The sequence below is a fragment of the Platichthys flesus genome, chromosome 14 (genome assembly GCF_949316205.1).
Source record: "Platichthys flesus chromosome 14, fPlaFle2.1, whole genome shotgun sequence".
NCBI classification, from domain to species: domain Eukaryota; kingdom Metazoa; phylum Chordata; class Actinopteri; order Pleuronectiformes; family Pleuronectidae; genus Platichthys; species Platichthys flesus.
The window spans coordinates 18,370,269-18,514,447 of record NC_084958.1 but is presented as its reverse complement, the minus strand read 5'-3'; the positions used below and the strand labels follow the sequence as shown (position 1 = coordinate 18,514,447).

At 42.3% G+C, this 144,179-nt stretch overlaps 6 protein-coding genes and 2 non-coding genes across 11 annotated transcripts; 2 read left to right on the top strand and 6 right to left on the bottom strand.

Annotated features, from left to right (window-relative positions):
* Positions 1 to 23,555: 23,555 nt before the first annotated feature.
* Positions 23,556 to 42,420, bottom strand: LOC133969000 (voltage-dependent L-type calcium channel subunit beta-3-like). The gene is made up of 14 exons (XM_062405301.1): positions 42,028 to 42,420; positions 33,684 to 33,749; positions 32,329 to 32,451; positions 32,085 to 32,224; positions 31,516 to 31,577; positions 31,391 to 31,416; positions 30,906 to 30,986; positions 30,686 to 30,744; positions 30,474 to 30,583; positions 29,181 to 29,189; positions 28,126 to 28,277; positions 27,844 to 27,939; positions 27,144 to 27,317; positions 23,556 to 26,033 (listed from the first exon to the last, which is right to left on the bottom strand). Exons 1-14 carry the CDS (start codon positions 42,043 to 42,045, stop codon positions 25,260 to 25,262), a joined length of 1,890 nt encoding a protein of 629 aa, XP_062261285.1. The 5' UTR covers positions 42,046 to 42,420; the 3' UTR covers positions 23,556 to 25,259.
* Positions 42,421 to 53,537: 11,117 nt separating this feature from the next.
* On the bottom strand, positions 53,538 to 57,375 carry tmem236 (transmembrane protein 236). The gene is made up of 4 exons (XM_062404956.1): positions 56,647 to 57,375; positions 55,758 to 55,830; positions 54,846 to 54,969; positions 53,538 to 54,542 (listed from the first exon to the last, which is right to left on the bottom strand). Exons 1-4 carry the CDS (start codon positions 56,889 to 56,891, stop codon positions 53,902 to 53,904), a joined length of 1,083 nt encoding a protein of 360 aa, XP_062260940.1. The 5' UTR covers positions 56,892 to 57,375; the 3' UTR covers positions 53,538 to 53,901.
* Positions 57,376 to 59,229: 1,854 nt separating this feature from the next.
* On the bottom strand, positions 59,230 to 96,105 carry LOC133968243 (collectin-12-like). Its single transcript, XM_062404176.1, has 24 exons — positions 95,699 to 96,105; positions 92,445 to 92,495; positions 78,247 to 78,369; positions 75,510 to 75,596; positions 74,307 to 75,350; positions 73,303 to 73,884; positions 73,070 to 73,212; positions 72,814 to 72,923; positions 72,585 to 72,700; positions 71,162 to 71,165; positions 69,384 to 69,457; positions 67,756 to 67,840; positions 67,493 to 67,568; positions 66,619 to 66,714; positions 66,374 to 66,520; positions 66,170 to 66,260; positions 65,816 to 66,005; positions 64,967 to 65,061; positions 63,990 to 64,078; positions 63,633 to 63,720; positions 63,440 to 63,494; positions 63,172 to 63,325; positions 62,765 to 62,886; positions 59,230 to 62,515 (listed from the first exon to the last, which is right to left on the bottom strand). The coding sequence occupies exons 1-24, from the start codon at positions 95,703 to 95,705 to the stop codon at positions 62,287 to 62,289; spliced, it is 3,858 nt and encodes a 1,285-aa protein (XP_062260160.1). The 5' UTR covers positions 95,706 to 96,105; the 3' UTR covers positions 59,230 to 62,286.
* On the bottom strand, positions 64,480 to 64,592 carry LOC133969064 (small nucleolar RNA SNORD89). The gene has a single exon (XR_009924170.1). It is a non-coding gene; the product is annotated as a small nucleolar RNA SNORD89 (small nucleolar RNA).
* LOC133969063 (small nucleolar RNA SNORD89) lies at positions 65,388 to 65,500 on the bottom strand. The gene has a single exon (XR_009924169.1). It is a non-coding gene; the product is annotated as a small nucleolar RNA SNORD89 (small nucleolar RNA).
* Positions 96,106 to 99,018: 2,913 nt separating the features above from the next.
* clul1 (clusterin-like 1 (retinal)) lies at positions 99,019 to 103,459 on the top strand. The gene is made up of 9 exons (XM_062404129.1): positions 99,019 to 99,164; positions 100,213 to 100,356; positions 100,518 to 100,666; positions 100,751 to 100,921; positions 101,455 to 101,890; positions 102,072 to 102,194; positions 102,283 to 102,497; positions 102,966 to 103,144; positions 103,260 to 103,459. Exons 2-9 carry the CDS (start codon positions 100,251 to 100,253, stop codon positions 103,273 to 103,275), a joined length of 1,395 nt encoding a protein of 464 aa, XP_062260113.1. The 5' UTR covers positions 99,019 to 99,164; positions 100,213 to 100,250; the 3' UTR covers positions 103,276 to 103,459.
* Positions 103,460 to 103,595: 136 nt separating this feature from the next.
* yes1 (YES proto-oncogene 1, Src family tyrosine kinase) lies at positions 103,596 to 128,678 on the bottom strand. 3 transcript variants are annotated; one of them, XM_062404127.1, is made up of 12 exons: positions 128,361 to 128,678; positions 118,059 to 118,349; positions 116,774 to 116,873; positions 115,094 to 115,192; positions 114,055 to 114,158; positions 113,410 to 113,559; positions 111,420 to 111,575; positions 109,492 to 109,671; positions 109,099 to 109,175; positions 108,145 to 108,298; positions 107,408 to 107,539; positions 103,596 to 105,520 (listed from the first exon to the last, which is right to left on the bottom strand). In XM_062404127.1, exons 2-12 carry the CDS (start codon positions 118,339 to 118,341, stop codon positions 105,312 to 105,314), a joined length of 1,644 nt encoding a protein of 547 aa, XP_062260111.1. In that variant the 5' UTR covers positions 118,342 to 118,349; positions 128,361 to 128,678; the 3' UTR covers positions 103,596 to 105,311. The 3 variants fall into 3 exon arrangements, with proteins under 3 accessions (XP_062260111.1, XP_062260110.1, XP_062260112.1); XM_062404126.1 differs by having other exon boundaries at positions 128,178 to 128,676; XM_062404128.1 differs by lacking the exon at positions 128,361 to 128,678 and adding an exon at positions 127,873 to 128,159.
* A 4,463-nt stretch (positions 128,679 to 133,141) lies between these two features.
* On the top strand, positions 133,142 to 139,458 carry adcyap1b (adenylate cyclase activating polypeptide 1b). Of its 2 annotated transcripts, XM_062405333.1 has the most exons (5): positions 133,142 to 133,433; positions 133,842 to 133,946; positions 134,900 to 135,034; positions 135,430 to 135,534; positions 136,296 to 139,458. In XM_062405333.1, the coding sequence occupies exons 2-5, from the start codon at positions 133,843 to 133,845 to the stop codon at positions 136,477 to 136,479; spliced, it is 528 nt and encodes a 175-aa protein (XP_062261317.1). In that variant the 5' UTR covers positions 133,142 to 133,433; position 133,842; the 3' UTR covers positions 136,480 to 139,458. The 2 variants fall into 2 exon arrangements, with proteins under 2 accessions (XP_062261317.1, XP_062261318.1); XM_062405334.1 differs by lacking the exon at positions 135,430 to 135,534 and having other exon boundaries at positions 133,145 to 133,433.
* Positions 139,459 to 144,179: the final 4,721 nt, after the last annotated feature.

The following is a 144,179-nucleotide window of genomic DNA, read 5'->3' as shown; positions in this document are numbered from 1 at the left end:
TCAGATGGGTGGGACCAAATGGGATGAGCGACCATACATCTGTAACACTCCTAAAGGTATGATCATCATACCCACACAGTTTAAATTTTATTTTTTTTATAATTACGTTACATAAGCCAATGCAGTAAGACAAAACAATAGAAAACAGTAGAAAAAAGCTAATAAAAAACATATTTTAGATTTTAGGAGATATTTGCTTTTTAGCCGATATCGGAAGATATTGCTTTCTGAGCACAGGGGATGTGTCAAGGTTACCCCTGAATTTATAGGTGCAGAGTCTCACTACTTTGCCCATCATCATGGAAAAAATCGACCTGGATGTAGGGTTGGAATAGATTAAAATTACAAATAATCCGTGAGAGATTCTCTCTCCTCTTCCCCGTCAGTGATGCCCACTGATCCAGGCTCAAAACCTGGTAAGTTACACATGATTCCCCTTAATTTGTGTAGTGAGATCAATTCAAATCAAAATTTTGTCTTGGAATGTTCGGACTGATCACTTTGGACTGAATCTGTGCAGAACCACACGAAGGTCCGGATCCTCACAGCCATGTCCACACGAGCTTGATTGTGGTGCTGATCATTGCCATCGCGTCTTCACTGATAGCCGTTGGATTTTTCATCTACAAGAAGTCCCCCCGTTCGTCACCCATCTTTGACAATCCACTGTACTTCAACCGGGAGCAATCTCAGCCCGATTTGGTGGACACCAATAAACTGATAGAGAAAGCAGAGGAGGAAACCCCTGAGCCTACTATAGCTCTGTGATTTATCAAGTAGCATAATAAAGTGGGACATACACTGTACTGTATATCCCGACTGATATATTACACATTGATGCTTCTTTTATGTTTCGCTATAACTTTTTTTTTACTATATACGGTCTATATTCAGTTATTATAGTTTGTCACTAAATTTGAGTTTCAGCTGAGTTGGCGATGACTAACCTCATGGAACAGAATTTAGGCTCTAGGATGTCTCAATGGGAATAATTAGTATTTAACTTTTTCTTTTTTTGATGTATGACTGAATGTATAGGAATGTCACGTTATGCTTATGCCCACTAGATGCTGGTCATTGCTTTTAATTTGAAATCTCTAAGCCTGTCACTGTTAAAATGAACATTAAACTTGATAAAAAACAATAAATCTTCACTTGTTGCGTTATTTACTCATTTATTATCAGGTAACCAATGAATTCACTTTGGCTAATGGTTACTGACTGGTAGTTACTAGCATTTCAATAAAACCTCCGCTAGCTCAGGTGTACAGATACAACTCAAAGACATTAACCATTAACCAAATCTGACTCACGTTATTTAAAGTCAAAGTCTATCCTCTCCTTCCTCCATGTCATAAAAGCTGCTGGTGTAAGTCAAGCTGTGTTGTTGACAAATCTCCTGTCAGACTCCATCATTAGCATCACAGCGAGCTAAGCTAATGTTAACTCATCAGGTAATTTAGCGAAATGTGAGTTGTTAACTTTCTAAACTTTGTTGTCAGGCCATCGAAGAGTTTAGAGTTTAGGTTTAGATCTAGGTCTAGGTTTAGCTCACCCCTGTTTCCTTCGGCCATCGACAGTCGTTAGTAAAGGTGCAGTACAGTTTTTGTCCACACAGGCTGGCTGCGGGCGGTTATTACCCCGGGGGCGCTGTTTGACCCGTTTACATGAAACGGCAGTCATATTGTTTTCCGTCCTTGGTTTGTTTTATGATTATTATTCTACTACAAAATTTGTGGTTTGAATTGTAAAAATCAAGGCAGGTGCTGTTATCATCAAATAAATGTCATTATGGTCTGAATAATAAATGACGTAGGTGCAATTATCCTAAAATAAATGTCATTAAACACAAAGTCTTTTAATACTTATTTATTTTTCTGAATACTATTGACTGTGGCAGGTGCTTTTATCTTAAAATAAAATAAAACTTAACACATTCTTCGTTTAACATATTTAATAATTTGCACAAACAGAATGCATATTTGTCAAAATCAAGGTCTGAATGCCGTACAAAACACACAAACAAACAAACAGAACAAAAATATTGTACTGAAATGAACTCAAGTTTAGACCAGACAGGGCAGCCAGCTCTCTGCTTCTCCCTATACTTACCTAACAAGGCTAATAATGAAGTATGTACAAATGCATACAGATTGAATTCAAGCACTTTATTTTATCACAATGAGATGCATAGAGGATCCAGCATATAACACAGGTCAGTGTCCCCAAAAGTTTAGTCATGTTTCCAGACACAGAAAATGCAAATCAATAAATATGATCCAACACCAGATTTAAAAAGTAGGAAGCAAAGAACGACTTCCCTTTGGAATCAAGTGGAAAAATAGTTGGACTTTCAGTACCAATGTTAAACACAAACAATTCACTTCTGAAGATATGCATCTGGTAATAAATAGACACATAAATCGATCTCACATATGTGACTTTCTAGATATAAAAATCATAAAATCAATTTATGGAAGCAAAGAACAGACTGAATGATTTAACTTTGTCATGTGATTTAATTATTTGATGACCTTTTCTGCGCTGAAACTAATGTTAATAACATAAATGTTAGAAAATGTCCAACAATTCGGAAACGGTACACATTGCATGACGTGTGGGTAATTTATCAGCCTCTTCAGCCAGTTGTTGACTATGGAGGACCATACATGACTTAAAATAAATAAATGTATAAATAAATACAGAAATAAATAAATAGAAAAGGAAATAAATAAATGAATATGAAATTAAATAAATAAATATGTTAATACCAAAAGAAATGTCAAAATAAATGTCGTAAATATTTTTGCACATTCATTTATTGCCTGGAACATTTCCTTTACATTTGCAGTGTCCTTATGCTATTGAGAAAGGCGGGCCTAACCGCAGTCTCATGCAGGATTGGTCACAAGAGTATAATGATCCAGCCCTACTACTTCTGCCTCTCAATGCTGACTGGTGTCCAGTAGCTGTTTGCAGCGTTGAGCCAGTTCGCACTTAAAATGAACTAATTCAAGATCAGCGGGTTAGTTAAGGTTATTTTTTATTGGGATGATTTAGGTGTCAGTAATCCTGACTGTGAGCGTCACGTCTCGTGTTGTACTGAGCACAAGGAGCGAGCCGAGAGGAGGAGGAGGAAACAGAAACTCCAGCTCGGTACAAACCACCTGCAGCTTCTGCTCAGATCATGAAGCAGCTGATCTCTGAGCAGATGTGACCAGAGAAACTCTGTGTTTCCACTGTTTCCACTGTTCTACAAAGTCACTAACTGGCTGTTTCACGGTGAAGAGCTCAAGTCTCAGTCACTGCCCGTGTCTCTGAGCGAGTGTGTGGTGCAGCGCAGGGGCTGTGTGTGTAGCTCAGTTGACCAATCCTGCTCGAGACTGAGGTTAGCCCCGCCTTTCTCATTAGCATAAGGACACTGAAATCGAAAAATAAAAGTTGGAATAAATGTGGAAATAAATAAATAAATGTGGAAATAAATGCAGAATTAAATGAATCAATGTCTTAAACTTATTTCCACATTTATTTATTTATTTCCACATTTATTCCAACTTTTATTTATTCCGTGATATATTTCATTTTCATTTTCAGTGTCCTTATGCTAATGAGAAAGGCGGGCCTAACCTCAGTCTCAGGATTGGTCAACTGAGCTACACACACAGCCCCTGCGCTGCGCCACACACTCCCTCAGAGACACGGGCAGTGACGGAGACTTGAGCTCTTCACCGTGGAACAGCCGCTCAGTGACTTTGTAGAACAGTGGAAACAGTGAAAACACAGAGTTTCTCTGGTCACATCTGCTCAGAGATCAGCTGCTTCATGATCTGAGCAGAAGCTGCAGGTGGTTTGTACAGAGCTGGAGTTTCTGTTTCCTCCTCCTCCCTCTGGTTGCTCCTTGTGCTCAGTACAACACGAGACGTGACGCTCACAGTCAGGATACTGACACCTAAATCATCCCAATAAAAAATAACCTTAACTAACCCTGTGACCTTGAACTAGTTCATTTTAAGTGTGAACTGGCTCAACGCTGCAAACAGATACTGGACACCAGTCAGCATTGAGAGGCAGACGTAGGGCTGGATCATTATACTCTTGTGACCAATCCTGCATGAGACTGCGGTTAGGCCCGCCTTTCTCATTAGCATAAGGACACTGTAAAATGAAAAGGAAATGTATTAGGGAATAAATAAATGTGCAAATATATTTAAGACATTTCTTTTGACATGTCTTTTGGTATTAACATATTTATTTATTTATTTCTGTATTAATTAATTTATTTCCTTTTTTATTTATTTATACGTTTTTTTTTTTTTACTTAAGTCATGTATGGTCCTCCATAGTTGACAGTGATTGCTGTGTTGGCCAACGCAGCTCTGACTTGGGAAGGCAGCTGACGCAGGAAAAGTTGGATGAAAAGAAAACCGATCTGTGCTCATCTAGGAGATCCAGCATATGGTGGCTTGTTGTGGCGCTTCCTGCCCTTTCTGCCTCTTTTGCCAGAACTGCTACGACTGGTGGGGGACGAATAAACAAAGAGTCAGGAAGGACGTCAGTGTAAATGAGAAACTTTGAATATCAAGCTTTTCACCTAATTTGGAACCTACTGCAAATTATTTTCACTGACCTAAACGGGAATGAAACAAAACCCTAATAACAAAACTAATTTATTTTTAAGTCATTGGAAACAAGTTAATCAGAGTAATAAGTATCCTGCTGACAGGAGAGATAAATGTCACAGAGACACTCTCCTCATGTTTCAGAGAAACCTAACACCAAGAGGATCCTTAAAATCAGAGAGCATTGTCATCTCATACCTTTTCAGAGTTATCGTAGCTTCAGAGTTTGGGCACTGTGGAGGAGTGGGATCCTGTGGCCTCACGTCATGAGAAGGTTCATGGCCTGCTGTCTCCAGCTCAGTCCTGGTCTCTGCCAGGCTGTTTAAAGCCTCAGGGGCTGCTACAGACAAGGCAGTGCTTGGTTCGTCTAAGAGAGGCTCGTCTTTGGTGGGAGGGTTAGGTGGTGCCAAAGAGGTTTTCTGCTCCTCGGCTGGGGACAAGTCAGGAGAGAACCGGGGGCTGAGCGAGGCGGGGAGGGGAAGCTCTGGGTCACTAGCGGGAGGAGTGGGTGGAGCTTCTGGTGTCTCCATGGGGGCTGCAGGTGTCACAAGCCCAGGTGAGCTAGACCTCCGACCAACTCGATGCAGTTTTGGCCCATCAACTGGAAGATGTAAAAGAACAGATGAAAACATGTCTTTAGAATTAAATAAGCAAAAGTTGATATTTGTATCACAAACTACACTTCTTCACATATAAGTTATGTAATAGAAAAATATAAATCTGTTTACAAGCTGTGACATTTTGTGACTGTGATGGCTTCAAGGACAACAAGCCTCCTAATTAATGGAGATATGGGCTTTCCAGGTTTATTATTTAGGGGTACTCTGACTTTGACTGGTCATATCAGATTCTAAGCCTTAAAGAGGATTTAGACTGCAGGCCTGACCTGGCTCCTTCTGCTCTTCATGTGCTTCCTTATTGTGGACCTCCTGACCGGGTTTTGGACCCTGCACAGCATTTCGAGACACCAGGTTTGGCTGAAGGAAAAATAATGTACAGAACCACAATGACTTCAAACCTGAATCAGACAGATTCTGTAGTGTAAAAAAGATTTCTTTGCTCTTTATCTTTGACAGATCAGAGAAATTAGGAGCATGTGTGGGTTTTATCACACAGTGCTAGATACATTTAGGCATAAACAGAGGAATCAGTCCATCACAGAGGAATATTCTATGGGGACGCAGTGATGAATTCATTAAAGATCAATTGTTATCATGTCTTCCTTTTGTCCCTTCTCAACGTTTCTATGGAATTTTCTTACATTTCTTTGCCATGATCTATGTATCTATCTATATCAGTCCTTCTAAAAAGCGTTAGAACTCCTTAACAACAGCAGTGTAGATATTCATTAAACAGAATATGACCAGAATATCCAGTATCATGTTCCTGGTCATCAGACAGATCGGTGAAATAAATCTTTGTGGTAAAATCCATCTTACTTTGAAGAATTTGAATGTTGGACTCTTTACAATTGTGCAAATGAAAGAAAAATCACGAAGACCCACTCACCAATGTCAGGTCTATAGTTTTTATTGTTTCCTCCAACATAGAATGTATCCGAGAGGACGTCTTCCCCTCTCTGACGATATCTTCCATGTGGTTCAAATAGTTAACCATCTGAGAGTGGTGAGACACAGAGGGAGAGAGACAGTTAATTTGAGACATGAAGGTCATGCTTGACTCCATTCAATCTACCAGACAGCAGGTTGCAGATGAAACCACAACATTTCCTCAACAGCAGCATGAAAACCGTGATAGCCAGAAACAAAGGGATGCAATTCCTTGTAACCGTCCAGCATTAAAGCTCCCGTACTGAGGAAACGACCACATCAAACAGGATGAAACTCCTCTGAAGGACAAGTTGCATGATTCATTACCACATTCTGAAATATATTTCAGTGGGAAGCAAATTAGGGATGTTTGGATTTATTTAAGTTTCCGTGGTCAGAAGGTTTTGTTTGCAGGGTGAATGGTATAAGATGAGGATTAAATCACACATCACAGTGCAGCAGAGAGAGAGAGAGCAGAAAGGCCACCGGATCATTCATGCCTCTCCAAGTATCGGAGGACTCCGGCTGAGTCCAGCTGTGAGTCACCGGGTGAGGCAAAACTGATTGGGAACACTGAGGGGATATTCCCGTTTCCTCATAACCTACTTGTCAGCAGCTGCTGTGGGATTGAATCAAACCGGAACTTTTCTTTATTATCTCTTGGAAACTGTGTCCTTGTAAATCAGTATCACCTCTTAAATCACTTATTTGACTCGTGCAGAAGAAAACATCTTGGTGGGATGAAATCATGAACTGATCTTCGGCTGCACCAATGTCAAAAACACTACTAAAAAAAAGTTCACATCACATCTTCATCCCTGCAAACAACGCATTTCTCTTAATATTTAATTTCGGATATGGAAACCAGCCGCATATTATCCTAAAGATTATCCTGAAGAAATGTAAGATTTATGTAAAATGTACAACCACCAGCTCACCTTGGTCTCATCACAATTATGGCCCTTGCTGATGGTGTTGAGCAGGATGCATAGACATTCTAAAGCCACTTCGTCTTTGTTCCAGAGCAGCTTCTCCAAGCAGTCATGCACAATGAAGTCATTTAGCATATTCAGCTTGAACATTTCACAGAGTAACATGATGTTACCAATGAAACGCTTCTGGGTAATGTCCTTGGCTTCCTCGGGCTCTACCTGGAGTCGGTCACGCTCCGTCTAATGGGACCAAGGAAACAAACCTCTTGAACAGAGTTGGAACAGAAACTAAAAGACGTTTTGGTAAAGATCCGCGACACACTTACCGATGCAGCAGAGTCAAGCACCTTTGGCTTCGTCTCAAACGCCACATCATCCACCTTTTCTTTCTGAAACTCCTTCTGACAGCTTCTCAGCAGCAGCTTGTGAAAGTTCACTTTCGCTACGGGATTCTCAGCTGTGGGCACTATGAGCTGCTCATGAACAGTAAGTGGAATAAATTCAATAGAGAACATAAGCATTCAAATAAAATAAATAATTTGTTTTAATATATCAACAAATTAGCATCTTCGTATCTGGATTATTTTGATTTGAATGACTAATATATGTAAGGTTATGTTATCAAATGATGGCAGACAGAAAATGTAATAGTTTCTCTAGAGCTCTTGTTAATGAGTCTAAAATTAAGGATATGCACGTTTAATAAATTGTGTTTTAAAGGATTATTTGTGACTGATTTTCAAACTCTTTAATAAATAGTGTGTGTTGTCTGGTGTAGACTCTAGAGGCATCAAAACAATAAACACACTGTACTGAATTGTGTTGCTTTTCACAGCATTATTCTGCATGAAGGCAGAGCTGAATATGAACCAATTGCTCCATTCGCTGCAAAACATTTAGCAAGTTGTTCACTGCATATTGACACACTGTGTGCACACCCCTCCAATAGATGGTTAAAATAATACATTTAATTCCTCCATTGTTTTTTTGCATCTGATGAATTTTTAAAGTTTACAAAAAAGTTATATTTACGTACCTCTCCAAATCCAATTCAAACAATTACATTACGAACACAAGACTCTCTCGTTCATAAGTCGACACACTTCTCTGCTCAACTAAATGACCTGCTTACCGTTGCGAGGCAGCCGCACATCTTTGCGTAGGTCACCAAGAAGCTTTGCTCGTTGATGGCTCTCTCATAAAGCAGGTCCACGACTCCTTTGAGTCGTTCCTCTGTGTTGATGGTCAAGTCCAACAACTGATTCCTCAGCTGGATGAACTTCTGAGGGGTCAGCTTGTTCAGAATGCTGCGGACCTTCCTGAACAGGTCCTGAGGTTTATAAATCACAACATGTACTTAAACTCTGAGGTCATCAAGCAGTTAATTATGTTAATTATGAGAAAAGTCTGTTATAGGAAATTACTATACATGTCCACTGCTTTGTGGATTTTATTTTGTGTATATTTGGTCGTACCTGTGTTATATGTGATTCTTTTTCCACTGGGATGCTTTGCCTCCTCATAGCTGGGTTCCAGGCATTCCCTGATTTCTTCACAAGCCCAGGTGAGGGAGACCTCTGTGCAGCTTGCTTCAGTTTTGGCACATCAACTAGAAGAAGGAAAAGTACAGATGAATACATGTCTTCAGTATTCAACCAGCAATAGGTAATATTTGTACCATAAATTGGCATTGGAGGCAATGACACAGCAGTAAAACTTATTCTAGAGGGATCTAATGTTAAATTTTTACAATTGAGTCTGTGATATGCCAAATTTGACATATCATAGATCATAATTAATGGAGAAATGGTCTTTCCACGTTTATTATTTAGGGGTTCTCTGACTTTGACTGGTCATATCTCCATTAACATGAGAAATGTTTCTCAAATGTTAAAAGCCCTGGAGTTAAAACTGCTCGATTAGATTGTTAAGAGTGGCACTCCTTCCTCTTAGGATCTGTGGAAATAGCTTAAAAGAATGGTGAGAGTGTTGGGTCAGACCTGGCCCTGGTTTGGTGTCGGAGGCCCCTTTTTTGTTCATTACGATTGCTTGAGAGGTGGGGTCTACGGCTTTAGGAGTCTGTTTGCCAGGCCGTTTGGAGTGCTTGAGACAAAAGAGACAAAAGAGCCACAGTGCAGGTTTAAAGGGGAGAAGTGAATGAGAATGGCGGACCCAAGTGGATTCTGTAGAAGCATACACAGTAAATAGGACGTCTACTGTAAGAGACAGCAAGTGATAAGAAACAGTGACAGGAAGGAAGAAAGTATCAAATGAAACACAGTACATTGAATTTACTGTACAGCTATAAGGAAAAAGAAAGTGAGAAGTGCTTTTTCACAAGTCATGGCCTCTACCTACAACTTGTTATCAGTAAGTCCTTAATGAGATAATGTCTTGAGTGTCAGCCAACAGACATGTAACAGTTTGGAGTCATGGTGATCTTCTTATGAGAAAGTGAGACGTGTAAATGACACAGGCGCTGTGCCCTGTCTGCCACACACATGGTGGAGAGCAGAAAGGATTAGAGCGGAGCGCTCAGACTGCTACCAGGCAACAATCTCTCCAATCCTCAGCTAAAGATCCAGGCTGATGAGCTTCCGCTTACTCTACACTACCTCTCACTACTTTTGGTGAGAGATTGGGCAAAGGTGAGTGTGTGAGAGAGAGAGAGAGAGAGAGAGCCTCACCTGTGGTTGGGTAGGGGGAGAGGAGCAGGGAGGTCCAGGAGGCGTTGAATGCCTGCTCTCTCGACCCTCTGCCATGACCTCCTCTGTGTGGTCCCTGCCACGCCGATCGGGGTACCGGTCATGGACCTGGGAGGAAAATGACACAATGTGTGTGAGCCGTCAGCTGTGTTACACAATGTGAAGAACTCATACATGATGTATCAAATCCATTACCATGGACATGAACTATAAATTGAAAGAAAACATAAATACAAGAAAATATAAAAATACGAGATTTTTTTCTAATAACAGTCCAATTAAATTGTGTGCATTTAATTTTAGAACATTACCCACAAATTCAACTATTAACAAGTATATATATGTTAGCTGCTTGAGCATGTGAGTGTGTGAGAGAGAGCGAGAGAGAGTGAGAGAGAGAGAGAGAGACTCACCTGTTGTGGGGTGGGGGGAGAGGAGGAGTGACGTCCAGGAGGCGTTGTATACCTGCTCTCTCGACCGTCTGCCATGGTCTCCTCTGTGACGTCCCTGCCACGTTGATTGTGGTCCCGGTCACGGATCTGGGAGGAAAATGACACAATGTGTGTGAGCCGTCAGCTGTGTTACACACTGTGAAGAACTTATACATGATGTATCAAATCCATTACCATGGACATGAACTTTAAATTGAAATAAAACATAAATACAAGAAAATATGGAGAAATTATATTATCTTGTTTACATTTTTTCATTCTGTAAAATAAAACCAATACTGATATGTCTATGAAAGTCTCTTATCAGCTGACATCATAAGCAAAACAATAAATTATTTTATAGCTTTGTGTAAGAAAATGTCGTTTTTGCATTGTTTTCATACAATTTTGTAGTAATTAAATCATGAAGTTAAACCAAATCTATTCAACTTAACATCTGAACTCATCTGAAATGAAACATTGAGCTCAGCTGAACCATTTGACTCAACTGACCTCAATTAGAATCTATTCAACTGGACTCAAGTCAACGATTGAACTGAACTGAACTCAGGGATGTAGTTCCTGGAGCAGCCAACAGGAACTCCTAAGATACTCACCATTCTCTTTGCATCGGAGTACACTGGCCGTTCTGGGTAGTGAGGGTGCCTCACCTCTGGCCCAGGACGAGGTTCGTAGCTGCGATGTTCATGATACTGCTGAGTAGGCCTCACATAGGGTTGCCTGTGGCGATACTGCAAGTTAAGAGTAGAAGGAGAAACTTATTATCAACAAAAACAAAGTGAGGGAAATACAAACATTATACAGAAATGGCGCACTTTTACAATCAGTGGTTTGATTTTATCTTATAACATGCAAATTAAATTGTATGCATTTAATTTAGCACATTTCCAACACATTCAACTATTAACGAGAATATATATACATTAACATGATGATAAACGAATTGCAGAGTTCCTAAACATTTTCAGTTTCCAATTTACATCCACACCCATTTAACCAGACAGCTGATTAGTTCCTCCACAAAGGAGGTTATGTTTTATTGTTACAGTTTCACGTTCAAAAGATTAGAGTGGTAATTTCCATAAACAGGTGAAATCTACGTTGGATCCAGATTTTGTGAATCAAGGATTAGAGCGGAGCGCTCATACTGCTACCAGGCAACAATCTCTCCATCAATAAGGTAAAGATCCAGGCTGATGAGCTGCCGCTAACTCTACACTAACTCTTACTACTGTTGGTGAGAGATTGGGCAAAGGTGAGCGTGTGAGAGAGAGAGAGAGGGAGAGAGAGAGCTTCACCTGTGGTTGGGTGGGGGGAGAGGAGCGGTGACCTCCAGGAGGCGATGCATGCCTGCTTCCTCGACCCTCTGCCATGGTCTCCTCTGGGTCGTCCCTGTCACGCTGATCGGGGTACCGGTCACGGACCTGGGAGGACAATGACACAATGTGTGTGAGCCGTCAGCTGTGTTACACACTGTGAAGAACTTATACATGATGTATCAACGCCGATAACCATGGACATGAACTATAAATTGAAAGAAAACATAAATACAAGAAAATATATAAATACAAGATTTTATTTTATACCATGCCAATTAAATTGTATGCATTTAATTTTAGAACATTAACCACACATTCAACTATTAACAAGTATTTATATGTTAGCTGCATGAGCGTGTGATCGTGTTAGAGAGAGAGAGAGAGAAAGAGAGAGCCTCACCTGTGGTTGGGTGGGGGGAGATGAGCGGTGACCTCCAGGAGGCGTTGAATACCTGCTCTCTCGACCCTCTGCCATGGTCTCCTCTGGGTCATCCCTGACACGCTGATCGGGGTACCGGTCACGGACCTGGGAGGACAATGACACAATGTGTGTGTGAGCCGTCAGCTGTGTTATACACTGTGAAGAACTTATACATGATGTATCAAATCCAATATCATGAGCATGAACTATAAATTGAAAGATGAAATAAATACAAGAAAATATAAAGAAATTACATTATCTTGTTCACATTTTTCATTCTGTAAAATAAAACCAATACTGATTTGTCTATGAAAGGCTCTTATCAGCTGACACCATAAGCAAAACAATAAATTATTCTATAGCTTTGTGTAAGAAAATGTAGATTTTTCGTTGTATTCATAACATTTTATAGCAGTTAAATCTTAAAGTTAAACCAAATCTATTCAACTTAACATCTGAACTGATTTGAAATGAACCATTGAGCTCAGCTGAACCATTTGACTCAACTGACCTCAATTTGCATCTATTCAACTGGACTCGAGTCAACGATTGAACTGAACTGAACTCAGGAATGTAGTTCCTGGAGCATCCAACAGGAACTGCTAAGATACTCACCATTCTCTTTGCACCGGAGTACACTGGCCGTTCTGGGTAGTGAGGGTGCCTCCCCTCTGGCCCAGGACGAGGTTCGTAGCTGCGATGTTCATGATACTGCTGAGTAGGCCTCACATAGGGTTGCCTGTGGTGATACTGCAAGTTAAGAGTAGAAGGAGAAACTTATTATCAACAAAAACAAAGGGAGGGAAATACAAACATTGTACAGAAATGGTGCACTTTTACAAGCAGTCTGGTATGATTTTATCTTATAACATGCAAAGTAAATTATATGCATTTAATTTAGCACATTTCCCACACATTCAACTATTAACGAGACTATATCTACATTAACATGATGATAAATGAATTTCAGAGTTACCAAAAAATTTCCGTTTCGAATTTGCATCCCATTTTACCAGACAGCTGATTAGTTCCTCCACAAGGGAGGTTATGTTTTATTGTTTAAGTTTCACTTTCAAAAGATACGAGTGGTAATTTCCATAAACAGGTGAAATCTAGTGGGGATCCACATTTTGTGAATCAAGGATTAGAGCGGAGCGCTCACACTGCTACCAGGCAACAATCTCTCCATCCCTCAGAGAGAGAGAGACTCACCTGTTGTGGGGTGGAGGGAGAGGAGGGGTGACGTCCAGGAGGCGTAAAATACCTGCTCTCTCGACCCTCTGCCATGGTCTCCTCTGGGTCATTCCTGACACGCTGATCGGGGTACCGGTCATGGACCTGGGAGGACAATGACACAATGTGTGTGAGCCGTCAGCTGTGTTACACACTGTGAAGAACTTATACATGATGTATCAAATCCACTTACCATGGACATGAAGTATGAATTGCAAGAAAACATAAATACAAGAAAATATATAAATACAAGATTTTATCTTATAACATTCTAATTCAATTGTATGCATTTAATTTTAGAACATTAACCACACATTCAACTATTAACAAGTATTTGAATGTTAGCTGCATGAGCGCGTGAGCTTGTGAGAGAGAGAGAGAGAGAGAGAGCGAGAGAGAGAGAGAGAGACTCACCTGTTGTGGGTTAGGGGGAGAGGAGGGGTGACGTCCAGGAGGCGTTGAATACCTGCTTCCTCGACCCTCTGCCATGACCTCCTCTGGGTCGTCCCTGTCACGCTGATCGGGGTACCGGTCATGGACCTGGGAGGACAATGACACAATGTGTGTGAGCCGTCAGCTGTGTTACACACTGTGAAGAACTTATACTTGATGTATCAAATCCATTACCATGAACATGAACTATAAATTGAACGAAAAAACATAAATACAAGAAAATATAGGGAAATTATATTATCTTGTTTACATTTTTTCATTCTGTTAAATAAAAGCAATACTGATATGTATATGAAAGGCTCTTATCAGCTGACATCATAAGCAAAACAATAAATTATTCTATAGCTTTGTGATAGAAAATGTAGTTTTTTTGTTATATTCATAACATTTTGTAGCAGTTAAATCTTAAAGTTAAACCAAATCTATTCAACTTAACATCTGAACTCATCTGAAATGAACCATTGAGCTCAGCTGAACCATTTGACTCAACTGACCTTAATTAGAATCTATTCAACTGGACTCAAGTCAACGATTGAACTGAACTGAACTCAGGGATGTAGTTCCTGGAGCAGCCAACAGGAACTCCTAAGTTACTCACCATTCTCTTTGCATCGGAGTACACTGGCCGTTCTGGGTAGTGAGGGTGCCTCCCCTCTGGCCCAGGACGAGGTTCGTAGTTGCGATGTTCATGATACTGCTGAGTCGGCCTCACATAGGGTTGCCTGTGGTGATACTGCAAGTTAAGTGTAGAAGGAGAAACGTATTATCAACAAAATCAAAGTGAGTGAAAAACAAACATTATACAGAAATGGTTCACTTTTACAATCAGTGTGGTATGATTTCATCTTATAACATGCAAATTAAATTGTATGCATTTAATTTAGCACATTTCCCACACATTCAACTATTAACGAGAATATATATACATTGACATGATGATAAATGAATTTCAGAGTTACCAAAAAATTTCCGTTTCGAATTTGCATCCCATTTTACCAGACAGCTGATTAGTTCCTCCACAAAGGAGGTTATGTTTTATTGTTTAAGTTTCACTTTCAAAAGATACGAGTGGTAATTTCCCTAAACAGGTGAAATCTAGTGGGGATCCACATTTTGTGTATCAAGGATTAGAGCGGAGCGCTCACACTGCTTCCAGGCAACAATCTCTCCATCCCTCAGAGAGAGAGAGACTCACCTGTTGTGGGGTGGAGGGAGAGGAGGGGTGACGTCCAGGAGGCGTTGAATACCTGCTTCCTCGACCGTCTGCCATGGTCTCCTCTGGGTCGTCCCTGCCACGCTGATCGGGGTACCGGTCACGGACCTGGGAGGAAAATGACACAATGTGTTTGAGCCGTCAGCTGTGTTACACACTGTGAAGAACTTATACATGATGTATCAAATCCACTAACCATGGACATGAAGTATGAATTGCAAGAAAACATAAATACAAGAAAATATATAAATACAAGATTTTATATTATAACGTTCTAATTCAATTGTATGCATTTAATTTTAGAACATTAACCACACATTCAACTATTAACAAGTATTTATATGTTAGCTGCATGAGCGTGTGAGCGTGTGAGAGAGATAGAGAGAGCGAGAGAGAGAGAGAGAGACTCACCTGTTGTGGGTTAGGGGGAGAGGAGGGGTGACGTCCAGGAGGCGTTGAATACCTGCTCTCTCGACCCTCTGCCATGGTCTCCTCTGGGTCGTCCCTGCAACGCTGATCGGGGTACCGGTCATGGACCTGGGAGGACAATGACACAATGTGTGTGAGCCGTCAGCTGTGTTACAAACTGTGAAGAACTTATACATGATGTATCAAATCCACTAACCATGGACATGAACAATAAATTGAACGAAAAAACATAAATACAAGAAAATATAGAGAAATTATATTATCTTGTTTACATTTTTTCATTCTGTTAAATAAAAGCAATAATGATATGTCTATGAAAGGCTCTTATCAGCTGGCATCATAAGCAAAACAATAAATTATTCTATAGCTTTGTGATAGAAAATGTAGTTTTTTCGTTATATTCATAACATTTTGTAGCAGTTAAATCTTAAAGTTAAACCAAATCTATTGAACTTAACATCTGAACTCATCTGAAATGAACCATTGAGCTCAGCTGAACCATTTGACTCAACTGACCTCAATTAGAATCTATTCAACTGGACTCAAGTCAACGATTGAACTGATCTGAACTATGTAGTTCCTGGAGCGGCCAACAGGAACTCCTAAGATACTCACCATTCTCTTCGCACCGGAGTACACTGGCCGTTCTGGGTAGTGAGGGTGCCTCCCCTCTGGCCCAGGACGAGGTTCGTAGCTGCGATGGTCATGATACTGCTGAGTAGGCCTCACATAGGGTTGCCTGTGGTGATACTGCAAGTTAAGAGTAGAAGGAGAAACTTATTATCAACAAAAACAAAGGGAGGGAAATATAAACATTGTACAGAAATGGTGCACTTTTACAATCAGTGGTATGATTTGATCTTTTAACTTGCAAATTAAATTGTATGCATTTAATTTAGCACATTTCCCACACATTCAACTATTAATGAGAATATATATACATTAACATGATGATAAATGAATTGCAGAGTTCCCAAACATTTTCCGTTTTGAATTTGCATCCACACCCATTTAACCAGACAGCTGATTAGTTCCTCCACAAAGGAGGTTATGTTTAATTGTTACAGTTTCACTTCCAAAAGATTATAGTGGTAATTTCCATAAACAGCTGAAATCTAGGTTGGATCCAGATTTTGTGAATTAAGGATTAGAGCGGAGCGCTCATACTGCTACCAGGCAACAATCTCTCCATCCCTCAGTTTAAGATCCAGGCTGATGAACTGCCGCTAACTCTACACTACCTCTAACTACTGTGGGTGAGAGATTGGGCAAGCTTGAGCTTGTGAACGTGTGAGAGAGAGAGAGAGAGACACTCACCTGTGGTTGGGTGGGGGAAGATGAGCGGTGACGTCCAGGAGGCGTTGAATACCTGCTCTCTCGACCCTCTGCCATGGTCTCCTCTGGGTCGTCTCTGTCACACTGATCGTGGTACCGGTCACGGACCTGGGAGGACAATGACACAATATGTGTGAGCCGTCAGCTGTGTTATACACTGTGAAGAACTTATACATGATGTTTCACATCCACTAACCATGAACATGAACTTTAAATTGAAATTAAACATAAATACAAGAAAATATAGGGAAATTGTATTATCTTTCTTACATTTTTTCATTCTGTAAAATAAAACCAATACTGATATGTCTATGAAAGACTCTTATCAGCTGACATCATAAGCCAAACAATAAATTATTCTATAACTTTGTGATAGAAAATGTAGTTTTTGTGTTGTTGTATACATTTGTAGCAATTAAATCTTAAAGTTAAACTAAATCTATTCCATTTAACATCTGATCTCATCCGAAATGAACCATTGAGCTCAGCTGAACCATTTGACTCAACTGACCTCAATTAAAATCTATTCAACTGGACTCGAGTCAACGATTGAACTGAACTGAACTCAGGGATGTAGTTCCTGGAGCAGCCAACAGGAACTGCTAAGATACTCACCATTCTCTTTGCACCGGAGTACACTGGCCGTTCTGGGTAGTGAGGGTGCCTCCCCTCTGGCCCAGGACGAGGTTCGTAGCTGCGGTGTTCATAATACTGCTGAGTAGGCCTCACATAGGGTTGCCTGTGGTGATACTGCAAGTTAAGAGTAGAAGGAGAAACTTATTATCAACAAAAACAAAGGGAGGGAAATACAAAAATTGTACAGAAATGGTGCTCTTTTACAATCAGTGGTATGATTTGATCTTACAACATGCAAATTAAATTGGACCTACACGAGGCGTTGAATCCCTACTCTCTCGACCCTCTGCCATGGTCTCCTCTGGGTTGTCCCTGCGTCCCTGATCGGGGTACCGGTTACGGACCTGTGAGGAAAATGACACAATGTGTGTGAGCCGTCAGCTGTGTTACACACTGCTAGGAACTTATACAAGATGTTCCATATTGTTGTTTTATGTTGTTTTATATAGTTGTTTTTATATTGTTGTTTTATGTTCAGTGCACCAACGAACGACACCAAGGCAATTTCCTGTATGTGCAATCATATTTGGCAAATAATAAATTAAACATGGACACCAACTATAAATTGAAATAAAATTAAAGATACAATATATATAAATTGTATTATCTTTTTTACATGTTTTAGTCTGTAAAATAAAACCAATTCTGATATGTCTTTGAAAGGCTCTTCTCAGCTGACATCATCATTAACAAGTATATATACATTGACATGAGGGTAAATTAATTGCAGAGTTACTTAACATTTTTCAGTTTCCAAATTTCATCCACACCCATTTTACCAGACAGCTGATTAGTTCCTCCACAAAGGAGATTATGTTTTATTGTTACAGTTTTAACTTCAAAGGATCTTGATGTTTAGAGTGGTAATTTCCATAAACAGGTGAAATCCAGTGTGGAATCCAGATTTTGTGAATCAAAATAAGTATTTTTAGGGAGATGTCATCATTCAGTTATATCAGAGAACGGGTATTTTGACTGTGTTTAATGTGAGTCGTCTGCAGAACATATTTGAGTACATGCTACTGATCTTAATATGCAATATAGTGATAACGTCGAAAAAAGGTTCCCCTACCCCTGAATGAGAGCAAACATTAACTGTAAACAGGTCAGTGTGTTTTCTTTTACCTCTGGGAAGTTGTTCTGTGCATCCTGCCGGGGAGGGCAAGGCTTGGGTGCCCTGTGCTTTCTGTATGGCATACTAGTGGCGTAGAAGGAAGTAGGATTCTGTGATACAGGCCGTATGAAGGGCGTGTCTGTCACGATGTAGGTCCTAGCAGTCTGTAGTTGAGTCCTCTGGAATAACTGTAGGTAAGATGGGAGAGAAACACAGAAGACATTAAGTAGGATCCCAGAGACAGCCGACTTATTTCTGCATGCTGCCATGCTTTAATCTAAAGCAGGGGTCTTCAACGTTTTTCAGGCCACGGACCCCTTAATTGCTGGAAAGCTGGAGCAGTGACCCCCTACTATATATAATTGCCTAGTGCCTAAATAAACATAGCAAGCCTGTTATTGTGCATTCAATACTAAGCTATTCAAATATTACACATGTTTTTAATTTAAACATGTGCACGGTACAGGGTGGCCATGCCACTGCCATTTTATAAACATACATCTTGCATACGAGACTGAGCTATTAAAGTAGTTCAGAGATGCATGTTTTTATTTTAAACATACATGTAGAAGAGACAGTGAATCCTCAAGCCATCTCTGGATGGCACACATACTCCCACATTAGTGAGATGTCGGACCCTGATGGGTAGCACACAACTTATCTGAGCTTGAACGGATGGAGGTTGTCAGGCAGAGGGTCATATCAGCCTCACAATATGTTGGATGCATGTTAATGTGTATTTACAGACATTTAAATTTGTGAAAAAAAAATTGTTAGAAAATAAATCAAAAATTAAAAAAATTTTAAAAAATTGTTTAATCTACCAAACATTTCGCGACCCCCCTGCAGTACCTCCGCGGACCCCCTAGGGGTCGCGGACCCCCTGTTGAAGACCTCTGATCTAAAGTACAAAGTTAAAATAACCACGGAATAATTTGTGATCTTTTTTTTTTTTACATGCAGGTACCAGCAAACTGATATGATGATGATGATGATGATGATGGTGAAAGAACAGAAGCTGGAAGGAATTTACAGTTGGGTAAATTACCTGAACATGGATCAGTAGAGGTCTCGTAGCAAACTGCGTGGATGTGAGGAGAGTTCCAGAGTGACACAGTGAGGTAGATGCTTGAAAATCTGCTCAGCAAAGGAAAAGGATGCTAATGACTCCGCTTAAAGGCAGACTTAAAATCTGCCTATGATGTCCATAGGCCGATGCTTGAAAATGCAGAGCAATATAGGAAAAGGACTTTAATGACATAGATCATCACTCAGGAGTAGGTTTGCAAACTTCCGGAAATTTTCTAAGTTGGAAACTGTTTATAAACAGGGGAATAAACAGGGGAATGAACGGGAATTAACGGGAATAGACTGGAAATTGTGTTGGTAATTGATACTAAATGTATTTACCTTTTCATATACAGACATAAATACAAAATTTTGAGCCCTGAGGGAACTTTGGGCACTTGACTTTATGCTTCTGGATTTTTGTTTCATTCCTAACATAGGTCTTTGCATCGTATTTGAAAATGTACACAGCCTTTCATTCTACATTGGCTGAGTTGAAATGTCTCCACACATGAGATAGTGCACTTGGCAATGTTCTGTAGAATAAGATGAGAAAAAAGCTTGTAAAAAAACACTAATGCAATGCCAGAGATATAAATATTTTGCAATTTGATGGATAAATAAATAGAAGTAGGCTAGATGAACATATGAACAATCCTCAATCAGCATGCTGATATATTTTCCCAAGTAATATCATCGAAACTTACCTAACTAGTCCTGCAGACTACAGCAGGCCTCAATAGCCCTGCTGTAGTCTGCAGGACTATCATACATCTTTAAAATAGAGTTTTGAATGATGTTTTTATTGCTCTCAGCGTTTAATTTGCGTATATTTTTCTACTTCAAAATTCCCAAAATCCCCAAGCTTAATATTCCCATGGAAAGTTTCAGGACATTTACCGAACATTTTCCACCCCTCTGCAATCCTACTCAGGAGCAAAAATCTGTCTATAAATAAAAAAAAAAGCTGATGAGACATTTTTCGTTATAATTCTTGCCAACAGATTTAAAAAAGCATTCCTGCATGAGTGAATACACTGACTCAGGTAGGGTTAGTCTTGCTCTCTTGATTGAAAGGAACCAATCAATATGAAGTGTAATTAAACAAAGAATGTTGGAAAATATCATATTTGGATACTTCTTCCTAGGCTTGTTGCTTTGGGAGAATTTTCAGAAAAGGTCTTAATGTGTTACTAGTACTAACCATCTTAACGTAGACTACACTGGTTGAACTATATGAGATTTACATTACAAATCAAATTTATAACTTATAACATATAAAATATCTACAGCCAGCACAGAAACCCTCCATTACGGACAAAGTCCCAACTCTCAACAACGGTTATAATAACAATTACAACAGCTTGCTGCTCTGAGGTGGGGGAGCTGTAAATGAAACACCGGAGGGACAATCACCGGGCGACTGTGGCTGTGCATTTATTGGCTGTGTCTGGGGAGAGTCCACTAGAGAGGGGGAGTCAGCATTTTCTCCCGGGTTGTAGGAAGACTGTGAAGAGAGGAGATGGACAGAGGGAGATGGCTTGTTAAACACAAACCAGGATGGTTTTCAATGGCTAGCCTCGATTTACCAGCTGGTCTTCTGTATTTAGTTATTTCCCCATCCAGCCTGCATCATATATGGAGGCCATTATGGTTACAAGCAGAGAAGACAGTTGCCTTTAGTGTAAACTAACCAAACCTCTACCATTTATGGATTTGAGATCTTGTTTAAATTCAACCGAGAGCTTCTGCTCTTATAGTCCAGGCAAAGTAGAACGGCGGGGGTTCAGAGGCCAGTCTAAAAGCAGCTGTGCCATTACCCATTGGGCAGTAGGATGATTGAATGGAGATTGGGCCGATGTATTTGTCATACATATGAATGGTGTTACTACCTATGCAATTTGGGACATATTCAGTAAGTGTGGAGCACATATGAATATTCAAATTTCTTTTCATGGGTACTTTCATTGTGTAAAGTTTTTGATAGGAGTAAAGGAAAAGATTAGCCCCAATGGGTTGTATTGTTAGCTAAACTAGGAAGTCACCAAATTGACTGAATTGTAGCTCAAATACAATATTTTCTAAAATGTAATTTACCTCTTTTATTTGTGTTGCCTTGTGTAGCTAGCAGATACAGCTGCTTAATGATTTGGATATGTTTTTGTTGCGCACAGGGTCATGGATGTGGCTGAAGGAAACCATCTTGGACTACACCAACTGGGCTGAAGCTGAGCCCACTTCTTTCTTTGGAAGTATGGGAACCTCAGATGCGTGGTACCAAATGGGATGAGCGACCATACATCTGTAACACTCCTAAAGGTATGATCATCACACCCACACAGTTTAAATTTTTTTTTTTTTATAATTACGTTAAATAAGCCAATGCAGTAAGACAAAACAATAGAAAACACTAGCAAAAAGCTAATAAAAAACATATTTTAGATTTTAGGAGATATTTGCTTTTTAGCCGATATCGGAAGATATTGCTTTCTGAGCACAGGGGATGTGTCAAGGTTACCCCTGAATTTATAGGTGCAGAGCCTCACTACTTTGCCCATCATCATGGAAAAAATCGACCTGGATGTAGGGTTGGAATAGATTAAAATTACAAATAATCCGTGAGAGATTCTCTCTCCTCTTCCCCGTCAATGATGCTCGCTGATCCAGGCTCAAAACCTGGTAAGTTACACATGATTCCCCTTAATTTGTGTAGTGAGATCAATTCAAATCAAAATTTTGTCTTGGAATGTTCGGACTGATCACTTTTGACTGAATCTGTGCAGAACCACACGAAGGTCCGGATCCTCACAGCCGTGTCCACACGAGCTTGATTGTGGTGCTGATCATTGCCATCGCGTCTTCACTGATAGCCGTTGGATTTTTCATCTACAAGAAGTCCCCCCGTTCGTTACCCACCTTTGACAATCCACTGTACTTCAACCGGGAACGATCTCAGCCCGAAGTGGTGGACACCAATAAACTGATAGAGAAAGCAGAGGAGGAAACCCCAGAGCCTATTATAGCTCTGTGATTTATCAAGTAGCATAATAAAGTGGGACATACACTGTACTGTATATCCCGACTGATATATTACACATTGATGCTTCTTTTATGTTTCGCTATAACTTTTTTTTTACTATATACGGTCTATGTTCAGTTATTATAGTTTGTCACTAAATGTGAGTTTCAGCTGAGTTGGCGATGACTAACCTCATGGAACAGAATTTAGGCTCTAGGATGTCTCAATGGGAATAATTAGTATTTTACTTTTTCTTTTTTGATGTATGACTGAATGTATAGGAATGTCATGTTATGCTTATGCCCACTAGATGCTGGTCATTGCTTTTAGTTTGAAATCTCTAATTAACATTAAACTTGGCAACAAAAAAAAAATCTTCACTTGTTGCGTTATTTCTTACTCATTTCTTATCAGGTAACCAATGAATTCACTTTGGCTAATGGTTACTGACTGGTAGTTACTAGCATTTCAATAAAACCTCCGCTAGCTCAGGTGTACAGATACAACTCAAAGACATTAACCACTAACCAAATCTGACTCCCGTTATTTAAAGTCAAAGTCTATCCTCTCCTTCCTCCATTTGGCCTCCATGTCATAGAAGCTCCTGGTGTTATTCAAGCTGTGTTCTTGACAAATCTCCTGTCAGACTCCATCATTAGCATCACAGCAAGCTAAGCTGATATTAACGCATCCGGTAATTTAGCCCAATGTGAGTTGTTAACTTTCTAAACTTTGTTGTGAGGCCATCGAAGAGTTTAGAGTTTAGCTTTAGATCTAGGTCTAGGTTTAGCTCACCAGTTCTTCCTTTGGCCATCAACAGTCGTTGGTAAAGGTACAGTACCGTTTTTGTCCACACAAGCTTGATGCGGCGGTTATTACCCCGGGGGGCGCTGTTTCACCCGTTTACATAAAAGGGCAGTTATATTGTTTTCCGTCCTTGGTTTGTTTTATGATTATTATTCTACTACAAAATGTGTGGTTTGAATAGTAAAATTCAAGGCAGGTGCAATTATACTCAAATAAATGTCATTAAAGACATTGTCTTTTAATACTCATTTATTTTTCTAGCTCTGTCAAGCAATCACAATCAACAATCCAACCTTTTATTATTATTATTGATCAAAATGTGTGGTCTGAATACTATTGACTGTGGCAGGTGCTTTTATCTTAAAATAAAATAAAACTTAACATATTCTTCATTTAACATATTTAATGATTTGCACCAACAGAATGCATATTTGTCAAAATCAAGGACTGAATGCCGTACAAAACACACAAACAAACAAACAGAACAAAAATATTGTACTCAAATTAACTCAAGTTGAGACCAGACAGTGCAGCCAGCTCTCTGCTTCTCCCTATACTTACCTAACAAGGCAATAATGAAGTATGTACAAATGCATAGAGATTGACTTCAAGCACTATATTTTATCACAATAAGATGCATAGAGGATCCAGCATATAACACAGGTCAGTGTCACCAAAAGATTATTCATGCTTCCAGACACAGAAAATGCAAGTCAATAAATATGATCGAACACCAGTTTTAAAAAGTAGGAAGCAAAGAACGACTTCCCTTTGTAATCAAGTAGAAAAATAGTGGGACTTTCAGTACCAATGTTTAACATAAACAATTCACTTCTGAAGATATGCATCTGGTAATAAATACACATGTAAGTTGATCCCACATATGTGACTTTCTAGAGAGAAAAATCCTTAAATCAATGTACGGAAGCCAAGAACAGACTGTATGATTTAACTTTGTCATGTTATCTCAAGATGATGATTTCATTATGTGATGACCTATTCTGGGCTGCAACTAATGATAATAACATAAATGATAGAAAATGTCAAAAATAATTGAAACAGTACACATTGCATGATTTTGTGACCAACAGTCCTAAAACAAAGATTCAACATTTTATAATGTTTAGCATTTGTGCTCGAAAAAAATCTATTTGAGGCAATTATTGTTATTATTATAGTATTATTATATTTTACTAAATCCAAATCTCCTATATAACAGCAACAAGACAGTCAACTTGTGATCCGCAATAGTCTGTAAAATGTTATTATAACAAGATTGACTGTTCTCAGAATCAAAGCAAAAATAAAACGCTTTTTAATTGAGCAGCGAACATTGTCGATCAACAGAATAAGAATCAACAATCTGATCAAATCATCATTTCAGTTACTTCACATATAAACCTTTTGTGGCTCTAGCTTTTCCCGTGTGAGAATATACCCTTCTGTTTTCGTTCATATATGATCATATACTGAATATCTTTGGGTTTCAGCCTCGCTTGTGAGACATTTGAAATTTCTAACCGACCAAAAAATAGCAATCACACAATTTGAAAGGATTCATTGATAGTGGAAATACTTTTTAAAGGCAGCCCTTTTTTAAACCAGAATACTTCATGAGCTTACAGATGCAGATTAATCTTTGATAATGTTTGTGCAAAAATAATGATTTTTGATGATAACAATTCAGACCAAACTGTGCCCTAAGTGCTAAAATCCATTTTAACAAAGAAATGAAAAGGGGACAAAGTGTGTGTGTCTGTGTGTGTGTGTGTGTGTGTGTGTGTGTGTGTGTGTGTGTGTGTTTGTGTATGTTTGTGTGTGTGTTTGTGTGTGTGTGGCAAACAACATCAGGAAAAACTTTTTCTACAAAGATGACACATTCTGCCCTGTCCATTAGTGCATTATAACTTGAGCAGCATAAAACCATGCACCGATTCACAGTGGAGACAAATAGTCAGGATTGTGTGTAAGAATCTTTGTGCCATTGTCTTCCGTCTCTACCTCGATCTCTATCTCTGTCTCTTTCCCTGTCCTTGTGCCTTTCTCTATCTCTCTCTTTGTCTCTATCTCTTTGTCTATCTCTGTCTCTGTCTCTGTCTCTGTCTCTGTCTCTGTCTTTGTCTCTGTCTCTCTCTCTGCCGTGGTGATGATGGTAGTTGTGTTGATTGTGTACGGGATAGTGCACCGCGTTCTGCGTCCGCGGTGGAATATGCTGGTGATGCCTGTGCTGCCGATTGCGTTCATTGTGCTCCTGCTCATAGTCCTCTTCGACATGTGGCTGACTGTTCCCACTGTGATGCTGATGGCGGTGGTGGTTACGCTGGTGGTTGCTGTTATGATGGTGGTGGTTGAGGCCCCGGTGGTTGTAGCGGGCCTCCTCCTTGTCCCCCTCCACCAGATCCTCCGTCTCCTCCACCCTCTCCTCGTGCAGGGGCCTGCGGGGAGGCCTCTGGCTGTAATCCCTGCTCAACTGTACTTCCATGCCCCCGGGTGTCTGGCTGTGCTGGGTGTTACTGTGGTTCTCCATCCGGCGGTGGTGGTGATGGTGATGGTGTCGGGTGTGCTGGGGTCTCTTTGTGTCATTCTTAAGGAGCTGCTCCTCCTCCTCTTTTTGGCCCACCTCCGCCCTCTGCTCCTGGGCCTGGGCTGAAGGGGGGTCGGGGTCTAGGTGGTTCTCACAGGAACCCTTCCTCTTGGGGGCTGCTGACTTTTTGTTCTTCTGCTCATCCTGGAAGAAAACATATCATCCACCTATAGTCACACCACATACGTGCTATACATGTTTTCACATTTAAGCTGTCACACATTTGTAGTCCATTCACAAAGTCACATATACACACACACAGCGGCTGTTATGGAGGCAGCTGGCCCACATGTGCTTACTGGCAGCCTCACCAGAGGCAATTAGGATATTCTTGGATGATAATACTCAGATTTATCATGGGACCTCGGAACGAACAGTGCAGCTGTTCTGCAACTGCGCTCACACAGACTCATTAGCTGCCTCAGGCTTCTCTGGAACAACTGTTTATTCTTTTTCTATTTCACTACATGATCAATATAGCTTTTTCTATATTGATAGATTTTTTTAGATTTTTTTGACGATAAATGTTCGCCAAAAGGTATTTAAGGTCATAGTAGAGGACAATAAGAAAATAAGACAAGCTAACGTAAAAGCAACACTACGCAACTTTTACAGAGCAACAGCGCCCTCTGCAGCCACAAATGGTGATTGATTCTTATGGGTTCCATTTTCAGAGTGATTAAGTGTTTTTCATATACAGAAAAAACAACAATGTGTTGAGTGGAGCTCTGACTGTGTCGTCCCGCTCTCTGAACTGAAACACAACTGAATGGAAGTTATTACCCATGATCCCCTGTTCCTGAACCAGAAGAGCTGCTGCTTTTACATATGCATTAAACTCTGCTCATTTTCAGAGATAAACCCTGTTATTTAATGACTTCTGAGTCTTTTTTCAACTCATCCATGTTACTGCAGTGAAGGGTGAAAGTGCAGCTACAGTAGGATTTGAAGGTATCTCACTCACCAGAGGTAGATCTATCTCATTTCAGCGACTTTCCAGTGGAGTAGGATGAGGAGAAATGAAATGAAAATGTTAGATGAAAAAAATGAAAACAAATACAGACGCAGCACACCGCGATGTTTCTGTTGTTAACATTACTTTTCCAGTTTATCCATATTCAGCGGACTCTGATACAGATGATGTGAATGGGATGAGATGAGATGACAGTATGTAGGATATAATATTCTATAACTTTATTGTGCATGTAGTTTTTTCCCCTGTATGTGTACAGCATGTTTCTGTGTTTGATCTACCGGCATTCCTGTAGGATTGGTGGGCAGTGTATTCTCGGCCAGCGGGGCCAACAGTGAGTTGGCACCCTCCATTTCTGGTGGATGAGTGGCTCTCCAGTAAGACTCCAGATAATCAGCAATGTGCTCACAGGCGTCTGTCAGCTGGTTTTCATCCAAGATGACGTCAAACATTTCCTTTAGAGAAACACAAACAAATAAAATAAAATAAGTAGAAGACCAACGTCGAACCAACCTGTAACTGGCACAGAATTTTAAAATCAAACGTTCTTGCAGTGGGACTCAGATAAAGAGATGTAAGGAAATGAGGTCATGAGAAACAGGGGAGACCCAGATGAACAGTGACAAGAACATTCAGTGAGGACTTTGAATTTGGCATCAAAGATAAATATGCTTTTTTTTTTCAAATAGACTGTGACTAAAAATACTGAAATCAGCTTAAACACAATATTCATCACATAAAGCTGCAATATCCTCTAAATTACCAGGAGAGAAATCGACTGTATCGTCAATAGTAGCCACCGTTCTTCGCAAAAGTTTCATCTTTAATTGAAGAAACAAATACAAATATATACTTCCAGACATAAAGTGAGACATCAAACATGATGTGACACACTATCGTTCCATCCATCTATTCTTTCATTCAGGGCTCATCCACTCCCACTGCACCAATTTGACGCAGGGGCCACTAGATGGCACTCACAGGCGGACATTGGGCGAGCTTGTCTGCTGCCACCATCTGAACGTTAAGATGTTTGGTCTGAGACTTCCCTCTCGTCTTGATCAGTCGGGTCAACACCTACACAGCAGGAGTGGAGACAATGAAATGAAAAAAGGACAGAGTAACTCCTCATCTTCTACTGGAACGCAGGATTCATAGTACTATGAGAACTGAGGAACCAAATGAATCAGACAAAGGTGGTTGCTCACATTTTGGTAAAACGTTTTCCCATCTAATTCTATGGGGCTCTCAAGGTAAGCTTACTTTCGGTGAGGAGATCTTGACGTAGACGAGGATTGGAGCCAGGGAGGTCTTAGCCACCTGGAGAGGATGATTGACTGTGTCTGCATCCAGAATCACCAGCTGCAGGCTGCGTGCCAGCTCGAAGATACGCTCCACCTCGCCCTGGATCTGGGCTGAACATGCACACAGTCAAACACAACGTGAACATCAGGAAATCCTTCAGTTGTGCATCTTTCATTTTCTTGTTTACATATAAAACTGGACGACACATCACATATGAGCATATATTGATAACACACACGTTGTGCAACTGCATGTCATTTTTAACTACTGCGCAAACACCTTTATACATGCATTATAGAGTTGATGGTGTTGTCAAGTTGGTTGAAAGTTTACCTGCCAAACAAGATATTGGGTTGGAGTTAAAAAAAAATGTAAAGTCATATGTTGAGAAATGTCAATCTCAATTTATTTGATTTTCTGAAACTTTCAAGCACATTTAACGATGTTCTTCAACTGAAGGTGGAACTTGTGATGAAACTGTGTTGTCAACAATGTCACACGTTTTTTCAAGTAAAGGACACTTGGGATTTCGTTCTGCACTATGTATGAATTGTAGATAAAGTTGGTGATATTCATGTTTCCTCTGAAAAATTACTAAAATAACAATCAAAACGTACAACAACCCATATGACACAGGATGAATAGCTCATACAAATAAGTAGTGCCTCATTAATAAGAGTAACAAATTAAACGGTGTGCAATTATGTGTTGCTGTGTAACTAATCCAAAAAAGACAGCAGGATGTAATTCAAGGATAGGCCACTAGAGGGACTTCATTGAGGAGGGGCACTGAGGAGTTTCTTTATTCTGGTGTTTAAGAAATATAACAGACAATTATGTCTGAAATATTTGTAAACGCACTACAACAAATAATCTGGATCAAAGACAACAAGTTAAAACAGTGGCATGACAGGGGATGTTGGTGCTGATATGAGGTGATGAGAGGAGGAACAGGGAGGAAGGTGAAGATACTCAAACACATGTGGACTACCAGAGCTTTCAGTCATACATACCGGCAGCATCTGGGATGAGCGAGCAATGAGAAAGACAAGAGTAGAGAAAACCATGTAAATCTTTTCCCCTTTCATTCTGTCTCCCTCTAACCAAGAGGACCAGTTATGACTATACTACTGAAAGACATTATTTAATTAAGTATTTAGTGAGACATGTGAGACAACAGCAGGATGATCTCTGTAGAATTCACCGGGAGCTAGTGGGCACGTCGATGATGTTTCTACCACGCAACAGAAATAAAACTGATAAAAACAAAAACAATACAAAGATCTCAGGAATAAAAACTTGTTATGTACACACAAAAATGTCAACTTCATTATCTGCAGCAGGATTAATACGTCATGCCCTGACTGACGTATATAATTTTCCTGAGTCCATGTCGGAAAACATCTTTGCAGAGTTCATGTAAAAAGAAAAATCTTGTCAACCTAAATAGTGTTTCAATAAGATAAAGAAAAAGTCTGACACATTCATTTATTTCAGTCTGATTAAGTTTCGTGTTTCGGCCTAATTAGAGTTTTAGAAGTGGGTGATGTCTGCCACAGGGAACAGCAGAACGAGTACAAGACAATTAAAGTTATCTTGCAGTAAAGTCCGACCATCTGGAATTTGTGTACTGGTAAAATATTATTTGCCACAGCTACAGGCTGCAGGTTAGGATGAATAAAGGCATCATACATCATAGTGCACTTTAGGATCTGGTTGCCTTTTGGTATTTACCTTTAATCAAGCTCAGAATGATCTCACCACATATTTAAATGATTTTGTTAACAATTCTTCTTCACATCTTGAATCTGTGATTTGATCATGTGTGATCCTCGAGTAACTTTTATTTCCTATTTGTTTGCTTTTCCTCTGCCTTGGTGGTTCTATTTGTTTGTCTATTAGTTATTATGATTACTATTATGATGATTATGGTTATTATTATTATTATCTCTTGCTTCCTGCTGCTGTGTTTTTCCCTCCACTAGACGACTGCTCTACCAGAGTTTGCTCAGCCGCTATCTTCCACTTTGTTCCCTGGTCATGAAATAACCTGCAGAAATCTCTTCGGCTTAATGATTGTGTCTCCCAAGGAGAAATCAAAGCTCTGATAAAAACTGCAGAATGCAAGAGCTTTCTCTCAGATGGACTTTGTCTCATTTATCGTTTATCTCTTATCTGTTTTTTAAAATGCTTAATTTTCCTTAATTGTTCCCTGTCTGATTTGATATCTTGTAATATTGTGTTATCTTGGGACTTCCTGGTTAAACAAAAACTTAAGATGAAATGAAAAGTTAAATCAAACGTACCTAAATTGGAGCGGGTGTTGGACCGGTCCATTAAGGCCTTTTTGCCGGGGTTGTTGAGGATGGAGCGTTTAGCCAGAGAGATGTCTGCTGTGACTCGTGTGATACTGATTCTGGAGAGGAGGCACAGTGACGAGCGTTATAACAGTCATGCTTTCCAACAAGTTCTATTTAATCATAACGGTGCGGCACTGAAGAGTGCAATGAGAACTTACCTGCCTTCAAATCGATGTTTTAAAAAGTCAAATAGAGCTTTTTGCATCATATCTGTAACCTGGAATTAGACAGGAAACATGGATTTAAAATGCAAAGTCCCTTTCACAGAGAAATTCCAATATTTCTTTGAAAACTGGAATCGGGTCTCTCAGATTTCACAGCATCTTCATAGATCAAAGAGGATTAGAAGTTCAGATAGAGAGTGTGAGGGAGACTCACCTCTAAGCCCTTTAGTGATGGTCCCATTAGAACCACAGGACGCATTGTAGGCACTACATCATACATAGCTGTCTGCTCCCCCTACAGCCACAGGAACACAGGATTCATTCAGTATACAAGATGCAGTATCCTCGTATATATATGTGAGCTCTGCAAAAAACACGTCACTAAAAGACCTCATACTTGGTGTTTCTGACCATTTTATTCTGTTAGGGTGAATTATACCAATTAGAAAATAAGAGAGAAATTAATTAAAGCCTCCAGATGTTTCTATCTCTCTTTACGAAATGGGATTTAAAACATGACACATGAAGATCCGCTGCAGCCATGATTGGGTTAATGGAAGATGATTAACTGTCTCATACTAGACTGTTATTTACACTTATGTGTCATATGTCATTATCAAATGACTAAAGGTATCCTCGGGTCTATTAAGAGATGACCAGCATAAAAGAGAATATCCACACACAACAAATGTCACTTACTGGTTTCTTTTTCACTTGCTGATTGGCTGTGGATAGAGAAAGGTAACAGAGGGGCCTGATGTTAACTCACCAATCATTACCACTGACAACAAGCTGCCTCATCAAACAGTTCAGCTCCCACTGACCTTGTGAGGGAGGAGTGTATTTCTTTGAGTTCATATCTTGAGCGGGTTGAGCAGCTGCTTTACTGAAGATTTGAGAGAAAAGTCCAGGATTAGCTCAGGTCTAATCTTTCCCACTCAAACAAGAAACACGAGTGTCTTTATAATTCCGACCCTTCGGTTGTGATTAATAAAGATCCCTTTCACTCTGAGCTTTCAGTATCTCTTTAGATCGCCTCATGAGACACAGCTGTATAAAGAGTCCAGAGTGAATCCCTTGAAGTGAGACGTTTTACATAATGCTGAAATTAATAGAAGCTGAAGGGAAATGTATTAAAACCACCGGGACCTGTAGAATCACTGGTGTGGTCCCATCATCTCTTACATCTTTAATTAAAACTGATGTTTCTCTCCTTGTCAGTAGAATTGGGGTAAATATGGTTGAGATAATGCAACAGTGACATGATAAAGTTATAGCAGGCCTGTATGGATTATGACTATCTTTTTGACTTGTTTAAATATTCTACGAACGTTTTCAAAAACCTCAGCTGAATACATAAATAACCTATAATCCTACACACAAAGCTCCATACTTGGCTAAGGCCTTGGCAGCCTTCCTCGCCTGCACTTCTCTTCTGATGAGGATGGTTTCCAGGTTGACTGGACTGGGGACAAAGCCCACCACACCATCCTCCTTCACCGGCCGGCCGATCCACCATTCATTGTTAAACTTCTGGAAGATAAAAACAAAAAGATCTGAATGTAAATTATGCCCTTCATACCCGTATTTCTTATCTTTTCACTTGTATCAAAGCTGTGTGCTTGCTTGTTTCAAACCTCTTTGACGTGCAGGAAGTCTCTGGACTCGAAGGTGACGGCCTGGCCCGGCACCGGGACGTTGTCGTCGTCTGCTGGAGTGTAAGAGAAGTTGCAACGAACGGCGAACGCAACAGGCTTGTACTGGAAACATGGGACATCAGAACAAGATGTCACTACGAATGAAGGTCCCCGTCGTCTTAATCCATAAACTTCACCAACACACACGTGCTCACTCAAATTCTAATTAATAAAAGACAATGTAATGATTTGTTTTTTCTCAGCGGTAATCTCAACTAATAACTAACATATAACAACTTATAATGGACTTTGTTGATCAGTTAGTTACAGGATGCTTGTATTCAACTTTGCTGACACACTCTCATGTCTTTGTCTTGAATCTAACAGAGACACTGTTACAGTTATCTCTAAACCCCTGTGCTTTTTATGACACGTCAAAAAGTCTGATGTGAAAAACCCAAACTGCACCGTCCTCTTTGTGGCTCTTCAGCTAATGCGGGCTTCCTCCCCGACTGGTGCTGTAATCCTATCACAGTCAAATGTCAGCGGCGTGTGGATGAGGCAGCTAATTACTCCACTTTGAAAAGATGAGGAGGAGGAGGAGGAGGCTGCAGGGTAGGGGGGAGGAGGTGGGGGGGTGCAGAGGGTGTTTGCTGCCTAATTACGAAGCACCAGTGGGAGCACATTAAATCTGCGGGGGAGGATTTAATTCAATATTTGATGGGACGTGTGTCAGCAGAGTTTGATATGAGCTGTGATGTTTGGATGTTTCTGTGTGTCATGTTTTTCGTGGTCATTATATCTCTTACAATTGATTACTGCATTTACCCAATGAGAACCTGCAGTCAACTTGAAGTGGCCTGAAATGAACCCTCAAGCACTGTTTCCTCATTATTGTACTTATCATCATTACTCTATTCTACTTTCTTATTTCATTTTCTCTATTTTATTTTATTCTCGCCCCGATATATTTTGTAAAAAAAAATGGATTTCTTTCTTTTGTTCTATTCTTTAATTTGAAATCTATATATTTTCCATAGACTGTATATAAAGATGTTTTCTAGTAGAAGCAATGCAAACTAAGTAAAAAATATCGAATTAAGTATTTAACACATCAGAGCAATTAACCATAACTTTCATTATTATCGTTCTCCAGTTGTTGAGCAAATAAAAGAGATGAAAAGGATGAAGACCCCAATAACTAATTTTAACGGCCGAATATTGCTCTGCTAATCCAATGTCCTGATGTCTATGGTTGCAGTCTGTGTTTGCATTCACGTCCTTGAGAGCAGCCTCTCTGAGAAATGAGTCTGCGATGGCAGCGGCGGGTCAGGTCGGCCACAGTGAAGAAGTACCTTGGCCTTCTCCAGCTGCACCTGGGCATTTCTCTCCTCGACAAAGTCCAAATCGTGACGCTCTCCCTGCAGAGGAGACACAGTGATGACAGTTAGATCCCTTCATTGGTGTGTGTTACAGACTGATTCAGGGACATAGTCTATTTGTTCTACTCTGATTTTTATCAATTGTTAAATAAATAATTTAATTCAAGTTGGATTTGCTGCTTTTCTTTAACATATAAATCCTCATAATAATCCTAATATACAATAGTCATTAGTTGAAGCACCAGGAGAGCTTTGAGAAGACTTCTTTCTTCTTAAGACTGGCATGATAAATAAGACTCTTTCACTGTTTTACCTATAAAAAAAAGACGCTTATTACAATTAGTTTGTCGCATCAATTCCGCAAAATGTCTTTCAACCGCAGCCCTAATTTATCACCATTGAGCTTATGGCCTGTTACTCTCGCCTCCTTGTTCCCTGTTTCTTTTCTCAGAGCCCTCCTGTCATTAACTGTCAAGACATGTTGCAGCAGATCCCTCCAGGGATGCTCAGGTTTATGTGCCATGTGTCCCACAGATTAGATTGTCCCCTCAAAGACATGGTAATTAATGCCCTCCGTGTCGTAGCCAGGAGGTGGCACAGCCCTCTGCGTCAATCTGCAACTCCTGATACACACTTGCATCCCAAAGTCACAAATCAGCCCTCTCGGTTGCAGACAGGCTGCTCAGTCTGATGCATATTAACAACACAGGCATCCTGCATCCTTCAACATTCTCAAACCAAATCAGTTGTTATAGCACACAAAGTAACTTATAATATTGTGTGCATATTAATGACATAGAACTTATTAGCTTTACTATTTCATAATATATCTTACTTATACTTCAATGTTTTTGTTCTACCTATTCACACCTTTGTGTTCACACTCCATTTGCCAGACACCTTTATCCAAAGCATCTGTCTGTCCCCACACACTCACATTGGACAATTCATAGAACTAAGTGAGCGCATGGAACGGAGAAGCAGGGGTTTGAATTTGTTATAAAACACTAGAGGACATTAAACGATCCCTTTAGTTCTGTGTTATTTAAGTTCAGAGTGCAGACCAGAGTCCCGCTGACTGACAGATAACCCCTGAATAAACATATTTTGGTTTGTTCTAACATCCTGTAATGTCGTGCTTTGGCAACCAGAGGATATCAAAGAGTAAAATGGATTTTATTTCATTCACATATCAAGAACTAACACACTCCCTGCCTCCTAAGAGTTTTGTTCAGATAAACCTGCTTTGCCTAAGAAAATATGTTTTGTAGGACATGTCCTGCTTTTTGTTCGAGCATCTCTATCTGCCAATCAACCAAACAAACTAATCAATCAACCAGACTTTATCAAACAAAGTGCTTTACACTATTAAAACCCTATTCAAAAAGTCAGAGTGGGTTTCGGTTCCGATATTAACTTTCAATTGTAGCACCTGATGGTTCTAGAGGTTCATAGGTTAAAGGTAAATCTGATAACTGGGTGAGACCAAACCCATTACAAGCTTTACAAACCAATTATAACAGGTCGCCAGTGCAGAGACTTTCAAATTGGTGTAATGTGTTTATTACTGTGACTCTGACTTGGACAATGATTGATTATGCAGTTTGTGATTATCCTAGGACAATAGCTGTGATAGAAGTATCTTCAACTCCAGGAAGACTTGGCTTTAAACGCTGGTACGAAAAAAGGAAATTGAGAGACAACTGAGGGAGAGAGGTGTAGGAAGGGAGGTCGAGAGTGGGTGTGAAGGAGGTGAGAGAGAAAAAGAGTTGACAAGAGAGGTCAGGACACTGGTTGAATGAAGGAACAAGAAAGAAGACTAACTGTGTTTCCAGACTGACCCTGAAGCACATGTTGGAGGTGGTAAGACAAAGGCAAGGGGAAAATAGGTCTTAAAGTGAATTTGTTCACTGTGATGTGAACTGACGCCAAATAAATGTCACTTTGAGGGTCTTCAAGCTGGATAATGAATTTCAGAATCAAACAGTATAAGTGGCTTGTCTCTATTCTTTCCCACCGTACGAGAGGAGGATCTGTAGTTCTGTTATTTGAAGTTACAGTATACCCATGGGTCTGAAGCATAGCCTGTTTATAAAGATGGACGACACGTCTCCACTTCCTCCTACTCTTCAGCCAAAATATCTGCACAGTAGATTCTGCACATTTGATCACGGGATGGAGCCATGTTATTTATATAGCATCAAGTAACACATCTAAACTTTACCTGAACACTCGAGTGTGATAAATAGCTAAAATTACAAAAGACATGAACATTTTTTATCTGATATGTACTCAACTAACATGGAGGAGGTGGGGTTCATGACCTATACTGCAGCCAGGCAGCAGGGGGTGATCGAGACACTCTGGCTTCACTTTCCACAGCATCACAAGAAAATAAAGCTTTCAAATAATAAATACTTTTGGGGGAAAATTCCAAATAGACATTGTAAATTACTCAGAAAGATAAACTGAAATAAACTGAACATGTCTGCAACATAGGAGAGAAATAATGAATGAATGAATTACTATGTTAACGTTGAATGTAATACATTCTCAAGGAGGAAGAGGACATGATGTATTTACCAGGTTTGGCCAGTGATGGTGACTGAAGAAGAAAAGCAGGAGGATGCAGTGGAGACAACGTGACGACAGAGAATTCAACATGACGGCAACGGAAAAAGAGGAGGAGGAGGAGGAGGAGGAGGATGTGAATCTCCCTGGGGCCGAATTATGCCCAGGTATGGCTTTTTGTTTGCCCACGAGTGGTGTAGACATCTGTTTGCACAGCAACCGCCTCTCCTGCAGGCCAATGTCACCGGGCCAACCGGACAAAACGCCCTCGCTGAATTATTAAACAGTAATGAGCTCAGTACTGCAGCTGACTTAAAGATGTCTACTGTCTGAGAGGAGGGGAATTATTGATGTGATTTCTTCTACCAAAGATAAAAATCCATGCTTTAGATTTGTGTATAGTGTGTAACTGTTAATATTATCTTTAACTTTATGTGCAGGTGTCAGGAGCGTCGATGATGAAAAACCTAGTGTGACGATGTCATGGAGCAGAATGGGATCATGGGAGTGGGAGATCGTCTGAGTTTGAAAATTGCTGGAATTTTTTTTTATCATTTAAGAACCCAAGACAATAAAATATAGAACATTTGTCCAGTTTTTATAATAAATTTAAATAAAGAGTTGTTATACTCCAAATACTCTTTAAGAGTCTCCTGGAGGTTGAATTTTTTTGTTTCAGTCTTTTCTTCAAACTCTTAACCTCCCTCATCCCATCTCCACATCTTCACCTCCCGCCCCTTCCCGTCGGAGATTCCATCCCAGCCCATTAGCGTGATAACGTGGCTTCGAGGGGTGGGCGGAGGAGGGTGGAGGACAATGGTGATGTGAACGAGCGAAGCCACGCTCTCTCCTGTGCAACCTGAAGGTGACTCCTCTAACTCGCAAAAAACGTCTACACAGCTCCATCAGCACATGCCAGAGGAGTACATTAGGAAAGCAGCGTCTGATTGGGGAGATTGACTCCATCTCCAAAGTAAAATAATCAGAGCCATCGAGTCGCCAGGAGCCAGCTGGCGGCCACGGACTGCTGCGCTGCCCCCAGAGAACAAACTGTTCTCTGCACGAGGACTCAAAGAATGCCTGAGATAAAACTAATTTAAAGCACTTCATCCATTTTATCCCATTTTATACTCGATTTAATTTATGTAGTTTGTGGCCTTATATTAAAAAAAATATATACTTTCTTATATATAACAAAGAAAATGAAATGTATAAGAAGCAACCTGTAGCAGAGGCCCAGATACTTTATGTAAAACACCTTAAGAACACTCACATTACAATGACACTAACACTCCCCCCGCTCAGTCTCAGTTAGACACAGTATCCACTGCTGCTTTGCTTTATTGGAACAGTTAAACCACCTGACGTACAATCATCAGACGCAGCAGTTAGTCCTCACCCTTTATCTCTATCTCTCTCGGTAAACCAAACGTAGTGTTAAAAATAATATTTATAATAAAGCATAAATCTCACACGAGGGGCTGGACCAAGGTTGTTTGTCAAGTGGGGAATTGGACGATGGAGGTTAGAAAGAAATCACTGTCACTTTCCAGCTCGGACAACAAACGCTCAGGAAAGATTTATTCTTGTATCTACAGTGTTTTAGTGTTAAAGGAAGCTACTGAACAAGCTGGTTGGTTTTACAAATTCACGACTGTAAAACAATTCCCCTGAGAGACAGTCAGAGGCTGTCTCCCACATAGTGGAGGAGAGAGTCCCGAACAAGACGGAATATAAGCAACACAAGTTTTAACACTATTACACAGAATGCAACAAAGTCAGTTTTTAGACAAAATCCCAACACACGATTGTGTGTAAGGAATAAAATGTCCCAAGTAATGAAAAGGAATGTACTTTTATGACATTATTTGGAGCTTTAAATGTTTTTTAAAGCAAAGTTGAAAGCTGTGACAGTGATGAATCAAATGTCTCAACGCTAGGGTAGAATTTGTCTCAATAAATCAATCAATCCATCAATCCATCAATTCATCATTCCACCCATCCATCACCTCCAGGTTTGGCAGCAGATACTATGTTTGGCACTCATCATCGTTCCTGATGCACAATCCCTCAATAAATAGGGAGTTGTTTCCATGGAAACCATTGAGCGAAATATGCAACCCCATCATAAATGACTCCCACTCATGAAATTACTTTAATCTATATGCTGTGATCCTCAGAGAAATACACAAATAAAGAAAAACTCCAACTCTGCATATTCATGGACTGATTAAAGCAGCTGTAGTCGAGCTGTACACGTAAATCTGTGGGAGATCCATCGCTGGGCTGTGGAATTGACAGATCTCCACAGAGAACGTCTGTATAATTGGGTCAGCGCGGCAGCATTCAACTGCACTGCTGGTGTACCTCTCACATGTGAATGAATTGTCTGTGTGTGTTTGCATGAGTGCTCTTGCGTTCTGCACCTTGCTGGCTGCTCCCCAGGTGCAGACGTCATCTATGTCTCATTTGCAGCCACGAAAAGACGACTTCAGCTGAAGAGTTTCCACGTCACTGCACAGCGGCTCCAGTGGGAACCGATCTGAGATGCCTCTCGCCCAGAGTGTCTTGTAACGTAGGGTGAATTGAAAAGTTTGTGGAAACGAGTGAGCTCTGAAGTTTGCAGTGTGGAATCATCATGAGCAGAGCCATCCAGGGGCAGGATTTTAATTTGGTGCATCTCAGCTAATGAGTGGGGAGGATTAGCTTCTGTGAACATGCTTCTAAATGTACATGCAGGGTCATGTGCATGTCACAAATCTTCCACTAAGTTTTGATGGAAATCATTTAAGTAGTATTTTGCAGATCCTCTGATAAAAAGCAACCAACAAATAAACAAATGAGAAGAGGTGCCAGCAAAACGTCCTCTGTGTAGGTAAACATCTTGCACATTTGATAGTGGACCATTTATACAGCCTGATAATTGGGTTAGAGATGTTCACCTGAGGATCACAGACTGTGGAGTATGATGTGCGGATACATTCCTGGACAGAAGACTAATAACCTTCATTAAAACCTTGCTGCTGAGCCTAAGTGGATAAATCCCTGCATTAGAAAGGACAAAAACCGTGTCTGCTTACCAAACACCCTTTACTACAGTTTGTTGTCTGCAGAGCAGGTCACTGATCTAATTGTGACTAATTTCCTGACGGCCCACCAATGAGCTGCTGGCACTGAGCCTAGCTGTTTGAAAACTCGCCGAAGATCAGCGAAATCGAGTCTGATAACTCTGATCCTCTTGCTGCTTGTTTACTTCTGTTGTGCTATTCTGTTCATGACTCTCTGTCTTAGTAATTACCAGCCCGTTCATTTGCATGGACTGGGTTCCAACCCGGTCCTCTGCCTGATCAGCTGCTCAGCATCATCTGTCAGAGGGAGACTGGCCCTGCGCCCTCGGCCCCATGCTACCACAGAGCAGATATGTCCATTCTGGCACTGCCACCTTTACTTTGGCATGAGCTTCCATCTTTGACATTAAAGGCATCAGGACACTATACTGTATCTCCAAATATTTTAGTTTTTACGATTCTTAAAAATCCACTCCTCTGCTATAGGGGAGTCAGGATTTATGAACTACGCTGCAGCTTGACACCAGGGGGCAGTTGAGATGATTTGGCTTCACTTTTGGGGATCTGTCAGGTCATCCAATCAGTCTTAATGATAGCCATGCAAGCTAATGTTTGTGAAATGCTGTACAACTCCTTCTCGCTGGGATGTGATTGGACAGATAACAGATTGTGGGAGGGGCTCAGCAAACAGTCAATACCTTGTTGGGTCATTTCTTGTAGTGTAGTGTGTTCAGGCCATAGCGTTTGAATACAGATGGACAACATCATCGCTCACCAAAGGTGAAGCCAAAGCATCTTGATGGCCTCCTGGTGGCTGGCTGCAATATAGGTCATAAGCCCTGCCTCCTCCATGTTAGTGGATGGGGCTTGTACCAAACAAACCAATTAGACCAAAGCGATTAACGGCCAGATCCGGGATACTATAGCGTAATTTCTGCAGAGTAGGAGGAAGACATGTCCTCCATCTTTATTTACAATGGTTCAGGCCTTTTACCTTGAACAAAAGGTGATGATGCCAGAGTGACACAACATAATCTACATCAATGTACATTGACTCCTCGCCCCTGCAGAGATAATCTGCACATCTAAAGAACCATGAAAAGAAAAATAAGATTTGTCTCAAGGAAAAGAAGCAGCTGAGACTAAAATAGAAAAATAGACAAATCTGGATTTACAGGGGGAAAGGAAATGTGTATGTTCTCTCTCTCTCTCTCTCTCTCTCTCTCTGGGTCATGATTGTCTCTGAGTAAGGAGATTAAGATAGCATGCGTCAATCTAGGATTTAGAGCACGAGAGACAAATGCAAACTCCTCACAGACGGCCAACACTGCTGTCTGGTCTGCTTGTGCTCAGCCGCCCTGACGCTCATCAGATAGAGACACAATAGCTGCATTAATATCATCGATACCACTTAATTCCTGCAAGTCCCCTTGCTCCTCTGCACTGCGCAGCATTGTGATGCAACATGATTAGGGTTGGTTGAGGACGTGTGTGTGTGTGCGTGTGTGAGGATTATAAAAAACATTGCAGCGAAGCTCCTATTGAACCACCACCAACACCGTCACCTCTGTCTCTCTTCTGCAATATGCAAAAGTGTCTGCAGCACATTTATTGCCATTAACAGTTAGATTTAAAACAGGTGGGAAAATAAAACTATAAAAGTGTAGATTTGTAAATAGCCCTAATCCCAAAACAATGATCTTTACTTAGGTATTCCTCTGGAACTTTCCACTGGGCTCCAGAGCTTCATTGCTCCACTTCCTGCCTGGAAGAGGAGCATGTATGTGGATGTAATGCCCCACTAACAGTCTCTAAGAGGCTTTTCCTATTCTGGGTAACAAGTGGTGGGCCGACACTAACCACCCCATGGAAATCCAAGACAGTAGGCCATCCACAGGTTTCCTCAAGCCCCACTCTGTGCCTGCTATTCCTCTAAAGTGTGACGTCTAACGCGCTGGTTATTTCCACTTCCTGCAGATTCAAAACATTCATTTCGAGTCTGGCCACCTGTGAATGTAGCCCCCGTGTTCACCCCCCCCCCCCCCCAGCAGCAGTAAATGCTGTTCAACAACCTAGTGGCTTTATTCAGAGACTGACAGGTCGATGTTCAGCTCTGTGACTTGAATGTTAATGGTAGTACATGAGAAGCATAAAGGAACTGACTCTCTCTTACTGCATGTGGCATCACTAAGTAAAATACTTTTTTTTAAATACATCATTTGACTCATATAATTGTAGGTGATCACATGGAAGTGAACCCTCACTGTATTTATTACGGCTATCGCTAAAAACCTCCTTTATACATGAAAGGAAAATAAATCCAAATGTCCCAAGTTTAATTTCCTGTACCTTGAACACAACATCACACAAAGTTAAAGAAAAGCGATTTAATCCATCTGATCTTTACAGGCCACCGGTTATGCAACCTATCCCTGTGAAGCCTGGAGCTCCTCACTTGGACACATGGTATAATACATGTGGATATGCATCGCTGTTTGCCCCTGCGCATTGTGAGTGCAATGATGTGGAAAGGCCTCACACTAGGATTAACGCCCTATGCAACAGATGGTGCATTCTCATATCCTTCCTGTTCACACCCGCACACACACACACACACACACACGCATAAACGTGCACGCAAGGAGACACACATAAACACAAGACCTCTCATATTTTACCTTTTTCTTGGGTGGCATGATGAGTAAAGCAGTCCGCGCGTGTTATTCCACCCACAAATTACCGTTCACCTGGCTCCATGAAGTGGGACATGGACAAGTGGGCCATGAGCCTGGATCTACCTCTGGAACAGGTGTATGTGGCCGAGGATAAAATGTCCCCAAGCCCCTCCGCTCTTTACGCGCAGTTTCGTGCGTAAAGGTGAGAGACGTCCCGAGCATCCGCGACGCGCAGGACACCGCCGGAGACGCGTTGCGTGAGAGGTTTCACTTTAAGTCCGTATTGTGTGTTGAGGGATGTTACCCTCTCCCGTGTCCCGGGGTATTAAAGGCTTATTTCTCTGCGCAGCATCTGTTGCGCCGCACACCGCTCACTCTGACCTCAAGCACCGAGGAAGGTGTCCGACCGCTCCGCGCTAAACACTGCAAAGTGAGGGATGTCCCAATAGAGTTGCTGACCAGAGTTAGGTTGGCTCCCTCCTCTGCTTGTGTGATGTCTGATTAGTGCGTGCATGAGTGCATGTGTGTATGTGCGTGTGCATTTGTGTGCGTGTCTGTGTGCGTGTGTGCGTGTGTGCATCCAAAGTTCCCGGGGTTTGGCTGCACAAACGTGAGTATCACCATTGCCAGGCATCAGAATATAGGACGATGGAATTGGCAAGCAATCCATTATTCCTCTGGGTGCCACACTGACATCGTACAGTAAATCACAACAGACAAACACAGTCTTCATCATCCACCGAGGAAGCATGACACAGTGGTCTCACCCCATCGGCTCACTGTCATTATGTCACTACTTAAACAGTATCAGTCACACTCACACAGAAGCTGCTTCCTCACATACTGTATTTCAGATGAGATTGATGTAGTTTTACAACTAACAGATATTTTAAAGATTTGAGTTGATGTGTCGTACATTCAGATAATAAAATCATTTATATTAACTATACGCAAATGCAGTATGATATTATTGGTGTAGGTAGAATTAATAACAATTGGGTCAACCACAAGATATTCGTTTTATCACTGAGATGTAATGAGTTTTATTTTATTTTCATATTTTCAAAAAATAAGGAGAAAATATTCCTTGTGAAAAGTGGAAACTACAACATCAGCAGACTGATATCTCAACATCCAAAGGGAAGAAAAAAACGTGTGTCTACAGTTTTCTAACTAATGCATAAGAAAGAAAACTTTTTTTTGTTTTGTTTCGCACACATGAATTAGTCTTCCCCCATCACAGTTTAAGGTTAAGCAACAGTACATGTCCATTAATCAGTGCGGCCCTTGACCCGGGCAGCCAGGCAGAGGACGTCAAGCCCCAGAGTCACCAGAGAGATCAGTGTTACATAAGGAGAATGAAAAAGAAATGCAAAGCTGTAATCTGCTGGTCCGGGCTGTGACACTGACTTCTGGGTGAGACACACATCTGGACCGCTACACACACATGCAGGCAACAGACACACACACACACACGTCGCTATCCTTATCAATATCTGTGCTGCTTCAGAAAGAAAATAAATAATTACTCTTGCCGGGTCCCAACATTTAGCCCATGACCTGGGATTGAACCAGACTCGGGGCTTTGCTCAATCTGCTCCCTGACACCTCAAATCTCCTCCAGCGGGAGCCGGCTCTCCTCATGTGCCAACACCACACTCCAGCAGAGTCCAGAGCAGGACTGTGGAGATGTTACATAAGGCCGTCTGATTGCTCCTGCGCTGCTGAAGGATCTACACATGAAATACATCAATAAACTGAAATGTTCTCAGTAATCCAAACTCACTGAACCGGTTCTATGGCCTGTTTCCATTCAAACACCATGACGCCCTGAAGTATGTGAGCGTGAGTCTCTTAACCTAACAGATGTTAAATGATGCATTTTCAGTCTCTGTGAGAGTTTTGAACAGAATCACTGCCGGCATCAACTGTTGAGAAAACAAATTCACCTCAAGGATCATTTAGTAAGTGTTTGGAGGCTTTCGATCACGGGAACAGAAATTCTAGATGTTTACATTTTCATTTCACTTCCACGTTGGAAATCCTTTCCAAGTCCTTTCCAAGTTCTTTGAAGAAAGACAGTGGAAAGAAATAGCTCAAAAGTGCTCGAAATTCGAAATGAAATTCCCTGATGTGGAGGTCACACCTGACATTCTATTGGTTGGGCAATGTTGCAAAAAATCCAATTGCAGAGGAAAAATCAGAGAGCAGATGTTTTTCGCCGATGTTTCAGAAGAGCTGAACCTGGAGCGCAGGAGATTGCAGAGTTTCAGCGCAAGCAGAGCAAATCCAAGCACAAGCTAAATTCGAGTGAAAGCATTACAAAATCCGAATGGGAAATTCATAAGTCTCGCTCTCAAACTGAAAAAACATAGATAAACAACCTGTGTGACAGCTCAGTTAAGTGATGAAAATCGTGTGATATGATTAAACATTCGATCATTGTTATCTGAACTGCTGAAGTTCATTTGTTGAACATTCTTCACGATAGAAAAGGTGGTTGACAGAACTATTTAACTCCAGCTCCGTTCATCTCACACACTCCTAATCAGCAGAATGTGTTTGCTCAGTCGTTGTTCGAGTGTAGACGTCAAAAGCCTCTCATCTCTGCGCCCCCCCCCCCCCCCCCCCCCCTCGTGCACATCACTCGTGTTCATGGGCACAAGCCTTCTAACACGTAGATAAACAAACATCTGTCCCTAAGCTTATGTGTGTTTATATATATATATGTAGATATGTATGTTTGTGTCAAGCTGGGGCAAGTGGTGCAGGGCAGAGATGGATGTCGTGCGAGATTTCAGGCAAAGCTTCAGAGCTCAGACTCCCACAGAAATCACACACATGCTCTGATCTCAAAAGACTGTTAATGTTGGTAGCAAATTGACAAAACTGAAATTTTAGATCATATTTATCAACAAATAGATCATAACATCGTAGCTGATACATATCGATTAGAGGATTAAGATTGCTACTCCGTGTGAATCTCTTTGGATGTTATTCTTTAATTATGGCTGCAGGTAGGAGAAGAGCATTTGACTGCACAGCTTTTGGACACATCAAGGCAGAAAAGTCAGGAAAAACAACGTTACTCAATTTTCTGTTTTCTACCTGAAATCCTGAATTACTCTGATGAAATATGCTTCATCTTCGGCCATGAAACAGATCTTTGCTTTGATAAAACCCAAACTGCTCTATGTGAAATTCCTGAACATGTTTATAGCACTCATGAGAGTAAAATACAGCCAAATATATGAAATTCCAAAGCAGATAAAGCTGAGAGAAGTGAAAAAAGCATTCAAACTGAACTAATATAATCCACGGACAGCCCTCCCCCTCCGCACCCCTTCCACTCCTCCCCCAATCGACCAGGCACAGAGGCAAAGTACTCACCCAGGAAACATTTTTGTTCTTGGGCACTTTTGACATGGCTTGCAGGCGGAGGAGGCCGAGGGCCCGACCCCCTCCCGATGCACTCAGCGGTCTCACACACACATCCACACAGATGGACGCCAGTCCAACTTCAGCAGCAGAGCAGCAGAAGCCTGCCCAGAGAACGAGACGTGCTTTTCATTTGACGTCCTCCATCGTTTCCCCCGTGCTAACACACCTCACCAGATTTACATCTGACTGGACCATCGGTCTCCAATCACACCACGGATAGACATGATCCAAAACTGACTCCAGAAGGAGTAGGAGGAGGAGGAGTGGGAGCGATAGAGGAACAAAGACAAGATAACTCCACCGAGTGTCCGTCAGAGGCAGAATTAGAACACGCAGAAAAGTTTCCTCAGTATGCCCTCTGAATCCTCCTCTTTCTCCTCCTTGTCAGTGGCCGACTGCTCCCTTCAAATTCATAAACCCTGTATGAATATGCCACCAGACATCTGGCTGATGCCCCTCCTCCCGTGGCCGGAGGCTGGGGCCAGCAAACGGCCAATCCTGGCCTCCTAACATCTGGGAGAGGCGAGATTGAGAAGACATGGATGGATGGAAAGACGTCGGGAATGAAAGAACGGGCCAACAAAATTATGAATTTGAGAAGAAAGAGGGATGGGAACGCAAGAGCAAAGAGACAGAGAGATAGAGATGGAAGGATAGTGAGTGAGGAAGCAGCAGCAGGTGATGGAGTGGAGGAGGGTTGACAGACGACTGGAGAGGGCTGGTCAGTTCAGGGCAGGACAGATTGGACGGCAGGTTACTGATCCCAAAACATGAGATTAAAGAAAATGTTTTAAAAAAAAGCATGTAAGAGTGTATTGCTTGTTTTGGAAACTAGTGCTGACATTTCTGGCTCATTGATTCCCAACAGAGGCAGTAGAGAGCGAGCGATGTGGACGTTTGTAATTTTAAACATTTTGTGCGATTGTGTTCCTTGCATGTTTGTCTGCTTGTCATCACGCTGCTGAGCTCAGTGAGTGGTGGGTGAGAGCAAGAGAAGGATTGACAGAATCAGAGCTTGATGGTATTACAGATAAACTCCGGTTTAACACGCTCCCCTCTAGAGACACAACGACAAACAAATACAGCCCTGTCAGCAAGGCTGCCACTCAGGGTTCAAAGGAATAGATTTTGTTTTAGGATTTCTTTAGAGAGTAAACATGGACTTGATACAATTGTCATGTTTACAGAGCTGAAATCAGAAGGTAATAAACATAGTTTACACTCTGTGCAGGTTCTGTTTCACCCAGAAATATTTGCTGCATGAAATGTAAGATTTAGGTGAAAGGGATCTATTTGCAGAAATTGAATATAAAATAACTCTAGAGATGTTTTCACTAATCTAAATTGAAGGAATTGTTCTTTTCTTTATCTTTTTCTTTATTTCTTCCTATCCTAGTTGGTGATACTGGCAGTAAAAACCCATGATGATATTACAGTGGTACCAAAATGAACCAGCATTCATTTTCTCCACTCAAACAGAAAGACTAATACCAACCGAAATTAGAACATCAACATCACATGCACACCGGTCTAAAAAACAGTTTATAGCAAATTGGTGTTATGTATGCCCCCCTTTCCTCCTCTTACCTGGACTTATGAATAAATAAATGAGCAGCTGAGGCTGAGCAGCCTTTCGGTGCTACACAGATTCGCGTCTGCATGTGATGTACAATCCATCGCCTAGGGTGAAGTAGGAAATAGCTCTGTGAGTGTGGAAACAAGTCAATACCGAGCACAGTTACAGGCGTGTTTTGATTCAACCTCTATAATCAATGTTCTCTCCTGCACCGTGAGAAGGCTTCAGAAAGAGAGGAATAACGACCACCTCTGCGATACAAAAAAGATGCTGCCCATGAACAATACCTGGAGGCAGGAATATTCAGACAAAATGAAACAAAAACTAAAAAATGTAGAAAAACTAAAGCTATGAGCTGAATTATTGGGAGTGTTTTCAATAAATGAATGGGAAGTGGTGTAAAAGTTGTTGACATCTTTTGGTTAAATCATCCATTGGCTGACTTGTCTTTACTTAATCATCTTAGTCATGCAAAGCAAATACGCAAAGCAAATATGCATTAATGATAGAAAGATAATATGTTTGTCGATATTAACCCGAATAAGTCAGTAGTCTGAACAGGACACTGCCAAGTAAACATCTTTTTCTTGTCATGCTCAGATTAAACAATCATTTCATTAAGAGTATTCTACTGAGCCCCTTCAGTCCAACATGGTGAAATCTATTTATCTTTTGTGCACAAGAATAAAAAAATGTCCATGTATGAGCTCTACTCAGTGTCATTACGTTTCACATTTTCTGTTCAATTACTGTGAACTCATCATTGTTGCAATTACTCTTGTAGTTTCACTTTTTCCCTTATTTACTTTTTTCCTAACTGAGCGTACAGCAGTAGTAAGAAAGCGTAATTCCCTCGGCAGGGATCATTAAAGGTTGTTTTCTGATTCTACGAGCAAGGAGCGATGTTCCCTCCTCACACAGTTTTTATTGGAGTTGTTTTTAGAAGCATGATTAGAGAAAACTACCCAGTGTTCAATAATAATAGAAATCTAGAAATAAAACATGAATCAACCATTAAAATGTATATTTTCCTATTTTCCAGTCTAATTAGTCGCCTCATGACCTTGACATTTATTCTCACTGGGGGCTCACAGCCTCCATGATGGGCCACTGTCCTAAAACAAGTGGTGATCTACCGTGATGGATTAATCCGTTCTAATCTCATTTATGACAACACTACACAAAGTATTTCTGCAAATGAAAATAGCCAATGACTGATGTTCCTTAAATGCATTTGCACAGCTTGAGGGTATTTAAACTGGTGATAGGACAGAAAATCAATGAGACTACATTGGATGTGGGCACCGGGTCCCACTTGAAGTCTCCCAGCTCTCAGGCATCTGTGGCTTTTTGATTCTGTAAGCTTCTTTTTCCCGGCTTGTTGCTGAGGTGGGCACACATCGCATGCAGGAGTACAGTACGTGGTAATCTGCAAGGCTCTGCGCTGACAGCCTATTGAGTGGAGAGGGCTGACACTAAGCCTATTTCATGTAGGAATGTGGTTATACGATACGGGTCCTCTGCAGTCAGCGCCATCACACAATGCACAGCTCTGTGGCTGTGAAGAATCGGCTGCACCAGAGGTTTGGCAGACACACACACATACACACACACACAGAAGAGAAAAGAGCAAGAGACACAGTGATGAAGCAGCAAACGCAAGTGGGCGAAAGTGACAGAGAAGGGAGTGAAGAAAGGAGGAGAGAGGTAGAGGGGAGAAAACAAAGAGGAACAGGTGGAGGAGAGGAGTGAGAGAGTCCTCCCTGCTCCTGTCTGTCATTGAGAAGACAGTAAAACCTGGCCTGCAATGAGATAACTGCACCTGTGTGAAGTGGTGTAGGAGCGAGGGAGGACAGATGACGTGAGGGAGAACAGCTCCTTTAAGCAGCTGTTGTGTATTTTCCCCAAAAAAACAATATCTGCAGGGTGCAAAATATTATAAATACATCCATAAATAGTTCAAACTGTTGCCTCATGAGGGGTAAAAAGGCAAACCTGAGAGGAAAGCGTCAACGAGGTGTAAAAAGTCATGGGTTTTTGAAGTCATGTATACTGGGATCAACGCAGAGAGCTGTTTGACTACGCCACTGTCCGTCCTGATCACCTGCAGCGCGGCTGAAAACTCACACAGTCCGTCACCGAGGAGCGAACACACGGGTTGTAGGAGTCCCACTCACAGCTGGTGCTACTGTGCATGCCTCCTTACTGCAGACACCTGGATATATGAATGAATCACCAACAGTATTTGTGGAGGTGTTACTGCCTGCACGTTCAAATAATCTGCGCTGACTCATTCATTTTATTGTTCATTTTAGACAGATTACCCCCCCCCCCCCGCAACACAACAAACTCACAGTTGCAATCAAAGAAGAGATGGGGATGGATGCTGCAAGTGATGCTGCGATGGTCACTTACATCGGTGGACTGCACTCTCCGCCAGTGTCCCAGCCCACAGCAATACATCAAGACATCCAGTTGGGGGGTGAGGAGGGGACAGGCCGGTCGAGCCTCCGGGGATGGGATGGGGTTGGGGGGTCGTTTCAGGGCAGGCTCACACACAGGGTCCTCATGGCACAGGTGACCCACCTGGTCTCCAGCTCTTCAGGGAGTTCAAAGGCAAAGAATCCAATTTCCTGCTGCGTCCACAGGTTGTCGCAGGGCAGGATCACCTGGGGGGGGTGGGGGGGGGTTATTGAGTCCAGACTTCCAGTGGCTGTCCCATGCAGAGACTCAGCCTGACGTGGTGAGGTTTGTGAGGTCTGTCTTGTGGGAAGTTGTAAGTGGGCTCACCTCATCCCAGACGGACAGGTGGCCACCATGTGTCCATTTACCCGACTGCAGCTCACCCCCTGTCTCTCTGTCCCGGCTCACCCTGTTCGAAAAACCTCCCCTTCAGCCTCCCCAGCTTGAGCCCCCACGAAGAGTCTTGCAACAAAAACTAAATGTAATTTTCCCTGTGTGTGTGGGTGTGTGTGTGTGTGTGTGTGTGTCTGTCTCAGTGCTCGGCGGTCTGTCAGATTTATCCAATCAGAGCCCCTGCATCACTCCGAGGCTGTCTTCCCTGTATCCCCGTCTCCTCCTCCCTCCTGAGCCCATCCTGGGAGTCCAGATTTGGAATCTTTTTGGGGGGGTTCTCTGCGATTCCTCCTCTTCCTCTTGATCAAAAATCCCAGCTCTGTGGCTCCTCCTCCAGTATCTCTGACTCTCTCTTCACCACGCTGCTTCCCTCTCTCAGGGGTCCTGTCTCATCAGGGGCGTTCCTGGTTACCTGAGTCACTCTTTGCACCCCTGTTGTGACTGTGCGTGTGTGTGTGTGTGTGTGTGAGTGTCTATAAGTGTGTGTGCAGGCTGCAGCTGAAGCTCACCACTCTCCCCCTCTCTCTCTCTCTCTCTCTCTCTGTTGCCATGCTAAAGCAGGTAACATTCGGCTATAGCGCAGGAGACACACAGCCTGAATTCAAATGCGCCTCCAGCTTCTCAGTTTTACAAAGCCTCCACCCCTCCTTAACAGCAACACCCCCCCCCCCACCACCACCACCACCACCACCCTCACCCCTGTCATCTCTCTATCTGTATCCTCTGTTTCTCTCATTCTATCTCATTCTCCTCATCTCTCTCCACTGTGTCTGCTCCTTCCCTCCGCTGTTGCTTCCTTTTGTGTCCTTTCTCCTCTGAGCTGTCGCGCTCTCCCTCGCTTTGGGCTGAGGGGGAAGCCGGCTTTTGTTTAAACTGCAACAAAAAGATCTTTAAAAGGACACTTGACAAAGTCCTAGAAAATCTGCCAGGGCAGTGAGAGTATGTGAACCTGTATCCCACATTTATCAACTAGTTTGTAAAAGTTACCACAGAGGAGTGATTTTCATCTTTTCAGGTAAAGATTAAGATGTAGAGTCATGCTACAGCAGCTACATGAGGGTCAATGCTTTGAAGCTTTAGTCTTTTATCTTAATGTGCGTTGGATAAAAGAACGAAACACAAAGTACAGCTGGGCATCAAGTGGACATCTTTAACATCAACATTTTGATCTTCTGGTCGCACTTCAGTTGGTAAAAAAGTTATGGGATCACCAAGGATTCACCATCTGGGAACCATGAATCGTGAGTTCCGTTGAAAACATTAAAGAAATTCAGGCGATCGTCCTCTGAGGACCATGAATGACCGTACAAAATGTTACGAGATACTTCACTGGATAACTGAAAACTTTAACTTGACCAGTATGAGTCATCCTCTGGGGACGGTGAGTGTCAGCACAAAACTTTACCATCTTTATTCTTATTATTTGTTATCCCTCGATCAACTCATCGTTAGTACCTTTTATCTGTAGATGACAGATAAATGACGAAAAATTATGAAATAAAAAAAAAAACGAAATATATCCATCCATCCATTATCTATAGTGTTATACTTATTAAGGTCATTGATGATCGTCACACCTACTGTTTCTCTAGAGTCTCTAATTAACCTCCCTCCAGTCTGCATGTCTTTGGACAGTGGGAGGAAGATGGAGAGTAAAGCCACACAGACATGGGGGGAGAACTGAAGGTCAAACTAAACCTTAAAACACCCTAATGAGCACGACACAAGAATGAAGAGAGAGAGAGAGATGCAGAAATTCAAATTGCCGATGGAATGATTAACAATATTGATTTTTGTGTTGAAGAATAATTACAAAGTTGACGGTGTTGTGTTTTTTTTTACATTTTCTTGATTTCCCTCAGAATGCATGTATCTTGAAAATAACCTGATCTGATTAGAGGACTTAAGTTTACAATTTGGTTCAGATGCAATTTAAAGATTCCGTGAATTACCACAAAAATTTGGTTTAAATAAACAAATCTTAATATCTTAATCTTCATGGGGGGGGGGGGGGGGGGGGCTTTTGAGGTTTGGTGGAGGTATGTGAGTTTTCATATGTTTTATCAGACCTTGGGGATTATATTTTCGCCATCAAACATGATGACATGAATATCACATTTCCACAGTGTATAAGCTGTACAAGAGGATAAAAGTGGATAAATTAATGCAAAGCTTGTGTGAGTGTGGGGTGGTTAATTTGACTACATAAAAAACAGGCCTGTGCCACTTTTTATAGCTGAACATGGACAGAGTCAGATAAGGAGGATTGAATAGAGGCTGTTGCTTCTTCACTTGATCATTCAGGTCGTTCACTCTGTGTCAGGAGAATAAAAAAAAGAGCTCGCCAGACAGTGAACATGACGTGCTTTAAAATGGACACAATAACTCGGGCTGCGCGAATGCTTTGCTGCAGATTATAGTGTGAATCATTAAGGGGAGACTGATCAGGGCTGTGGGGAAATTAAGGAAAACAGCTCCGGCTCCTCACTGTGAATTACAGCTATTGTCTGGTGCCCTGTCGCATAATGTGTTTATCCCTTAAAGGTCTTAAACAAATCCTCCTCTCTCCCCGTCCTGAATGCATCACCACATTAAGAAGGATATCATTTTCTTTCAGACGATCACTGAATTCATCAGCTCGGATGCAGCAGGACGTTTTGCTGCTATTTTTCTAATTCAACCCTTTTTTTCGTGGAGAGTCGGGAGTCGTCGGTTTGGCAATTCCCTTAAACGGTTTGTCCTGCAGCCGCGGCTCATCCATCAGACAGACAAAGACCAAGTGCTCCATAGGGTTTAATTCTGTCAGACTTGTCCTGCATGGTGGAGGTCTGCCAATTGCACTACACACCAGTATCTGTCTGTGGTGTCCCTGTTGAGACACTCACACACACACATATATGCCAAGGTTACAACCCAGTAAGTTACACGGCTACGAAAAAAACTCATAAACCAACACGTTGCCTGCGCCACAGGCTGAAGAAGAGGAGGATATGCACATTTTTCGACCGCCAAGGACGAAGCAAGGAAGGAAAAGATGCACGACAGAGAGAATCTGTTTTTCTCCTGGATCTGTGATGGAAGGCAAACACAGGCCGAAGGAACTGTATCTGAAATCACGAGAGGAGAAAACAGACACTTTGTTCTGTAACGCAGACGAGAAGAGGAGCCGGTGTGATTCATCAGGTTGGCGTCATTACCATAAAACTGTCAGAGGTCTGGTGTGAGCCCTCCTCTCTCTCCGGTTGGGGAATACGAATGTGAACTTAATGGAAAAAACAGCATTAATGACCACTCAACCTCTCAGAGGGAAGGTCACAGCAGATGTCCTATGAAGGGATATTTCTGCACAGATAAGAAGACGCAGCTCATCACGTGTCACTGAATGAAAGAAAGGATGAAAATGATAATAATCCTAAAGGGCTGTTTTTGCAGTCGCCAGATATACCCCTCAACCCAATCAAACACCTTTCAGAGAAACACGGTGTTTCTACCCTCACATCAAATCACTTTATTCCAGTTGATTCCCAGAGACTTGGAGAAGCAGTTTATAATATTTGTTGAATTAAGATCTGTTGTTAAAGTAAAAATATTGATTTGCGGAACTTTAATCAATTTAATTTCAAAAAAGTTTACACCAGAATTCAAATAAAAGCCTTTTTTTTGAGTATTGTTTTGTTTACAAGGTTTTTTTTGTGGTTTGTTAACAAATAAGATACAAATAAAAAAAACATAGCTGGAAAACATACAATTTAGTTTAAATATATACATTTGGATTCCAATTGTACACTGTAGCCTACACACTACAGAATCATCTTTACATTTGGGATATTTGGATGCGTGGCCTCTCAGTTCATTAACAGACATTACCATTCAACACAGGGGGCTCCACATCATCCACCACCATGATTCCCTCAGTGCTGCCTCCAACACATAAATATACCAACTTTTCAAGCACCCGCAATCAAAGCAAATCTGTCATCGACAACAGAATGCGGCACTCCTCCTCAAAACATGCTCTGCCTCCTGAATATCCTCAGCCTGGTCAAGAATGTAAAGTAGATAAACGTCAAGCTCACCAGCGCATTCTTCAGCGGGTACAACACAGGCGTCACATAACCAAACACAACAATCAGGGCGACCCGGACGATGAAGAAAGGAAAGTCCTGCAGAGCCACTCCGGCACAGGACAATAACGGGTTGTTAGGAGTGATGACCATGCGAAGAGTGGACAGGAAGCTAATAATATAGATAGGGAAGACCCAGGCTGAGTAGAAGATCGAGGGCTCTCCTGCTACTCGCATCATCTCCACAGTGTCCAACCAGAACAGGAAACTATCCACAAACACCTCCGACCTCCCGTCCCTCCTCCACAGGAAGCCGAGGTTACCCGAGTAGGACCTGTGGCGTGAGGATGAGGAGTACAGGTAGGCAGTGCCGGGCGCTCGCGAGCTGGGAGTTGAGTGGGTGGGTGAGCCGGCAAAGTGCCGCCATCTGCCCGACGTGCTGCCGTTTTTGGCCCCTGGAGAGCCTGGGGTCAAACCGTTCTGGCCTTCATCAGGGCGCAGCTGGCTCGAGACGGTGGGCACCGGCTCCAGGTGGGTGAGGACGGGGCCGTGGATGTCAAAGTCAGGATCCAGGCTGTCGGCTGCAAATGGCAAGAGCGCACACAACTCCAGATGTTATACTGCACACTGTCTATGATAAGATGACGTTAACAAGAAAAAAGTCTGAAAACATAACAGTCCCTGGCAAAGCTCACAACATTAGCTCTGGGTTGAAAATGGTTTAAAATGGTTATATAATCAACATGATATCATCTGTAGTAGATTGATAATCATTAGAGTTGCACATTAGGAGGCGTGCCAAAAGGCCTTCTGTGAAAATGTCCTCTCGCACAAAAACGTGCAACATGAAACTTCTTAATAATGCCAACAACATCCAGTCTTACATTGACCGAGGAGCCTGCAGGGCCGAAGCCTCTCTGTGATATCCACACAGATGAGGGAGAAAAGCACCAAGGAAACGGGCAACTCTGCGAAATGGTCCAGTCTGTGTCCGCTGTCCACCTGCACCTACAGTGTGACGATAACAGAGAAAAAATAAATATGAATTCAAGAGTCTATACATTAACCGACCTGCCACTTAGAAATCATGAGGGATGAAGCAGGAAGAAAAGAAAATTAAATTTTTTATTGCAACTTTTGGCTCGAGCTCCTGCATTCGGGATTTTATGAACCTGTCCAATTTTACTATCCCATAATTACAGATATTAAGACGCTTCTGAACACCCCCGATACAGGATGAAGAAAGATTAGATGTGTAAAGGTCTTTGAGGTCAGAGGCCCTTATTTGTGTCTTTGCTTGTCTGAGCATAACAAGAACACATTTTAACTTGTGTGTCTTTTTACGATTTAGGGGGAATTTAAGTTAATGTAAAACCTGGCTTGTTTACTATAGGTTACTGAATACCCCAGACTGAGTTCAGTCTTGTGACAGGCCACACATTCCCATTGGCTTTTTTTCGTTTAATGATGATGATGATGCCAAAGTCCTCTTCAGTACATACAGAGCAAATCCTCTGAGGCTCAGCCAATAACCAAATCTCAAGGGACGAGGGAGTTAGACAGGCGCTGCCTCTCCTCTCATCCGTGGTGCACTGGGCCAAGTCGACCATCACTCACTGAGTCACTTTCCTGCTCTAAACACATTCTCTTACACGCAGGGAGCATAAGAAAGAGTTGCGCCACAAATGGACTATTTACGACAAATATGCCGCTTCAATGGATCCGTCCGAGCACGGCGGAGCAGAACGTCAACAGGTGCTCCTCAGTGACAGGAGGATCGGTCACGATGATGTTACCTTGGAGCTGGCGATTAAAACAGCAAAGCACGGTAATGTGCACAGGATGAGATACGCCAGTGCCGTCGGCCTCCTGAAAAGTCAACAGAGGTCATTTTAGGCCACATGTGAATAACGATCATCTGACTATGATGAATAATTTTTGTTTAAAGGTGGACAGACCGTAAATCACAGTTATTCAGGTATAATTTGACAAATCTGAGTATATGTTTTATGCTTCTTGATACATTCCATTTGTACTCATGTCATTTATCTGTCATCTGTATAGTTACAAGTTATCTACATAGTGTTTTCTCACATTAGTCACAATAAACCCCTGATCAGACAGACCTGTAGCAGTAAAACCACTGAGCTAATCTGAGCAGGGCTGCATTTTATTATTTATCAATTCAAGATAAAAAGATAAAAAGTTATTTCCTCTCTTAAAAACGATATTATCAATATAACTAATATTACACTGCACCTACAAGACATCCCATTATTTAACAAAATATAATATTTTATTAAAAAGGTGTTACTTATGAGGGCAATTATACATCGTGAGCACGTCTACTTATATTTTAATTTTTTTCTGGTGATATTTTTGAATTCAGAGGGATTTTTTGACATGTAGGCAATTGTTCTTACATTATTCCTACTTTCCTACAGTCAGTGGTGGGATGCAATACATTACATTTATTACAATACTTAAGTACATAGAGTACTATTCACTTTTTCCCCACTAGATATCAAGAATATCTTTGACTTCTTCAGCCCAAATCACCCATCCAATATTTCCCTGAAATTGTTTATCTCTCTTGACCGGTCTATGTTGTCTCAAATTAGATGTACTAGATACATTATTTTACCTACATGTAAATACCTTATCCCTCACATCTCATGTACTCACCACTGTTGAATGGAACCTTGCCGCTTCAGAATCACAAATTTGAGAGGAACCCACACCAGCAGGGTCGCAGAGGTCACATAGGCCAGAGAGACGGCCACCACGAGCCAGTAGGCCGTCAGATCTCGACCTTTCACGTCACGTACGAGGCCGGCGAACCTCTCCATTATCACAAAGATCGGTACGACGAGGGCGGCAAACTGCAGCACCTCGTAGAGGACCAGCTTGACCGTCTTCCCCGAGGTCATGGTCCCTGAACACCAGCTGCTGGTCTGGACTGGGAGCTGAAGACTTTGACAATCATCTCCCACAAGAGGAGCCAGTGGAGCCGTTGGACTCTGCACACTGACATTGCTTACACTGCACCGGTGGGCTGTATTCTTTTATTGCTGAGGTAATGAGGTGGTCATGCTCACCTTTTTATGGGCTCACAAAGAAGAGCACTCCCATCCCATAATAACGAGGGAGACATTTACATGAAGTCTGATGCTGGTCTGGACACATGGTCCATTTTAACAGCGTGATTTTTCAATCAGTAAAATTATATCAAAATAAAAATGATTATGTTTATATTAAATGTCCAGAGCTGGTGTTACGCTTGCATCAAAGTTCACAATCTTAATAATTTTGTAAAATATTCAGGAACTGCAAATCAAAACTGCTTTTGCTCTTTAAAAATGTCTTCTATGGGACTTGTTCACTCATGTACACTGAGCTCCATCTAGTGGCAAAGCAAAGGACACTTTTTAAACCTCCTGAACATTTGGTTTAAAGACCAACACTGTGTCTCAGTCCATGATATGAACTGGTTCTAAACATCAGGGTTGATTTAGGGGGACAGTTTGATTATTGATTATTAAATGGGCTGTACAGGACAGTTTTGATTATTTACCCAATCATAAATTACGCACTAGGTTCGAAATACGTGTTGTGCTCATTCTTTTTTTTTATTTGCCTTTATTTAACCAGGTCGGTCCCGTTGACATACTAGTTATGTGACAAAAAGAATAATGAGGTGTTGATGTGGGCAACAGGACAATATCAATAATTATCGCACTATAAATTTTCTCAACAGCAATATAAGAGGTTTGAAAAAATGGTGTATGATATTTTCAATTAATAGGACTAATCCTGCCACCTTTAAGAGTCCAATATTTTCCAAATAAGGACTTGGTGGTATTCGAACCCGGGTCCGTATTGAAGACTGAACACCTTACCAACTAGGCCAACCTAAGCACATTAAGAAGATGGACAAATTATTGTGTGCGTGTCCGTGTCATTTTATAACGCTTTTGATAAACACTTTAGAGAAAATATTTTCTACTTAACTACATATATTTGACAGCTTTACTTAAAAGTTACTTTTGTATTTGTGGCTTTTAGATACTGGATGATTTAACATACTTTAAAAACCTATTGTTAGAGAATAACCCAATACTTTCTAACCTTACAAGAATCACAGTCTGCTGTGATGTCCTGAGGCTGCCCCCTGCTGGTTGCTGGGTTCCACTGCTGCTCTAGCTTGGTTTGTGCAGTTTTTTTTCCTGTTGCGTTTCTAATAATTATTAATGTTGATGACATTTCTTTGACAAATGGGTGGAGGTTTTATTACCTCTGCTAAGGAGGTTATGTTATCATGATTTGTCAATCAACAGGTTTATGTAATAAACTACTGGACCAATAACCGCACAACTTGGATCAGAGATAAACCTATACAGCTCTGTTGAGCTCTACAGATTGCCAGTCTAGTGAATGAATCTGGAATCTTCTATCAAGAAACATTCCCCCCCTCATATGGTTTGTAGTGTGAAGCTAATGAGGTGAATCCACTTTATTTCAGCATGAACAGAAAAAAAAGAAGAAATTCATTTCACTTCACAACAGTTCCTCATAGCAGCATGATGCATAAAAAGAGATGTATAAAAACCTACTCATTTTGGCAGCATAGTAGGGACATTTGTTGATGTCACCACCCGTGGCTCTGTTGACAGGCAAGCCAGCATCTAAAAACATCCTCCTGGACGGCTCCCTGTGTGAACAGTCAGGCGGTGGCTTGCACAGAGTTTAAGCTTCTGCCTCAGGTGTGTCCCTGACGTACACGCTGCGGTGATAGACTGCGGTTAGAGTCAAAAATGAATCAAAAAAAGATTCAATTATCAGGTGCACAATTCAGAAAGCACCGCAAAGTAGAGGAGAAGAAAGAACAATATAGAAGTAACAATCACCCCGATTGTGGACAACATTGTTTATTTGTGTCGACATGACATGCTATTTTTTATTATACATTTTTATTGTTTTTTATAGCTTACAAATTTGTTTGCCTGTGTGTGCATCTGTTTACAGTCCAAAAGTTCTTGGGGATGCATGACAGTTTGCGTATGTTGGAATATTGGATTTCATGAAATATTGGATTTCATGTGAAATAATGGATGTAAATTTCACATTGGACCCCACAGCTTATGATTATTTAAAGAATACACCTTTTCATAATGTCCTGAGAATGCAATGTTGAGAATCACCCAATAAACAAAATGTATTTCACTTTCTGTAAAAGTATCTCTAGAATCAAGAAACCAAGGCAATAGATTTCCTGTACATTTGGCCTGGTTTTATTGTGAATACCAATTTAATAAGTATGGTTAAAAGAATAGATACAAACAGCAGGAAACAAGTTTAGACAGAACCTTTACAATAATGTCGGTTTCAAACTTAAGAACAGGCAGCATCTCATTACTGTACATTAATCGGGGTGGGGGGGGGTGCAGACACTGCGGTGCAACATGTTACATTGGGATAATGTGTGGCTTCTGCTACCGCGGTCCCAGAACAGCAGCTACTTCGATATTGTCGAACCCTCTTAGATCCAAAAGATTTAACACTAGTTCACCCGAGCGTTGAAGGCAGCACCGGAAGGGATTCTTTCTTTGAATCAAATAAGTTAATGCTATAAAAAAAAAAAAAAAAAACAAGGTCGGCATAATAAAATGTCCTCGTTTGCAAGTCCCAGGTACCAAGCACTCGAGCTGCGGGTTGTTTCAGATTCTTAAGGCGGCACAGGGACGACGAAAAGCAGCACATTTGAAACATAGGAACTCAAGTCACCTCAACACATGACTTCATCTGGTTAAACAGATTTAAAAACGGCTTCATTTAGCATCATTCGATATTACACAACATAAATATTTCCCAGTCTCAGCCGTTTGCATTCCACTCGTTCTGTAAAAATTAACTTTTCCAATGACTTGACACTTAAAATCCACATAAATGAGTCTTACATAAATTTATGAGAAGGAGACTTTGTACTTTTGATCTTTCCCTCAGCAATGTCACCAATAGCTTATGGAGGTTTTGGTTAAGAGAACTTTGAACAATTTGTACAAATCTTGAACGTACTTGTCCAGGATCTTAGACCTCATCACCTCCCCCAAGGACGTTATATTCTTGTACCTGCCAATTGGTTTAAACATGGATCTGAACAAGGGCCCATTGCAAGATTTGTCTTTTTTGACACAAGTTAAATAAATGCATGGATCTTGAGGAAAAAAAAAATAAAGAATCAAGCATATTTAAAAAGGAAGTGATATCGATGAGTGCGTCGCTGCAGCTTGATTGAATTTACAGGGACAGTTGGGCCTTAGGAGGTTTGCGCTCTCCTCTAGTTCCTGTTCAGCTTTAGATAGGGTCTGTTTTAGTGTTGAACAGTTCTAAGATATGACAGGTCTGAGATGAACGTGGAGGGGAGTGTTTTGATCAGTTTTCACATTACCATTCGACCCTACAGTACGACAAGCATGTATCAAACACAGAAGTGTCCATATTCTCGTGTGAGACATTTAAATATACAACTAAGTTTGGCAGAATATCACTTACTCCACCTTTCTCTGAAAACATACATCCTGTACTGGTTCTCCATTTAAAATAGCTTAACAATAATCAAAACATAATTAAAATGCACTACAAAAAAGAAAACTCGTAGTATTCATTTTTCAACACTGACTAAAGAGATGCTTCAAATACACTGGAGAGGTTCAGAGAGTTCCCCCCCTTAGTAGCCAAGTCTGTGGTAAGAGTCCGTTAGTAAGGCTCCTGAACGGAGACACAGTGACTCCTACATCCAGCAACAAGGATGCAGGTCTGATAGTTTTAGAAATAAAGAAACTCTGCAGCATAAAGTGAGGAGTCACTGAAAGAAAACAAGAAAATTATCTTGTCTTTATCTAGCATGTGGGTTTTGTTTTCCACGGGTTGTCCCTCTTTGGCTTTTACACCTTTTATTCATCTGTGACATATGACTGCAGAGTTTCCCTTCAAAACCAACCAGAGCTGTGCTAACAGACATCCCACCCATGAGGTCATCATGTGGCTTCACTACTGGTTCAGTTCAGTATATACAAGAGTCATGTGCATGCTTGAATTACTCTCATTTCGTTTCCCTCGAAAAAACAAAGTGGCTTCAGTTTTCAGTACTTCTTAAAATTGACAACATATACAGAATGTAGTAGCCAGACATTTTCTTTTAGCATTGCCAAATGTCACTTTTGATATTTAAATAAAAAGCAAGTTAATGGAATTCAACTCCTTTTTTAGTGATAAGATCAGCACCACAGTAGATTTAAGTCGGTGAGAAGTCTGTGGTGTGTGACGGTAAATCATCAAGTACGACTGATGATGTGTGAGCCAAGTGTTGTAAGTGTATCGCTGTGAGTGTAACTGCTCTACACCTTCCTGTAGTGTGTGCATCGGGTTGTGCAGGTCCAGTGTGCATGAAGGAATGCCTTTGTGCATTCATTTATATTTGTACGTGCATATGGATTGTGTTGTTGGATTGAAGTAGTTACACTTGTTATCGCAAAATATTTTGGTTAGGCTTCATTCAGGTCTGGAATTTCTTAATTTCCTCGAAAGTTGTGGAATTTGGTATCAAAGATAAAACACACTACAGAAACTGGATCCCTTGTTAAATTATTCAAATAATTGCTATTGTGACCCAAATATTTGTAATCACATTAACAAGCTGAACATGTGAGGCCTAGTCTATACAATCCCAAAACCTGTGTACGGTTTGAGGAATAAACTGGTTTACGTTTTATTTTCCACTAGAATTGATCAATAACTGACAATAGATTCAACTTAACTTTGTCCTAATTAATCTTTGCTAGTTAAGTGGTTCTTACCAGGAAACTTCAAAAGAAATTATCAAAAAATACGGACCAATAACAATTTTTAATAGGCCTGTCACTAACAGGAAATTGTTAATGCCAGGTCTTGTACGTTTAAAATGGATATTTTGCTATTAGATCTAGATTTGAGAACAAGAGGTTTGAGTGAAATCCAGAAATTAAATAAGTGCAACTGAAGCGCCTGCGTGTCTCCTCCATGTTCACATAAATCAAGTGAAGACACGAAGGAGACGCCCAAGTGTGACTTGGGGCGAATTCTTCAAATCAAAGCGGACTTTTTATCTGCCAGATAAAATAACACAGAATGGCAAATGTCAAGGTTAGCGCACTCTTGTTTGTATTTTCCATCCTTCTGGTGTTTCACGATTAAAAACCAATCATAAAATATAGTAAAAGAAATAATCTCTGACCACCATTTGATCAGGCCTGGTGCCTGTAAGGAGAACAGTGATCAAAGGGGGCCCTATAGCAAGGCTTTCTCCGAGTAGGGGGCCTGTGCGGCGTCTGTGGAAGGTGCTATGCTCGGGCCGGAGGGGTGGCTGTAGTTTTGCGTGTGCGTCATGCCTGTGGGAACCGTGCCTGGAGGGGGACCGTGGCCGGCAGCTGGGTTGTGGTAGTGAATGTCTGCTGGGGCCATGCTGCCTGGAGCAGCAGTGTAGACTGGCGGCTGGCCCATGTACATATGAACATCGCTACGGGAAAGAGCGAAGAAACATGAATTTTAACACTGCAGCAAAGTGGAATCGTTAAATATTTCATGAAAAGTTGAATCATTAATACTGAAAACTCTCCAAAGAAGACAGTGTTCAATAATGTCCAAGTCTCCAATAACAGCTGAGACCAGAGCGATTACAAAAATTTGGGGGGGAAAAAAAAAGAGGACATTTCAACAACTTGTAGTTTATATTGTACCAGGACCTCAAGATGTATGAGGGACTCACCTGGGAGCTGGCTGTCCAGGTATGGAGCTTCCAGGAGGAAGCTGCTCCATGGGAACACTGTAACCCTGCACTGCAGTACCGCTCATGGCATATGAACCTGATGCAGGCTGACCAGGGTACACCTGTGGTAAAATAAACATGCAGAGCGCATACTGAGTTGCTAATGTGAGAATTTGACGAAGAGTTAGGTAGATGAACAGTGAAGTATCAAGATTACGAAATCGGTCTCTTTAGGGGATTACAAATTCATCAAGACAATTTGTGAAAATCAACTTCTACAGAGTGACTCAAAGACCATGTGTCTGCATTGTGAGGTATGAAGGATGCCACTTCAGATACACAGGCAATTTGCATTCACAGTGTATGAAAAGGTTTCGTGCGAAGTAAGTGTCTCAGGGTCAATGTACCTGTTGTGCTGCATTAGCGGGCTGCTGCATGTAGTACTGTTGGCTCTGCAGCTTGGCATACATGGCGTAAACCGGATCCTCATTCATCAACTTGGCATACAGCGACAGAGATTCCATCACTTTAACATTCAGGTCTGACAGCTCTGAGTGCTTCCTGAATAATACAAACACACAGAGACAATAAGACTTCCTGAACTACATATTTAATCAGGGTCTGATTATATTGTTTATTATACGTTTTAACATCTGATGGTCTTAAGTTACTCACCTGTCTATATCCTCCAACTTCTGGTCAATGAGGGGTCCCATTTGATTGCAGGCACCTGAATAATAAAATTACGATTTTTATGGTTACTGATTTCATCTCTACTCAAAAATAAATTCCCAGCGTCGTTTTGTAAACTGATCATTTTTCTCACACCTTTATTCTTTTACTCAGATTATTTCAGTCTTCAGTTTACCTTCAAGCTGTAATAACTCGGCGCTGTCTGACTGATTGTCTGTGGGATCTGCGCTCTGGATCATCTGCAGTAACTGGTCCATTTTGTCCTGGAAGTTGTAAATAAAGTTTATATGATGACTGTTAAATAATTTCATGCAGTTTGGAAATAAATTCCTCCAGGGGTAATTCTTTCATGAATTTAAGGTCCTATAATAGAAAATGTATATATATATATATATATATAACTGTTAAGTTTTGATTCTGACTGTAATGCAACTCATTTTAGGAGCAGGTGATGTTTTAAAATAAAATCTTGACAAATCCCTTTAGTGACATTTCAGTGGAGCTGATTGACTCAGTGAGCCTGTGCACTTACCTCATCTATGTATGCAGGCTCTTGTTCCGGCTCTATAGTCTCCACCTGGATGTCCTCACTGAACTGTACCGTCTTCTTCTCCGTCTTCACTGTAGATTTCCAAGTAAGCAAATGCGGCAATAAAAAAAAAAAAACATAATACACACATAAGACAAGCGACATAATCAGCAAAGCAAAGGCCATACACACTGAAAGCCATTTGCGCTGGATGATGAGCAATACATTTGACAATTTATTGAACAACCTCAACCACGTTAAACACGCAAGAATCAAGTGAGTGGATAAATAAAGAACGTGTGTCACTTCATGAGACATGGAAGCAGTTACTGAGACATGGACCTGTCATGTCTACATGACAGGTCTGTTAGATCAGAATAAGATAAAAGTTGTAGAAAGCTCTTGATAATAATAAATGTCCAAATCAAATGAGGACGATTCTCATATGACCACTAAGTACAAGGAGTGGTTGTGGACGGACCCCGTCACCTGTTCTGGGATCAGATAAGTGCTTCGGTTAGTCTTTGTCAAGGCACCCCCACTCTGAGAACACACTGCATGGCAGGGGCACTACAATTCGGCCTTTTGTTTACATCATCTCCCAGGCGACGGGGCCCTGCACACTCCAAGACGTCATCATTTTAATTTGATAAATAGTGGGGTTTTGTTGTAATTCCTGAAGAGTAATTTCAGAGGTTTGCCTCAAATGGGAACAGAATCCAAAAAATGTTCAGATTCCTCGAAATCTGATCACTACAGGGGTAGTTTCTTTGGAGATGGAAGATCCAGGACAGGTTTATGTTACCGATAACGTGACTGTTTTCCAATTGGACTGTATTGTTCTTTGTGTTTTTTCACCAGCCGAGTGTACGTGATAAAGTATTTTCCTCAGAGGGATCAATAGAGCAATACTGCTAATGGACTAAATGGAGATCAAGAACTAGATATGACATAAGTGGTATGTGTTTGTGCATACTCACTCATCTCAGGCTCCGCAGTGAGGTCAGCAGTGACAAAGTTGGACGGGAACAGTCCCACTCCCTGATAAGTTTCCCCTTTCCACCAGTTGGGGTCACTAAAAATTCACATAGGAAAATACACTAAAATATTCAGTTTGATATGTTATCTTTTCCTTGCTACAGAAACGATATTTCCGAGTTAACGAAGTAGATAAGTAGTTCATTTTAAGTTGATAACATCAAATGAAACCAGAGCGATGTCACTGCCTCCAGGACCAGAGACACCTGCTGGAGAAACCAGACATTACAGTTTCTATTGCGCTTCATTACCCAAAAGCTGTGAAACTAACAATAAATAAAACAAGTTTCTTTACTGGAGCTTTCAACCCTTTGATCTCTTCAGTGAATGAAAGGAGCCCCGCTAACGGACCACGTCACCTGTTCTGGGATCAGATAAGTGCTTCGGTAAGTCTTTGTCAAGGCACCCCCACTCTGAGAACACACTGCCTGGCAGGGGCACTACAATTCGGCCTTTTGTTTACATCATCTCCCAGGCGACAGGGCCCTGCACACTCTACATCGTGATTTTATTTATTTAGTTAAATATTGGGCTTTTGTTGCAATTCATGAAAAGTAATTTCAGGTTTATCAAATGGGAACAGAATCCAAAAGCTGTTAATCAGATTCCTCGAGATGTGATCATGTGATCACTCCAGGGGTAGTTTATTTTGAGATGGAAGATCCAGGACAGGTATCAATTGTGTGCTCAACAACAATGAGCCATGAAACTGTCCCGGATCCTGTTATTTGACTAATCCTTGTATGCTGTGCTTACTTCCTTATTTGTGTGCGTTTGTGCAAGTAGTTCACCTGTCGTCCAGGATAGTGATGATTTCTCCAGACTTGAAGGTGAGCTCGTTGTCCTCAGCAGCCTCAAAGTCATAGATGGCGCGGACTTTCCTTCCGTCTGACTTGTGCGAGGAGAGCAGGCTAGAGGTGTTCGGGTAAAGGCCCGACAAGGACGTCTGCGGACGCTGCTCCTTCAGCGACAGCTCAATAGCTGCAAACATGAGTCAGATTGTTGCTTTGCTCTTGAAAGACCTTGCACATTTTAAACCTCCCTAAATATTAATTCAGTTCATAAATCCAGTGTAAATTGTAATTTATGCAACTCCAAAAAAAAGCAAAGGTGTCAGTGAGAATTTTTGAAGGACAATACTCAACCTTTGGCCAAGTCTTCCTCTTCTTTCTTGTTTGATGAGGTGGACGGATCCTTTGCCACCAGAGCAGGACTTGCTTTTGCTTGCTCTGCAGCCTGTGAACAAAATATCCTAAACTTAGTTGAATCAAGAACTCAACAACTGAGCCTCAAATACAGCGGTTAATCAAAAACATCCTCCATTTGTCCTTTTTCCTACACAGGCCTACCTGGGACCCCACTGCAGGAAAGGTAACACCCTGCTCACGTAGATTTTTAATCATTGCTGAGATCAGGCTCAGCTGTGGATCATTGCGGAAGTCCTCCGCCCACTCCACCATGAGGGCTTTAAGCTTCTCACACACTTTGGGGTGGCCCTGGAGATATTTTCAAACAAGAAGTTAAGAAAACAAGGATGGCACACAATCACTTAATGAGGTTATATCTGGACAACACACAGAGGGCAAAAACATACCTTGTTTAAGACGTTACTGACTTCACTGGCAAACTCTCTGGAGCACACCTCCAAGTGGAAGATCTTCCCACAGTTTGAGACACAAGCACCAAGAAGCTGTGAGGACAAAGGGGTACAAATATTCATCTGACTCACTAATTGATATGTAACAATAGGCGACAAACACACAGCACAAGAACTGGAGAATTGATTTGGTCACTGTGGCAGTAGACCAGGCCACAGGGCTTTCACCACAGCAGCCAGAAACAAACCATTCGGATCTTATCATATTTGTTAACTCCAAACATAAATTCCCAGCGCAAACTCAAACTTCCTGCTCATCGTCCAGCTCAGTAGCTCAGACTCCTCTGAGTCCTCTGTGTCTCCTGAGTCAGCTCACACGCTGCCTTTTAAGCGTGAGGACCAATCAGCTAACAGCTCTCACCTGTGCTGATTGATCCTCTGTGTTGCTTCAGCGAATGAAAAGAGCCCAGCTAACGGACCCCGTCACCTGTTCTGGGATCAGATAAGTGCTTCGGTCAGTCTTTGTCAAGGCGCCCCCACTCTGAGAACACACTGCCTGGCAGGGGTGCTACAATTCGGCCTTTTGTTTACATCATCTCCCAGGCGACAGGGCCCTGCACACTCCATGATGTCATCACTCTAATTCATTATTTTGTTAAATACCTGGCTTTTGTTGTAATTCATGAAGAGTAATTTCAGAGGTTTTCATCAAATGGGAACAGAACCCAAAAGCTGTTCATCAGATTCCTAGAGATGTGATCCACAGTCACACTACTAGCTCTCGTTTTAATAAAGTGTTGATGAAGTTTAATGACAAGAAGAAAACACAACATCTCCATTGACTGAACAGTCACACTTGTTTCCTGCTTACAGTCAGCGCCTGCATGGCAACATGAGGATCCTTGTGGTTCACTCTTCTCATTATAGAGCGGAGACATTCTTTAGGTCTGCAACAGAATGAAAAATAATAGAAATCAAAGAGTGGTGAAAATGAATTGCTCTGCCACAGAGAATTATCAACAGAGATGTTTCTCCTACACAAATCGTGTTTCAAAAAAAACATTTTAGGAAAAGCTGAGAGATGCATGGGTATGCATTCAATATGTGTGGATTAGTAGAAGACAGTTGACCAACCCAGTGCGTGACTGCCCTATCTTATCACATATGTCCAGAATGAGGCCCCAGTCCTCAGCTGTGTTCATCTCACTGGTAGCTTTCTCTGCAGAAAGGAAGCACAGCAACAGCAGATAACTTAAACATTGCAGCAAACACATTTTTCAGGACTTATTGTGCTTAGAGACAGGGTCGAAAAAGGAGAGTGACAACTGCATGAGAAGGGGATAAAGTAGGAGGGAAATGGAAATACACAGGTACTAGTACATCAAATCTGTATTTAAGACAACATTTGAGTAAATGTACACATTTGCTTTCACCCACTGGCCATCTTAACCTGATAACATCGTCTGTGTCTATGTTTAACGTTGCACACTAATATGAAGTTTGACTACAGTGCCTTTATGTTTACATTTTAATTAAAAAGGATGCTTATTTTTGTAATTCGAGTCCTATAGATACACTAGTAATGTAGTGGACACCTCATCCCATCGACTCCTTCAGTATATGTGTTATAGTTATTTAAAGTCCATAGTTAAACTTTACAATAACAAACCTCAAATCATATATTTCTTTGTCATAAGGGAGTGAAAACGACATCTTAAGAATCTTTCTCAATGTTTTTTTTCTCCTTTATATCAGCATTGACCCCGAAATAACAAACAAGTTAGGCGCATATATTTTGAGGATCTCCTTATGCCGAAATGTCTTTCATGTTTCAGTGTTTGGTGGAAGGCATTGAGTCAGGGTCAATATGCATTAATCAATGCTTTGCAGAATATTCAAAAATACTTTATTCACACAGACATTTAAATACAATGTAACCAGACAGAGGACTTACTTACACCCTTTCTTACAAGTTGATTATCACAATACTCCCACAGATATATAAAACAACCCAATTTAAAAGCCTGAAATTAACCATCCACGATTACCACTGAGCACTGTAACTTGTATGTTAAGGGTCAGTGAGGTGTTGGTGCAGTTGGCTCTTCCTCTGCTCACTGCACATGCTCCCGAAGTGGTTAACCCCTCGAGCCACAGCAAAGAGACAGAGGGAAACCCACAGTACGTTCATGGTTTCATGCACGAGCCCTCATCCGATTTCAATCCCACTCAACTATGAGACGCCAGCCTCGTCATGTTGGTTACAGGCAGGTAGTGATGGAGCAGACGGCTAGCACGCTAGCTAGCTTAGCAGCAATTAGCTGATGACAACATTTGTGTCACACGTCCATGACTGTCAACCTGTGTGATTAAATAACTATACACAGCACAGCTTGAAAACGTAGTTGAGCTCGAATTAAAACTCAAATGTAGGAACTTTATTGAGCGTTTTCAAAGAATCGAGATGCTAACTGCTGTTGGCTACATCCCATTAGATGTGGCAAGCTAGCTAGCCGAATGAGCCCGGTGGCTAACTGAAGCAAAACAAACCAAGACGGGGGGGGGGACAACACCAAAATCAGCTTATATAGCATCAACCTTATATATATGGAACAATACATGCTGTGTGGACAGACGTGTGACATTCGCAGTGTGATGCTAACCGAGAGGCTGTGTCCCGCTGGACAACACAAACAAAGCTGAGTGGTCCCAGCTCCGGCAGCTAGCCTGCTACAGCTAGCCCCCGGCTCCCGGCTACTCACCCACATCTTGGTCGAATGGGTTGGTCGCGAAGAGAGGCATCGCTGGTGTGTCGACAACAACAGATTTCCACCGTCTCTCGTTATGTCCCCACTCTGGTTTATTTCATGCAGCAGCGACGCATAGTACCGACAACTTCATGGATGTCGAGCGGAGCTGCGGGCGCGGTGACGCGGCTGGGGGCGCAGAGTCGCTGGGTGATCGTCCCGTCGTGTTCGGACGAGCTGCGATCACCGACTGTGATTCACCAGTCCAGAGCAATAAATGAACCTTGAGCCACAAATCGCCTTTGACTTGAAAATACAAAGAAAACATGTCATCGTCAGCTGACTTTGAACACGTGACGTTATCTCATCCCATTGAAAACAGTTTTGTATCCCCCATACACATATGGAGGAATATCAGGGTCAGACATAATAAAATAGAAATAGAGGTTGATCTCTTTTTTTTCATTTTTCTTATCAAATATAATAAAGTGGACTTGTTAAGAATAAAATGGGATTGTTTTTATTAGTATTAGTATTTTGCATAATAGAGAATTGTCATAATTGAGTAGATGGTTATAATATTACAAGAATAAAGTTGTAGTTTACAGGGAAAATTCATAATAATTCAAGAAAAAATCATTTTATAAGAATAAAGAAGTAATTGAAAAGAAAGTTATAGTAATGCAAACATTTAATTATTTTGTTCACAACAACTTGACAAAATATTATTTCCACTATTGCCCCGGTAGTCTTCGTGTGGAACTCAGTGGGAAAGGTCTTAATCAAAAAAACTAAGATTTATTAAATCTGGACTAGAATATTCCATGTATATATACAAAAAAAATCTGATGTGTGACCTTTATTAGGCCGGGGCACTGACAGGCACTGACAGACAGTGAGGCCCTATTGACAATGTATTTTTCAGGTAAATGAATTGGCTATTTGAGGGCTTTAACATGGTCAAATTCTTGCCAAGAATTTTAGAGAGTGCTGAAAATGTACGTATTCTGGAAGAATTTTCAACGGTGCCCCCCGAGATCCCCGGCACGCGTTCATAAAAATCGATACACAGGTAAATTTGACATATTGTTTTGTCTTTGTTATTATTATAATCTGATAATGTAAAAAAAATAACTACTTGAAATGGGATGGAACAAATAATAGAAAGCCTGGACCCTGTATAACACATGTCTCTGTATAAGGGTTTACTCTGTACTGTGCTGTTATCACCAAGTTTAGACACCACTGCTACATGAATGGTGTTTCATATCACATCATCTCAAGTGTATTTATCGCAAAATATAACAGGAATAAAAGCATAGACTCAACACACTTTCTTTTTAAATTTATTGTGATAAGTGTCCGGGCCTTATCCAGAGAAACTTGGTCATTTAATTAAGGCACAATGAGCCTACTGCTACTCAGTCCATCAGCATCATATGAATCTGCAAAGGTCAATCAAATGACAACAACAACTGATTATGCAAATAATAATCATGTAACATATTCCACGTATTGTATTAGACATATTGAAAAAATCATCAGATATGGCTACATTACAAAACACCAACATATTGTTCATGTACGCTTCATACTGTATAAAACTGGCAGTCTAAGATCTAAGAAATACGTTCCTTAATAAAACGGCAGCACTTCTCACCCTGAGCATCTATTATTAAAAAAATGACATGAATATTTCAGTTTGCTGAAAGGTGAGATTTACATTATTTGTTTACAGTCGTGGAAGGGTTAGTGGCTGCTCACCATTTTCCCAGAAGCTTATTTCGAAGCACAGTTCTGTATCTGTGACATATGTGATGGTATAAAATAGTTGCAACTCTATTAACAACATCCTCTGACATGGATTTTCTGTGAGTGGAAAGATTGACAAGGCAGTTAAGAAATAAAATGAAACTAAATTCCAACCAACAATCTACTGCTTATGAAATATTATTTACAGATACACCTGTACAACAGTGGCTACACCATACAATGACAGAGTATAGCCGGAATATGATGAACAAAAAATATAAACGCAACACTTTTGTTTTCGTTCCCATTGTTCATGAGCTGCGATGACATTTCTACTACCTTTTTCCAAGAACACAAGCGTGCAGTCGGCATATTGATTGAAGTTGAGCACCCGGGGCAGATTCTGAAATACTGAATGTCCATCATTCAACCATCAGCTGTCTCAGAAGTCGATTCCAAGAGTTTAGCAGCACTGTACATCGTGTATCTGTCCGTCAACCACACGTCACCATGACAGCACGAGATCCTTTTCAGATACTGAATGGAGAAACTACACGACTGTCCTCCATGTTGTTCAAATGCCTGCACACGTGCTCCAGGTGAAAACTTCCAGTTGTTTGTTTTCACTGAGTAGTGAATGTACTGTGATTTCTAACATTTAGAAGATCCTGCGGGTTGCGTTTATATTTTTGTGTAGTGTTGATTACCACATTCTCATGTTTCCTTCAGTACAAATACTACAAAAAGGCCTAAGTGGGCTGGCTCTGGGCTTTGTTGTGATGCTTTTTCATAAAGTGCCTTTGACACAAGGATCAACCAAAGTCTCAGTGATGCTCATGTGGGCTGGCTTCTTCAGGGACCTCTTTCCATCGAGAGCTCCCCCTCATCTCCTTCATTATCTCTGCAACTTCAACTTCAGCCTGTTCATATTCCTCCAAGAGACAGTTCACACTGTCTTAGATGGATGCTATAAAACTGGAACACTTACTGCGAAGAGAACAACAAAATAAATCACATTAGACAGATTTAAACACTGTTATGATGCTCACAGGCTTCTATATTTACAGTTATAGCAACAGTAACTACTGTAAATATGATATTAATATCCAATATGATCAATAAACACAACTAAAATACGATTTGCATACAGTATGTCTGAAATATTAGATTTAAATCTTCACTATTAATGTGTATCTTTTTAAAATTTCACAGCATTTTATTTGAAAAAGCAGCTTTCAAGTGTCTGGGATCTTATGTTTGGAATCAAAGGTCTGTGCCGTGGGAACACAAGATGAACGTTATATCTCAGTCATCAAATCTGCACTTCTTATCTTACTTAAAATGAACTGATGGACATGGGGCTTGGTCCTGCACACTGAATGTGTGTAAATATTAAAAACAGATTTAAAGTTCAGAAAGGTCCGAGAAGGTACTGACAGTCAGAGGCACGTTCACAGATGAAACCGATGCGCTCGGTACAGTAGAAGTCATTCCAGAAGGCATTACGGATTAGACCAGCACAGTCCTCGCCGCCTTTATGACCGTTGGTCCAGTTATCAGGCTGGCCGGGCTTCCACTTACTGATGGAGAAAAATATCTCAAGTCAAATCATTGATCTTTTCTAACAGAATTGAATCTATCATGACATAAATCAGTGAAACACATGGATCCATCTGCTCTAAAACCAACTCACTTGAAAACAGGTATCGTCCCGTCCGCCCACTTCCAGACATTTTCCTCGTCTCTGTCAGTCAGGCCCAGCCAGAAATAACCTTTTCCGTTTATTGCATCTTTCACAAACTCCTATGAAAAAAAGAGCAACAGATTTTTCAGGATAATTAACTCTGAAAATGACAAGTCTTTGTTTAGCTTTAGTTATTTAAGTTTTAACTGAATTGTTTCATTCTTTAAAAGAGGCAACATTCAAGATACTGTCTGGGTTTATGTACCTGCTCTTCATTGTCATTGATAATGAGCATATACGATGACATGTTGGTGCAAAAGTGGTTGGCCTCATCAAATTTGAGTCTCTGGGGCTCAGAGGAGAGGTAATAGCAGCTGTCTCCAAACTTTCTGAACCCTGGTGGACAACCTGCAAACGAGTAATTACCAGAAATGTAAAAAATATAGTTATAAATAGCTACATATCTGTATTTTATCCTTATGTAATAATAGAACTCACCAGGAGTTGGAGTGGTGACCACTGGGGGTTGGACCTGCCGGGACACAGACCCTTGTGGTTCCTCGGTTGGTTTGGATGGTTCAGATGCTTTGGGAGGTTCAGGTGCTTTGGGAGATCCAGGGACCTGAGTGGACTGAGTTGGCTTTAATATTAGAGGAGGGGCAACTGCAGGTAACCCTGGAAGCCCTGGAGGGCCGGGAGGGCCAATAGGTCCAACAGGCCCACGAGGCCCATCCAATCCTGCCGGTCCCATTACACCTCTGGGCCCCTGTGGGCCTTGTGATCCTGGCATCCCTGGCTTTCCATCGATACCAGGATACCCTGGATTCCCTGGGACACCTTTATCACCAGGGTTTCCAGATCGACCTCCTGGCCCTCTCGATCCTTTGGATCCCGGAACACCCCGACCACCATTTGCACCCTGAGGACCTGTCGCACCTGGAGGTCCAGCAGAACCTTTCTCTCCTTTGGGTCCCACCTGTCCTAGCACCCCTTCGTCTCCTTTATCACCCTTTTGTCCTGCTTGGCCCATTGGCCCCTGTGGACCCTTGTCCCCTTTGGTGCCCCTTGGACCCGGTGGACCTGAAACGTTATGACAAAAAAATAAGTGGTCCACATGTCTGAGAATGTACAATCTGTGCAACAAGAAAGAAAGAAAATAAAATTCACTTCTTGCACTTTGCTGATACAACAGCATACTAGATGGTATCTTCCTATTCATGTTGAAAGGTCACTCAAAATTCATAGATCTGGTTCATTTTGGATGCAAGTCAATTTTTAAGAGTTATATATTGTAAAAGCTTTTCATGTAAGATTAGATAATATTATTTTTATATATATTGAGAGGAAATAGAAAGAGGAAAGATAGTAAAAGAATGGACTTATCCCTATACAGCGGTATAACAAATAATCCTATCTACATCACAACTTTGAACAATATTCATAATATGATCTAAAAAGTGTTTCATTTCCAGGATTCACACATAGCCATCTTGTTTTCTTACCCTGCAGGATGGTGAAGTTGGTGATGAGCTGAGAGTGCTTGCTGTCCACGAGCTTCATCTCCTCCATCACCATAGACAGGTTGTTGACCTCACCGTCCAGCCTGGCTGTCAGCACATCCTGCTGGCTGCGCAGCTCTTTGCCCTCCGCCTGAGCCTCCATCACGCTACCATTCAGCGCCAGTATCAGGTCTGAATGTCGCATCACTGTCTCAGCACAGGACCTCAGGCCGGTCAGGTCGACGCTGATGGCACCGAGGACCTGTGAGGCAAAGCTCATGTTTCCGGTCACGCGGTCCATGGCGTTCTCATGTCTGTCTAATCGTACTTCTATCTCATCAAACTTGGATGAGGTGATGTTGTCGTGGTCTCTCTGGTGGTCCATCAGCTCACGCATCTTCTGGTCGTGTCGCTCGGTGAGGGCGGAGGTGTTCTGGATCTGACTGGCCAGAGCGCTGAGCTGCGTATCCAGGTCATCAAGAGCTTCCTCGTTGGACCGGGCCACGGCTGAGTTGTTCGCTGCTAAAACCTGGAGATTTTGCATCTTTTCCTTCAGCCACTCCGTGTCAGCCCGGTTCTGTCTGGACGTCTGCTGCAGACCCTGATAATCATTCTTCAGTTTCTGCACCGCCTGTCCCGCGTCTTCCACCGTCTTCTGCAGTGTGCCGAGCAGACTGCGTTGCTGGGCCTGGGTGATGTTGAGTGCACTGACAGTAACCTGGGTCTGGCTCTGTTCTTTAGCCTGGCCCTGTATCTCTGACTGAAGCCGTGCTGTGTCCGTCTGGAGGTTGTCAATCACACCACTGTAAGTGAGCAGGGTCTGGTTGAGGCCACGCAGTGAGGCCGCATTTCCTTCCAGAAAGCTCTGCAGGGACCCGTGGCCGTTTTGCACGTCATCGCCTGTGATCCGGAGCTCATCCAGGACGTCTCGGTTTCTGGTTGCCCTCAGCGCAATGTCATTCAGTTTGTTCTGTAAGAACTCCAGGTCTGACTTGAAAGTCTTGATTTCACTGGTTGCATTAACGGACTTCTCTCCTGCCTGATCATCTGAAAAGGTTACGACCAAAACAATGACAAAAGAAAATAAAAAAATAAACATTCCAGTCTATTGCATTCAAAATAGGGCTGGGCGATAGAACAATATTAATTCCAATTTTGTATTGGCTTTCTTACCCAAGCCCTAATTCAAACTGTGGTTTTTCTTACCAAATTTCTTCAAGTCTGTCTCCACAGCATTGATCTTGCCTCCATAATTCTGCATACCCTCGGTCACATTGTCCATTCTCTGGACCACTGACGATGAAAGAGGAAAGAGAGTGTAAATACAAATGAACATAGTGTATACAGACAAGGGGTTAAACTAAACACAATATTATCATGACAGTCTATCCCAGTATCAAACTGGAAGGTAGCATCATAACACGCTCCAGCTATTTGTCTAGAATAAATTTCAAGTGTTTTAGACTGCGCAATAACAACTGTCCTGTTAGATCAGACTAACTTTGTTTCACTTGCCATTTTTGCACATATGTATTACATACATACATATATATTACTAAAGAAAGATGTTTATGTCTTTTAGTCAGTACATCTACAAAGCATTGCATATTTTGCTACTGTATAAAATCTGAATTCATCTCACAGAGAGATCTCACTGAACCTATAAATGATATAGTTCTGACCAGCAGGGAGTGCTGTTGTATTTATTCCTCTCAAAGGATCTCCGCACACAGGCTGTTGAACAAGGTGAAGAGTTTCCTACGACTTCAGTAGCCAGGCAACTGCGCATCTGTTGATCGATGCAAACCTCATTTTTCCGAGGACATTCACAAATTCCACTTCGGGATTAATAATGTTAAACACATGATGAATACCACAATAACACGCTGCGACTCGGGATCCACTTTCTCTTCCACCCCCCCTCACATCTGCAACAAGAATCCCTCTCCTCTCCACCACCATTTGTTTTTCTGTCGGTGTGAGAGCGTTTAAAAAAAAAAAAAAAAAAACTGCGCTGGAAGACGTTCCGATCCTTCACTGTTATCATTCCAGGAGTGACAAAAACAGGCTCGGGACAAACAAAACCAGTAGTTTTCAAAGAGCTGTTGGTTAACTGGTTTGGAGCTTGAGAATGCAGCTCGAGTCTTCTCTCTGTCTCTTTCACTTTCTTAATCTTCAAGAGCACAGAAAACATGAATACTTCTTACTTAACATTCATTTATTCCCTTCAAATTGATGATGATGAAAAACAGAATTTGACTCGGCAGAGCTCATATCTCGACTGTTTCAATCAAAATAGTAAGTTATATTAACACCCATGGCCACTTATATTTAAAGTTTTAAGTTGGTCCAACAATTTTCAACATCTTTTTTTCAGTGTATTTGTTACTGAATCGGATCTGCACCAGAATGTAAAGAGTTCTGCTACAGGTCATGCTCCACCCCTCCAAATATTTTCATGAAAATCACTTTGATGGACTTATCCTGCGAACTAACAAACAAATGCAGACGAAAACAACAAATCCTCGTTGGCAGAGGTAATGATGTTATTTATACCAGAAATACCTCCCACACTCTTGATGACTGAAATTCTTTCCTATTCCCCTCTGATAATCTTTACATTCCCCCACAGCCCGGAACTGGAGGAGCATTATGAGTTGTATAAAGCTGCTAATTTGATCAAGGCTTATTGGCTGCTTATTGTGACCCAAGTTATGAGCCATAATCCAGCCATTACCCAACATGATGTCTGGTAGATTTATCCTGATCCACTCTGCAAGAGCAGACGCTTGGTGACACTGTTTGTAACACAAACTTTTAATTAAAAGGGTCATTTGTAGGGTTTAAGAAATAAGAAACATAAAAATGAAACAGTGCAGCAGGCTATGAAGGATGGAGAAGTGAAGCATACCAGCTAGAAGCAGCAAACACTGGTTTCTTGCAAACCTCAAACTATTTTGGACACATGCAGCCATTTTTGTGTTAACCTGTGGTTCATGAGACAACAAATTGCTACCAAACAATAAAATCTGCTCTAGAGGAGTCGCTGCGTGGTCATCTGGCAGACATTAGAGCCAAACCATGCTTTAAACTAACCACAGACTCAGAACTAGAAACCCCAAACAGTCCTCACTCCCAAGGTCAGATTCAGATTTCAATCCAATAGTCATTCCCTATTGGGCGGATTGTGCTTATAGTGAATTAGAGTACATGGTTCACCAGGCTGGTTCACCTGCAGAGCAAGGAGGACTTCAATGTTTGTCTTTACAATATTTTTACAATAAGTTTTCTGGGGATGATTTATTCCTTAAATATGTAGACTGGACAAAACACAAAGAACATTCCATATTGGTGATCCCTGAAATAAACCAAGTTCCTTTCTGTTTCTATTTAACATCACTGCCTTGGTTCAAACAGGGAGAAACAGAGTCAGGACACTTCTGCGCAACAAATGTGTTTCCCATCTATGGCGATCTATACTTTTGTGTTTTTAACCATTTACATCTTCAGTAACATGCTGTATATAACAAAGGTCTTATCATACTTATCTACATAATAGTCATTCTGCATTGAACCTATTTGTAAATCTACAGTCACTTACATTCCAGTAGGATGAAAATATCCTAACCTATATAAAATGCACTAAAGAGACGATAGAGAAACATGAGAATACTACAGTATGAATGTCTTGTGCTGTACGAGAGGGACTTTAGAGCAACACTGTGTAACTCTCACTGAGCAACGGTGCCCCCTGCAGCAATCATGTGGTGATTAAATCCTATCAAACTGTCAATATATTACCCATGATCCCCATGTTCCTGAACCAGAGCAGCTGCCTATGTAACAAATACACTAAACTCTGTTTAGAATTCCTCACATTTGGATAGTTTCATGGCTGAGTCTCTGGAAAAAAATGTTTGCATTAACTGGAGCATTGACTTACCTTTGTATCCGAGGACCGCCACAGCGATGGTGAGCAGTGCACAGAGCACGTAGAGAAGTGCAATGGCCGCCCTCAGAGCCCAGTCATTTTTACACTTGGTGCACTCTGTCCCCTCCTGAATTCCTACAACACACAACAGGATCTGCGTCACATGGGATTGTTCTGTTCACTCGTATGTTCCCATTGCTTCTGGTTAATCAAATATTTTGCAAAAGCAGCAGCGGCGAGTTCGTATAAGTGAGCCAAAGTTTTTCCATTCAAAAATGAAATCACATGGGACAGCTTCTCTGATTCCATACCTAAGTTTAGTGCTGTAGTACTGACATAGGACACTCTGTGCTTTTTCTCCAGCCAATTGTCTATTCAAAACATTTGTCCTCACGAAGAGGCAAGAAGACTCACGATGAAACACACATGTGTTGACCATATGATAGAGGAACCAAAACACAACAACGACTTTCCCCTTCTGTCATTCCTCACTGCAATCCGACCTAAAGCCACGGTGCATTGAAATGCTTCACGTCACAGATCGAGCATGTGGCACAATCCTAAACATTAGACTACAGGCAGGATGTTTACTGGACTTCATTACAACTGACCAAGCAGCCGCTGGTGAGCAGAACAAGAGGGCAACTGGTGTTCACAACAGCTAATAAAGATCCTCATGTCGAAACTTTAAATCACATAACATAGGAAGAGAAAATGTGGAGTATAACCTTTAATACTTTACCAGACAGGAATGTTATTAAATAAATTGTTATGGCACGGAAACTATGGTATTAAGACTTGGGTATCATTTCCCTTTCAAAGGGATTGCTGGGATTTTTAAGTTGGAATTGGTCCAATGAGGCCAGAAACACAAGCATTCAGGTAATAACACAGACAATAAACCAGCCAGCAGTTTCCACGGATTATGTAGAATTAAAAACACCAGTGCAGTGTTGGCTCTAAGCCTGCCTGTTTGGAATGAGCTGTTCACTAATAATATTGGCTGTTTTCTTGAAATAATAGAAAATACATGTTTAGGTCTGTATATATTGAGGTCTGTATGTTCTTTTATTTATTCATATTTCAGATTGTGGTTAGACTGTTAAATGTTAAGCCTCAATAATATTTCTTTGTCATAAGGGTTTGATAACCACATCTTCATCATTGAAACATTAGGGAATCATTACCCGAAATCTTTTTTAAAAGGCCAATATGAAGTTATTGGAATCGGTCTTGTTATGAGTTTGCTTTTGAGTATGTTATATAAACTTAATGCTGAACCACTCTGCCAACGTCCATTTCAAAAGACATCAAAGGCAGGTGAGGAAGTACATGAAAACATGCTCATAACTATTATGGGTTCTAGGTCTGTTGTTTCCACTGAGGGACGTTATATAGTCCCAGCTGGACTGACATCTTCATGTGACTTCCTCCTCAAACAGCGTCAGGGGCCTCGCTCCGTCCCTCTGAGTCATGTCAAACACGATGAGACTCGATCTGTAGCCAAAGGAGTTCACCATCCTTCCCAGTAAGGGGTGGGCCGGGACCACCAGAACGGGACGGGACAGTTGGCCTCTCTGCTTTGGACCCACACATCTGTGCAAACATCACATCTGACCACGTCAAAGAGGCCCGGGCAGTGGACACGGACATGGATATCCAGGCCAATGTTGTCCTTATGTGTACTGAGAGCCAGTGAGAGCTCCCCCCCCCCCCAACCCCATGGTCCTGACCACAAGCTGTTTTAAGGACAACATCACACCATGTAAACAATCAGCCGGGCGTCTACAGGTTCTGGGTCAAGAGCAGGGCAGCGGTGGTATTTCTGTGTTCACTGGAGTTTGACCTGGCGGTATCGTGGTTGCGCTCCTCATGCTTTCAGGGTCACTGCGTTTCAAATACTTGCTAACAGTCAAAAGCTTTTTCTTTAAGGATCCGTTCTAATCACGACGTTGTGTACGAACCTCCTGCTGCTGACGTACAAGAACAAGTTCCTGTCGGCACGTTGCTCCCACACACTTTGTTTCCAAGTCTGTGCCACACAGTGTGTCATAAAAGCAGAGCATGAAAAGTAAAAGCGTGGCTGCAGAACTATTTCTCTCGTCAATTGGATTTTGAACACTGTGGTGATGACTCAGCTCTTTTTCTGATTTGACAAGTTTGCTGATTAAATCCAGGGTTGCCGAGTCAGAGGGTTGTACTGCTGTGATATTATTGGGTACTAAGGTCGAAAAGATATTCAGACCGGGCAAATATATCTAGTTTTGGTACTAGGGTTATTAATTATACTACCACAATACTATTATAATGTTCTGACCCTGTTCAGACCTGGTATTATCATCCATCCTTCAGGTGCAGGTCTGAATAAACCCAAGTGGATCCTCAATGTTTCCTGAGATGTGATCATTCAGACCATGTTTGGAGAGGGTCGGGGACGTATGTGGCCACATTCTTTTCGCTGTGTGAACACAAATGCATCCTGCTCTGCCCCATTAAGGACCGCCTACTAATCTGACGTCTTCTCTCTCCCTCCTTCTCACTCGCTCAGGCCGACACACACCAGCACACACAAACACAGTGACGTCGCACTCATATATGCTCAGAATTGGTAAAAACAACATTGTTTGGCCTTCGTTAGCAGAAATGACGAGCTTGTGTATTTGCATATAGACCAAGGACATGAAATCCAAGCCCAAGTGGTCACAGGAGACACATTCAGGACTCATTTTAATACCAGGTGTGAACAGACTTGAGATGGGATCTCTCAGGACGGGTTTTAATATACCCGGGCTGAACAGGGCCTCTCTCAGCTGTATCACACTCTGTCAAACTTGGCAGTAAATGGTAGAAATAGCCACAGTATGTTGAATTATTTATAGATCATTTAAGTCACACCCGAAAGTCTAAAGCGTGCAATAATTCATGTGGTTATGTTAGTAATTAACACTCAAAAGCTTAATACAATGATGAGTGTTAAATGAGATTTAGAAGTTGACCGCGACTGTCATGTTCTTAAAGCGATAATACTTCCACCGAGCAGAGACGGAAATTCATACTGGGCAGAGCAGCCAGTAGCTGGGTCAAGGGTGACAACATTTCCCCCCCTCTTGACAGAGGAGGGGTTTCTGCCAGTTCAGTCAGGGATGAGGCAGACAGGTCTGATGAAGAGAAAACACTTCCAACGTCTTACACAGAATGAGAGAAATACACTGAGACCCTATGATCTGCTTTGTCATGTCTGAGAGTGACAAAGTTCAGCCCACCATCCAAACACATTTCAACACAAACAATCAGATATGTGCAACCTTTTAAAAATGGCAACCCTAACCCTAACCAAGGAATATAAAAATGAAATGATCAATTTCAGCACTGAAATTACCAGGTGCAGAACACGGGAGGACTGAGGCTGCTGAACAGGGTCCAGGGCGGCCCAATCAACAGGCTGGAATCCTGCCACGTAATCCCTGAGAGGTACATACATGTCAGAAGAGCCCAAACAGAGCAGAGGTAGAGTGGAGGGTTCTGTGTCTTACATTTATTACAGTCCAGTGACAACCACGTACCTCCTGTTGCTTTTATATAGTAAATACCTTAAATATCCAGGATTGTGGTGCTGCCATTTTGAGATTTTGAGCCAGTGCAGGCGCCGTAGTGACTGTGCAGTGGAGCCACTCAAGTCTCAAGATTCAATCATGAGGTTTCAGCTGGTTTTCATTTCATCAAATAACCAATTCAAACCAAATTTAGTGGAATAATGAACTCACTTCTGTGTCTTGGCCATGTACCATCCACTAAAATGGAGGAGGCAGGGTTTATAACCTATACTGCAGCCAGCCACCAGGGGGCAATCTAGATGATTTGGCTTTTCAAAATAAACAATTCGCTGAAACACTACCCTGGCCAAAGACTGTATATCAATATGGACAACATGATGGCCCCCCCCAAAAAAAGTGAAGCCAAAATGTATTGATCACCACCTGGTGGCTGGCTGCAGTATAGGAAATACAACCTGCCTGCTTCATGTAAGTTGATGGGACATGTACCTAAATAAAAAGTGAACGTACACCTAAAGAGAATTGTTGTCCGGTGTTCTTATCACACAGATGAATGTAGTTCAGGGTGACATTTCCTGATTGGCAGCTAAGAATGAGTTGCTATTAATCGAGATCCCATGATCGCTACTAAAGAGACTCAGGCCCCAAATGCGGTAGACAGCAGCGCTCATATCCAGTTTATTTTGGCTTCTGAATAGGGGGAGGAAGTGGAGACATGTTGTCCATCTTTCTAAACAGTCTGATTTTGTAGACTGAACCTTTGGACAGAAAACTGTCAGCAGCTTAATGATATCTCTGCATATCTCTGCAAGTCAGATGCTTCACAGTAGAAGCTGCAAAGTGATCTGTGTTGTTACTCAGGAGAGGTTGTAGTGAGTTGTGGTCACAAGAGGTGGGGAAGGAAAGAGAAACAGGACGGAGACAGAGAGGAGGATGGGGGCCGTCCAGTGTGGTGTCGGCAAAACAGCTGTATTTCATTTGGACTCCGAGTCAGTCAAAGAAAAAAAAAAGAAAAATCTCAACACTTATTCCCTTATTCCATGTACCTGCCATTAGACCGGCCTGCATGCCCCGTCTCCCTCCTGGCTGGCAGTGGAACTTTCCATGGCAACACAAAGAAAGCCTGTACAGACTCAAGCCTTTTTGTGTGAAGAGCCTTTGTGCAGAGTGTTAATACTATGTTATATACAGTAACTGGGTGGCTACCGCAGAAATCCGTTCACTTCCTAACCTTCCATTTTGTGGAACGTATGAAAGAATAAACCAAATATGATCAGAAGCCAGAAACCAGTAGTCACAGTCAGGCTATGGCTGTCCTCTTCCACCTGGATGGAGCCGTACATTACAACTCTTCCACATGATGAATTTTTGTGTCACATTTCTAATGGGAACACACAACATTATCTGGCATATGTCTACAAACTGTCAAGACTACAATTACATCTGGTTGTGGTTCAAGTTACAGAATTTTCTGTAATTAGCATGAAATACTGAAACGGATAAACTTGAGAATTGCTGCAACAAACCAAAACCACACATACAAGTAGAACACAGTAATCACAATCAAACTTCCATCCAGTATGTATATACACACAGATGTCTCTTTCACATTCCCTGTTGACCCCCACTTTAGAATGGACAATCACTTCTCATTGTTAAGCAGAAAGTTTGTATTTCCATCCAGCGTTCGGTGTTGTCAGCAGATGTGTTTGTGTTCCTCACTTTTGGGTAAATAATGTGATTTTTTAGTCCATTGCGATCCACTCTAACCTCTGACTTCATTCTTCAGAGGGTGTTGAACCCTGGGCTATAAGAAGTTGCCCCTGGGGGTCGTGGTGACCCCCTCTGGCCCTCATAGCCACCCCAGTAATAACAGTCACCGACTGGAATGTTAACAAGTAAACACTCTCCAACAGGGGAAGTTACTACTGAGACAAATTACTCAGACATTAGCTTCCTTGAATTGCTGAGCTTGCCTTGCATGCCTGGCCTGTGATTCTTTTTTTCTCTCCGCTTGCTGTTAACAGGTTTATGACACTTTTAAACGGGCTCGGTCCTCTGCAGCATCTGGACCTTGTTACAGCGGAGCCAAATCAAAAGGAGGCATGCAATCATTTGATGCATCAGCCCTTCATGCCAAGTATCCTGAGAAAAAAGGGGCAAAGTTGGCAGTGAGCTATTTGGAGTGTTTTTATAAGAAACCTTCTCAGCTGGTACTCACTTCCTTCAGGTTAGTTTACAGCCACGGGTCTGTAAATGAGGTTGTTTTGAGAAAATGAAAATGTGGACGGCCCTCTTCATACACACATACACACAGGCAAACACGCACATGCTGCCTAAAGCTGATGCAGCTGAAAAAGTTCCCTTTGAAGGACCTTGGCTAAAGATCTCCTCACACGTCCGACCTTGAGACTCAGGCATCAGGTCATTGATTGGACGGATTTGACACATCTCACCTTCACTGTAGCATCAACTAATCCAATCTATATATATATATTTTCAATGAAGGTAATTTTCAGTTTTGATGGGGTGGAGTAAATAACTAGAATGACAGTCAGTAGAGCGCATACCTCTTCAGAGTCCCCTTAATTCCCTGAGAAAACAGTGAAATGGTGAAGAATGGCCTATCTTGCAATGTGAAAGACAGTGAATGCAAAATTCCTGGATCCCCCTGACTCACAGAACCATGTGTTCCTTTTGTATTTTTGCTATAATTTGCTCCTAAATATCTCTAAACGTCTCTGGAAGGTTTATATAACTGCAAGTCTGTTGAGCACTCTCGCACGCTTATGGAGAATTCCAAGTTCCATGGAGGATGTGCCACATCAAGAGAGAAACACTTGGAAACAATATCCACTGACAGATCCGTGCAAACAGAGAAGAATGGCATCCTACAGCTAAACAGAGCACACTGCTGTGGGAAAACTTTACGGGGCATTTCTCGTTAGCCGAGCAGCCTGCTTTTTCTTTTACCCCAAAGTGCTAAAAGGCACAAACGGAGTCTAATTGGTAGCGAAAACAGTCAGATGGTCTATTAAAAGAAGCCGTGAACATGGACTTGATTAGAGCTGGATTTGTCGCGCCATCTGCGTTTGGTTAGAGGAAGACAGACATGACATATAGGTCATATAACGTAATCTCAAGAGACAGGCTTTCAAGCACGCAAGTGCTCCTCATAAACGGAGCAGGGCCACTGTATTTGGGGATATTTTGTGAGGCAGGATTAGATATCAAGAAAAGTATTTGTGTTGCAGTCAGCAGTTTCCGTTAAAGACTGAAATTCGGCCTCAGTGTGTGCGTCTGTACTTTGGCAGAGCTCCGTGTCGTAAGGAGATAAAGAGTTGGAGTCACATCTGCTGGCACAATCAGGATCAGGGGGAGAAACGCAAACTACTGATGGAATCAAACGTGTGAAGTACATCCAGCGTGAGCCGGAACGCAGAGCCGGTGTTGACAGGGAGGATTTTCTATTTAACGCAATTGAGAGTTAATATTCCAAGTTAAAGCTGTGAAGTGTTACTCAACTAGCACCTGCATCTACACGATTGAAGAGGAATGTTCTTAAAGTGGGGCCATGCAAGTACACAGACGCACTCAGTGCTTGTTGACTAATGAAAAGTTGTATTCCACAACTACACTTCAAATATACTACAATATATGTCAAGCTAGTGCCCAAAAAAAACAACCACATGTTGATAAAGGAAAATATCACAACTCAACATTACTATACCAGGGCTCCACTAAAAAGGGTCTAGGCCTTCATCCATACGGCTACGTTTTCTTTTGACAATGGCATTTTGTGCGGCTGTCTATGTAACAATTCAAAACCTCTCCGCAGTCCCGGAGTTTCAAACTAAAAGGCGGCGGAAAGCTTTCCAAACTTTTCAGCTTTATCGTTTTTTCGACTCCAGGCGTATCCGTAACAGAGTTGATGCGTTTTTCGAATGATATACAGAACATCCTGACAATGAATTATAACACAAATTTATGGAAAGAAAGACAATGGGGAATTCATACGAAAAATAAGTTCCAAGCAGCTCACAATCTAGTTCACTAATAATGAATCATATATAACAGAAAATCATGTGCACCAAGAACAAATATCTCAGACTAAGGAGCCTTATGCTTATTTGCGATAAGAACGTTCTGTTGAAAAACACTTTTCTCGATTACCACAATTTAAATGCACAAGTGCAGCAAAATATGGAAGCCATAAACTAACTTTGATGGCGTGAGTGGAGAAGAAGAGACCCCCTTGGCTCCTCCTGCTCATGTTGCAGCGTCGGCATGTTGGAATGAGGTCATTTCACGTAAAACAGGACCATGTGAACCTCACAGAGGGTGAAGGGGGGGTTGGTCGGTGCTACTCGCTCTCTTTCTGTCAGTCACACCACAGAAACATTAGCTTTGTCTGTCGAAGTGTCAGATGCACAGAAATGCAGCAAACTAACGTCTCAGTCACAACAAATGCTGAATATAGCAGAGACGTAAAGTTGGCCAACATGTGAGACATGGTTGTAAAATAATGGGACACTGGACAGGCTGCAGCCACAGGGTTTAGCAAAGTGTGCATGAGCCTCTAGTGGAACAAGGACTTACAGGATGTTGTATTTTTGGACTGAAACCTCCACGAGTAATCCTCTGACATCATTATTTCTCCAGATGCCATTTTTATCCAACTAATTTTACTATTACCAGGTAAAAAACCTGCAACACCAAATCAATCATGACGAGGCCAAAACCGCTGCCCGGGTGCCGAGAGCAACCCTGGAGTTAACTTTGCAGAGCATCTGTATCTGTGGTCACGCCTGCCGGGTGGCCCGTCGTGGAAGCACTTAGGAAACCGAATCAACAACAATCATCACCGAGCCCTAATTTCCATCAGCCTGTGTCTGTGCGTGCGCTCCATCCCGTCACCACACAGCACTTCCAAGCTCCATCGCCCAGGAGAGCCAATAAAACCACACACTGCGGATCCAACTAGTCTGGTTTCCCTCACGGTGAAAGATTCTGACCAAAGAGATGATGCTGCCTCACTGTGGTCCATGTTGAAACAGGCAGACGCATCATGATGTGTGTCGTTGAACTTCTTATAAGTTAATGCCAAATTCAAATTGATCGCCGCAAAAACAATAGTGGCCCTCAGTAGAGCACAAACCTCTGCCAAGGCCCCATAGTTCAGTTCAATTCAATCACACCGCACCATATTGGACACACTTAAACATGCCAGTCCTAAATGTGCCAGATTTTTCTCATCGAAAGCCAAGAATTATTCCCCGGGAAAACGATTACAATGTGAAAATACCACACAATATTTAAAGAAAGTGATAAAAATATAAAATATATACTAAAACGTATATCCATATCAAAATAATCCTACAAACTAACAAACAAAAGCCAGATGGGAACATGACTTCCCTGGAAAATGACAAAATATAGTAATTTCCTTTATTTGAAAGACAAGATGTTCATGTATTTGCAAAGAGAACAGTTTAGTACTTCAGGCAGAAGAAAGGAAATCCCATTCAACTCCACAGGACTGGAGCGGTATCAGAAATCTAAGAAATGCACTTCACTAAATCTGTCCAAGTTCTACTAAACTGTTCGTGATATTCCAAGAGGTGAGAGAAAGAATGTGGCTGAACTACTGAACTAAACTATTAAACTCTGCAGTTAATCTCGTGGACATAAAAGTTAATAAAACTATGTTTCTGTAGTTTACTTCTGCAGCAGATGAACAGATGTGAACACACAAACACGAGTGTGACTGCTGGTTGAAAACGAGCTGAGTCAATGGAAAATCTCTGCACGGTTGATTTCTTTGTGCAACTCGCAGACGTTTTTTCTGTATCTACCAAATATAAAATCACCGGAGCTTAAACAAGAAAAACACTGTGGGGTGTTCTGGTTCGGGGCCAACAAAATCACAGCCGGAGCAACCAACACAACCGCAGCCAGGTCTGCAGGCCGGAGAGTGAGACGTACCGCGACTCGCAAGCAGAACAAAGAAAAACACACGTTTCATTCTCGCTGTCTGTTGCTTTTCATCGAGAGGAAGCAGCAGGGTTGATCTTGGCCGCGTCAGGAGCCAGAAGACTCACATCAAGTGAAATACTGCTGCAGGGCCCCGAGCAGAACCTCCTCCCCAAGCCTGTCGGACAGATAATGGAAGTGAGACGCTTCCAATAATGAGTGTGTTGTTTTTGTGACTGAGCCAAAACCTGCTGTGATTGGAGAGCTCAGCAAACATCAATTATGTGAGAGAGAACAGCCAATCAGACGACAGCAGGTTGCAGGCAGGTCGTTACCGTTGACCAGTGTTTCCCTCTGGCACACGAAGCAGGTCTGATGAGACGGTTAAGCTGAGTTTCATCAAAACAACTACGGCTAAATATAAAAAGTGACTGACAGAAGCTCCTCTGCAACTCTACAGCTGAGTTGCTGTTAGAGTTAAATATCTTTCTCATTGACATTAGCTGTGGGAATTCAGGGTCTTTATCCTTCAGGGGCTGCATTTGAAGACTGTCCCAATTCATGGCTGCTTCATGCCTGACCAACAAAGGATTCAACAGCTAGATCGTTCTTGGGTCAACCTTTCCCAAGATTCATTGCAATAAACAGGTGCAGCCACTAGAAGTAGCTAATTGTGTTGTAGTACACATGGGACAAGCACGTGATGCATATGGGACGTCCTCCATAGACCAGACCGTTGTGTACACATTGTAAATCTGTGCATTAAACTAATGGTTAGAGTAGAAGAAGTCTAAGATGAATTGTTAGCTCCAGTCTACTGTATGAGAGATACACTGTGTGCACCCCCCCCCCCACCTGCAACCACTGTTCCCACAAACTGGAATAGATTTTCTTCTATGACGCAAAACACTCAGCGACTCAGAAGTCACTTGGTTGCCAGAAATGGGGAAGTCAAGAAATGTTCCAACTGTGCAGACGTCCCCGACACGCTGGACCAACTACTTCACGACAACCAGGCACGCTCGTCTCAATCCCCCGGGAAGCTGAAGCACAAACTTGTTCTGAGGAGCTTGGACTTGAATGTGAAATTCAATGCATGGAAACACATTGTCTGCTCATTGTGGAAATGAGCTACCAGTGTAGCTGCCAGTATAGAAGCAGTGTGGGGAAATCGGACACACTGTGCTTACATAAGGGGCACGAGCTTCCTGCGCTGGTACTTTGGCAGTAGGTATAAAATACTCCTGACAGAAATGTCCAGTACGATTAGAAGTTGTAGGAATACAGGAAACATCTATTCTGCTGTTTCTGCACAACTGTCACTAAACTGCTCTCAGACCTGTACCAAACTCCAGCTGTTTTCCTGAAATCCTACAGTGGGGCTGTGTGTGAGAACGTGAAACTCCGGATAATGTCCGAGTGAGCACAGTGAGAATACAGCAGGATCTTACCCGGAGGATTCACCACAGTTGGTGATGCTTCTAAAACAAAAACAAAACTTAAAAGGGAAAAGAGAGCAAAGTGCTGACACTGGTGGCAGGACCTGAGCTCTGCAGCAGAATTTCTTCCCGGCAAAGCTCTACCCAGGGGCCCCCCCTCACCTGAACGCTCCCGACATTATCCTGTTGTTGAAAATGAATCTGACGCGGACAATCTCCTGTTGCATTCCTGGAAACTCCAGTAAACGTCCAAACCCAATTGTGCGGACACTCTCCAGAGTTAATATCTGAAAAAAGCTAAAGTCATCCCGCTCGGAAATACTCCCCCCCCCCCCCCCCCCCCACCGAGTCGTTATTTTCTCTTATGATATTTTATCGTAAGCGAGTCTCATGTTCAGCAGATGTGAACACATTCCTCTGCTGACGGGTCAGATGAACTGCACCACACCTCATTTCTTATCACCCTCTGCCACTGAGTTATTATCAGTTGCATGAAGACTCAAACAAAGGGCTGCTCTTGGGTGCAGGGGTCAGTTCACCCGACTTACAGCTGACCTCTGCCTGCCTGTCCCGGCACTAACAGTGATTTGTGCCTCGTCTGGGACGCATTCCTTCCTATCTGTAATTGGACGATCCCGGACTGACCCTCTGTCCTCCTGGCCACTCACAGTCCTTTAAAACTTGGCAGATCTGGAGTAAGATCAACAACAAGTCCGATCAGCAGCGCTCTGTGTTGTTTTATCCGTCTCCGCTGTCGTTGCCACATAAGCTTTAATGTTTTCTGCCAATCTCTCCCCCCCGAAATTGCTCCGTCCTTTATTGAAAACACGAGCGAGTAATCTTTTATTAGGACAACAGAACACGCACTGCTTGCATGCAGGCCCTGGAGGGGGCTGTGATCAACAGGCAGGCACTTTGAAAACATTCTTTTCTGGTAATAAAGTCCCTGTAAATTAGAACCACTTGCTGTTTTGCTCCCAAAATAAGTCGGTCGAGGAATGCGACTCATCGTCTGAAAATGACACTGGAAATTAAATGAAAGACAAATGTTTCTCCCGTGAATCAGACAAGAAGTTGTAAACAAAAAGTGAACACAGAGGAAGAGTAGAATAGAGAAAAAATAATATTTAATGGTCTCCACATGAAGCTGGACTTTTCTCTTTTCCCCATCCCCCTCTTCCCTCACTGGCTCCTTGCTGACACAGCACAGTGCAGTCTTGAAGGCCCACAATGCCTGCTCCTGCTCCCTCTCCCGCTCCCTCTCCCTCTCCCTCTCCCTCTCCCTCTCTACAGACTCGGGTAAACTTCCAGTATGGACTCAGGAAGCAGCGCAGCAACTTCTCAGGTTTGGACTCTCTGTGGGAAAACAGAGCTCTTGTGGAAAGCAGATGTCAAAATGAGTCAAGGACCTAATGTCTCTGCACAACGTGGACATGGGAGAAGCAGCATATTTCTTTACCGAGCATGTGTAGCGGAGACGTTAAAGGTTTGTAAAACACACTTGTTTCTCCATGAAATAAGAATCAAGGCCCAAAAGTGCCCTCGAATTCGATCACCAAATTAAAAGCACTTATAGAAATCAGTCCCCTGTTAAGTTTCTTATGTTTTAACATGTTTTAAAGCAAGAGTTTGTGATTTTATCAAGTTCTTATCAAGCTGTTATTTCAATCTGGATATAAATTAAATTACAGAAAGCTTGTTGAATCCATACCCTGATTAAGGTGTACAGATGTGTAAGACGGTTGTGATGACACACAATGTGGACGCACACATCCTGATTTATGGCTGCTTAGAGCTGAAGTGACACACACACTTTCACACACCTCTTAAACCACAGGGACTGGGACGAGGCTGAGACCATTTCAACCCAGAGAGTTGAAACTGGATCTCTGCTCTGGGACAGAAGCAGGAGAGAAACTGATTCATCACACTGGGGTAATGACAGAGAGAAATGTAAGCAGCAATAAACGTCCCAGAAACAAGGGCACCCTGCATCATGCAGAAAGGATCAAAAATGTCACTTCTTAACACAAATAAAGGCGTTTGCATTAAGAAGTGGCACTTGTTGCTTAATGGGACAAACACAGAGTTAAAGAGAAGTTTCAGAAGTTACAGAACGTCTTATTCAACCTTTAGTGGATTTAAAGTTTGTTGCTGTGCTGATCTCTACCATCCTGTCAGTCCACGTAATCATCCATCATCCTCCCACAGTTTGTTTTTACATGTTTGTAGAAGACGGCCAGGTCGGAGACAGTCTGCAGAGGCTCTCACTCCCACATTTACTTTCACACATACACCTCCTGCAGAGAAACTGGGTCTGACCTCTGCAGCTTTAGAGTAGTAGTAGTAAATTCATGATTTTCCCAGTTTTCAACAACCACTCTGACTTAATACTGCAGGTTCTAGGCTCACCTCCAAAGACAAAGAACCAAATCGACCATCACATCCTGTGTGGAGGTTGCGTGTTCTTGCTGTGTTTTTGTGGGTTCAGTTCTTCAGTTCAGATGAAGCAGAATGTGACTGTTTGTTTGAATTACTATCGATGATAAATCTTCACAGTCTTTTGAGACCAAATTCAACCACTCAGGCGAAAACTGAGTCTGAGGTGTTTGATTGTAGGTTTTGTATATTTTGCAGTTTGCTTGGTGGAAATGACTCTGGCCGGAGTCAGGAGAACCACTTTGACTCCTGGAATGTGCTAATGTTTCAGTTCTGAATGTGCTGAGTAGTTTTATATATATATATATATATATATATATATATAATAGTATCATTTTGGGAACATGTCTGGAAATTCTGGGCGCTGTGGTTCTCGCCATTTCTGGAAACCCGATACATTCAGGATATAAGAAGAAAAGGAAATGAGCACGAGCCGTTATGGGACTAATTATTTTGGTTTCAGATGAAGTTATCTTGTGTAGGTTTGTGTCGAGTGAAACTGAAGAACTCTGAGATAAGGTTGTAAACTCAGCGCGACTGGTCAGGAACACCCAGGATGCTGTGGTTTCCCTCTCTCCTGTACCCCACTGCTGTTATAACAGAGAAATCAAAATAAAGGCAGCAGCCAAAAATAAGTTTGATTCTGAGAAATGAGGCGTGGTGTTCTTTCAAGCGAATGGAATTATTGTGGTTGTACTGTATTTAAAGAAAATATCCTATATGCAGTTATATGGAAAGTTGATATTCTCCGTGTCATGAGGGATGACTGCAGCTGCGGGAAATCAAGAAGTCGCCTGATACTTACCAAACCTCTTATAGCCGAAGGAATGCACCTCCTCTTCATCAGCAAAGTCGTCTGGAGGGGAAGCACAGAAATGAAAGGATCACTTAAAGATAGGAGCAAAAGAAATTAGTCACGCAGATAAAGATAACGTGAGACTGGGATAACAAGGCATGTTATTCCAAGTGTCTGTTAAAATATATATTTAAACACTTTGAGACCAAGTAGCTGGTGCTATAACACCACTTAATCACCATAATGCATTTACATGTAAGTGTTTACATTTGACACAGGCAAAACATACATTGTCTGATATCGTATATCGTGTTTGTTACTGTACAGTAACTGAAAAAAGATCATGCCAGCCAACATGATTGATTATTATTGATACAAAAACATATGGATGATTGTCAAGATCTGCACAAAATGTCAGCATTCTACACACGTCTGTTTTTCATAAAGATTTCAGCTTTATTTCTCAGGAAGTTCACAAAATGTCAAATAATGTCTTCCATCAAGTTTCATGGGATTCCATCCAGTGGTTTTTGAGTAATCCTGCCAGCAGACAACCGAACAAAGAGGAAAACACAACCTCCTCGGTGGAGCTAAAAAACCTGAAGTCAAGGTCAATTTACGAGTTTTCTTCATGAGATGTTTGAGTCTTCATCTAAATCAGGGTTTGCTCATTTTTCTGCACACTCAGCAGATCTTATTCAATGATGAAGACTGTGACAGGCTGTTGAAAGCTCCAGTAAAAAGCTGGTAACGTGGAAATTAACTACAAAATAACTAAAAAAGTGAATCTTCTGTTTCTAAAGGTTCAAGAACAAAGTAATCTTTTCTGTCATGGCCGTAACAACACATCACTTGTCTGATCCCTGTGTTACAGGCCCCTGAATCCATTCTCTGAGCCATAAACAATAAACTACACCCTGTCTCCCTCGGATTAGACTCAGCTCCTGAATCTCTATCTTTCACTTTGAGGGATTACTCCCAGATCTCGTGGCCTGACGTCCTCTGAGCTCTGTCTCCTTTCAAGCATCTGAATGTCGGGAAGGAGTTCAAAGCTTCTCTCTGCGTCATCAAAAAGTGAAAAATAAAAAGAATTCCCAAAGGTCAACAGAAAGAGAGGATGGGACATCGTGTCATTAGAGCTGTTTTGTGTATCTCTTCCTAATGTTGACTTAAAAGTGTAAAAAAAGAAAACAGTATAAAGTAATTGAGTCAACATCTAATAGAAGAGCAGATGAGTTCAGATCAAGATTTAAAGAGATTTAAATGAAATGGGAACCTCAGGAATTTGTTTTTCTCAACCCCCCCCCCCCCCAACAGGCTGTTTCCTGTTTTTGTTTACAAGCGTGATTGCGTTTCATTATAACAGTAATGTTACCTTATATGTGTGTTTGGCTTTGCATGAGCCATTCAGGGAAAATAGGTTCATCACATTTTACCCAAGGGGCTGAAAGACCAGTGAAGCTCAACCACTCAGGGTCATTTGGATGTTGGGAGGATTTCTGTTGTTTGAAACAGTGATCCGGTCAAAGAATGTTTTTGACTTCCTGATTAAAACCGGGCTCATGTTTAGACGCCTGCACTTAACTTGAATGACTTTATTTCATGAATTAGTTTGGCAGGATTTCCTACTGAAATGAAGTAATTGAACCCCCCGTTAAAGAACTGATTTATAAAGTAACAAGAGTTCTAAAGTCTGACACTTTAGCTCAGCTTTGACCTCAACATCCTGTGACCCTCGATTCACAAATCCTACAATATGTCCTCATTTGTATGAAAAGTATCACAGACATGTTTTTTATTATGAGTATTTGGTTGGGTTGTGAATGTCTGCAGCATGTTTTCTATTTTTTTGCATTTGTTATTATGATGTAGATGTTTAATATGTTTTTTCCAAGTTGCAGTGTGTTCGCTCGAGGGCCACTGATGCACCCTGGGAATAATTCCATGTCTATAGAGAAGGTGCTTTTTACCTCATCTCATGAATGGACGAGGAAGATCTGTCTGCTGATGAGGCTCAGGCTCAAGAACTTATAATTCTCCAAAACTCTCCAAAGAAAGAGTTGAAAAAGTCAACATTATCGAGATAAAGCTCTATAGCATCTATAGAATAAATAATTAATTCCTCTGCAAACCGCCAGTGACTGAAATGCAGATAAAGGTTGAATATCAAAGTGTCCAGTTGTTACAGTAGCTACAGGAAATGGCTCAGAGATTTAAAAGCAGTTGTTCATCATATCCATGCACACAGTGAGGACCGGTGTTATTCTAACACAAACCACAAGGTGGCAGAAGTCCTGTGGTGTTTTTTCTAGGTAACAACAGATTGATGAGTGTGTGTGTGAGAGTGTGTGTGTGTTTGTGTGTGTGTGTGTGTGTGTGTGTGTGTGTGTATCACAATGATGAATTACTGACGTCCTAAAACATCAGGTCACTGCATGAGAACCACATCTGGACAAAAGTAAACTGTATTTAAAAACGTGTGCTCAAAACCACTGACCAACTCTACTTGTGCACTTTTTGTTCTTTTGTGTTTTCCATGTGTTGAAAAGCAGCATGTCATTGGATTAAGAGTCTTACACCACAATAAATCTGCTCATGTGCAGCACAGACGTCTGGGTCGGTGTTTTCTTCACTGATTCTGGTAAAGAAACATTTAAATAAGAGAAGTTATGTATTAAAGCTCAACTTAGAAGAAGTATGTTAAGATACTCCTATATGTTATTATATAAGAGACTCAAACTAGTGTCCTGGTGAAGTTCTACTCAGGATTAGTCTGTGCACAGAGGAGGTAAACTTCTGATTTCCAACACTGAAGTCTGGGTCAGGTTCCTCCAGTGATTCTGGGTGAGAAATAAGTAAATAAAAGACGTTGTGTCTTAAAGGTCAATTTTAAGGAAGTCTGTGAAAACAATCTTCTATTTTATTAGATAAGAAACTTAAACTAGTGTCCTGGAGAAGTGTGTGTGTGTGTGTGTGTGTGTGTGTGTGTGTGTGTGTGTGTGTTTGTGTGTGTGTGTTTGTGTGTGTGTGCACAGAAGAGCTGAGCGTTTGATGTGCAGCAGCAGCCAGATGCACAACAATCCCGAACACAGTCCTGTAAGTGAAACCAGATGTGGTAGCCCACGCATTCCTCGCGTCTCAGGCAGCGAGCAGGAGTCCAGAGGTGAGCAACAAAGAGCCGGAGGAGAGGAGCTGCTCCTGCACGCCGTCATCAGCCAGCCTGCAGAGAACTCCACTATCTCAGAGAGGCTGAATGCACCTACCTTTCATTGTGCTTCACCAGACTGTACCGCTGACACACTGCTGCTCGGAGTCACAGCCACAGCATCGCAGAAGCATGAGCCCAAAGTCTAGAGAGGTGTCCAGGTGGAGTCAGAGTCTGAGGCTGCTGCAGCAGAGAGGAGAAGAAACTTGGTTCAGGCAGAAGTTAACGAAGAAGAAAACCACCCTGGGGATCCTGCTGCATGAGAGAGAGGAGAGGCGGAGGTGAGGATGTATCCAGGTCCAGCTCAGATCTGCAGCTGCAGCTTCAAACTCCACAAGAATCCAAACGTGAGAGGAAGTGGCGCTGCGCCCCGAGGGCTGCACCGAGGAACCACGTGTTCCACTCTGGGTCCACTGCACCCCTCTTTGTGTGTGCATGCGTGTGAGTGTGCGTATGCGTGTGTGTGTGTGTGTGTGTGTGTGTGCAGGTTTTACCCATGATGTTGGGACCTACATCTATTCAGTCACATTGTGGGGACATAATCACAGCATTTTAAGATGTTTTAGAAAAATAAAAGCATCTCATGTGTTGTGTTCTTATTCTGAAATATGCTGCTGTGTTTTCTTTCTCTATTACAGCTGCCAGGTGCTCAATGAGGGAACGACTGGGATAACTTTAATTTATTATTAGTAATAATAACAATATAAATGATGATGATGATGATAATGATAATGATAATGATAATAACAATAATAATCGTCTTTTTATATACAACTTTTGAAAAGATAGATTGATGAAAAAGTGATTTACTAGATGACTCGATAAAAGTAATTTTTCTTAAAACTGTACAAACAAGTTAAACAAATTTTAAAAGTATGATTTAAAAAAACTGATGAGGAAGAAAATAAAAGTAAATGCTTAATGATTTAATCTACATATTTAAAAAGTAGTGAAACGAAGTACAAATTTATAGAAAAAGAACAAACTCAAACTTGACAATTAAATGTCAAATGACCATTAATCTATAAAAGTCGAATAAAACAAAGAAAGAAAGTTGAAATTTGAAGATAATTGAAATAATCAAGGGGTTGAAAGAATGACATTGTATGAAAATAGACGTTATAAGATAACACATGATAGTTCTGACTTCAAACGCATTTTAAAAAGTGTGATTTAAAAGAGAAGAAGGAGTTTGTTCCCTAGAGAGGACACCCCAACAGAAAAGGCCCGGTCACTTTTTATTTTGAAAATACTGGCTGAGATGGCAGGATTCAGAATCTGAACTTAAATGTTACAAAGTTTTGTGCTGAAGTGAATCCAACTGAAGCTGTAGTATGAAAGTGTCAAACCGATAGACCCAGTGATGACACAATAAAAGAGAAGGAAATCATACACATGCACATAGAGAAGAACAAGAGAACTTTTATATTTTGATGTAATATCTGCTGTCATTAAACAATGACATGTACAGAAAGAAAAAACAACTATGATGTTATTCTCAGATGAACTTATCTGTCCTGTAACTTGTTTTATTTCTCACATGCTGTGATGATGAGCTTCATCTTCTCTTGTGAGCTTCTTCTCTGCAGAGTTGAACTGTTTCATCCTTTATTGTCCCTCTTGCGTGGAACAGTTTATCCTCTGCACCTGTTTATCTCTTCAGGCCTCCACACTTTGTTCTCTGCTGCAGAATCTTCAACAGACTTCATAAAACACAAAGAAGTTTCAGCATCACAGTGAAACAAACTCAATTTGAGCTGAATGTCAGCCGGTGTTTTTGTGATCAACAATAATGAAGCCCCGCAGGGGGCCTCAGAACATTTATTTTACTGTCAACTGTTTCACGTTTAGGTTCAGCCATGTCAGCCGTGGGAGAACGCTTCTCCCCAGCATTATAGGAACCAGGTGTCGAAGGTGTCCGAGAGGATGCACACTGGCTGGTTTTGGTTAATATCCACTGAGGATCCTGTTTTCTGGGTCATAGAGAGTAAGAGCGTGCACATGTCTTTGAGAGAGCTGAGGAAAGAGGAGCCCTTTCACCCGAGTCCCTCAAATTCCATCGTGAGCGGAGACACCAAACAGCTTCCTGCTGAGAGGACGTTTAAAAAATATAGTGTTGACAGATATACACAAGACTTTTTAAGACCTTTTCAATACAATTTGCAACTAGAAAGGCCCTTTTCAAATTAACTAGATCCAGATTTTTATTTGGATCAGCCTCAAATTGCACACACTCATAAAAACCAGTCCCCCTTCATGTGCCTGTTTCTGATAAAGCTCCATTAATTATCCTCTGAGAAATCAATGAAAATAATGAAAATGCCCCATACAGATGGAATCCAGATGTGGGCCACTTCAGGCCATGAGGCAGCACGTCTGTTCGTCTTGTGGCCTCAACTTTAAAATTGTAAAATAGCAAATGGGACCTAAATATCCCTAAACAATCGTGGACCTCTTTGGGCAAACATGTGGTGCCCCAGGTGAGGTTTAGTCCAAACGTGAACCTAAAGTGGCCCATGTGGTAAATAGTGAACATTACCCAAATAGCACAAAACAAACTCAAGCCGCCTCTGGCTGACCCGGTGTGTTATGGCTGACTTGTGGTCCAGATCTGGCAAAGAGGAGGGAGAACACAGAAGTTGTTTTTAACATGACTCAGGTTTGGTTGCACAGTCACAGCAGCTCAAAGTGTCCTTGCTCTTATGAGATCAGCACGTGGCTCAGGCCCAGAACCGTCTCCTCTCATCATGTGATCCCTGTGTTGAGTTACTGCCTCTGAATAAAGATTTCACACTGACAAACAAACCAAAATCCATCAAACACCAGAAACAATATGAGTTAACGATCAGTTCACTGTGATGACACAGCTTCTGTGCACGTTAGGGTTCAGCTCTGTGTGGGTGTGTCACATTAAATATTTCCGAATGGGGGATGATTTAAGACGTGACACATTATACAACCCACCATGATGTATGGATATATTAATTTTACACGCCTCAATATTTGAGAGGACAACAAAACACACTGATATTTTACCAGGTTTGCATTATTTTAAATATTTGTACAAAATAAAAAATAAAATGTGTTTCATTTAATGTTTTTTCACCCAGAAATGTACAATAATACTTTTCTGCATGTGAAAAACAACAGTTTGCTACAAAGCTATTGTAATATGCAGTTTAACCTATTTATGAGTTTGATCTCAACTGTGCGCAAAGAGACATTTGGCTTCTGGACCAGCAACAAGCTGCTTCCCCTGCCCCATATCAGCCAAATGCATGTTTCCAGGATGTAAACACTGTGTCTGACATGACGAAGCATCTTCTCATGCAAAACACTCCAACAGCAGAAGCAACGTGTCCAGTGCTGGATTAAGCATCAACATCAAGTAAAGTCAGTAAGAGGATGAAGCCGGAGGGGAAAGAGCACAAATAGAGCTGGCCCGGTCAGGACACCTTCAGACTGTCAACACGGAGCACTTTGTTTATACCTGCAGGACAAGAAGCAGCTTCTGTCGTCTGCTGGTGAGTTTGATCTGCCCTCATGGTTACTGTTAGCCACTGCTTATTACATATCTGTCAAAGTCTTGCTTTTAATGTGTTTAATTTTATATTTTTTATATGGTGATTTGCTTCTAACACATGAATTAAAGGTGCTTGTTTCTCTGACCTGGTTTTATTAGACGTAACCTGATCTGGCATCTTTTGCATCTTTGAAATGATGTTCATGGATGAAAATGTGTATTTAGGTCAAACACATTAAGACAAGTGCATCTTACAGACTGTTATAAATCCATGTTCAATATGTTGTGAGTATGGAAACAAGCTGATTATCTCAGCAACTTAAACCCATAATTAAATAAGTCACATGAGTACATCCTCATTTACTGTAATTCCCTGCTGGATGCCAACTTGTGTAACTTAGTGTGGCGGAACTGGGGCAGCGCCCCCTGTGGACTTTACTTTAAGTACATGATGGGTAAATACATGTGGTTTCTGGGGAGCGGAGTTTGATTGGTGAAGACTCTACTGTATCTTTTTGGACATTTATTTACTTATAAATGTTTTTTTAATTTGTGTGAGGGTCAGAAAGAGACATTATATTCTTCAAGAAAACTTTTCATGAAATTTCATCACTGACCTTATAGAGGTAGTTCACACCACGAACAGACAAGAAGTGGAACTTGAAACATGAAATAAAAGTAATTAGTAAGTAATTGCTCTATAACTTTCTTAATATTCACCTCCAGATGACACCTACTGGAATTATTCCACAATCTGTTTTGCTCAAATACACTGGTGTCGAACCCGCCTTCAATCTGTCTCTGCTCCAGATGTTGTCTGACATCTGATGGTCGTAGTTTGCTCAGACAGATGTGCAGCACCACCATGTGGCAGACCCACTTATGATCACATGAGGATGTTTCCACCAGATCCTTTTCGATTTCTGGATCAGATCAGACTACACCAGATCCAAACACGTGACCATATGTAAAAGATACTTGTATGAATCTGTGTGTGTGAATGTGAGTCCACACACAACCCCAGTAACACACCTGTCGTGTGCTTTCAGAGTTGGTTTCCTCCATCATCATCTCCCACTGTGACCTAATGATGAAGTTCCTGCTCGGCTTGGTGGTGTTGCTGGTGACACTGGGCGTCCTCAACTCTGCTCCTGAGGATCAACCCACAGACGTGTCAGAGGAAACTTTAAAACGTGAGTCTGAACAGAGGAATCTGGATTAATCTGTCACTTATACCAGTCAATATCAACACACTGCAAACACTACACACAGTTTCTCTCATGTATATGTTGTTAATAATTCAATATATAGATGTAATGCTGTACTCAGGTCTTGTTGCTCTTCTATCCTGCAGAGTTGACTGAAGATGGAGGGAAATTGGTGGACGAGGAGGTGAAGCGAGCTCTGTATGGAGTGAAGCAGATGAAGGAGGTGATGTGGAGGAACGAGCAGAAACACGAGCACCTCATGAAATCGCTGAGACACAGCAGCGACAAGAAGAGGGTGAGTGTTACGTTCACCTTCAACACAGAGGCAGATGAAAACAGTGTGGAAAATATACTGAGTGCTCCTTCTGTCTGCCACCAGGGGGCAGCCCAGCTCGCTATGGAGGTGAACGAGAAGCTGCAGGAGGCAGAGGAGCAGTGCAGAGACTCCCTGCAGGCTGAGTGGGAGGAGTGCAGACCCTGTCTGGAGGATGCCTGTAAGACTTTCTACACCTCCACCTGCCGCAGGGGGTTTTCTACTTTCAAAGCCAAGGTATGAAAACTACAACTCTGAACTTCAGACTCTTTCATCAAAGCTGCGGAAAATAAGAAAACGTTAATTTAGATGGAATCAAATCCATCTTCTATCTTCTTCCCACTTCTCTCCATCATCCTCCATCTTCTCTGCATCTTTTCTACACTTTCTTGCATCTTCTCTCCATCTTTTCTACTTCTTCTCCATCCTCTCTCCCCTGTCTGGGGTGTTTCAGGTGGACGACACATTAACATGTCGACTAAGATGAAAGATTCAGTGACTAAAATCACTTCATAAGATCTCGTCACTTTTTGGTGGATTGTTATTGGCTGATCTAAAATATAATTATAAATAAACCAACAGAAGCAGAATTAAGGACTTAAAATGAAAAAAACACAAAATGTGTCACAATCACAGCTTCCTCTGTTATTCTTTGTATTTTCTTCACATCCCGTCTTCCCAACTTAGTTTTGTTTGTGCATGTGGCCCCTTAATATGAAGCTATGTGTCACTTTGAGCTCTTAGTTACTAAGGTTTCTATCACATTGTAGGTGGAGAATTTCTTCCACAGGGTTTCCAGTCGCTTTGGCTCCCGTGAACCTCACCTGGATGCAGGGGACATCCTGGTCAACCAGGGCCCCAAAAACGAAGACAAGGAGGTGGACAACATCGAGGACTCCTTCAAACGCCTGATCACCAAGGTGGACGTGGTGGTGAACCACAGCGTCGCTCTGGTGAACAGGATGAGCAGGCGGCTGGACCGAGTACTCCGGAAAACCTTCCTGAACAACAGCCACGTGCTGACGGAGGAGAACACCACCGACCCCTACTACCCGGGACGAGACTCCGGCTTCCTGCAGGGCGTGGGCCTGGAGGAGGTGCTGGACTCCTTCTATGACTTTGGCAAGAGTGTGGTGGAGGAATTCGGAGCCGTGGTGACCCAGGTGTTCGATGACCTGCATGGGGCAGTGGAGAAAGAGAAGAGAGGTAGAATGGGTCTAACACTTAGTGTGAATTTCAGATCTCAGCAGTTTTCATCATTGGTTGGAGTAAAAGTCTGGAAATCCTGGTGCTATTGGCTCATGGTGGAAACCAGTGGGTTGGAGTTAAAACTGAAAAAAAAAAATATGTTACCACAACTTTTAATATCCAACATTTTTCTCTGCAGAGAGGAAATTCTTCCCCCGTTTCCTGCGGAACCAGAAGTTGTGCAGAGACCTTCGCAAACAGACCTCAGAGTGCTGGCAGCTCCAGAGCCAGTGTGAGGTCTGTCAGGGAGCCCTGCTCACAGGTGAAGCACCCCCCCAACTGTTATTACCTCTGATGAACCCCCCCCCCCTCACCCATCTCATCTGACCATTCCTCCTCCTATTCTCAAGAGTGCCCCAGTGTGCGGGAGCTGCACATGGAGCTGGACGAGGTGTCCCAGCTGGTGGACGTGTCCAAAGAGCAGTACGACGAGATCCTGTCCATCGTCCAGCGTCACACCGAGGAGACGGTGAGCTGGCTCAGTGACATGGCTGCTGAGTTCAGCTGGGTGTCCCAGGCCCTGAGCAACAGCAGCGGCCTTGGAAACATCTTCAGCATCTCCATGGTGAGCAGGAGGAGAAAGAAACACACGGAGTAGAAACTACAATGAATCATGTATATGATGAAAATAAAAATCTAATCTATAACTTAAATACTCAGGAGAAAAATCAAAGATCAGCTGTGATTGACAGTTACCTGGCAACTGCCTTCAGCAACTGAGTCAGATTTAGGTTGTTACCTCTTGGTACATTTATAACCTGAGTTCACCTATTCAACCTTATATTTATTGTATTTACTTTGTTGTTTAATTTATAGATTGTTATTCCTTTTTTTGTTTGTATATATTTTTTTGTAAATCTACTCAAACAGAGACAAGCTCAGGTAAAAACAAACACGGCTTCATCTCTCATAAGAAACAACCTTCCCTTCCTTCTTTGGCTTTAATGGATATTTGAATCAGCCAGTCATCGTCCAATGAAAGCCAAAACAGTGAGCTACATAAAATCATGACAATACTTCTTTTCGTCCCCAGGTGGCACTAAAGAGCCAGGATGAGCAGAACGTGTCTGTCCCTGAGACCAAGGTGGAGGTGAACGTCCTGAACTCTCCCCCGCTCCTCCTCTCTGTCCCCGGGGAGCTGGAGCTGAAGGACCCGGCCTTCATCCAGTACGTGGCCCAGGAGGCTCTGGACAAATACAAGGAGATGGTCAGGTGAGACGTTTAATGACCCTGGAGACTTCTCTGTCTGAAAAAATTATGTTTCTATTCTGAATCTTAATTGAAATTAACTTTGAATAAATGTGACAAATACATTTTGTCTTCACAGTGATGAGGATGAATAAATCCACAGCACTGCTACTTGTACCTGCACTTTCTTCATGAACAGAACTAGACTGTGTTCCTGTGGAGTAGAAATAATCCTGTTGAAATATAAGCACATCTGATATATGTCACTGACGGCCGTTAGTTGAATGTAAAAAGAAGAAGATGTACTGCTCACCTGTTGACAAATGGTGTAATAAATAAAAACCTGATTCAAACTAAAGAAAGTGTGACTCAGCTCAAAGAATCAAATACAAACATGTTCAACATTATGAACCTTGAATGATTCACAAATGCTAAAACCGTCTGAATCCGGAGGAGGAAAAAGAAACCTGATGGAAAACTTTGAGTAAAACTTTTATTTTTTCTGTACAAAAATCATATTAGTTACCATTCTCAGTATTTTCATTATTATCTCTCCACTAGTTCAAGTCCCCACCTTTTTTAGGAGCGATCACATATTAGGTTGTTGTGAGCGATGCACAGAAAAGAAATAATAACAACAAAAAAGAAAAAAGGAACTGTTCACATCTTTGTCCAATTCTTTGAGCTTCCTTGCTGCATGACATCATCTCAAATCTCTCATCACACAGTGGAAGTACCTCTAAACACTTTAAATTCCCAATCTCTATAAAGCTCTGAGGCCCCGTGTGGAGCCGAGCGTGTGCAAGGTGTTTCGTCTGCTTCCATTTGTTTCTCGTTCCAGAAGTGATCCATCACGTTCACCGCCGGGGGAATAAGAGTTCGGGGGAAAATACCAGAGGATCAAAATGGAGTAACATATTTTCTTGGTAAACCTGGCTGGATGTTGTTTGTTTTGCATAGTTGCTTTCACAAATTAAGCTGAATTGGGTTTGGATGCAAGTTTCCCTCCGGCAGACACAGAACCTGACGTGTGAAGAGTTGGTTGGATTTCACCAAACAGGAGGAAACACAACATCTGCATTTCTGCGCAACACAACAACATGAAGTTAACACATCTAACAGTCCCCTCGTCCGTCGATCACCGACTCATCTACTGCATCATTAAACTGTGTAGACGTGTGCGACGTGACGACAACTGGGTTAGAGTCTGTTTACAGAGTTTTGCAAGGAAAAGAAAAAAAATCTCTACCGACTTCCATTTCACAGCTGAAGTGTCCATTTCAAAACATTTATAAAATGCTAAACTTTTTTTTTTTTGCATCTGTGAAACATCATAAAAACATCTTAATGATTTGAATTCCCTCGGGTTTGAATGACAAATGTAGAAACATAATAAACAGACGTGATTCTCTGCTCAAGTGTTAAAAAGAATCTTTCAAATCACTTTCATCTTCTCATTCATCTGTCTGATAACACCTGCTGAAACACACACTGCCTGCACATCCTGCGTGAACATCTGATCTCAGTACATTCTCACATCCATCTCTCCCCCCCCCCATTGACTTCAGCTCACCGCCCTCTAACGACGCTTTACAGTCACAGCACATCTACACACAACTCAACCACAGCTGCTGGCCACTTAAAACCAACACACTCATCGACCAACCAACCACACTCGTGTTCGTACATACAAAAAGATCTCGACTCCAATATCGAAGCATCGTGTTCCTCAAATAAAACAAAAATAAAAAGGGGGAGAATTGGAGCAGATGAAGGAAATCTATCATTTATAAAAAGTAAAAAACTAACTGTGCATCTGCAAGTAGATTTGAAATCAGGAGACAATCCCTCTCTGTTGGATCACAGTGTTGTGGCCGGTCCATGTGGATTACTCTGATTAGCAGGGTTCCCAGAGCTTAACGTACCAGCACCAATCTGCACACTTGGACACCTCCTCAAATATTTGGTCCCCGGGATCACAAGGGACAAACCGCTACTTCAGAAAATGCATTATTCTTTTCTTGCATTTGCACGTGAGCCAGTGTGGTTGTGGACTAGTTTTTTTAAAAATCTCTTTCTCTGCAGCTTCAGCCAAGCGTCCGCAGCCTTGTGGAACTCTTCTGTTGTCCGGTGTGTCGAGTCTCTGCGATGCTCTTCTCTGCAGCGACAGAGACGTTGTCCTGATAACAGACTAGAGGTTGTCCCCCGGCTGGTACAGTGGCTCTGTGGCTGTGAAGTAGTCTTCCAGGAAGGACTGGATGTACTCGAATGTGGGTCTCTCATCCGGCTCCTTCTTCCAGCAGTGCCTCATCAACTCATGCAGAGACTCGGGGCAGCCCTGGGGGCAGGGCATGCGGTACCCTCTCTCTACCTGCTCAAGCACCTCTCGATTCACCATACCTGGGAAAAAGAACAAGAAACAGGATGTCAATGGACAGCAGGGATTTTGGAAGTTAACAAAATTAAACTTTGATAAAAAAACTTGCCCCACAAATCATCCTGGGCTATTTGAGTGAAACTAAGGAAATAGATTTAGCTGGTGAACAAATTTAATTTGGAAGCAACCCAGTATGCAGCTGCGGGCATCAGAAGATGCTGGCTTCCTGCAGCTGACAGTGGGAGAACAAGCCCACGCAACCACTGTGTTAAAGAAAAAAACACTTTGTGGAAGTTGGGTCATTATTTCCTGGAAAATTTGAAGTAAATTTTAAGGTTAAAACCCAGTGATTTGTAGAAATGAGTGTAGTGATCAATCACTTCCTGCCTGTTTGGAATGGGCTGTGTTTTGGTCACTGGTAATGATGGTTGACGTTTTCTATTTGAAACTGTGACCTGCAGTTATTGAGCCGCAGTGTTTAGAGACCTGCTGCTGGACTCAATCCACAGAACCATGGAGCTACAGCTGCTGCACAAAGAGCTGTTCACCGGTTTATAAAAGGTTCAGTGAAGCTCGACTCAGTGCACAGAACCCCGAGCTGGACAATCAGTTGTTGTGACCACAAAGACCAGAGGGCCGTCCCCTGCAATGTTTGGAAATATTGAAGGAATCGTGTGTACGAATCTCACAAAATACTACGCTGCACTTCCTTGGGCCCTTCACAACACACATGCCAAGTGTGAAGCCGATAAGATTAACGGTTCTCAAGATATGAGAACTATATACATACAGACCGAGATTTCTGGAATTAGACTGTCTATCTCAGTGTTCAAATATCAAATAAAACATTACCAGTGTCTAACTATGCAGCTGCAGCATTTTCAAACAAATTCCAAACAGCACATGTCCGGTTCCTTCCTGCCCCACAGTGGTGGATTCCTTCCCAGGACGGGAAGACAGCGATCTGAACCCTGTGACACAGAGACGGCTCCACGGGGAGCTTAACTGTGGCTAAAAGAGGTTATGACACAGAGTCGGTGGTCATGGCCATGGTCGCATCTCCCCCCCCCCTCCCCGCATCTCACTGTGGGAGAGTGGGGATCAGATTATCTCACACTCGCACAGAGGAAAAGCCCGCGGCAGCAACTGCTGAGGCCAGGAAATGGCGGTGTCAGATGCTGAGGGTTGTTAAGGTGATTTATGTCTGAAATCCTCCGCTTGTCATATACGAGAGAGTGTATATAGGTATCTATATATACCTCCAGACCAAAATAGATAGAGATGATGTGTTCCCATGCAGATGCTTGATATACCTGCCTTCTGCTATACCCGGGGAACCAAAATAGAAGTCCCCAAAAATACCGCAGCACGTCAGGACGAGAGCCGCAAATGGCCCCGTGAGTCATAGAAGCATTTTGAGACGGGGTTCGGGGGGTTCATTCCTCAGATCTCTCTGTGGTGGATTCATTAAACTGAACGGTTTGCACTGAGACCGAGGAGGCCAGAGGAGCCAGATGGCCCTCCGCAAGAGATGGTGGTTAAGTCTGCCATATGGCACAGCCTGTAATCAGTGCCAGTCAAACCCTGTCCACACCAGACAGGCTGCAGTGCCGCTCACAACCAGCAGGGGGCAGAAATGAGGCGGCAGGGAAACAGGGAGAGTAGGGGGTACTTTCCCATGTAGTGATAAATCATTGGACATCTGTGTTGACTCATATCATCTATAAGCAGTTCTGTTCTATTCCGATCTGCCTCCAAACACTATCAAAGCCTCTGAATCAGATCAGCACGTTGAAGACAAAGTGAGTTATTCCTGTTTCCCATGAGATTTTCTAGCAATGTCTTGAAGATGGTGAAGAACTAAAACAGGAAATTCAACAGAGAAGGTGAAAGTAAACTCGGATCCTCACCTGGGTATGGTACTCTGCCTTTAGTCACCAGTTCAGTCAGTAGTATACCAAACGACCAGCCGTCTGATTTGATGGTGAAGCGGCCATACAGAGCCGCTTCAGGAGCCGTCCACTTGATGGGGAATTTAGCTCCTGGTGCGGAGAGAAGGAGGAGTCAAGGAGTTGGAATAGATCTCAACAACCGCTTTGGTTTATCGTGGATTCATTAGCTGAATATTTTCTTCAATTCATTAAATATAGCATTTTATGGTGTGAATATCTCATCAGATAATTTGCTGCTAATTATTTTTGGCTAGAAATACAATTAAGGCCTTAATTAGACACAGCATGTGATTAAAGGAAAGTGTTGGTGTTGTGGTAAGTGTTGATTACAAAAAGGGATAGAAACTGGTGTTGGGTCTATAAATAATCACCCTGCTGATTGTTAACTGTCATTATTTCACTGTTTGGTCAAGAAAATGTAATTCCTCACAATCACAACTCCAATGTCACATCTTCAGAGAGCAAGACAACCAAGATCTTATATTCAGTTCATGAACACATAAGATATTAAAGATAATCAACAATCTATCTTTTCTTTTAAAACCAGTCTGAGGCTCTAATGACGATAAGACAGGAACTTAAGGTACGTGGTCGGATTTTATGCATTCAGAAAAGAAATGTGATGTCTTCTTGTTCAAATTCTCGAATCTATGTGCAACACAAACAAACACAAACACACACACACACACACACACCTTGTCTGGCTGTGTACTCGTTGTCCTCGATGAGCCGAGCCAGGCCGAAGTCGGCGATCTTACACACCAGGTTGTCAGCCACCAGGATGTTGGCAGCTCTCAGGTCCCTGTGGATGTAGTTCATCCTCTCGATGAAGGCCATGCCGTCTGCGATCTGCCAACAGATTAGACAGAGCCGAGAATCAGACAGAGAATCAGCAGAGAACCAGTTCAGGATGCAAATAAATGAAGCCGTCACTGTAAGCTCATTTATTGGTTTTATAGAGGAAAAAAAATCTCATCTAAACATTTAACTAAAGACTGGTTACAGTGCGTTGTCAATCTAGGAAAGACACTCTTCATTCATGCAGATCTGACCCAGATTTGAATGCAGAGTCCAAACAGTGATATCAGCACATGTGACAAGAAGAACAATTGAACCCGTCTCTCCGACCTCCTCACACTGGCTGTCAACTCCCTCCGAGGCGTCTCAGGGATCAGCCTCATTCTAATTCTCAAACACTTTTCCACTCGGCTGAGTGAGGAGAGGGTGGGGGGGTGGGGGGTCCCGCGGAGCGTGGAGAGGTGAATTAAGAGCAGATCACAGTGGGCGACTGAACCAGTGAGCTTAAGTGGCCTCTGATGAGCAGTGTTTAAGTGCTACAGGCAGTTAAGTGGAGGAGAACGAGGGGAGGCTTGTGCAGGAGGTGAGGGAGAGGAGGGTAGAGATGTCAGGCTGGATATTAAATTAATATGACAGCCAGATGGAGAACAAACAGAAACCCTTACTCACAGGGACTGAACATTTGACTCACACTCACACACACATTCGTCCACATGAAAGTCTCTTTGTTTTGCTGCCGATGCATAATCACCCTTCCCTCCGGCTGAGTGATAACAGCAGCCGGGCCAGGAGCGGGGCACAAGGAGCTGCTGCGTCTCTATTAATATTCAGATGCTGCATTTTGTTCCTACCTGTGAAGCCATGTCCACCAGCTGCGGCAGCTTCAGGTATCCGCCATCGCCCTCCTTCAGGAAGTCCAGCAGGCTACCTGTCAGAGTCAAGAAGACGGCCGTCAAGCAGGGACAGAGCGTCCGTGTGTGTGAGGACAAAATACAAGAATAAACTCAGCAGAGATGAACACATAACAAGATTAAGCAAATCTGAGGTAAAATATAAAAAATGAAATAAATATATGTGATATAGAAGCACAGCACATGAGTTTTACATTGATATATATTGAAACTTCGTTATGTTTGACTGTAGAGCTTTGTTAAATTCACTTTCTCTCCTTCGTATCCATCTCCATCACTTGTTTTCCAATCTTCTTCAAGTGTTTCCCTCTGTGTGTGTGATCCTGTCCTTACCTTTGCCCATGTACTCGGTGACGATGTAGATGGGCTCCTCGGACACCACCGCGTACAGAGGCACCAGCTTGTCGTGTCGGAGCTTCTTCATGATCTGAGCCTCCTGCAGGAAGGCCTCCGGGGACATGGTGCCGGGCTTCAGGGTCTTGATCGCCACCTTGGTGGTGCCGTTCCATGTGCCTGAATAAAAACGAAACAGTCACTCGTGTTAGATGTATACAACAAATAAAGGCACGTCATTTGTTTAGTTAGAGGAGATAGGCACAGGGACATGAGACCCTGCATTGGCCACTATCATCTGTCATGTGCTAGAAACGTCATCAACACGCCCACTCGCTCCCTGGACATCTTCCCTCTGCATTCTCACATTATCAGGACATTTTACCAAGGGAGGGGGGAGCAGGGACATTACTGGAAAAAGTCAGGAGCGACTGACTGCGACATTTGCATTATCACAAACAGCCCGTCCAGAAAATTTCAGGAAAAAGGCCAGAGTTTAGTGCATGTCTGAGAGCAGCTTTTCACTGTGACACTAAAACACTGACTCTTCTAAAAAAAGACATTTTCTTCCTCCTTTTGTAAGTGATTGAAAAAGCCAATCCTAAAATCCACTGCGTTGCCACTGATCTCTGGCAGCGTTCCCATGTGCAACGAGCCACTGGGGAGCGAAGGGACACGACAGTTTAAATAATCAGCCACTTCCTGGTTGAGAGCCACTTACTCACGCCCTGCTTACATACAAAGAGCTGAGCCGGGAGATCTACTGCTTCCGTCATAAGGCTGACCTTCATGAATGAAACATATTGAACTAGCTGCACACACACACATACACACAGACACACACGCTGAAGGACAAAGTGGAGCAATGATTATTGGTAATAATATGAGGCTGACACAGGAGAGCCAAAGCCACAGGCACACATGGTGTATTTAGAAAGCAGAATCACGCATGGGCAGAGGAGGGATTCGCACTGCGCAGAGCAGAAAACCCCATCGTGAACAACACAGGGATTCCTGGGATGGCTCGGTGGAGGCTTGCAGGTCGAGGCTCGCTCCAGGCCAGGCTCAATGAAAGAGTGGGAGATGAAAGAGGAGAGCGGCGTGCGCTGAAAGGCCGCTCGTCTCACACACGGCCCGGGGAAGTGTAGGAGGTGACCTGTGATCGCCAAGATCTCTGTGCGTGTGTGTGTGTGTCTGTGTGTGTGTGCGTGACAAACCAACAGCAATCAGTAATCAGCATTGCATCAGTATGTGGGTCAGTGTGGCAGCAAGGCGAGCTCCGGGCCGAGGTCCCTTCCACTCCATTTCATGAATCAGTCCATGAACACTGCTCACATGCCTTCAATACTTCTGGATTGTTTAACATTCAATTGACATCAGTCATAAATAATGCACAGCAGATACAGTGTGCCTGGATGGAAGCACTAATGGCTGTGTAAGCATATTGTATGTACACGCTCATTGTGTTGTTTTATTTATTCATAAGTTGTTGCTTGTAAGGCAATAAAACTGTCAACTTAACGCATGTGACATTCAGCGTTGACCTTTGAGGGAATTGTATAAATATGATATTAGCTGTGTCCTTCCATCTAATTTTAATCCAACCTTCTTCTAATGGAGTGTAAGTGGCTTCACAGAAATCATGCAGCGAGCCAGTTAACAGGCCTAAGTGGTACGTGTATTCCACATTCCCAAATGTAAACTGCACTGAGTCGTCCAGTCAGTGGATGAGAGCACAAGTGGTCTTCACGAAAATAAAATTCCTCCACAGCCATAATAATAGTCAAAGAGTTTACGAGAAGTGTTTTGTTTTTGGTCAGATTCATTCAAAGACCACATTACAAGACTGTATGCATAGCAGATGTGAGTCTGTGTGTTTGTGAAACACGCGATACACTGTGTGGTGGAGTCCGGCATCGGCCTCTTACCCATCCAGACCTCTCCGAAGCAGCCCTGTCCCAGTTTGACCTCCAGTCGGAGGGAGTCTCGAGGGATTTCCCAGGCGTCCTTGGCCAGTCCCTGAGTCTGAGGCTTCACTGTCGGGCACACGGTCGTGAGTCTGTAGCACAGACCGTCCGAATGTTCTGAGAGGAACAGACACAAAGGGCAAAAACAAGAAGGTAAGGTTTGGAGCTGGTCAGTGATCAGGTGTTAAGTGCATCCTAACAGTCAAACCACAGTGAAAGGACTTCAGACATGATGAATTCAATATTACACTTATAACTGTAGTGGAGCTGCCAAGCCCCAATGCTTTTACTGTCATTCCTCACAGAATAAGCATTTCATTCTTTTTTATGTTCCCCTATAGACCTGATATGATTTCCTGGTTATTTCACCATAACGTTGTGAACCGCGTTGAACCCGATTTCATTATTAAACAAACAAAAGAGATCAAATGTGCTGTTTCTGGTGCAGAAGCCTTTTTCAGATACAGAGACCTCAGCTGAGAGCGACAGCAGAGCTTCTCGTGAAATGTCCCCGTTTGCTTCTGCACAGGGAGGGAAAATGAAAAGCCAGTTTGTTATATTCAACCGCTCCCCAGGTGACATCCATTCTTCTCAGCTCCTGCTCACGTCTGCTGGACTTCAGAGGCCACACTTCCAGGGACATGAGGCAGCGCAGAGCTCGGTTCTAATGAGCCTCGCAGTCAGGGAGTCAACGACATGAATTATGTGGAGACGAGCAGGGCAGGGTCAACAATGCAAGACCAGGAATTGTTGAAAGAGTCTCATAACAAAAGTCCTACTGTTTATTGGAATCTGCTTCTCCGAGTTGAACTGTTATTCTTGCAACGATAAACAGTCTTTGCTCCATCCAGACACTTTCTTGTGAAAGACCTCTGGGGGACTTTTGAGGACAGCGGCCTGCTTAATAGTATCGTGCAGCGGTTTATCCTAAAACATGTTTTGAAGTTACGTCTCTTTTTAGCTTAGGGCTACATCCATACATCTACGATTTTGATCTCTGTTCAAATGAAAGGTTTGGCTCCGTATTGGTCCCCATCCACACTAACGCCTGAAGATGCACATCTCGTCAACACTCATACACACCGAGCACGCGAATGGCAACGTAAACAGACAAGGAACTGTCACAGATTGCTCAAATAATCTCCTACGCAGCTGTATAACCGTAAAATGCAGAATTTAACTGCCACAAGGCTGCAACAAGGTCAGTAACGCTTGTCATGATCCATGTAGAGCTCTACACTGGGAGCCGAGGCTGATGCAGGCTGAAGGGGTCACGTCACAGGAGTGTGATGATTCAGCGAATGTCCTGAATGAAAAGACCCAATCAGCAAGAGGTTGTGAGTTTCTGTGAAATGGTTTCCAAACACTTCCCTTTTCGATCAACCCAGACTAAAAGGCTTCCGTGGAGTTTCCATACTTCTTCATTTTAATTGGCACTAACACTCTGCAGTAGTGTGGATGCCAAGCAGATTGAAAGCAGAGTTAATAGGTTTTAAATGAAAATAAAGTTGTGAGGATGTAGCCTCACATGATGTTGCTTTTTGGGGGATTTGCCCCACACAGTGAAGATATTCAATGCAACAGATGAACAGAAGAAAAAGCTTCAGCAAAACGATCCTCTAAAACCTTTCCCAGCAGCTGATCTGCAGCTGAATAATACAGCTTTCCTCTGCCAACACTGAGTCTGTTGACTGAAATATCAAATTAAACAAGAGCAGGAAACACAGACAAAAAGACAACAAACCCTAAACTATCTAAATTACATCTTTGACCTGAATCACACTGCAGGTTAAAAAAACACGAGTTCGAAAGGACAAATAACCAACCTGCTCCTGGAGCCGGAGCATCTGTCTCCGGTGTAAACAACACTTTGCCTAAATGCTACCTACTGTACCTGCACGAGAGTGAGATGTGTGTGTGTGTGTGTGGATATTGTGGACGAGCTGCATACCTGTGTAATGTTTCACCAGCTTCTGCAGCATGTCAAACTGGGCCCGGGTGGTGATGTAATAGCCACCGTTGTCCAACTTGCGGATCTTGTAGTGTTTCACGTTGTCTCCCTTCATCTCATCCCAGTCCCGGATTGACAGAGAGTAGGCACCTGCAAAATACACAGACGCTCTGAATTACAATACAAACACATGTAACTTGACGTCTAACCAACATTAAGTACCCGTCATTACTCTCCTTTGATCGTGAAGCACTTTGGCTCAGATCCTGTTGTTTTTAATGTGCTATATAAATAAATCGGACTGTGCCATGTTAAGTCATTGGGGTATATCTTGCCCAATTACCCAAGACACTTTGGCATCGACCTCAGGAAATGTGCGATCACATTCGACTTTTCCAAACCAGTTAAGTAGCAGCTTGGCAGCAAGCAGCCACTATAACAACAAGTGAAGCAGTGCACTACTTTTCAATGTGATCAGGTTACCTTCATATCTACATACAATCTGCACAGGAGACGCAGTTTAGGCGGAGTTACTGATAAGCTCTCAATCGCACACTGACAAAAATACAACTGGCATAATTGTGTTGTATTGAAACTGCAGCATTATAATCACAGTCCTGCTCGAAACAGAAAGAATTCTCTCACCTTTAGTCGTCTCACTCTCTCGGGCCAGGAAAGTGCCCCGCTGGTTCCCTGGAATCAACAACAAGCGCTCAGCGTCTTTGCGGCCCATTTTACCAAAGTACCACCTGTCAAGAAGAGACAAAGTCCCGCGGTCAGTCCCAGGAGGAGTCCTCAGTTTGATGCACGCTGTACGAGCAGGAGGACTTTCTCATTCAAGTCAGGGAAAACACAAGTGTTGGTGATATGTGTGTGGATCAATACAGTTTTATCCTTTCTCTGAAATCGTGGCATTTAATTGGCAAACTTAAACAACACAAATTAAACATAGTTGATATAACCTGATGTTAAACTTCAAGGTATTTCATGTTCTCGGAGCTGGAAATCCCATTCAGTGTAGTTTTAATATATAATTTAAACCATGCGAATGTCATCAAAGCTGATTACTAAGTTTGCTCCAGGCAGAAACTCTTTCTATTACATATGATAAATCCATAAAAACCTTCATCAGCGTGATGAATAAATGAATAAAACATCAGGGCTGCCGTCCTTTAAAGAGAGAGAGCTCACTTTCTATTTAAAGGAAACTCTACCGACCCTGAGACGTTTGAAAAGAGCAGAGTCTCAGCTCACAGGCATATTTTGTTTGTCAGACTGATTTTTGTCACTTTTTGGGACTAAAGGCAAAGTTTACTGGATCTTTTTAATAGTTTGTATTAGAAAAAAATGCCAACAGCCACTTATAAACCACTGTCTTAAAGCTGCACATTCCCTTAATGTTTCTGTTGCACCGGTTCAACAGCAATGGGAACGCTACCGGCTCTCACTGTTAATACAGGGCTCCATTGTCTTTACACTCCCTCCCGTGTGTGTGTGTGTGTGTGTGATGGGTTAGTCACAATGTGTGACTGCCAAGCTGCATAATGTGTGTTACTCAGAGAAGACCTGACTGAGCAGGGTGAGAAACAGGAATGGATAGAGACGAGAAAATAAAAGAGAATAATTGAAGTGTTAAAGAGAAGGACACAGACGTGGAGGTAGAATCATGACGTTGAGCTCTTACTCTTCAGCCTGTATGGAGTCGGCTGGAGCCACGTAGTTACTGGGGATGTAACCTTTCTGTCCGGTGTTGATGGAGCGAGCCTCCCACCAGTCGCCCTCCCTGGAGAGAGCAGTCAGGCACAAAAGCATGAATGAAAAATGAACCTGCTCTTAAAGCTAAAAGAAGATTGATGGTACACACATATACAAAGATAAATAAAGAACAAGGTCATATTACGCGTCATTCAACCACGTCAGGTATCTGAGTCATCGTGTTGGGGGAGGAGTTCATCTGCCAATTCAATTAATCCACAAAATGCATCAATAATCAGACGTCCCTCGACTGACGCGATACTATATATTACATTATTAACCTGTGGATGCTGATGAACAGAGCCTCTCTAAGTTTAGCTTTTGGTGGAATTAAGTTTTTTTCTCAAGGTTGTTTCTTTCATTTTGGGTTGACGTTATACATGTTTAAGTTTAAAGCTTTCTGTGCGTTTATTGTTAAATTAGTTATTTGATGCTTGAAACGTCATGATGGACAGATGAGACAGTCCCACGATCAGCTGAGCGTGCATTTTGGCAGGACCGAGAGTGCAGAATGGCTCTCAATTATTTCCAAAGAGCAAGATGGTGACACTTGATCTGGAATAATTTCGCTTTATTATTGTACAAAGGGAGAAAACTGATAGTGTTGTACATCTGTATTTACCATCTATGGTTTGAACCTAATCTTATTGCTTTTTATGGAAACTATTAATATAATTAGTCAAGACATGGTAATTGAATGTATTAAATGTGGTAAATGCTTCTGGATGACGGCCACAGACGGACTTTAAATTATGTGAAAATCTGATTTCTTTCCTGGTGCCTTTTACAGCAAATGTGTGAGTTTAAATATGAAGGAGGAGAAACAGAAAAATCTGTCCTGCTCTCCACCTCTTCTCTGAGAGCAGACAGCAGATTCATGGCTGTGAAGGCAACATGAACACAGACAGTGGTATAAGTCTGCATATGATGGATGAGGAGAATAGAATGTGGAGCACCTGGAGCTAAGCCCATTTTCACACCTGTGCACACCTGGGAAATGAATTCAGTCATTCGGCTGTACGGACGGAACGAGAAGAGAAAAACTAATATTCATAATCTGCTGTGGTTCTCTTTTAGATTGTGAGAGCATAACTACAACACAACAGACGTCGCATGACAAACAACAGCATTGTATAAATTTAAATTGCATAAATAAATTCTTCTCATTATTCCCTTAAAAGAGGGAAACTGAAGAAGATGATCGATGGAGTAAAATATTCTGATGACCTTTTTCAGATGTTTTTTAAATATATATTCTATTTGTTTTGCTAAATGCTGCAGCAGCCACATACGTTTGTGGCGGGGGAAAAAGCGAAGGGGACTAAACAGATGGCCCATTAGAGGAATCCATTAACCCAGACAGATTTCAGCCTTAATATGAGACCTGGATACAATGAGGGATTTAACTAACACACACGTGGCCACTGCACAAATGCAAGCAGGGACAGACACACACACATACACACGCGCACACACCCGCATGGTCACTGCTCAAATGCAAGCATGTACACGCGCACACACACACGTGGTCACTGCACAAATGCAAGCATGTACACACACGCACGCACACACACACACACACGTCGGATCAGCTGGAGTCTGTGCTCACGTGTTGTTGATGATCTGGAAGCGATCCCCTTTTTTAAAAGACAGATCATCGGACGTCCTCGCCTCGTAGTCGTACAGGGCTACGAAAAAGGTTACACCACCTGGGATCAAGAGAACCTGAGCGTTAGAGGTGAACATGTACGACAACTAGTTATTCACACAGTGCCTCAAATAGCTGCTTCCTTTAATATAGCCCTTGATTGACTCATTTGTACTATACCGCTTTATTTTTATATTTAACACTTGATTCAATTTCTCAAAGAATCTTAGCTTATTTGACACTCGATAATGAAACTGTTATTCTAATATAACTCCATCTGTGTCACAGAGTACAACTGTGTCCCACTTCCTCAAGTCCGTGAATCAAACGGATGATTTCATCTTTGGTTTATAATGAAAGGAGTTGGTGAGCGGAGGGACCACACGGCTGATATGTTTATCTCGGGGAGGAAATTGAACGGGTGAGATTAGATGCACAGCAGCTCCTCAGGCCAGATTATCCTACTTTAAGGAGCGGGACAGGGACTGAGTGCATGTGTGCGTGTGTGCGTGAGTGTGTGTGTGTGTGTGTGTGTTGCACTTTGAGAGGAAGCTTCATTCTTCAGTGTTGTGTACGTTTACTGCATAATTCACCCATCCAATCTAAGATGCATTAACCACCCAGAATAGCAGGAGATTACGTTCGATGTCACCGAGCATCATTTCCATCCCCGACAAAGCCTTAATCAAAAAGTCTAACCGAGTCAAAGTCTTGCTGGGAATAAAAACTTTTAACTGAAGACATTGAATTCAGAGCATGCGATTGTTTCCTTTGGCTCAGGAGGGGCCACGCCTGCTGCACTGCTTCCCATATTACTGACTTATTTTGGGTTTCTGTTCAGCCTTGATGTTTCGGCCGACTTGTTTCAAATGTTTAATTTGCATAACATCTGCTGCTCGTAACATACTGTGCATAGCAAACGTTCAGCCGGGTTTTTTATCCGAAGTTGTACACTGATGTTCGCATAATGATGACACGGAAAAGTTTGAAAAGGGGAAAGGAAAATAACATTCGATTTCAGAAAGAACATTCAGTTGAGGAAATGTATCTTCTTCCTTTTGGGTTCTATGACAAAGCAGAATATTGGGCTTCAGTCTTGTTCTCTGTAGGGATTAGGAACCCAATGTTTTATGAAATCATTTGAATGATAACATGATAATAACTAACTCAATCATGTCTAGTAACTTTTTAAGCCAGATTCTCCCATGTTCCACCCTGAAACCTTAAATCCTCTCATCAGACTGACCTGGGATGACGCCTGGGAAGGGGCTGCTCACGGCCACCGAGGTGAAGGAGGAGGAGGCGCCACCGAAGGGCGTCATGACCGAGGAGGCCCCGCCAAAGGGTGTGAGGGAGGCGGCGTGACTGTTGTAGCTGTTGTTGTGCTGATTCATGGCAGGAGAGTGACCCATCAGGGTGGGGTCGGGCCCGTAGTGGCCCAGGTGGGAGTTTACTGGCGTTGCATTTGAGTTATCGGGTCGGTACTTCAGGGCCGGGCCCTTGTCCTCTTTACTCCTCACGCAACCCATCGTCAAGCCTGCAAGAGAGAAGAGGGAAAAGTTCGATTAACTTCAACTGTTTGCTTGCATTTATATTGATAATGTCATGAGAAGCAGCGTCACACACGATTCCTGCTGCTAAAAGCTGCGTTTCTACCGCGGGAACTAGGAACATTTGTAGGAACTGTGTGTGTTTCCACCAGGGACCAGGGTCTAAATTAAGAATGCACCTTGTGACTACTGCTGGTCTCTTTCCCATTGTTGACTCAATAATCCCATTTTCTAAGCTGTAATTAACCATCAACAGCAGCAAACTTTAAATCTCCACCATGTTGTTGTAATGTTGCATGGTTTTCATAGCGTCATCATTACCGCTGCCAGGTGGACTGGAGTGGAAATGCTTGTTGTAGCGCTTGGTTGTTCACATGACAGCAGTCCGTGGGAACCTTTCATTCCTTGAAAAAGTTCCTTGGTTTAAAAGTTCCAAAGACTTTTGATAAAAAGGTGCATTGGAATATGTTTTAAACCATCTGCAAGAATAACTGTCACTCCTTGGTTAACATAATAATTTTTAACTACTCTAACATGGACCGGAATGAGTCTGGACACTTCATAAATCAGTGACAGCTAACAATGCCAGATTATGTGTTTTGTCACGAGGGTGAGAAAGTGAGACATATTTGTGATATTCTTCACACTAGCCTGAAGCTCTTTGGAGGGTCTCAGCATTACTACCACCGAGAAAAAACAAAGACTGAAGGCCAACGAGTGACCTCACAAGACTTCACAAGTTCCAACAAAAGCTCAACAAGCTGAGGTAGAGACTAGATCGTATTACAGCCCAGGGCCATTTCTACCCTGAGATCATTCCATCACAGCTTTCAGGGGTCTTTAGAGTTGGTGCCCCTCCCCTCCTGAGCTAACTGATATGTGAAGACCTGTGAGAGTGTGAGTTCGCTATTCTTCAAAGACAACCATCAAAATTCGTCATGCGACACAAAAGATAAAACAAATTCTTCCTCAGTATTTGGTTGGTCTCCGTTGGTGTTTGTCCGTTGTGATTTATTATGTAAACAAGCATTAGGTCAAGTAGTGATGACAAATAATACCTGTTTTTTTGGGGCTTAACTCCAGTAATCTGAACTCCCAGATCTCCGCTCTTATAAACCATAAAAAGAAACATTTGACCTCTGCTATATCACCACATCACAACAGAGCAGAGGTCAACATAACCCCGACCGTCAGCTTTGACCTCCTCCTGTCCCACGTGTCAACTACTGCCTGCTTCCAAATGTCCTAAACCCTGAGTGCCTGACCCTGAAGCTGATGCTACTGCAAACTAACGACCGACCTGAGAGAAAACACGATGAAAGAGGGAAAGTGTAGTTTAAAGAGCGGAAGAATGTTTGGAATCCTCTGCGGTGACCTGGAAGCAAAAAGCTCCAGACTGGAGGTAACTGGTCCTGTTGAGACCAGCCGACCTGAGAGCCCTGAGATCATTCCATCACAGCTTTCAGGGGTCTTTAGAGTTGGTGCCCCTCCCCTCCTGAGCTAACTGATATGTGAAGACCTGTGAGAGTGTGAGTTCGCTATTCTTCAAAGACAACCATCAAAATTCGTCATGCGACACAAAAGATAAAACAAATTCTTCCTCAGTATTTGGTTGGTCTCCGTTGGTGTTTGTCTCAGATTTGGAAAGATCATGTGAGTGAGTTGTTTGCTCACGTCTTCCCAGGGAACAAATACTGTACATCAGATAATGCATCAGTATGTTTGTACGTGTGCGTCTTATCATGAGAATAAAGCATCATCTACAGTCTGCTCCATCAACAGGACACATGGAAACAAGCTTCCCCCCGATGAAGACTCGACTCCAGGACCTATCCCCGGTCAATGATACACGTTCTGACTTGTGTAGTAACATGTTACAGCAAAGCTTCAAATATCTGTCACGGACAGACTGGAGGAAAGACCTCCGCCACGGAGGTGTTATAAGTCTGATTAATCCTGTTCAATATGCAATTTCTACAAGAAATCACATTAAATCAAGTATAGGGGACATTAGGTTATAAATATAGAGATTACATCTTCATGTATAAAAAAATATAGGCATAAAAATATAGGCATAAACTACAAATTTATTGAGTAACAAAATAAGTCTGGCAGTGAGAGTGATGAGGCTCAAACACAGGATTAATAGCTCAAACAAGGGATTATATTCCTGCACGCTATAGTAGTGAACACAGATGACTCCATGCACTCATTCAGAGAGGACTGCTCTCTACACACTACATACTCTATTGTTTTATTTAGTGAAAATAGACTAGAATAGACTCCTCATGCCATTGTTTCAGTATTGATTATAAGATATTTATGCAGGAAGCATGTGGAAGTTATGAGTTTGGGTTCATGACAACACTTGCACTGATTGGCAGAAAAATCCTTATGTGAGCTTGTTCTTCAGAGGATTTAATATAGAAGATCATTTATTTATTCATGTATGTATTCGAGTCCTTTGCTGCAGGTTTAAGTGTCTTTTTCCTACTGTTGTACAATGAAATCCTGCCGTGTTGGTGTGAGGATAGTTCTTCTTCCGTGACTCTTCCACAAGTGAAATGTGATTGTGGAAAACAAATAATCCAAAGAGGTGAAAAGCTGAATACAGATTGTTTCTTAGCTCTGCGGATTAATGGCGGTCTTAATTTGGCAGCACTTTCATCCATCAAACTAATAAACTCTGGTCAAGGAAACCATTCATTAAGTCTCTGCTGGCCTTGACTCACGAAGGGCAGAGCTACAAACTAAAGCTAATGAGGCTCAGCGATCGATCTATGGATCTGCTGGTTTCAGATGGATGGTGCATCGACCTCCTCACATGAACAAACAGTATCGACTGACAGTTAAAGCTGAAGCAGCGGAAATGTCGACAGTGAGATGAATGATGGAGGGAACAGGATGAATGGAGGAGGAATTATTATGAGGCTGAACAGCAGCGGGGGGGGGGGGGGGGGGGTCTGAGAGGTAAAGTGACGCTGCACAAGTCAAGAGAGAAAAATGAAGAGTCATCTCAGCTCAATTTAAAATGTTTTCCCTCTAAGGATGAACAACATCATCCATCTGCTGGAGCTGAGTCCAGCATTGTGAACAACAACCAATTACAGCATGTGTGGTTCTGCAAGACAACTGCTCAGAGCCATGGAGTAGGTGTAAAATGACAATAATACAGTTGAATACAATTTCTAAAGCAGGTGTTTGTGTGTCAGTGAAGTCTGAAACACACATTTGCATTTGAATGATGAGTGAACATGCACAATTGCCTAATGCAGATGTCAACACGTGTGTCAGGAAACATAGAGACACAAGAGATTTAGAGTTAACTACTGGGTTACCACAACATACACTGCACTATTTTGAAAGTGTGTCACCTTTCTAACAGAGACAACCACACACCCTTGTTCAAGTGGCTCAGGTACAATTATGAGATTTTGGACAGGGCCAATGATTTATCATGTAAACAAGCATTAGTTCAAGTAGTGATGACAAATAATACCTGTTTTTTTGGGCTTAACTCCACTAATCTGAACTCCCAGATCTCCGCTCTTATAAACTAAGCCATAAAAAGAAACATTTGACCTCTGCTATATCACAACATCACAACAGAGTCCACTGACAACAGAGCAGAGGTCAACATAACCCCGACCGTCACCTTTGACCTCCTCCTGTCCCACGTGTCAACTACTGCCTGCTTCCAAATGTCCTAAACCCTGAGTGCCTGACCCTGAAGCTGATGCTAGTGCAAACTAACGACCGACCTGAGAGAAAACACGATGAAAGAGGGAAAGTGTAGTTTAAAGAGCGGAAGAATGTTTGGAATCCTCTGCGGTGTCCTGGAAGCAAAAGCTCCAGACTGGAGGTAACTGGTCCTGTTGAGACCAGCCGACCTGAGAGCTCTGATCACAAGTGGACATAGTTAAGTACACAGGGGATTTTAAAGTGCGTCCTGAATGTGTCTCCTGTGACCACTTGTGAACAGATCTTACCCCCCCCCACTCCAGTCCAAATGCAAATAATCACATACCTCATACGTTTGTGTCCCCTCAATCCAATTATGTTGTTTTTACCCAGTGTGAATATATAGAGGAGTCTGAATCTCAAGATGTAATTGGGTTCATCCAGACGAGACCAGATCACTCTGAACGGATGTTCATACCAGGTCTGAATTGGGTCTCTGATGAAACCAGATTCATGGTGATTGTCAGCTTCTGTGGCTCCGAATGAGCACAACATTAACTGCTTTAATGTAAAGCCGATCACCGTGATTAACTCCATAGACGGGGAGTCATTCCTTTCCTGCAGATTAAAAACGCTCGTTGAGCTTCCATCAATATTTCTGGATGACTTCATGACTCCTGCAGCGGTTTCCCTTTCTTTAAACGACTCCTCTGATTAATGATCCTCAATTCTGTCATGTAATTACAGGCTGAGAACTATGTTAAAACCTCCCCTCTCTTTAATAATTGGCAACCTTTTCCCGTTTTCTGTATAAAGCACCCAGAGGATTTGCTTGTAAAACGGCCATGAAAAGATCACAAGCCTGAGCGAGCCCACAGGGTTGGCATGTGATCCGGCACGTCAACCTTTCCTCTTTGGCAAAAAAGACAGGACGTGGCCTTCGGGGGAAATCCAGAATGAAACTGAGGATATTGAATTTATAGTAAATGTCACTTATCAATAACTCAATAAAGACAACATGAATACAGAAGGAATAAGAAGGTCTTGTTTTTAATGATAGGTTCACTTTTCTGGCTGCTACAGAGACTTAACAGCTCTTCTTTAGAGAAAGCCAGAGTCCATTGAGAAGAAGAACATTTTGCTGCTGTTCATACTCAGGCCCTGGCGCTCTCTTATTCCCACTCAAAGAGCTACTGGGTTAAAATGTGGCACATAAAGAATCTCAGTAGCTCAATGAAAACATGTCAAATCCAGGACTACAAGAAAAATGATTTCATTATTCCAGAGGCTACAAATAGAGACTTTGGTGTAAATTCGGATAAATAGGCGAACCAAGGAATTTTGAAATAGTCGAGATAGGGTATTAGCCTTGCTGGAGGTATTCACCCTCCTCGCACCCTTCTAGATCTAGATGTAGTGCTAAATAGAGGCTGCTTGGGCTGAACTTTGATAGCACACATGCTACTTAACAGATTGTATAGTTTGCACGAATCTGTCTCTAAAATGTCAAGCTGTGATATTCCATCCCCAAATCACCAACGTATTGATCAGGGTTGTAGTTAACCTCTATTTAGAAAGTGGTCTTAAATACTTTTTGGTTTAAATAACAAAACCTTTTTGATAAGGAATCCACTTCTCAGCTTTGAAAACCACCCAAGTAGAAAACCTCACCTCTGCCCGTTCAGGACCAAGAGAAAGGCTCTTTATTCGGCCCCATCTACCTTTTGTTATGGACAAAGAGAAAGTACCTTGTGGTGCTCCCCCCACAGACTCACAATCCCATACACATGCTAACACTGAGCAGCGCGAATGCTAATAAGGGAACAGACAAGCCATCGTTACAGTGGAGCCGACAACCCCCGGCAATCAATCAAACCAAGTGCTCCAATTCAATATTCAAAACAAGCAGATGCTTCCACACGCGGGGGCAGATTCACAACCACAGCTGGTGTGAGTGGACAGTTTTATCACTGCAGAAAAGTGAATAAAATCATGGCAGTAAACGACAAATTCTACTTCATGGATGACTTTATCCGAAACACATTTGCAGCATACGTTTGAGACCCGAATAGAAAAATCGTCAGGGAATATTTGTGGCCAACACAATGATCTTTTTACAAATTTACAAAACTATTGACGTCTCAAATCGACATCAAAGAAAAACACTTTACAGGCAGATTAGTGAATATTCTCTCACAGATGGTTTTCTAAATTAGGTTATGTCCACACTGAGTTAATCTGGAAGCAGTGTGTCACTCCTTCGGTGGCGCCACATCAACACAGTAAACACAACTCTGAACCCATTGGCGTAAAAACACAAGTTAGTGGAACATTTTTGACAAACTTCACATAACTACAACCCCCAACTCTTATTAAATCCCCTTTGGTCCGAGAGCAACAGTTATATGACCCTGCAAAAGACATAATTACGTTTTAAACCAGCCTGGAAATGGAAAAAAAAGAATCCATACATGCTCCTACACATATTTGTGAATTAGGTTACTCCCTGCCATACTGTACAAGCACACACAAAGAGTGGTATGTTCTCCAAACAAATGCTGGAAGCAGAGCCCATCCAAGGACATGTGACATGCGAGGCTGTGTGACAAACTGCCAGTGCTGCCGTGTCAGATTGAGGAGACACAGGCTGCCGCTTCCCACAGGGTCGAATACAAACAATGCCAGAGAGCAGCAGGAGGGACGCTCCGGCTGTAGCTGGCATGCAGGCGACGTTCAGGGAAGAACAAAAACATCCCAACACCACAAGTTATCAGGCCGAACAGTTGACTCCATTTATACAGAGAGACCAGACTCAGATTATATTTATAACCCAGTTATACAGGAAGGAGCTGACAGTTTTGTCAGGAGAAAGAAACGCAGGGAAATCGGATTAATCCAGATGAAATAGACGATTGGTCAAAAAGTATATCAAGATTTTAAATGAATCATATCAGTCATTAAAGATAATTATCAGCTTAAACGTCACATTATTATTTCTTTCTAGCTTACAGACTAAGTGATGGTTGGGGATATAAACTCTTCTTAATGGGCAGAGAATGTCAAACGTTTAGCAAAACTGAGTATTATACAGTGGTACCACATAAAAAACATTACGTGTTATGCCTCCTCCTTGTACTTGTACAATCCAATACATGTAACTTCTGTTATATTGCTATCGATAAATTTCACATGAGTACAAAACAACAAACAAAAAATAATTTGCTCTGACGTTGTCCATTATTATTTGAGGCTATTTTTATCACGGAAATTCCTGAATTTCCTCAGAGCCGACCTGATAATACAGAACGAATGCCTGCAGTGAAGTCCGTGTGATTTCACATTCAGTAACAGGAAGTGAGCCGCAGCTCTCGTGACCGCTCAGATAAGATGATACGATCTGGGAGAGGCCCTTCGACCTTTGAGCTGCTGCCTTGTGTAATCTGTGAAGCCACTCCAAACAAAACCCAGGCAAACTGCGCTGCTACAGGAAGCAATGGAACTCTGAGTAAAAATTAACAGAGGAACTTGATGAGAGAGACAAGTAACTTCCACACGAATTAGCTTTCATTATTAAAAGCTTTAAAAATAAAAGCCACTCTCCATCTAGTATTCTAGCTGCATATCAGAAATAATCTCTGTCAAGACTGAACTTCAGAAATTATTCCTCATCTGGGGCTAAAACATTAAATCAACTGACACAAAAATAGCCGGCAGCTATTTAACCGGTTCATTAACGCTAAATACAAAAAAATGTCAAATATTCTCTTGTTCCAGCCTCTTGAAATTAAATGACTGGTTGGTTCTCAGCTCCATCTCATAGTAAACTGAATATACTTGAGGTTTTGATGACTGACTTCACATCTATTTCTCTCTATTTTTAGACATTCAATAACCAGACAACTACTAACCAGCCGATGACTCAGTAATGAAAATGTTTGAAAGGTGCAGCCCTACTTCTGTTGTCTCAGCTACACACCCTCATTAACTCAACTCATTGTATTTTTTTTTTTTAAAGGAAAACTTTTTGTCTGGGCGCCTGCTGACGACATTCAGCATCCCAGTGAGGTGTGGTCAGGCCTTTGCACTGTGGCCGCTCCCAGCTGTGATGTAACGTAGTTCCATAGTGTCACAGAGCATCACTGGGGCGAGATAAGAGCACGCTGCTGCAGCTGGTTGACAGGGGGAAACTATCTAAGTATTTGTAATTTACAAAAGTGTGACCCTGTAATTACTATCAGCAATAGTTTTACCCTTTGTTTATTTGTTTCTGAAGCAGTTTTCAGACCTGAACACCATGAAATGTCCGGCCAATTGGTTCTGGACTTTCTCCAGCTGCGGCGTAGCTTCCACGCAGAAGCATGAATTGGGCTTAAGGCACCAAAACAGATTGAGTCACCATTTGGGATGTAAAATGTAAATCTCAATTTACCCCCGTGCAAGTTGATATGATCAAATTGCCTGTTTGGTCCACACAGCAGTCGAATCGAACACTATAATGATGTTGATTTGTTTTTCATTGATCCTTTCAGCTGTACCACAATCAGTCGGGGAGATACGTATCTGACTCAGTGTTTCCTGAGGTTTTTCCATGACTTGTGCAAACACCAGAACATGAAGTCTACAACCATCCCGCCCGTAGTCTGAAACATAAATCCACTGTATAACACCCAGAGCGGAGTTGACAGACTTGCAGCGTAAATCACAGAGAGATGGGACACTACATGGGGCTGTGAACCGTCACTGATGCCTAATACAGTAATTGCCCTGGCACACTCGCTGAGGCGCAGCTCGGCCTTATCTTCAGGGCAGCCTGCCATCTCTGCCAATCACAGTGAGTAGAGGGGGAAGAGGAGGAGGAGGAGAAAGAGGAACTTCCTTCCGCATCCATTCATGCCGTTGGGGCCACCTGCTGTGCCTGTCAAAGGGTCCAGAGCGAGGCTGGGGTGGAATAAAAGCCAATCTTCAAGCTGTAAAAAACAGAGGAGCTCTTCTTGGTCTCTGTGCCCACGTCGCTCACTGTGGATACACGCAAACTGAGAATCGCAATTTCATAGTTTTGTTCCTTTTCCTAACCCGTAAGTGTGTCGCAGTCAGACTTTGACATTCACTCAGCGTCTCATGAGTCTACTGTAACGATAGTGTGAGTCTTTTTCATGCGGAGAGGACTCTGGACGAGAACCCGAGGATCCTTCACGTCTCCAGTTAAGACTCAAGTCGCTGAACCGCAGCCAACACCACCTGTTAGTGCTCCTCACTCCTCTGCCAACAGCCCTCTCCATCCCAGCTGTGTATGTGTGTGTCTGTCTCTGTGTGTGTGAGGGAGACAGGAGTGCCCAGTCCAGTGGGGCTGTACTAACACAGGGATTACCATGGAGCAGGATTACTGTGGCACCAGAGTATATAAGCACACCATCAGACTCGTTCACACAGAAACGCTGAATGTATGAGCATTTACACACACACTGCAACACAACACTACACTACAGTACTACTAAACTACACTGTGTTTTAAAACCCCTGTACACACACACAAAAACTTCAGATTTAGAGCAGCTTGAGAGGAACATGTAGGAAAGCACAGGGAACAGGCTCCCTGGAGTTTGGTCGTTTTGGAAACTGCTGTTATACAATATGTCCAGCAGTAAAGGCCCAGTACAGCTGAGGCCTGCAGCAGCTGATTGTGTGCATGTGTGTGTGTGTGTGTGTGGGGGGGGGGGGGGGGGGGGGGGGGTGGGGGGTCATAGGGTGAGGCCGACAAGAGAATTACAAGTGTATTGGAGTTGTGTGAAAGAAGTTCGAACAAACTTTAAATGAACGTGTAGTACCTACAAAGACAGGGTTGTATGTGATTCCTTGTATTGTTGCTTTCAAGAGTAAAAACCGACCAGAGCTCCAGTCCAGTCTTTCGGTTCAGGGAGTTTTCTTTTTTCCTTATTCTCGTCCCTTCTCCAAAGCAAAGACGCGCACAGATCTGCTCATGGATCAGCCACAGCCACCATCCAGTGGTTGAACCGAACCGAGGAAACTTCTCCTGAACAGCTTGCCCAACTTTCTCCCAAGTGTCACGGCGCAACGAGGCCCAGCTGCCCGCAGTCCCGGGACAAACCCCAGCACTTCTCCCACGCTCCTCTTACCTTGAACGCGACCTCAGCAGCGTCGTTCCTCGGCTACATGCGTCCTCTGGTGCTTTTTACGCACGGGGTTTAGTCTCTTTTTCACAATCCAGAGAAAAGTGAAAACCCTTCCGACACACGCACGGGCACGATCCTTCTCTCTCTAACGTGGAACCTCAGCCTGTCCCATACCGAGTAACTCACTTCTGCAGCCTGAAGTCCTCCTCCACCGCCTGCCGGGATCCTGGATGTTCCTTCCGCAGCAGGACGCAGGTCGCCGGGCCGACAACCAGCGCTTTGTGCGGCGGAGCTCGGAGCGAAGTCCAAACTGTGAGAATATCCAGAAATCGGCGCCTGCCCGCGGGTAGAGGTTTCCCTGAAAGACGCACAACAATAGCCGGACGAGCACCGAGGAGCCAACGAGGCCAAAGGAGGAATCACGGTGCGTTCAGGCACTCCAATGAAACTCGGATTCCCGGCTTTTCAAACTTCAATTACTACAAAAGTTCTTCTTTTCAGTAGTTTTTCTTTCTCTGTTGATAATAATGAAACATCCAAGTCCTTCACGACATCTGGGAAAAGTCTGCTTTATAAACTAAACATTGACAAGCAACTTGTTTTGTTGTTTTAATGGTCCAAATGTACGTCTCTCTTTGCCACTGCATGTTATAAAGTCAAATAATTACAATGCATTGTTACTTTTACTCCTGTATTTCTGATTGATTTCTACTTAACTCAAGTAACTTTCTCACTGAATTTTTTTAAACCGTCGTGCGTTGATTTTGCATTTTGTTTTTAAGCCTTTTACACTTAATGTAAACTACTTTAAATCGTCATGTTGTTCTTTTCATTCCCTCGGTTAATAACATCCCAGTCCCACCATTCACCTCTGACCCAGAGTAAAGTTCTCGACCTACAGTTTGAGAATCAACAAAATTAGGGTTGCAGCTAACTTTGGTTTTCATTGTCCATCTCCCGAGGAAGCTTTCTGAGACTAGTGGTAAAAATCCCAAAGACAATTAACATAGCATCATGTAGATCATTGGCATTATTTCTTAAAAAACATTAAAATAAGTAAGCAATTTAATCGGCTGAGTGATTGGTCCACTCACACTTTCAGCTCTGGTATAAATTTTAAGAAAACCTCGACCTATTGCAACTCTGCTGATGTTTTGAAAAAATGAATTTGCACAAAATATTAAATAAATAAATAGTACATCTTTAACAACACTCTGAGAAGTGAATGACTTAGAAAATTAGAATGTCTTATTTCTAGTTCTGTTGTTTCCTTTTCCTGAAGTCATACCATTATTATTTCCGATAAAACCTGAACGTCACATCATCTCCTATTGAAAGGTTTTCCCCGTGTGCCCAATATGGCCGACATCCCAGTCTGTGATTGCAGGGAATATCCTCCATCTGGTTTCGTTTTAAACATCTAAAACTTTTAAACGTTTTAAACTTATTTCTCCTCAAAATGTAATAATAAAAAAAAAACATTAAAGTTTTTTCAGTTCAGACCTAAAAATGTAAAAGTGTTTTGAGCAGTTTGAGTGAATCTTATTGACAATGTGCAGGGATCTGGCGCCCCCTAGCTTTCATAAAGTGTGGGTTTACGTGGGCTGTTATAAACTGAGTTTAAGTTTGTTGCAGTAAAGGCAGCTGCAGCACAGACTGTGGAACAATCTGCACTGAACACATGTTGTTCAACAGGCTAACGTTTCCTGAATGAATCACAGCTCAACTACAGGTCTATTACATTAATGTGGGTGGTTGAATGATAATTAAATGTTGATAACTACCTTTGATGGAGGAAGTTAATACTGAGATCACATCTAAAACCACTTACATTAGCAGAAAAAATGAAAAGCTAAACCACTGCAGGCTCAGTAGGAATGAGACCTTTTTTCAGAAGTGATTTGCTGACCCCTATTGACACTGAGTGCAGCACTGCAAGTTTGCCCTGACACACACACACAGACACACATACACACACACACACAGAGACACACGCACACACGCACACTCACACACATACATACACACACACACACACACACACACACACACACACACACACCACACACACAACTTCTACTCATTAGTAAAGGCATCACTATAACTTTATTGAGCCTCTGTGTTAATCTTAATCAAAACATTAGGCAGAAAAATGTATGATCTAATAAAATAGTCTGAGCTCAAGAAACACTTACTGGCAATTTTTCCAAACTCCATTGTTTCCATTGGTGAGTGGATTTTGCTACAGCCTCCGAAATTGTTTTATCGCAGACATCCACTTTAATAAGATTGTTGAACGTTCTGGTAGGATATTTAAGCTATCAGGTTGCAAGGCGATGGAAGATTTTAAATAAATAAAAAACAAATCTAAATAGAATGATAATCATCAGTGTCCTCCGAGACCAAACAACCCTAAATCTGTTTTAGAAATAAGTTTCTTACGTCATGAAACAAACATTATTCCCTGAGGAATTGACTAAAATGTGGACAAATGCCCGATTTCTCGATAAGGAAACCAAACGTTTTTTAATTTATACATCTGCCCACCGGATATTGAACCACAAACCAAAGGCTCTCTCCTGGAAGCTGAAAAATCACTTCACCAAGTTTGGTACAAATTGGTTCAGGACTTTTTCTGTAAACATAGAAACAGATACGAGTGAAAACATGACCTCCTTGAGTGAGGCATTTCTTATTTGTTTCATGTTTTCATTCATATCTATTTATTCATCGTGATCTAATCCAAGCAACTTTTCCGAAATAACATGAAAGAATGTGTCATTTGTCTACGTCTTGAAGATGAATGGAAGTGTTTACTGGTCTGAAGCCTCTATCAGCAGGAGGACATCATTTATCTCTGTCTTTCAAAATCACTGTTCAAATAAATCTGTTTAATGATGTTTCAACACTAAGATGCTGCCATTCTTCTGAGGGGAACAGTTTACATAAATTCATAGGAAAAAACAAAAGGAGATCTAAAAGTTACAACACATTTAAGAGGATATACATATTATTATAAATTTCACTTGATTGTTATCCTTTTAAACTGTAAAAATAAACAAAAAATTATTTCAATTTTTTTTCTACAAGTATCCCCTTTTCTTGTGAAACATAGATTTGACCATTATGATCGTTTTTGATAGGCAAATGATCAGAAAGAGTTGGAGTTATAAACATATGTTAAATCCACGATACTATGTGATAGCAGACGTTTTCCCTTCTTTCTTTCCCTTAACAACCCAAAACAATATCAAGAAGATGAATACCTTCAGGTTATTTTGAAGCTATGATCATTTTTTGATAAAGAAAGTTCCTTAATGAGCTAAGAAGGCAGAGCAAGTTGATGTGCTTTAAAAGCAGAGCAGTGGTAGGTGATATGTTCCCATGATGATGAAGTAGGGGGATTTACTCCTCTTCCTCGTGTGAGGACTGCAGGATGCTGGCGAATGAACCTCCGAGCAGCTCGCATGTTCCTCTGCTCTCCTCATGATGGCGCCGTTCACTCAGACCACCAGGGTTGATAGCAGTAGTCTACTCCAGCTTAAACATATGGGGGTTTAAAGTAAGATCCTCAGAGCTAAAACACACACCAGTTGAGGATGCATCCCCCCCTCCCAGCACACACCCCTCCCCACAGTGACGGGCTCTGTTCGTCACGCCGCGTCAGAGTAAACAAAACGCTGACGTGAATCTTCCTCCTCTCCGGCCAACTCCTTCAATTGGTTGCTGCAGCTATAGGTGTGATTCACAGAGAAAAGGTGCGTGATCCCGTCGAGGCCCCGCACAGGCCGACACGACACTTACAAGCACTTATATCTCTGCGTCCCTTCTTCAAATGCAGTCTCCTATAAATCTCACGTGACTCACCCTGCTGCAGACCAACACCTTTACACGTCATGAATATTCATATAGAGTTCACCCTTGGTTTTGTTTCATTTATAGCAATTCGTAGAAAAAGCCTCAGGCTCTTTGTCACAAACCCTCACAGCGCCAAGGCCAGACTATCACTTCTACCTTTCTTTATATTAAATGTCAGAACTATGTTGTTTGAGTGGCTGGATCGTTTCTGAAGCCACGTAGGCTGATGGCGCTCCGATCCGGCATCTTGCGTCACCAGCATGGGTTCAAATCAGATTACGCACCTCGTTCATTTCCACAATCCGACGGACAGGCCCTGGGCCTTTTAACGCTGTCATTGCACCGCCATTGAAGTCACCACCAGGACCAGCACTTCCCCATCTTCACATGCACTGAGCAATAATTAAACACCATTAGGAAAAGTGACCGTGAAGTCAGAAAACCGCCATTTGAGACGATTCATTTCAGCACCGGACAGCTCCTGACTCACCAAGGTGCTGTGGCTTGAACTTGGTGGGCGGAAATCTAATCCCCCCACCCCCGCCACTTCCTCCACTGCCTCTTCTTCCTCCTCTATCAAAACCATCCAGTCACATGAAACCGACACGACCACTCCCCACCTCAGTCATAATAACAAAAAGAGCTTAATTGGACTTATCAATGACGTGCGGAGGGGTCAGGGGGCCAAAGGATCAGTGGCGTCGGGACAAATCGATTTGTATTTGTCATCCCAACGTCCTGCATGTGTGAAGTTCATGTGCTAGCTATATTCATTCACAACCATTTCTGCTTCTAAAAAAAGACGAAAGTTTGGAAGTAAACTTCCATCTTAGGAGGGAGGTGTGTGTGTGTGTTTGTGTTTGTTTGTGTGTGTGTGTGTGTGTGTGTGTGTGTGTGTGTGTGTGCGTGTGTGTGTGTGTGGTGGGGGTGAGTCTGACAGATGCATCGATGGGGAAGGAACTGTACTATTATATTCCGGGAGGAAGACTTGATGACGTCTATACCATCCTTAATGTGACTTATTGGAGGGAGGGAGGGAGGGAGGAGGGGGGGAGCGGAGCGGAGTGGAGGGGGAGGCTTACGATGCACGGATAAATATCCAAGGCAATCACAGCACAGGACAAAAAGTTTGGAGCAGCGATATGTAGACGGGCACTCGGCGCACTTTACCACCGAGTTTTTTTGTTTGCCCGTGCCACAGCGGTCTGAGCGAGTCCCGTTCGTTGAGCGTAAAGGTGAGCGAGGCGGCGCCGAGGGGAAACATAAGGAGACGACGGGTGGCGCCTCAGCCAGGAAAGAAGTGCCGTGAGAAAGACACGGTCTCTCTCTCGCTCACACACACTGCAGCCGCGCCCGGATCACAACCCGCAGCGAAGCGCTCTCCCTGCTCTCCTGCTATAGGTATGTGCCTTATCTGCGGATCGTCTTTTAGACAAAACAAACAAACTCGGGGGGGGATTCATTGATGGAGAGCGAGATAAAGTAATGGAAATTATTCAGGTTTTTTTCCTCATCTGCGCTGCATGGAGATCTGCTGCTTTTGTGAATGACTTTGGCGCTGCATGCGAGAGATTTAGTGTCATATCACAGTTAAACTTTTACGATATTGGAGGAATAAAAGAGGCAGAAACCTTTTTGTTTTGTTTTGAGTAAGCCGTCGCTGCTTAAATTTAAAGAGGTTTATGTTTCATCCAGTTATTTTTAGTTAGTATAAAGAGAAGTAGTCCTGCATGTGAATCTGACAGAACAAAGAAAGAGCATGATGAGTGACTAACCTGTCTCATGTTTTTTTTCCTCATTTTCTAACAGCATGGCCACATCGAGTAAAGCGACTTTAATCTTGCTCATCTACGGAATCTTAATGCACTACAGCGTCTTCTGCACACCTATCGGACTAAGTTACCCTAAAATCAGGTAGGTGAGCTTTTCCATGTGATATTATGATCCATTGACACTTTTTAAATGCAGATGAAACCTTTTTTGTTCAATATATTGTGATTCAAACTTGAGTTGGTGGGAATTGTGCACTTTATTCCAAATAAATGTGCGTAAGTACGCACAGAGGCAATGCGCGCAGTTTCCTTTAATTGAGGATTGCGAGGGGCAACAGAAGGCGGATGCGGCCATCTCCACACACGCATAAAATGCAAGTCGTGTGTGGAAAATGATTATGGAAATAGCGTAGAAGTATCTGTCCGGTGGGACGGTTCACAGAACTCCCCTTATTAAAAATGAGAGTGCAGTCAATGCGCTGGATAGCCCAGGGGATGACGGTGGACTGGCGTCACCAAGGAGAGGCGAGGCAAAACGAATCGGAGAGCGTCGAGGTTTATTCTCTTTTTTCTGGGAAAAGCATAATCCATAATTTGGGCGTGGTTGTTATTGACTCCAATTCATTTTTTTTTATTTCTCTGCAGCATTCTTTTAATAAAGATCTTGGCTCCACGCCTACGCTAAACGTGACCATTTTCACATCCATTGTTTTGATTAGTAAATAATGAATGTGTGCTGTAGCCCGTGTTCAGCGCTGAGGCACCAAATTGGAATTAAAACAGATTCTTCCGATTAAATAATGCATTTAAAGATTGAAAAAATAAAGATGCGCAGATTTAACACATTTTAAATCTCTTTGGGTTGGAATTTTGATTATTCGTTTTCTGGATTTATTTTTAAACATCCACAGGTTCTTATTTTCAAATTTTTAATTTTTCGTTGTCTTCGCTGTGTCTCTAATGCATTTAAACCTCCCACTGATTTTAGAAGCAGATGCAGACATTTTGGCATCCCTCCTCTGCCGCGTCCCACTTGTGCCCGGATCAGATTTGTGATCTGTGCTCTGATCTTTTCTGTATATTATTTATTTGCAGACTTGAAAACGACGCCTTCGATGAGGACGGGAATTCGTTATCCGACATGGGCTTCGATGGCGATCAGATTGCTATACGAAGCCCACCCTCCCTAAACGACGACGCGTACACGCTATACTACCCGCCAGAGAAGAGGTAAATGCGCCTTCGCACCGCAGCCTCAGAAACCTGAGCTGCTGGACATTCAGTGTTAATGACTCTTTTGCTGTTTGCGTTTTCCCCAGAGTTCCTCATGTTATCTGTTCAGTGTTATTTTCACTCCGAGTAGCCTAAAATGTGGATTCAAAAACTGTTTAACAAAAAAAAAAGAAAAAGGTGGCGGGCAAATGAGGATGGATAAAAAAAAAGCCTGGTGCGTAAAAATGACCATGTGGCTCGGGTTTAATTGCACCTTGCCTGTTGTGATATTGGACCTGAGGGAGAGGGTGGAAGTGGTGGGGGGGACATTTTAGGCTACTTCTGATCATTTTGTCTGCGCTTTTATTTTAAGTCACTGATGATCTATGTGTTTTGGCGTTTTATCATCTCAGAGCAGAAAGGCATGCTGAGGAAGAATTAGATAGAGCCTTGAGGGAGATCCTGGGTCAGTTAACAGCGAGGCATTATCTGCATTCTCTGATGACAATACGTGCAGGGTAAGGGCATTTCTTATAAGCGTTCACCTGCAGTCATCTTTTTAATTTCTCTTTTTTTTTTAATATATATATATATATATCTATATATCTATATAATGTTTCTCCGCTGCACAAGTTCAGGCTGCTGCACCACTGTCTCCCATTTTAATGTGCGTGATTTATCCATTTATTATTTAAATCTCTCTATACATAAAACTATTTGACATTTTGTTGTGTGTTTTTGTTTGTGAGTGTTTTTGTTGTTGTTGTGGCACTGCGCTCATGAATCCTCCCTTGTGATTGAGCGGGGTCAGTTTTTTCTGAAAGCCCAAAATACAACTGCGGGTTACATGTGATTAATCTATAAATTGATTCTCCCTCCCCACACACACATCCCCACCCCCCCAGCCCCCCAAAAACAGCACGATGTAAAAAAAAAAAAAATCCTGCGTCAGAATAAGCGATGGGCTCCTCATGAATAATTCCTTCACTTTTCTAAAAACACTTAAATCACAGTTTCTCCTACGACACTCTGCCTGTTTTCTTGTTTCCCCCCGTTTGTTTAAAAACCCAAACGAAAAAAAAAAAAAAAAAAAAGAAATAGGACAAAAGGCCTATAAATGAATTCTAATGATTTGTTGGCAACTGGATTCTCAAAGATGGGTTTAAAAATAAGAAAGGGGCAGGGATGTGCTGAGAGGAGAAGACCTTTATCTACATTTTTTTGACTTTCCTCGTTCGTTTATTAACGTGTGTGCATTTCTCTTTTTTGGCATTTCCAGTGACGACAACAGCATGGAGGACGAGTCAGAGCCCTTATCCAAAAGACACTCGGACGGGATCTTCACCGACAGCTACAGTCGCTATAGAAAGCAGATGGCCGTGCAGAAATACCTGGCAGCGGTTCTGGGAAGAAGGTACAGACAGAGAGTTAGGAACAAGGGACGCCGACTTGCCTATTTGTAGCGTTGCTAAAGCTCCCCAGCTGCCCTCCTGTGTATATACATCCAGTCGTTAAATCAAAGTCATTCAGATATATCTGACCAACCAGTGGATTGCGCCTGTGTTCTTTCAACATGTATTTATGTATGAAGTAAAGCCATTAAAATGAATATTTTAATAATAATATCGTTTTTTTTCTTTTTGTACAAAAGCACTTGATACCGCACAGCTATACTCTGTGGACCAATATTTTATTTTTCATGTTGAGATGTTGAAAACAAAACAAAATGCCCGAAAAAAAAGAAAGAAAAAGAAAAAAGACATCTAGAAAAAGAAAAGATAATTGTGCACCTTCAACGTTATGCGCTTGAAATCTTTAAAGGTCATCTACATATGCAGAAAATAAATAGATTTTAAAAAGACAATCAAAGTATTGAATGTTATACTTATTTTTGTACGCGACGTTCTATTTTTTTAGTGTTGTTTGTTTGTTCCTTTTCCAAATAGGCCCAAAGAAGCAGTGAGCATGCTATGTGTGGCATATCTGGCTTATCCTAAATGATAGATGTTGCCCTTGTCTACCCTCCTCCTTGCTCCCTTAGTGGGAGCTCTGTGGGGTTGTACAGCTTGCTGCCCCTCCAGGGGATTTCAGATGGCTTTTGTTGAACAGCCTCTCATTTGATGGAGAAGCCGACTGACTTACATGGTCCTTTGTGTAACTGGTGGCAAAATCAGACCTCTCTTTTGAACAGAAATGTCATCGCAGGCCTTTCGCGAGGGGCATTAAATTGCCTTGAGCCAACGTAAAGGAAGCCCGGAGGTTGTTCACAGGATGCAGCAAACACTGCCTGCTCACTCGCCTCAAAGTCGTCCAGTGTAGGGGATAAGTCCTGCTCGACCGGCCTGTGTAAAGAATGTTCCACGTGTGTGTATTATGTACAGTATAGAATCTAAACAGTGCACATTCATCCCATCGTTGTCTGGGTTCAGTCAACAGAGCTTTCTGGGAGGAAGGTGCTTCACCTGTTGATTGTATTTGGACGGCACTTCACATTTAGAGAAAGGACCCAGATCATGTGTGAAGGAGGAGATGTAACATGTGTTTGAGCACAGGCGGAGAGGAAAAGGTAGCATCTGAGTTACAGTTGGGAATATTTAACTCATTTCTTATTTGATGGTGCATGCGTTCGCTTAGAAACTGCATGCCATCATGCTTTGTTGGATTGTTCTATTTGGGAGGTGGGCTGTGCCAAGCCCATTTCAGCACCACTCGGTTCCCCCCCACCCCCCTAGATGTGTTGGAAATGTGATCAAGGAGGGCTAGCGGTGGTGGAAACTGGTACTGCACTGACTTGTTGGATTTGAACCGCCCATACTTCTTGCATTGTGGATATCATAAGGCGACGTACTGGGCCTCGCTCCTCGCTGTTAGCCTTCGTCCTGGTAGTGGATTTTATAAAGATTCTTGTTGATCGCCGTGCTAAATCGCTGATTTGACTGTGCTGTGGTTCAGTCGCTAAGACGAGGCTGATCTGTGTTAGATGTGTGCTGGATATATGTGCAGTGAGGATGTGATAAAGACATGAGGAGAGTGTCAGGCAGAGGTGTGCACGGAGAAGAAAAGAGAGACAGTGCATATATCTATATATATGTGTGTGTGTGTGTGTGAGAGAGAAAGAGAAGTAGGCTGTTACATAAGAGACAGGTTACAGCACCCATGAGCCAGAGAGAGGTGGTCGCACCTGAAACAAATAGGAGGCGCCACCGCTGCCCCGTCTCGCCTCACCTGCCAAAGTGAGATCAGGGTCAATGAGTCTGATAGAAAATGTCAGATGTTGAATTCCCTTCACTTTGGTCTCAGCAGAGGCATTAACAGGATGTGAGTGAAGCTGGACGAGGCCACTCAGAGTCTCCCTCGCACAATGGAGCGGAGGTGAAGGACAAATTCCGCCCTACAGCAGAGGGATCTTCCCACTGACTTTTATTAGAGAGATATCTTATGTATTTATTCAATATTATGCAAATACAGCTTTATGAACCCCTGCAATCCAATCAGTGGCCTGTGTCCCCCCGTAGAAACTATCAATACACCCTTTCTTCAATTTGGCTTTATCCTACAGGCTATGTGAGAGTGTATGTGTGTGTATGTATGTATGTAGTTGTTTGCATACTGGTGAGCATTTGTGTGTTTGTTTGAAAGAGAGAGAGAGAGAGAGAGAGAATGTGTGTGTGTGGTTGTATTTAATGCTTGTGTGAATGAGTGACTGAGCGTGTGCGTGTGGAGGTGGAATCAGCTTTTGGCTTTGGTGCCTTGCTTCGACGTGAGAAAAAAATATAAAACCGAAAAAAATTAAAATTCGCCACAAGTGACAGATGGCAATTTAAGTGGCCCTACAATGCTGCAGTCCATTAGCTTACATTGAAACTTGCGTTTACTCTGTTTAATCGCTCGGCTTAGTGTACCCCGAGAGTAGTAGAATTAGGCTTTTCTTTTTAAAGCATGGCCAATGATTTATCGACATAAAAAAAAAGAAAAGAATGTTTATGTTGGTGGAGAAGGCAATGTGTGTGTGTTTGTGTGTGTGTGTGTGCATGGGTTTGGGGTGTTCAGTGTCTGTGAGAGTTGTGAACAATGACCAGTGTTTGTTACTATTGTTAATGAGGTGTTGTTGGGTTCATTTGATATTGGTCAGTAATTTATTAACCAGAGAAGAGCACCAACATATTATTTACTGTGTGCATCACTTTCTAGAATCAAAGGGGTTCCGAGCAAGTAAAAGAGATTATGTTCAGCTCATAGAAAATGTCTGTTGTTGATATTTCTGAAAGCGCCAAACGCCTTACTTCAATGTTTAATCTCTTATCTATCTGAAAATAATGTGTTTTAAAAGTGAACATTAGTACAAGTAACATCATTATACACACAGGAGTCCTTATATGGGGTTTTACGTTTCTCAATGTTATGAAAGTGTTGTAAGATTTGTATGAATAAATTTTTGTAAACAACAACATTTTCTAATCAATGTCTAATCTTTGACACGCATCATTTTGGAGGTGAAAGACGTGAGCTAGGTCACACATCGTGACTACACTGTTCTCTAGGCAACTTAGGTTAGAATCCAGCTCAGATCTTCCCTCAAAAGTTGAAATCAAACCATCACCACGTATTTGTCGCAGCAGTTTCCCCTGAAACAAACACACACACACAACTCGGGTCATATTACAGAAAATAAAGTGAAACATCCTTCAGCAACCACAGCATCTACGCTGCGGCTGTTCTCCAGTGGGGTATGTCAACCTGAAGTCCTATCAAGTTAAATATATCTTTCCGAAGCCAAATCAACCAACATGAAAAAGCAAATATGAGCAGCCTGCAGCCCTGGGAGCTGTGACGAATCGGTCCAACCTGTCAGCAAGAGACTTTTTTATTGCACCATAAACAAAAAGCAAAGTGAGGTGTGTTTGGTGTCTTTTTATTGATCAATCCTCTTCATATAAAGGACGATTGCCGCTGGTTTTAAGAGTTTCAACGCACAGTTTCTCAAAATGAAAATGGAGTAAACACAACAGAATAAAAGCATCTCTAATTCAAACCAGAAGAACCATCCACCATCTCCGAGGAGCTCGTCAAGGAAAGCTACGACTCTGGAGTGAGCAGCGGAGCAGTGGGGGAGATCTCCCTCCTCCTGGAGCAGCCGTGGCCATCCTTGGCCTTGGAAGTGCAGCTGTGTACCGTGGGAGAGGAGGATGGGTGTGGCAAAGGAGTGAGTGTGTGTGTCTGTGTGTGTGTGTGTAAGTGAGTGAGTGAGTGCACATGCACCAGAGCTCAACTAACCCAATCAGAAAAATGTTGCATGGCAACGGTCCAAAGGGACACGGTTATGTATATGCATGTGTCAAGTGTGTTTGTATGTGTGGAAAGGGAGTGAGATAGAGAGATTGTGGGTGTGTGTGTGTGTGTGTGTGTGTGTTTGTGTATATGTCTTTGGCTATTTGTGTGTTCCACACAGGCAGACCTTGAGCCGGCACTGCATTGTGAAGAGGCTCTACATTATATATGTGTACACACATGCTGCCTGTAAAGTAGAAGAAGTGCTAGACACTCAGCTTATGTCTCTCAGACACAACGTATTAACACCAGCCATCACTGGAACATACGATTAATGAAAGTAAACAAAGTGAATGAGCCACAGGAAACTGCCAAACGCTCCCATTCTGAGACACCTTTGTCCCAGTGCATCTTGGGACTGACAGTTTGTCAGTGGGCCGTGTTCCAGCGACCTGAGTGATATATGTGGCGTCTCCATCCTTTATGTGTCCCTCCCTCCCCCATCCCCCCGGTTTCCCTTCCCTTCAGCTGTCAAGACGGAAAGCTGGCTTAGTCCACTTGACAGGTAAAGATCCTCAGATTTCTCCTGTTACATATTTTTGTTTTTTAAAAAAGAGGCATGAAGCGAGCAAATCAGGTGAAATGAAAAAAAAAAAAAAATGTATTCATGAATAAATTACATGTGATATCACACCCTGATATGCACACAAGTCGATATTGAGACAAATGCTCCAATTTGTTTGCGCAGCAGTGGGCTGTACATGAGGGGCCACCCCGAACCAATTTGTACATAATGTACATTAATGCCTGAATCAATAAAACAATGCTCCTCCTTCCTCGCAGCACCGCATCATTGCTCCTCTGTGGCATGCATCATTCCACTTCTTATCTCTCCATTAGCATCTTCGAGCTGTTTCACAAATTGATGCTGGATTTTTGGAGAGCGTCGGTGCCTGGCTTGCTCTGCTGGCAGTTTCTTCCAGGGAAAATTGGAAGACCTCCTAAATTTAGAGCTGCAAAAAAAGCCTGGCTCTCTCTAAACAGAATTAACAGCGCTTTTGATCATCGCGCCTCTGCCCTAGTATTCCTCCAGACACATCTTAATCATGTATAAGGTGTTGGAAGGGGGGATGGGGGGGGTTGTGTTCAGGGCTTTTCCAGCGGGGATACCCACACTGCCTCCCAAAGCGCCAGAGCCACGCCCAGTTCTCTTTGTCACCATGGGTCTGATGAGCGTGTGAAGCCAGAAGTGTGTGTGCATGTATAATACAGATTTATTGCTTGTATGATTAACATTCATGCCTTTCCTGTTGTGTGTGTGTGTGTGTGTGTGTGTGTGTGTGTGTGTGTGTGTGTGTCTGTGTGTGCGCATCTATTTACCTCCAACACAAACACAGCCCCCTTCCTCTCCCCCGTCATTTCTCTTGTGTGTCGGGGGGTTAAGAATACAGCGCAGCCCAGACACAGCTATGATGCAATCACGCACACCTCACCCCCTACTCCCTTCACCTCATGAATCATTCACTGGTCAAGTTTTGAGCAGGGGAGGGTAGTGGGGAGGGGGGTTGTCTGATGATGCCTGCAATGAAACCCCTGACTCTGGCAGCCCCTCTCCCCCTCTGGTCCCTCTCTCCCCTCTCCCTTAAATTCCATCCTTTGGTCGGGCTCTGTCACATCGAGCATTAAGCGGGAGGCACTCTGCGGTGAACAGCGGTCCCCGTGGGAGCAGCGAGAGGGGGAGAGAGACGGAGGAGACAGGGAGGAGGGAAAAGGAGACGTGGGCGAGGGTTTTTTGCAGACATGGACCACTGATCAAGAGTTGCTTGTGGCTTAGAGGGAAACACTTTACCTGTGCTGCTTGAGTAGCCATGGGTAACCAGAACTATCCATCATTCTCTATGAGGCTAAACGGCCAGGCAGGGAAATAACCACCTACCAGCTTCTGCATCTGTTTGTCCAAGTTTAAATATGACGCAAGAAACAAGAAAAAACTAAAATAAACAACATCCTTTCTAAAGATTCTTATAATATCAAGGGAAGTGTTGATTTGAACAATTAACAAAGTAAATGGTTATTTCTTTATTAACTATAGTGACAAGGCAAGAGAGGTTAAGATAAGATAAGATAGAACAATACAATGAAGTTCTGGGCTGTACAACCTGACTGAAACAAACCCAGAAAGGACCTATTTTACATCAAATAAATTGCAAAGAAATGCCTTGAGCAGCCTTAATACATTTTGTGCAGGAAACAAATAGCACTATCAGTCAAAGTCTTCCCTTTAGAGATTCTTCAACTCTCAGAAAATAATCTAAAACCACAACTTCACTGACACCGACTGACTTGTCCTTTGGTGTCAAATCTGATCTCAGTACAAACTCAAACCGGAGCACTAAGGATGGTTTGCAAATATGACCCTGAGTTTAATAGTATTTGCACCATTTCCCTCCCATCTCAGGCCATTATGAATGAGGATGAGAGTGCAAACCCTAATTTGTGAACACATATTTTGAACAGGCTTATCCTCAGAGCTCCCACTCCCTGCAGTCGGGGGTACTTTTAACAGGGAGAAAAATCCCCCAAAGCTCATGGCTGTGTTGTTTGACATCAAGCACATGTCTTTAGAGCTGTCTTCTCCCAGCCGCGGTTCTCCAAAAAGACGTGAACAGAGAACCGCTGTGTCCCGTGTGCTTCTGAAAAATGTCTGTCGATAGCAGGTGGGTGGGGGCGGGGTGCAGCAGCAGGTGGGCTTGCTGGCTTTTGAACTTCCCGGAGCGTTGTGACTTGATACCACTAGGAAGTTAAGCTATGTCGTTGTGTCACTCTCAAAAGTTGTCTCCCCTTCACTACATTGTTTTGTTTTTTTAAAGCTCAGGTCGTGGACTACAGGGCCCAGACGGCACGCACGCTGGTCTCCCGAGTTCAGTAAGAGACGAACAGATGAACACCTTACAGCTTCACTTCTCCTATTATTTTGCCAGTAGCTCGTACACTCCTGGAGCCCATTCCGGATCAGGCGAGGCTGTGCAAACACTGAATAATGTATCGCTGCAGGAGCAGTTTGGTGTGAAGACTCAAGAGTGAGAAGAAACATGTTCTTGCCCTTTTTGATTCCGCTTCCTGTCACACTCACCTGCCTCCCAATGATGGATAGAGACAGCCTATCACTCCTTCCCCACGCCGAAACCCTCCATTGCATCTCTTTCCCCATCATTCGCCCTCACGTCTCTACAGCTGTGACAGATTTCCTGAATGAGATGGTGGTTAATGAATGGAAGACAGTCGAGAGCAGATACAGACCCTTTCCCAGGTACAGGATTCACGGCTGATGCACATGTGAGTCAAATTCATGCGCTGACTAAGCTTGTGGTTATCTTCCCTTTAAATTAACATGTGTGAATGTGTGTGTGTGGGTGCATGTGTGGTGGGGAAGGGTTTAATATGCTGACAAAATATTGGCGAAGACAGAATAATAAAGGGAGATGTAATAGTGCTGCTTCTCAGGGCGCAGCTCCAGACATAATAAGTTCTGTGGACGATGACGCGCATGAGGACAAGAGTCTGGAGAAAAAGTTGTTGGGAGAAAAAGCAAAGACACTTTTCTCAAGTTTACCAATTTCAAAATAATTCACACCACAATGTTCATATAATGTAATCTGTTTCTTCCTTTAAGATTCTTCTATCACCATTTTCTGAAATGCATTTCCTCCGTTCTCCTAAACTTCTCTCACTAGTTTTCACACACAGAGATCCTAGAGATCGCTTTATCCCGAACCTCACACGCTCAACAACAAGGTGAGCATTCGCTTTGAGAGGCAGGCGCCACAAAGCTGACGCGAGTCTTCCCCGTCTTTTCATACACACGCAGATCTAAAGGTACCGCCGGCACCGAGCA

Coding starts and splice junctions, on each gene's coding strand:
- clul1 (XM_062404129.1), top strand. CDS start 100,251: ATGATGAAGTTCCTGCTCGGCTTGGTGGTGTTGCTGGTGACACTGGGC. Junction 100,922..101,454: donor TTTCTACTTTCAAAGCCAAG/GTATGAAAACTA, acceptor ATCACATTGTAG/GTGGAGAATTTCTTCCACAG. Junction 102,498..102,965: donor ACATCTTCAGCATCTCCATG/GTGAGCAGGAGG, acceptor TTTCGTCCCCAG/GTGGCACTAAAGAGCCAGGA.
- adcyap1b (XM_062405333.1), top strand. CDS start 133,843: ATGGCCACATCGAGTAAAGCGACTTTAATCTTGCTCATCTACGGAATC. Junction 135,035..135,429: donor TACTACCCGCCAGAGAAGAG/GTAAATGCGCCT, acceptor TTATCATCTCAG/AGCAGAAAGGCATGCTGAGG. Junction 135,535..136,295: donor CTGATGACAATACGTGCAGG/GTAAGGGCATTT, acceptor TGGCATTTCCAG/TGACGACAACAGCATGGAGG.
- LOC133968243 (XM_062404176.1), bottom strand. Junction 73,885..74,306: donor CAACTTCACCATCCTGCAGG/GTAAGAAAACAA, acceptor ATAACGTTTCAG/GTCCACCGGGTCCAAGGGGC. Junction 73,213..73,302: donor GGTCACCACTCCAACTCCTG/GTGAGTTCTATT, acceptor ACTCGTTTGCAG/GTTGTCCACCAGGGTTCAGA.
- LOC133969000 (XM_062405301.1), bottom strand. Junction 31,417..31,515: donor ATACACTCCTCCCTCACAAG/GTCAGTGGGAGC, acceptor CTCTATCCACAG/CCAATCAGCAAGTGAAAAAG. Junction 30,987..31,390: donor AGCAAGTGAAAAAGAAACCA/GTAAGTGACATT, acceptor CTGTGGCTGTAG/GGGGAGCAGACAGCTATGTA.
- tmem236 (XM_062404956.1), bottom strand. CDS start 56,891: ATGACCTCGGGGAAGACGGTCAAGCTGGTCCTCTACGAGGTGCTGCAG. Junction 55,831..56,646: donor CAAGGTTCCATTCAACAGTG/GTGAGTACATGA, acceptor TTGACTTTTCAG/GAGGCCGACGGCACTGGCGT. Junction 54,970..55,757: donor TTTTAATCGCCAGCTCCAAG/GTAACATCATCG, acceptor GTCACACTGTAG/GTGCAGGTGGACAGCGGACA.
- yes1 (XM_062404127.1), bottom strand. CDS start 118,341: ATGGGTTGCGTGAGGAGTAAAGAGGACAAGGGCCCGGCCCTGAAGTAC. Junction 116,874..118,058: donor CTTCCCAGGCGTCATCCCAG/GTCAGTCTGATG, acceptor TCTTGATCCCAG/GTGGTGTAACCTTTTTCGTA. Junction 105,521..107,407: donor AGGCAGAGTACCATACCCAG/GTGAGGATCCGA, acceptor TCTTTTTCCCAG/GTATGGTGAATCGAGAGGTG.